Raw genomic sequence first — 121,896 nt, 5'->3', positions numbered from 1 at the left:
TATGCCTGTAATGACAAAAATAACAGAGGTTTTAAAATTTTTAAGTTGTTAGATCTTATCAATTTTGTCAAGGTTTACATGACACAGGCTAAGGATTTTATTTTTTAATCTAATGCTTAATTTCTTGATTTTATAGCAGGAAAAAAGTAATGTCTCATGAATTTTTTTTATAGCACAGCGCAAAATTTATACCAAATATTTTTATTTTCAAATGTGACTTTAAAATCTTGTAGAAGTCTATCTTTCTCTTCCAGAGAGTGGTACATTTTAAAACCTTTTTAAAGACTTTATTCTTATGGAGCAGTTTTAGATTTATAGCGAGAGTGAGCAGAAGGTATAGATATTTTCCATATACCCTCTGCCTCTCCGAATACATGGCTTTCCCCATTATCAACATCCCTCATCAGAGTGTTAGATTTACTACAACTGATGAATTGACATTGACACATGGTTGTCACCCAAAGTCTGTAGTTTAATGTTCACACTTTGCATCGTACCTGCTATGAGTTTGGACAAATTTATAATGATGCATATGTGAAGGAAAATTTTGCAAGACATAGAATTCTTGGTTGGTGGTTTTTTCTCTACCACCTTAACTATTTCACTCCACTCTCTTCTTGCTGCGTGGTTTCTGAGGAGAAGTCAAATGTAATTTTTATCTCTACTGCTCTATATGTAACATATTTTCTCCCCCTCCCCCCACCGGCTTCTTTCAGTAATTTTTTCTTTATCTTTGACTTTCTGTAATTTGAAAATGATATGTGTATGTGTAGATATTCTAGCATTTATCCTGCTTGATGTTCTCTGAGCTTTCTGGATCTGAACTTTGGTGTCTGGCATTCATTTTGAGACATTTTCGGTCATTACCATTTTGAATATTTGTTCTGTCTGAGTTTTAGTCCATTCAAGCTGGTCTAACAGAACACCATAGACTAGTTGGCCTATATATAAAACAAACATTTTTCTCCCGTAGTTCTGATGGCTGGGAAGCCTAAGATCAAGAAGTTAGCAGATTTGGAGTCTGGTGAGGGCTTGCTTCTTGGTTCGTATTTGGCTGTCTCTTGACTGTGCTCTCACATGGCAAAAGGAGTGAGGGAGTTCTCTGGGGTCTTTTTCATAAAGGACTAATCTGATTCATGAGGGCTCCACCCTCATGATGTAATTACCTCCCCAAACCTCCAACTCCAAATACCACCACACTAGGGATTCAGTTTCAACATAAAAATTTTGGGGGGACACAAACATGCAATTTATAGCATTCTATCCCTGGTCCCTTAAAGTTTACGTTTTTCTCATATGCAAAATGTCCCCATTCCATCCCAATAGCCCTAAAGTTTTAACTCATTCCAGCATTAACTTTAAGTCAATGCTGGAATTTAAGTCATTTAAATAGGTCAAGTATTGGTGACACTTGAGGTATAATTTATCTTGAGGTAAATTGCTCTCCAGCTATGAAGAACCTGTGAAATCAAACATGTCCTGTGCATTATATACAATGTTGAGACAGGCATAGGATGGACATTGTCATTCTAAAAGGGACAAATAGAAAAGAAAAAAGAAGTGACAGGTCTAAGGTAAATGTAAAACCTAATGGGGCAGGCAACATGAAACATTAAAGCTTGAGAATAATCCTTTATGGCTCAATGCTTTGCCTTCCAGACCTACTATTTTTGTGGTCCCAAATCCACATCTCTCATGGGTGAGAGTTGTATGTTTGTGACTCTTGTAGGCAGCAATTCTGGCTCACTGGGGTTCCAGGCTTGCACCTTCCCCAGGCTGGAATCATACACTGGTGGCTCTGCTGGTCTGATGTCATGGAGGCAGCCTCACCCCCTTGTCTCCACTGGGCATTGCCCTAGTGGGAACCTTTTGCCATGGCCCTACCCATGCTGCTGCTCTCTTCCTGGGCCTCTTGGCTGTCCTGGTTGGAGTCCTGTGCCCATGGCTCTGCTGAGAAGTCCTGCCTTTGAAATATAGGTGGAGGTAGCAAGGCCCCCCTGGCTTTGCTGGGTGCACCCCATTTCACAGGTCTCTGTGTGGGCCCCACCCCTGAGCCACTGGACAGGGGTATCCTGGCCCATCTGGACTGGAAACGTGGCCCTGCCCTTTTGAAACTATTCTGACCTAGACCCTTGCACTCTGGGTCTGTGATGGGAGGTAAAGTCCTGATAACATCTGAACTGTTATTATTCCATCATCTTAGGGAATAGCTTCTGGCTTCTATTGAGATGGCTAATCAATACTAACATCCTTTTCAAATAGTTGCCTGGCTACACCCTTAGTGTTTTCTTCTGACCATGATTTCTCTGTTTTTAGGGTAGGGATATGCTGAGAATTTTCCAAATCTTTGAGTTCTGCTTCCTTTTCACTTAATAATTCTGTCTTTAAGTCAGTCATTTCTTTATTTCTTAAATTTTACTAAGAGCACTAAAGAGAAGCCAAGCCGCACCTTTAAGACTTTGCTTAGAAATTTTCTGAGCTGAATATATCCAATTTTATTGGTCACAAGTTCTACCTTCCACAAAACACTAGAACACAAACACAATTCAGCTAACTTTTTTTTTAACCACTTTCTAACAAGGATAGTCTTTCCTCCAGTTTCCAAAAGCATCTTCCTCATTTCCTTCTGACACCTCATCAGAATGACCTTCACAGTCTGTATTCCTACCAATATTCTGTTCAGAATTTCTTAGGCATGCTCTAAGAAGATTGAGACTTTCTCTACCGCTCTCTCTTTTTTTTTTTTTTTTCCAGGACCTTACCAGAATCACCTTTAAAGTTCTGTTCTCAGTAATGTAGGCTTTTTCTAGCATGCATTCCAAGCTTTTCCAGCCTCAACCCATTCCCCAGTTCAAAAGTTGCTTCCATGTTTTTAGGTATTAATTACAGCAGCACCCCACTTCCAGGTACCAATTTATGTCTTAGTTCATTCAGGTTGCTAGAAAAGAGTTCCACAGCCTGGGCGGCTTTTAAATGACATTTGTTTCTCACAGTTCTGGAGTCTAAAAGATCCATAATGAAGGCATGGGTAGATCTGGTATCTAAGGAGGGACCACTTCCTGGTTCATTAACAACCTTCTGTTTGCTGCGTCCTCACATGAAGGAAGGGGCAAGAGAGCCACCTGGGGTCTCCTTTGTAAGGACACTAATACCATTAATGAGGGCTTTATCCTTATGACCTAAACACCTCCCCAAAGCTCCACCTCCATATACCATCACAATGGCAATTAACTTTCAACATATGAATTTGGGGGAGATATAAACATTCAGTATATAGTAGTTTTGTCTCTTCTTTCTTCTTCTTCTTGTATTTTTTATTATACATATCTTCTATCTTTGTAATTGTTCCACAGCTCTTAGATATTTTGTTCTGCTTTAATTTTTTTCAGTCTGTTTTCTTCTCTTCCCAGTTTTGGAAGTTTCTCTTGATATATATCCTCAAGTCCAGAGATTCTTGCCTCAGCCTTGTCCAATCTACTAATAAACTTATCAAAGGTATTCTTAATTTCTCTTAAAGCATTTTTTATCTATAGCATTTCTTTTTGGCTATTTCTTTGAATTTCCATCTCTCTGTTTACATTGCCCATCTGCTCTTGCATGTGTCATTTATCCCTTAGAGCCCTTAGCATCTTAATCACAGTTTTTTTTTTCTTCTTTTCTTTATACTTTAAGTTCTGGGATACATGTGCAGAACGTGCAGGTTTGTTACATAGGTATACACGTGCCATGGTGGTTTGCTGCACCCATCAACCCGTCATCTACGTTACGTATTTCTCCTAATGCTATCCTTCCCCTAGCCCCCAACTCCCCAAACAGGCCTCGGTGTGAATCACAGTTGTTTTAAATTATTTGTCTGATAATTCTAACATCCCTGCCATGTCTGGCTCTTTACTTGTTAGAACAGAGTGGCAGCATCCAAGCTCTGATGCTTGCTTTCTCTTCAAACTTTGCTTTTGCCTTTTAGTATATGCTATGGTTTGAATATGTTTCCCAAGGTTCATGTGTTGGAAACTTAATCATTGCTGTGACTTAGATATGGTTTGTTTGTCCCCACCAAAACTTATGTTGAAATTTGACCCCGAGTGTGATAATACTGGGAAGTAGGGCTTAGCGGGAGGTAGTTGGGTTATGGAGATGGATTCCTCACAAACGATATGGTGCTGTTCTCATGGGAATGGATTTAGTTCCTGAGAGAGTGGGTTGTTATAAAGCCAGGACGCCCCTCAGGTTTCCTTCTTTTTGTACACGTTCATTTCCCCTTTGACCTTCTCTGCCATGTTGTGATACAGCATGAAAGTCCTCACCAGAGTCAGGGCCAAGCCCTTAAACTTCTCAGCCTACAGAACCATGAGCTAAATCAACGTCTTTTCCTTTTAAAGCACCCAGTCTCAGGTATTCCTTCATGGCAACACAAAACAAAGGCAATCCCCACTGCAACAGTGTTGAGATTTCGGATTTTTAAGAAGTGATTAGTTCATGAGGGCTCTCCCCTCATGAATGACTTAATGCTGTTATCGCAGGAGTGGGTTTCTGATAAAAGGATCAGGTTGGCCTCCTTCCCACTCCTGCATGCTTTTTTGCATTTCTGCCATTCTTCCATGGGCTGACACAGCAAGAAGTCCTTTGTTAGATTTGCCCATCAACCTTGGACTGCCCAGCCCCTAAAACCACAAGCTGAATAAATACCTATTCATTGTAAATTACCTAGTCTCAGGTATTCTGTTATAGCAATACAAAATGGGCTGAAACAGTATGCCTTGTAATTTTTTCTTGATAGCTGAACATGGTGTACTGGGTAAAAGGAAGTGCTGTAAATAGGCCTTTACTAATATGGTGATAAGGTGTTGGAAGAGGGGAAACTTTCTATAGTCCTATGATTAGGTCTCCATCTTTTAGCAAGCCTATTCCTCTGGACTCTGAACATCACAATTGTTTCTTAGGCCTTCCCTTTCTAAGTGGAATAGGACAGCTAGAATAGGCTGGGGTTGTTTATTTCAATTCCCTTAGGTGAGTTAGGCTCTGATAAAACCCCAGCAGGTTAGGCTTTGGTTAAACAGTTTCTCCTAAGAGCAGACCTTGTTAAGAACAGAGCACTCTGGCATATATCAAAATGATTTTTCTTTCCTTCCTACTGCCAGAAGCACAATGTAGTTTTCTTCAATAGTTAGTCTGATAATCTGGTCATGCTGCTGATGGTAAAACTTACAAAAGCATGGTGGCCCCCTTGTGACTAGGTCTTCCAGAGTTTTTATCTCTCAGACTTGTGTACACATAGCCTCCAGCAATTCACCAATTACAGTTTAGGTTTTCCTACCCCAGCAGTGGCTCCCATGGAGGTTTCTGCTCCAGTATATTGTGATTCTCTATATCTGCCTGTCCATCTTGCTAATTTTGGGGGCAACGGTTTGCCGTGTGACCTCACTTCTCTTATGGACTCAAGAAGAGTTGTTGATTTCTCAGTTAGCTCAGCTTTTACTTGTTAGAACAGAGTGGCAAATTCCCAGCTCCTTACATGTGAAATTGGAAACTGGAAGTCTTGGAGCTTACTTTTTCAAAATTAAAAACACAGTGATAAACAGTCACAAAGCAGCTTTATTTAGCTTTTCCAAAATATTTCTCAGGCCATTCTCTTTCAGACATTCAAAAAGAAAAAGTTTCTAACTTTAAAATAATTAAATGACAAATGGTAAAACCTGCTAGTTATCTCCCAGTGGCTGTTCCCATGGTGGTAGGGCCTCAGATGTGTGGCCATTTGCAACGGACACGGCATTTCTAGCTTGCAGCCAGGCACAGAAAATAGCAGGAGAGAGCGAGGTGTGTTCCTCTCCTCTCTTGTCTTCTGACGCTTTCCCTGTTCTGCTCCTCTGGAATGTGATGCTGCCATGTTGAGACTGTGAGGTTGAAGCCTTCAGGAAAGAATACCAAGATGAATGGAGTCTGAGTTCCTGACAACATGGAGCATCATGCCAGCCATGAACCACTTCCGAGACATCCCTATGAGAAAAAATACACTTCCATGTTCTTTAATTTATCATTTTGGAGGGTTTTCTGTTATTTGCTGCAAAACCTAATCTTAACTAATACAGACATTGAATCTGAAATTCCCAGGAAAATCCCTGTAAACCTGTTGCTTGCCACAAATAACTGGCCTCTACCAGTAGCATTCTACTAAAAAAAAACCATATGTGGCATTATCCCTTATTTATAGATAAAGAAAATAAGGGCCAGAGAAGTTTCCATTCAGATTCTGAATCTAATGCTCTTCATAAGAAACTGTTTTGCATGCTAACTAATGAATAATAAATTAGAATACAGAGTCAATGTCAGCCTTTTGTATACAGTTCTGTATTTGTTTCAAGATATTAACCTCATCTAGTTACTCACAACCACCCTTAAAGCAGGTTCTTAAATGACAAAACTGAGGCCCAGAAAGTGTCATCTGTACCAGGTAACACAACCGGACAGTGAACTAGTTTCCTGGTTTCCAGTTTTTTTATGATTTGTGTCATATTCTTCACCAATCTTTTAAAGCCTCATCTGTCATAAAGTATATTATTTAACATTTTATTCACCAAGTTTGATCAATAATATTTTCCACCCCCATTGTAGACTACAGGCTGTCCTTTTCACACTTAAATCTGTAAAACTGAGAGAAGAGCATGAGAATCAAGAAGATGTTATTGTTTATTCAATAAGGTAATGTTTACTTCCACATCTGGGAGGGAGGAGATTTTGAAAGGAAGAATAGACAAGGAATATATATGACTTAAAACACTCTCTGAGTTCAAGGAAACAATTCTTTTAATTGTTACTGATACTGTTGGACATAGATAAATAATATATCATTTCGATCCTGTAAAAAATCAAGCAGTCTATTCATTGACTAAAATAATAAAGCCTGACTGAAAAATCCACACGCAAAAAATCCCAATGGCTGCTTTGCATGCTCTAGTTAGTTCAAGCTGAAATTTTTAATATGTGGTTTGCATTTGCTTTCATGCACCAGTGCACTCAAATTTCAGTATTATTCAGTTTCTTGAGGATCCCAAATATGAACAACCTTAATAAACAATATTTTCCTCCACTTCCTATATGAGCGTTTAAGGTTATTGTTCTATATTGCTTTTGCTGTAGCCTGAGACCATCAAAAGGATAATCGGTATATGTAATGAGCTGACCTTGACATCTTCTTCAACCAACTTTAAAAATAAACAATTTTTGGTGGGTCTCTGATGGATTCTCTTTTTAATTTGTCTGCTTTTCTTGTGTATTTTATTCCTTTTTGCTTGTGTGGCAAAGGGACTGAATGTTGATGACCGGAAGTTTGGATCTTTTCCAGGCATTTATTTTGGGACAAGTTCTCAGTCTCTTGGCACAAATACCTACCTGCCACCCCCGTCCTGCCCTCTCCTCCCCACAGTATGACTGACATACATCTACCCTTCTCCCTTATGTACTGGGAAAAGTGGGAGTTCTTTTGATAATCTCTATAAACTTAAGTATTTATAGAAAATTTCTGGGTAGACATAGATAAGGCCTAGGGAGTTGATTAAGGATAATAAAATTAGTTGCTTTACTTTTTTTTAATAAAATATTCTTAAACCACTTCTGAGCCATTCTATCATTAAATTTGCTTCTATCTTGAAACTTTCCTTAATAGTCAATTCTTATGCAACTTCCTTTTTCCCTTTGACAGCATGAAGCATTTTATTCACATGAGTTTTCCTGGTATAAACATTTGTATTTTAAGGAGTTGGAAGATGCAGCTCACGGTAGACTCTTCTCTCTTTTCTACATCCCACTATTCATTTAAGGATCCTAATTCTTAGAGTTTGCACTTTCATATTCTCATGCCATAATATTCTGAGTATGGTGAAGCTTTGAAATGCAAGTTAGAAGTTCTGAATGTTACTAGATTGACTTTTATTAGTCAATAACCTCTTTACTTCTTATTGGTGAAACACATGTATAATAACTAGAAATCAACTGATCTATACATTTGCTTTGATAAATAAGTGTGAGTAAAGTTAGAGAAACAGTGCTGGGTAAATAGCGCATAAAAGAATTGCAAAGAAAGGGATTCTTGCTATTTAATTGGCTTGAATTAAAGAAAAAACAATTTTTTCAAACATTATAACATGATTAGCTTAAAAAGACCTTCCTGCTGAATAGTGTAAGATATTTTTTCAAAATATACCTCAATAATAATAGTAATTTTTCAGCAGTCCTGAGTGTAAGTAAAATAATATTATATGTTTTGTTTTTTTTAAAAAGTAAAGTACTCTCTTTTATGACTCCTCAATTCATTCCTTCTCTTGTTCCAAGTTCCATATTAGGCATAAAAATTCCTGTAATTATTTCATATCCCAACAGTTTCTACCTCTGAACTGTTCTTTATATATTTCATATAACTTATTACATTTATTCTAATACTTTCTTTTACACAATGTTATTGTTATTCTCTAGAATTTTAAGAAATGTCCTCCATCTTCTAAACTGAATTTTAATTTACTCGAAAAAAATGATTGCATAGTCTCATTTACTCTCAAAGTTTTATCTACTAATGCAGAATAAGTCTTAAGAGATTATTCAAGATTTAGCTTTGTCTGCAGTTCTTTTGCATTGGAATGTATAAACATTACTGTAGGCTCAATTCATATTAGTCTACTTAAGTAAACAAGAAACAGTTAATTATGATCAATTTCTCAAACTTATATACTATTTCCTTCAAGAAAAGAACTTTGTTTTGACATGTGTAACATTCACTGTAATCCACTGTAGTATCAAAACAAAAATCTTTGTGTTATGGAAAGGGAAGCAATAACTAAAGTTTTGCAATAAGCATATTTTACATTTTACTGTGTTCTATGTTTTACAAAAATGTTTTTATGTGCCTTTTGAAGGTAAAAACAAAACACATTTTAATGTTATAACATCGTTTAATAACGAATATTAGGTTTTACTTGGAGTTATTTGAGAAACAATAAGGCATGGTGGAAATATTAGAATCAGAATGCCTAAGTTTGAATCTTGACCCCATCACTTGCAAGCTGTGTGAACTTTGTCAAGTTACTTAACCTCTTTGTGTCTCATTTTCTTCATCTGTAAAACAGGAATGATTACAATAATTGCTTGTAATATATTAATACATATCATGCATTTAAAATCAGGCCTGGAACTTAATTAGCACTGGGTAAGTTTCTGCTTATATTATTATTTGGGGAAAATTTTCAATGTATCATGATTTTTTGTTGTATTCAGATTTATTATCTAAAATATAATATAAAAATGGATCTACTGGAGTTGATAAAATAGTTTTATTTCTCTAATTGTGATGCAAGAAACATAGGTATAACCAGAGTGTGTTAAACTTTCCTGTAAGCTATGCTCCACCAAGTACATCAGACAATTCATTATTATGTGCTCAATAAATACCTGCTTGTTGTCAATTAACTGCATAGCTGACTTTCTATTGCTGGATAAGTGTTAAAATTTAGTCTCTTTAAATTTATTTTGCTTGCTTAAGTGGCAGGCTTTTTTGGATAATTGAAATATACACACAGAAGTTATATATATATATATAATACACACACATATATATATCTTCTTTAGTCTTCTATATATGACAAAAAACATATTTTATAAAGACTATAAATCTCTCCAATGCTACTCTATTCCTCTGATAAGTATCCTTATAATCCCATTTTCCAGAGGTTTGCTTCATATTCCCCCTAGTTTTTTATATGCCATGTAAGCATAGCTATGTGTTTATATATAAGCATACACAGGATGCTTTTTCTCATAAAATTGGGATTTGCCATGCATAATGATCTTCTACTGTGTTTTTTCATATCACGTACTTCTTACTTGATTAATACATATAGACATCACCTTATTCTTTTCTAATTTCTTTTAAAAATTCAGAAGCATGTAAAAACATATGTACAATGTTATATGTAGCTATATAGTGAACATCCATACATCCATTACTCAGGTTAAGAAGAACATTGCCAGTATATCAGAAACTCTATCTAATAGCTACAATAGTGTTCCAGTTTATGTCTATATCTTAATTCATTTCACATTCACTTATCAATAGATATTTAAGTTGCCCCTAATATTTTGCAGTTACTAATAATGCTGTAATGAACATCCTCTATTTTACTTTTACATTCTCATGTAGCTGTGCCTACATGATGAATTCTTAGAAGGGAGATTCGTAGGTAATAGGATGTATACTTTTCATATTTGAACAGAAAAAACTAAATTATCCTCCAAAAGTTTGTGTAAATTTGTACTTCTACCAACAGTATAATAGAGTTCATTTCCCCAGACCCAGCACATATCCAACAGTTGTTGTTTTCAATATTTTTAATTTTTCTAATCTGATTAGAAAAAATTTATATTTATTTTAATTTCTATTTCTTAGCTGGTGAAGTTTAGCAGAATTTTTTATATTTATTATGTACTTGTATTTCTTTGGAGAATTGCCCTTTCATGTACGAAACCCATTGATACTATTGGATTTGTTTATGCTTCCTTACTAATTTGTAGTAATTCTTTATAAAACAGATATATAAGTCCTTTGTTATATGTCACATGGATTTTCTTCCGGGTATTATTTTAAAGTTTTTTATGTATCACTGAATGCATGAAGGTACAGATACTGTAAGGTTCAAGAATTAATATTTAATAAGCTATTTTTTTCACACATATTTCCTCACAGTATTTTAACCTCTTACAGAAAGGTTATTTAAAGCGGTTGGATTACTGAATGTAAAATTGCATTTGCCATTTTGGTTTCCATTCGTGGATATGCACCTACAAATCAACTAATTTGTGCTTAATTTTTTTCATTCTCATGGACAGAGGGTGTTAAATTGCTAAGAACCCTGTAGTCTTAGAGGACCATTTTAGAGGTGTGTATCTAGTTTTCCAAAGAGGCAATTTATTTCTATATCAAATGAATCGTTATATAAAAGCTATCTATTCTTCAGTAAAAGTGCAATTACACTAGTTTAGAGTTAAATTAATTCTCAAGACTTCAAATCACCTTTCTTAACACACTTTTTTTTTCGTTTGTTTGTTTTTGAGACAGTGTCTCACTCTATCGCCCAGGCGGGAGTGCAGTGGCGCGATCTTGGTTCGCTGCAACCTCCACCTTCTGGGTTCAAGCGATTCTTGTGCCTCAGCCTCCTGAGTAGGTAGGATTACAGGAGAGTGCCACCACACCTGGCTAATTTTTTTTTTTTTTTTTTTTTTTTGTATTTTTAGTAGAGATGGGGTTTCACCATGTTGGCCAGGCTGGTCTTAACTCCCGACCTCAGGTGACCTGCCTGCCTTGGCCTCCCAAAGTGCTGGGGTTACAGGCGTGAGCCACCATGCCCGGCATTAACAAAGAATCTTATATGTACCTCTAGTGTGTCTCTTGGCATATTTCTAGAAGTTTTTTGTTTCTAGTATTTGTTTTATTTCTAGAATTTGTTATGAAAGAAACTTTGAATGTGATTGATAGAAAGGTGAGAAAATCCTAGAAAAACTGATAATCTATTAAATAATAGCTTGGATACTTTATATATTGCTAATATAAAAGAATAATTGCTCTCTATATAGAGAAAACTATGCTTAACATTATTTGTACAAGAAAAAGAACACACTTTTTCAAAAGTTATTAAATTAAAAATCATAGCCAATTTTTAATGGGTTATATACCTCTGAGAAGTAAGGAATGTGTCTTATTGACAGCCTGTAAATAGCATAGATATTCTGTCACTTGAATTTTTAAAATTTGCTGTTTTCTAATTTGATTTAAAATTTTTGGGTTTAGTATCTATAGAAAAAAATGAAAGAATAACCTATTTTGAGAAACAGGAACATCTGATCTATACTTTCTAAAGACTGTAACAATCTTCATGACATAATTTCTCTCTAAATATGTTTAGTACATTTAATGTGTTTTTAGTATGTTAGCAAATAAATATATTCTCTCTATTTTTTCATTCTCTGCTAATTGTACCCCGCTTGTTTAGTTCATATGCATGAAGTAACTGAATGCTGGCAAGAGCTTTTAGCTGGGCTCAGCTTTTAGTAAGCCAAAAAATTTTGAAAGAAGACGGGCATTCTTTAGCTTTCAAAATGTTGACTCTGGGTTTAGCAGCCACTAAGTAATAATAGACTACCCACTGCCTCAAAGGTCAGAACCACAGACTGATTAGGACATCATGATTATGTGAAGAAAGAAACATTGGGTTATCTAGTGCCAAGTTTGAATGGGATTGTGTTCTGTGACCTACTTTCCTTAGATCAGTTTGCTCTCTATGGATAGAACATGCAGCAGTATTCTCTGGAGACTATTAACAGTTATTATTCAAAATTTAAAGGTTTTAAAGAAGTCATATTAATTATTCTAGCCTATGCAGCAATATTATCGATGTGGTTAATTTGTTTGAACTATATGATGTAAAGAACATTATAATGTACAAAAATAAAGACGAGCAATGTTACTGGAAGACTTGATGTAATCAAGTATTATAAACTTCACTGCTACCTATGTAGGTTACACAGATCGCGTTACATTGTTGATAGATACATATTTAAATAACAGTTTTAGTCACATACATAAAATTCATCCTTTTAACATGTACAATTCAGTGGTTTTTAGTATATTTACAGAGTTACACAACCATCATCACTATTTAATTTCGGAATATTTTTATCAATCCAAAAACAAGCCCTATGCCATTAGCAGTTACTCCCCAAAGGTGGTTCTTTGGAATAATTGGCAAAATTGATAAGCCACTGACTAGACTGACCAAGAAAATAAGAGAAAAAACACAAATAACAAATGCAGACTTGAAAGAGATAATAAGAGAATATTTTTATTGTATTATCATAAACAACTTTGTCAATAAATTTGAAAATTTAGATGAAAATTTCAAATGGACAAGTTCCTAGGAAAACATACTATACTAAAGGCAAAGAAAAAAGACAAAAAACTGAATAGTAACCATTCTAATAACTGTTACAGAAAATGAATTCATGTTCAAAATCCTTTCCACAAAGAAAAGTCCGGGTCCAGATAACTTTGTGAATTGCATCAAAAATTTAAGGAAAAGATGAATCTCTTCTGTTAGAATCTATTCTGATAGATTAGGATCTGTTCTAACACAAACTCTTCCATAAAATAGAAAGTAAGCAACTTTCTTTCTGTTTCAGAAGACGAGCATAACCTTGTCACCCAAATTCAAGGACATTATGAGAAGAGAAAATTATGAGGGAAACATTTTATTATCTCAGTGATGCAGAAAAAGCATTTGATAAAATATAACATCCTTTTTTGATAAACCAAAAAATTGTAACTAGGAATATAAAGGAACTTCATTAATCTGATAAGGGTCTCTACAAAGAAACAATTAGCAAATATAATACCTACTGGAGATATGCCAAAAGCTTTATCTTTAATATCTGGAGGAAGGCAAGGATAATCACTATCACCACTTATATTCAGCCTTGTTCTAGAGGCCTGAGCAAGTGCAGTAGGGTGAAAAAAACATACAGTAAAAGAATTTTTTTTATTATACTGTAAGTTTTAAGGTACATGTGCACAACGTGCAGGTTTGTTACATATGTGACATGTTGGTGTGCTGCACCCATTAACTCGTCACTTAACATTAGGTATATTTCCTAATGCTATCCCTCCCCACTCCCCCCACCCCACAACCGGCCCTGGTATGTGATGTTCCCCTTCCTGTGTCCGTGTGTTCTCATTGCTCAGTTCCCACCTATGAGTGAGAACATGCTGTTCTCACTCATAGGTCGCATGTTCTAACACACACTAAATTTATAAGAGTGATATCCCTTTCCTATTCAGATATTGACCTGCAGAAAAATAAATCTTTTATAACTTAAAACAAAATAAAAAATGCTATTGAAATTACTCCTCAATCAGCTTAACAGGTTTTACTAGAAACATCCTACCTATGCTTGACTCACTGTAGAGAGTATAAACCAGACAGGAAGCAATGTGTCTTGCAGTGAATTAAAGATAAGCGAATAAAATTATCTTTTAAAAAGAACTAACTCACTGTTAAGGTCTTTTCTGATTATGGGCTATGTTCCATGGGTTTAGTAGTAATCATTACTTTATTTCAATTGTAGATTTACTTAGGAAATAAATAGTATTTTCTTATTGATTGAATGACTTAATTTATTCTGATGTTCAGCCAGGTTTCTTATCAAAAGTGGCAGAAACTAATGACTAACTGAAGTGAAGGGAATTTCTAGAGAAGGCTTCAGGGTCACAGAACTTAGAGGAGACTGGGGCATGGGAGGCTTGGAAATAGGCAGGAACCAAAAGGTCACCAGAGCCAAAAAGCATGAAGCAACCAGGAGTTATTGCATCCTCGCTGGATGGTCTGATCAGGGTGCCACCACCACTGCTGCCACCGTCCTCCAGTCCTGGCATCACTCATACCTACGAAGTGCCATGAGCAACCATCTGACTCACCTCACTCATGTGCTGGGCTGCCCAAGTCTTAGTTCTCACTTTAAGACTACACAGTTAATTCCCCAAGAAGAAACTGGCTAAGTGTCTTTTACACAGTGAAAAGCAGAAACATAGGTTTTCATCTTTTAAAAATAATTTTGAATTTTGTTAATGGCATAGATTTTACCCAAGCATACAGATCACAACATTAGAAGGGACTTTACTCTTCCTTTAGCCAAAACTCTTATGTTGAATTAGGCATTAAACAAGAAATAAAAGTGAGTATTGGCATTGAAGAGTGAAATATTAATATATGATGAACCTTTGTGAATAAGTCATGTGTGAAACAGCCTTGTCGGAATCAAAAGGTAAGAGTGCATTCCACATTCTTTGCAGAACTAGAGAAGAGTGTTGCATTCAGGTCATGACCCCGCCGTATTTTCAATAACCTAACTAGCCTCTTCACATGGTTTCCCACATCAATGCATTCAGTTTGGGGTGTTCTGAGTTTGAGCTCAAGCTCAATATGTATAAAACTGAACTCATCTCTTCCACACCTGCTACTTCTCCTGTTTTCCCAATATTGATAAATGCACCACTATCCAATCTAGTCACATAATCCAGAAACTCAGGATTCATAGATGATCATTCCATATCTCACCCTACACATGCTGTCATACCACTACATTCTGTCAATTCTTCCTCCATCTTGCTTTTTGAATGTGTGCCTTCCTACCTTCCCTTTTGCTAGTATCTTGGTTCAAATTCATGGTATCTGTATTTCTCACCACCCAACTTATCTTGCAGTTTAGCTTAATTTTAGTAGGTCCCATTGTTGCCAGTAAGCTGGTTCAGGTTCTTGTTTTTGCTTCACAAAATAATTTGAGAATGAGTCCAAAGTAAGAGTAAGCAAAGAAGTTTATTGCAAAGCAAAAGTGCACTTTGAGAGGCAGAATGGGTTACTCCGAGGGAGAGACAGCAGTTAGTGCCTTAGGAGGAATTTCTTTTATGGGAGTGGTACATACATATTCATAAAATACTGGTGAGGTCAAGTATGTAAAGGTAGACCTGCAGCTGGCACATGTACTCAGTATCTTCATGCTTTAACAGGTATCACATGTAACATTAGCAAATAAAATCTCCACCTAGGGCTGTCTTTTTTACTATTAAAATGAGGAAAATGTTACTATTAATATAAGCTAAAACTTGACACTTGCTGCATATGTGGGATCCTGGAGAAGTCCCTGCCCCCCCAGCCTCCAGGCAGGAATTTGTAGCTAATAGCTTCTTGGGCTTTTGGTGCTGATTGGCTGGAGATGGGGGAAGCTACATCAGGAATATGGGGCTTCTGTTCTCTTTCCCAGGCCATCCTGGGTATCAGAAACTTGTAACCATCTGGTGGTCTGCTCATATAATGTAGGATCACCTATCTTGCAAAAGAGTTAGGTTCTGATGCACAAAGGTGCAGGTGAAAAGGACCCACTGGCGAAAGGTGCCTGCTAGGCTTCACAAAAGGGGACAAATCTGTATGGCCTTCTACCCTCACCCTGCCTCACCATAGGATATCAAGTGTAGGCCATTAATTACAGTGTCAGCCATATATCTCATGACTTATTCCCATTTTACCTGGGCTACCTAAATTCTGAATATATCCTCCATTTTCATGTAACTTAGATTTTAATATGCTGTTGTTTAGTTAATCTTTCTACCTGCTTCAATTACTCCTGTCCTTGTTTGCTTGGTAAACTTCTACTCCAAACTTCCAGTTTCAGTTTTACTGAATTTTCCCTGAAGACCGTCCTATATCAACCACCACCTTCCCAAGTACACTCAGGCAAAAGTTTCCTCTGAGCTCCCATAGCACCTGTACATACTTCCCTAGATCGCTTCCATACTCATTATTTGTTTATATGTCTGTTTTTCCTTTTGGACTGGAAGCTTCTTGAGTGCTGGGACTGTTGCTCGTTTACAGTTGTGTTTTCTCCCCTTAACACATGCATTTAGTGCCTGGTTCACCATAGGCAATGAAACATGATTGTTTAATAAATGAATGAAGCATGCATCATTGAATAGAGCATGTAGACAAAGATGAGACTGTAGAAAACTCCAGAAGTCAAGCTGAGGGAGTGCCTTTGTACCCTGACTGTGTCCTGCCTTTTACCCAAGCTGCAATCAAAATGGAGGAACTTCAGGAAAGCAGCCCTTATCAATCCCAGATTCTAAAACCTCTTCTCCCTTGTTTTCCCCAATTATTATTTCCTCATTACATACCTAGACTACAAACTCTGCCTTCTGCTCCCATTTCTAGCCTAGAACTTGCCTCAGAAACACCTTACCGTGGATTTGGTCCATTCACCTGTGAGCCTCAGTGTTCCTCCTTACACACAGTTTATTCCGTCTTCTTCTTGCCATTTTATCTCAAGTGACTACATTCTGAGCGAGCCTTTGACCCCCCAGACTATGCTTCAGTGTTGGTTCTTATGTCCCACACTGCTTTGAGGGGTCAAGCCTAAAGGTAGGGAGAGATGTATAAGGCAGTGCCATGATAAATATCAGCCTAATTTCACGAGAGAAATAAAAGAGTCACGGGAGAGAGCCCAGAGTACCACCCTGACAATTTTATCTGAAAACATCTCTTTGTTTTAATGCCGCTTTTCATAGCCTAGTATACACATACCACATGAGTCCACACATGCATGCCTTCTTCCTTTCATTTATTTCTTTTGGCCTTTATTGAGCTCTTTCTGATCACCAATCACTATGCTAGCCTCTAGAATAAAATATTTCAGAATAAAGAAGTTTCCCCTGCTCTTCCGATTGCTTATAATCTGGGAAGGAGAGATAGTTCCATGAGTGATAATTACAGGATAATAAAATAAATATGTCAGTTGAACACAGGCCCAATAGTAACAAAGCAAAGGGAAATGCAGTCATAAAGGTAACACCGAGTGCCTGACAAACCAAGAATATTAAATACTTCATCCGAGGCTCTCCGTAACCTGCCCTATCCTATCTTTTCCAACCTTATTTCTTTATACTGTTACATACTCTAAACTCCAACCAAATGTAAGACTACCATAGAAGATGCCCATTATGAAATTTAGACAGTTTATTTTGGGGATACATTTTCTTATAGTTCCATGAATACCAAAAGGGCTATGGCAACAGCTTGTAATTTCTATAGTCTTGTAATTCAACATGGCAAAGTAAGGTTGATCTATTTTGGGAAGGTATTTTGATAGGGTAACTTTGTGCTAAATATAGTCAACCTTCTGCTAGCATTATGTATAATGACAAATAATCTAAATGTAGTTTCACAGATAATCTAAAGTCACGTGCAGATTTACAATGTATTTTCTGCCTTCCTGCTCTGCCATCTCTCCTAGGAAGGATATCCCATAGTTTTGCCCTTTTTAGGCTAATGTCAACAATTACAATTTAATGTTAACAAACATTTTCTAACCACATGCCACTGTTGATATGTTTCTGATGGATAATGAGGAAGGAAACTGTTTAACGACTAAACATTGTCTTGCATTATCCCTAAATGCATAATCAGATATATGTTAAAATGACACATTTTTCTCTTGTGTGTGTGTGTGCAAACAACTTGCATAAAAATAGTCTAACTTCTGTACCGAAGAGGTGTACAATACATGTAACTATAGTGTTCACTTGTAGTATGTCAGAACCCACCTTTGGGTGGAGTTACACTACTGCCAACGGATTTAGTTGTTGTGGTTTATTCTAACACTTTCGGTCACTTTGAACAATCAAGGGTGTTTGATCCAACGTTAGAAGACTGCATTTCATGAGAACCAAGACAACATCTACTACAGCTGTCTGGGCCAGCAGCGTGCGTCACACCACAGACAGCCTGCCCAGCCACTTCTTTCCGGTTCCTGTTTTTGTCTGAAAATGGCAAAGTTGGGAATTAAAAATTAGTTGTAAGAGCCCCCAAATGTAATTCTTTGTAATCAAATGTAATTGTTGGCAAAAGCACATTTGTTTTTGAAATCAAATATAAATGTGCATACAGTATTGATTCCTTTTTAAAATAAATTTAAATATATCTGATGAAGCAGCACAGTTACACCCTTTTCCTTCTGCATTTTTAATCTTTATCAGAACACTAGCTCTCCAGACTTAGATTACAAGTGTGCTCTGTTTCCCTTTGCCTCAAACTCTTTCCTTGGTAACTAACTGCACTGCTGCTTCTGTGGCCTCATTTTGATTTCATGCTTCAGCAAATGCAATCTGGCCCTGCTCTCAACAAACTGCTTAATCAAAGCTTGCCCATCTCCCAACCTCATTGGCCACTTTCAGGTAATCATTTTATCAGTCTTTTTTAAAGTCTTGAACACCAACTCTCTATGCACTCTTCTCTTTACTCTTGTTAACTCGCAAATATCTTTCAGTCCTCTTTTCCACTCTAACTCTTAGATTTGTGCTGAATGTCTTTGGCCCTTTTCTTTCCTCTCTCACTTATTTTCTTCCACAGCTTTTTTTTTTAAATGCTAAAATGAACTTAAAAACACAAAAGTAATGAATGTCTGTTGTAACAATACAAAGAGTACAGTGAACTATCCAGTAACAAATTAGCTGTCTTTCCTTCTTCCCATATGTATACACACATACATTTATATATTTGTATTTACATATCTGTATATCATATATTCATACATATATGTATTTACCAATGACTTTCTTCACAGAATTGGAAAAAAACTACTTTAAAGTTCATATGGAACCAAAAAAGAGCTCACATTGCCAAGACAATCCTAAGTAAAAAGAACAAAGCTGGAGGCATCATGCTACCTGACTTCAAACTATACTACAAGGCTACAGTAACCAAAACAGCATGGTACTGGTACCAAAACAGAGATACAGACCAATGGAACAGAGCGGAGGCCTCAGAAATAACACCACACATCTACAACTATCTGATCTTTGACAAACCTGACAAAAACAAGAAATGGGGAAAGGATTCCCTATTTAATAAATGGTGCTGGGAAAACTGGCTAGCCATGTGTAGAAAGCTGAAATTGCATCCCTTCCTTACACCTTATACAAAAATTAATTCAAGATGCATTAAAGACTTCAATGTCAGACCTAAAACCATAAAAACCCTAGAAGAAAACCTTGGCAATACCATTCAGGACATAGGCATGGGCAAGGACTTCATGACTAAAACACCAAAAGCAGTGGCAACAAAAGCCAAAATAGACAAATGGGATCTAATTAAACTAAAGACCTTCTGCACAGCAAAAGAAATTACCATCAGAGTGAACAGGCAACCTACAGAATGGGAGAAAGTTTTTGCAATCTACCCATCTGACAAAGGGCTAATATCCAGAATCTACAAAGAACTTAAACAAATTTACAAGAAAAAATCAAACAACCCCATCAAAAAGTGGGCGAAGGATATGAACAGACACTTCTCAAAAGAAGACATTTATGCAGCCACCAGACACATGAACAAATGCTCATCATCACTGGTCATCAGAGAAATGCAAATCACAACCACAATGAGATATTATCTCACACAAGTTAGAATGGCGATCATTAAAAAGTCAGGAAACAACAGGTGCTGGAGAGGATGTGGAGAAATAGGAACACTTTTGCACTGTTGGTGGGAGTGTAAACTAGTTCAACCATTGTGGAAGACAGTGTAGCGATTCCTCAAGGATCTAGAACTAGAAATACCATTTGACCTAGGGAATACCATTACTGGGTCTATACCCAAAGAATTATAAATCATGCTACTATAAAGACACATGCACATGTATGTTTATTGCGGCACTATTCACAATAGCAAAGACTTGGAACCAACCCAAATGTCCATCAATGATAGACTGGATTAAGAAAATATGGCACATATACACCATGGAATTTTATGCAGCCCTAAAAAGGATGAGTTAATGTCCTTTGTAGGGACATGGATGAAGCTGCAAACCATCATTCTGAGCAAACTATCACAAGAACAGAGAACCAAACACCGTATGTTCTCACTCATAGGTGGGAATTGAACAATGAGAACACCTGGACACAGGGCAGGGAACATCACACACCGGGGCCTGTTGTGGGGTGGGGGGAGGGAGGAGGGAGGAGGGATAGCATTAAGAGAAATACCTAATGTAAATGACAAGTTAATGGGTGTAGCACACCAACATGGCACATGTATACATATGTAACCAACCAGCACATTGTGCACATGTGCCCTGGGACTTAAAGTATAATTAAAAATAATAAAATAAATAAAAATAAAAATAAATACCATTGTTATTAAGAAAAAAAAAACACACAAAAGTAATGAATGTCTGTTGTAACAATATAAAGAGTACAGTGAACTATCCAGTACAAAATTAGCTATCTTTCCTTCTTCCTATATGTATACACACACACATTTGTATATTTGTATTTACATATATGTATATACATGTATATTTTGTTACAAAAGTTGGGTCATACTAAACACTGTTTTACAACTTATTTTTTCCTTTAGAGAAAATCATGAATATCTTTCCTAATCAATGCATATGAAGACACCTAATTCTTTAAAAGGCTGCATAGTACTATACTTCTAAATTCTTTATGCACATCTCTGCATGGTTATTCCACTAGCTAATCAAACTCAACAAACAAAACCCCAAGTTATAGTTTTCATTCTGAACTGTTGCATATCTCTAAACTGTGTTACATATTTAGTTAATAGTATCACTATCCTTTGATGTATGTAACTTGAAAATGAGCACTAAAATTTTCCCTAAGTCATGAGCATGAATTTCTCTATTAGAAATATTCCCTTGGGTGTGCCACAGACGCTTCAGGCTCTGCATTTCCCAAATTGGGCCTTCATTTGGTGGCACCACTCTCAGCCTAGTAGTTCAAGCCAAAAATCTGGAAATCAGCTGTTTCACATTCCATGTCCCTGAGTGTATCCAATTTTGCCACCTATCTCTTGATTTTGTTCTATCCACTCTGTTATTACTGTCTTAAATAGGGATTTCATTATTATTCATCTGACCTGTTGCAGCAGTCTTTTTACCGTTCTCCTCTCAATCCCACCCCCCATCCATTCACCAAGCTTTCATCAATGAGTTTCTCATCTGCCCTAAAGGGCAAATTTGCCAACTGCCAGGCAGTTTAAAAACCTTCACTGACTCCCATTCACCCACAGAATAAAATTCATGCTCTTTAGCTTGCAACACAAGGACTTTTTATCCCCTACTCAGCTCTCCAATTTCATTTCCCATTAGTTTCCAGTTCCCTTTTGCATTTTATGTTTTTGCAATATCAAAATGCCTACACATACACACATGAACATACACACACACACGAACAACTTTTGGGGGAATCTCTACATACTTACAAATATTAATTTCTCTGTGTGAGACGGCCACCTGTACCTCCTTATCTGGAAAATTCTTATTTATTTTTCAAAGTCCTATAGAACCATCCCTTCTTCAATGAAGTCTTCCCTCACTCTTCCCAGACAAAATACATTACTTATTTCTTTACTTTTTGTGAACATTGTATGCACATTATTGCCTATGCATGCCGTATTATTGCGTATTTTATATATATATATATATGTTATTACATATCTTTACTTAAGTGTCACCCCTAGCTGTTTGATAGGGTCAGATATTAATTCATCTTTTGATATTTAGCACCTACCAAACTTCTGGCACAAAGTAAGTGCTCCATAAATTTTTATTGTGATAAATTGCATAGCATTTTTATTCCTTTGTCTTCCTCAGCAGCTATATCCAACCAGCTAACATCTCTTTACAATGCTACCTCCTCAATAGTAGTATTTCTCTTTTATTTCTTTTCATCTCCACCACTGTTAGCATAATACAAGAGCTTATTCTCTTTTATTCATGCATCCAGTGGTATTTGTCAAATATGTGTGATTTGGGGGGTATAAAGTTGTGGGAAACATGTCACCTGGCCTGGAGAAGCCCATGATGATTCACTGAGGGGACAGATAGATAAACAATCATTCAAGTAACTTCACTGATTTTCCATCCCATGGTTTTCCCCTAATCTTAGGTCTCCTTCACAGCACGCTTAGACAAGGGTCTTAGGATGTTGCCCAAGCTGGTCTTAAACTCCTGGGCTTGCATGATCCTCCCGCCTCAGCCTTTTGAATAGCTGGGATTACAGGCATGTGCCTCTATGCCTAGCTTCCCTCAGAGAGTAATCTTCATGTGATCAGATTTTTTTTTTTTTTTGCCCAAAATCCTATAACTTCCTATTTATTGCAGGAAAAAACTCACCATTTAGACTGGCAGTCAGGACTCTATGCCTTTTATACCCTATTTCTCCGCTTTCCCTTCCTCCTCTACTCCCTGATTTCTTGCCCATTTGTCAAAGATTAATTAAGATATCTTTTTCATGAAGTCTTCCAGGATTCTTCTAGGAATAATAAGCATGTCACTCCTTTTGTTACAACATTAATGTGCAACCTGCTTTTGTTATAATTATTTATGTATGTATCTATCTTCATTATAAATTGGGACAAGAAAAGGATTTGAGAGGGTTTTTTTTTGACATCACAAAATGAGTACTAACAGAAATATAGGGGGCTTTGAATTTGAAGCTTATGTGTTATTCCATGTAAAGGTTATTCTATTTTTATATTATATAGTTCTCAATGACATTTCTATCTATGAGCTTCATACAATCAAACACCATGATGGTAAAATTTATTTTATTTATAAAGAATATGATTATTTTATGAAATAACTTCACACCAAATATAACTTAATTCTTTAGAAAGGATTTTATTGCCTAGAGCCACAGTGGAATTACATAGCAACGAGCCTTCATTAATGAAGAGTAATTATTTTACTGTGGTAATCTCAAATGCAAAGTAGTGTTACAATTGGTATATATATTATACTCGCCAAATGAATTAATACTGCTTACCCTTTTGATTAAAAGATCAAAGACTTTTTAATCAGGTCTTTGCACATTTTGCATATAATCTGCTGAATCCAGTAATAAGTGATAACAAACCTATCATTTATGTCAATGTTCAGAAGCTTGACAATAAAGTAAGGAAACTTGAATTTGCTCTTACGGAAGAATGAGGAGTCCAAATATGTAATCTTTGCATACGCATGCAAGGTAGGATAATTTTTTTTCTCCCCAGTTGAGAGCCCTTTACTGATGCAAAAGTGATTTTATGTTGCTTTTAGATCTTTATTTGATACATTGGGCTGGAGGGCAGATTACTGGAAAGAGCTGTGGTGAAATGCAAGCAGAAACATGGGCAGCCACGGAAGAACTGCATAATAGAGATTAGTTTTCCATGTATATTACAGTTAAAATTAAATCGTATTTATCTGAATACACTATATTTCTTAGTGTTAGAATTAACTTTTCTTATAAGATACATATTTTATTAAAATATTTTATTTCTCCATTTTATTGAGACGCAATTTGGCTGTTGTAGGAAAAGGAGCATGGATTTTAGAGTCAGATAATCAAATGTGGCTTTGGGCAAGGTACTTATATTCACTTTACTTCAGCTTCTTCATTTATAAATCTTTAAAGGATTGTCGTGAGGATTAAATCAGATAAAATATGTAAAGCACCTAGCACAACTCTTGGCAGCATTTCTTTTCTCTTTCTATATGTTATATACATATAAATTTTATTTGAGGGTAAGTTGCCTCTAGCCCTTATATTCTTGAATGCATATATTCTTAGAAATTGGGATGTTCTCTTACACGAACAAGGCAGTTATATGCTTTGGTAAATTTGATCTTCATGTAATACTTTACCATTTGTATTCCAATTTTTTTATTTTGTAAAGACTAGGTCTCACTACGTTGCCTAGTTAGTCTTGAACTCCTGGACTCAAGAGATCCTCCTGCCTTGGCCTCTCAAAGGGCTGGGATTACAGGCATGAGCCACTGCACCCGGTCTGTATTCCAGTTTTGTCAATTGATCCAATAATGTTCTTTATAGCACTTTTTCCTCTCCAGCACAGATTCTAGCCTAAGGTCATAAAATTGTATTTAATTGTCATGTTTCTTTAGTCTCTTGTAATCTAGAGCTTTTCTACCATTTTGTCTTTCAAAACATTAATATTTTTGAAGAATATAACTTCCCTCCACCCTTTCATAGAATGTGCCTCATTTACATGTTTTATTTCACAGATGTAAATTTCATGCCTCAAAGATCTTATCTACTCCTAGATTATAAAAATATTCAAATTTTTTTCTAGTTCTTGTAATAGTGCATTTTGAAAGATCTTTGATTCATTAACTGATGATCAATAAACAAAATGTGGTATCTTTGTATAAAAGAATATTATTCAGCCACAAAAAGGAATGAGGTACTGATACGTACTGTAACATGGGTGAACACTGAAAACGTTATGCTAAGTGAAAAAAGGCAAACAAAACACACAAGTAATGAGTCTCTGTTATAACAATACAAAGAAGACAGTGACTATTCCGTAAAACATTAGCTAGCTTTCCCTCTTCCCACATGTATACACACATGTTTATACATTTGTATAATATGTATACAAAAATATATAGGGCACATATTATGTGATTCCATTTATATGACATATACAGAGTAGGTAAATCCATACAGACACAAAGCAGATAAGTCATTGCCAGGGGCTGTTGGGAGGGGAGTGACTGCTTATTCGGTATGGAGTTTCTCTTTGGGATGATGAAAAGTTTCTGGTTGTGATGATTATACAACACAGTAAACTGTATACCTTAAAATGCTAAGTATTATGTTATGTCTATTTAATCACACTGTATAAAGAATCCTTGGTCCATTTACAATTAGTTGAAGAAATCAGGTAGGAATGAGCTTTCAGTTGTTTTTTTTTACCAGCTGACTATTCTATCACCCCACTGTCTAAATGATTAACCTGTTTTGACCTACTTATTTGAAATGTCTCTTTTAATAATATTATATGTTCTTATATACACTTAAATCTTTCTCTAGACATTCTTTTCTAGCCCAGAGTTCCATCTGCCTCTCCCTATTCCAACACCATATTCCAACACCATACCATTTTATGCAAGGTAGGTTTATATCATACTTTGACATTTTGTAGGGCCAGTTTCCATGATCAATTCTTTACTCCCAGAACTCTTCCTCTTCAGAATTTTCCTGGAAATTCTTCTATGTTTATTATACAAGATAAATATTATAATCTCTTATTCAAGTTCCTTGTTAAGGCTTTTTATTTTTTTTACACAGACTTTATTTTTTAGAGTAGTTTTAGGTTCATAGCAAAACTGAGCAGAAGGTACAGAGATTTCCCGTATATCCCCTGCCCTGCACATGTACAGTTTCCTCCATTATCAACAGCCAGCACCACAGTGACACATTTCTTACAATCAATGAACCTACATTGACACATCATTATCACCAGGTATTTATTGTTTATGTTATGTTAGGGCTCACTTTTGGTGCTATACATTCTGTGGATTTGGACAAATGTAAAATGACATGTATCCAGCATTGTCTTATCACATGAAACAGTTTAACAGCCCTAAAAATTATCTGTGCTCTGCCTATTCATTTCTCCCTGACCTCTAATCTCTGGCAGCTACTGATCTTTTTACTGCCTCCACAGTTTTGCCTTTTCTAGAATATCACATCGTTGGAATCAGACACTGAGGAATCTTTTCAGACTGACTTCTTTCACTTGGTAATACGCATTTAAGTCTCCTCCATTTCTTTTCCTTGATCACTCATTTCTTTTTAATACTGAAATATTCCATGGTCTGGATGTACCACAATTTATTTATCTATTAACCTAATGAGGGACATCTCGGTTGCTTGCAAGCCTTGGCAATTATTAATAAAGCTGTTGTAAATATCTGTGTGTGGGTTTTTGTGTGGACATAAGTTTTCAATTCATTCATTTGAGGACCACGATTGCTGGATTGTATGGTTAAGAGTATGTTTAATTTTGTAAGAAACTGCCAAACTGTCTTCCAAAGTGGCTGTGCCATTTTGTATGAATGAGAGTTCCTGTTACTCCACATTCTTGCCAGCATTGGTGGTGTCAGTGTTTTGGGTTCTGGCTATTCTAATAAGATGTGTAATGGGCCATTGAAATCTTGATTTCAAAATTTATCATCTAATTTGAGGTTAGCTCTCCATTATCCAAATCTTCTTTTATGTCTTTTAGTGGAGATTTGTAGTTTTTTCCAGTAAGTCCTGAATATTTTTCTGAAATTTTTTATATATGTATGCTATTATCAATGACATATTTTATTTCACATTTTCAAACTAATTTTGTGTCTGAGAATCATTGATTTTTATATATTTCTTTTGTACTAATTGCCTTATTGAACTCTACTTACAGATGACATGACATATCCTCCTTCCAAGTTCGTATTTCTTATCTATATGCATTCTTGAGTACTTCTCATTCTACACACTCTTCTTCCATTTGTCATGAATCCTTCTTTTTAGCTGTGATCCTCAAACCTATTTTGCATTCCAGACTTCTCTCCAGAACTTGAGACTCATGTATTCTTTTATTATTCCTCCAGCAAATATTTGCTGGGCCCTGGCTGTGTACTAGACCCTGTTCTAGATATATCTCTTGGGAGAGAAAAACAACTAACTCCTAACAAATAAAGTTCTACTTAGAATAGCACTGCTCCTTTGTTATTATGATGGTAAGTTTTGAAAGATAAAACATTAGATAACAGAGAACTTACAGTTTTTCAAATAGTTTGTATTTATAAAAATATGCCAAAATGACATTGAACCATTATCTTGCAATGTGTTTTGATGTCCCTATCACTCTTTTGATCTTAGAAACCTATTTTTACATGTTTCAATTTTACATCGCGGTAAGGAACTTCAAAATGTAAGGTTGTCTTACCAAAAGAATATATGGTGTTAACTGTCATGAAGATTTAACCCAGTGATCCCAAATAAATGTGTTAAATCCTTTACTTGCATGGTTAACCAAGCAGATTTGAAGTTGAAGATTAAAATTTATTTTTTATATTTTTACATTGGCTTGCTTTGATGAGTCATCTAAAGTCAGATTAGCTCATCTTCATACCTCTGTCAGAATATTATAGAACTAGTAAAATTACTGAGAAAAAAAAGTGTGCAGGAAGCTGATTATAAGCTACTATGGTTATTCTGTAAGAAAAGAAAGTCAGAAAACTAAGATTTAGGATCCAGATCTATAGGGAATAGTTAGGTGATTTGGAAGAAGTTATAGCTCTTTTCTTTAGCTATAAGATGAGATTAAGTGAATAGTAAGTACTTGCTCCTCTACTGCTGAGGAAGGTTAAAAGAATAAATAAAATAATACATGAAGACTTTATGATCTCCTTGTTATTGATGAATCCTAGGAAAGGTCACCTAGTTAAGCCTTCTTTTCAGTGCAAAGAATCCCATCTGTTGTCTCCCTAACAAGTAGATAGATAGCAGGGCTCTCCTTGTGTATTACAGAAATCAAAGGTTATAAAGTCTTCTATCTAAAAAAAGGATGGTTATTAATATAAATCACTTTAACATATCCTCTAGAGGCAAGGGCTAAAATGAGGAAAATCATCTTGAGTATCAGTATTTCTTTATAAAAAATATTCTAAGGGCGCATGGAATTATCTCATGTAAGACTGTCTGGAGACAATGCCAAGTGATATGGAAAATATAAGTAACATAATAGATGTAAACCTGGTTCTATCCACTGTACACTTAGAAGGCTTTCATTTCCAAAAAAAGAAAGAGCTTTGATGTATTAATATTTAAAATTTGGGATAATTATGGGTTAGGTTTAACAAATGTAACATTTTCTACTCCAGTGTAACTCAGTAAATATAAAATGTAGTAAGATTCTGAAAGCAAAATATTTGCTATCAGTGTAAGTAAAATGTGCTGAAGTTTTTGCTTTGTATTCCCAAAGTGAAAAAACAAAACAAAGCCACATTTAAAGTAATCACAAAAAAAGTGCTTAAAGTAACAGAAACATTAATAATGGCCCAGCTAATCTATTATCTATCAACCACTTCTATCAGTTAAATGAGAGCACGGAACATATACTATTTTCATTATAAAAACAATTGAATAAAAACTGGAAAGCATGACATACATAGGTAAAGCTGTAGAAAAACTTCCTTTTTCTGTTTTCAACATCACTATCATCATTCCTCCTACGATAAATAAGCAGCATATTTAACTGCAATGAATTTTCATTGTCTGTCTCCCACAACTAAATTGGCAAACAAAAGACTCACATACAATTCTCTTATTTTCCTTCCTCTACAAAAAATTTCAAATACAATCAGTTATTACCAAATACATCCTAAAATACTGTTTTCTTAAAATTATGCACATTTTCTTTATAGTATTTACTAAAAACAATTCTGTGTTTTTAGGAAAAAAGTAATGAAGCTTTATTGCTTCTTAAAATGGTTTCAGAGAAACTCTTGAAAGTTCCTTTACTATCTTTTTCTTTTCAAATGAAGTACATCCTGTCTGAAGCAGAATTACTAACACACTAAAAGCAAGCACTTCAGGGTAACTGGATTAAAAAATATATTACATTTTAAAAGGTAGCTCTGAACATACCAGAGGAAAGTCTTTGGTGTAATAATAGAAAAAAACCCTTTGAGGGCTGTGGTAAGCCACAGTCGTTTTTAAATACCTGTTAAACAGAACGAGTGGCTCATACTAGTGGTCAGTGTGTGAGAAATTCAAAATGCTTAGGGTTTCAAGAATCAAATCTCAGAACTGGCGATCACAGGTATTTTTCTGTACATGTTAACTCAATTTATAGAATATTACAGTTTGTGTTAAAAGGAGTGTACTTTCTGATAACTTTAACAAAATTATGAATCTATGCTTTATACTTTGGCAGAAGCAATAGGGAACTTACATTGAACAAGGTTTGCGTCTCTTGGTGTTATTTCCCTAAAAGTAAGACGACACAGGGACCATTATTATCAAGGAGGCGACAGAGTAGAACCCTGACACCATATGTCGCCCACACCCGAAAACATGGATAACAGTAATTCTTTACCTTTCTCTTCTCCTTCACTCCCCACATCCAGATATTCACCGCTCTGCAAATGATGCCTATTCAGTATCTCTTGAGTGTATCCACTTTTCTTTCTCCCTGCCTCTGTAACATAAATTAGGCCACCATTGCATCTCACCTGAAATTTTGTAATAGCCTCCTGACCGCAGCCACTCTGGCCTCATCCGGTTCATTCTCCTTGTGGCAAAGTGATTTTTCTAAACTGCAAATCTCCCTCATGTAAAACTCTTCAATAATTTGCAGCTGCTGTCATGAAGTCCATTCTTCCTTATGTGGCTTATAAGGCCCTCCAAGATCTCAACCTCCCTCAACAAATACCACACCAGACTCACTCGTTTACCCTCTTATTTACTGAAACTTCAATTCCTTGAATAAGTGATGTTCTTACCTCTGAGTTTTTGCACATTTCCCTCTTGCCTCCCCAGCGTCATCTCAGCATCTCCTCACTGGAGCATCACTCCACATAGGTCCTGAATGCATTAGATGTGTTCTGTCTTGGGGCTAATTGTATCTTCTCTGACTCAAATGCCCCACCCCCCAACCCCAGTTATGGAGTATAGCTATACTTCATATAGTATAACATGTTGTATAACATATAGTATAACATATAACATGTTGACTCCAACATGTTACTCTCAACAGCTGTATGGAAAAACCTAAATGAGGAAGAACATACACTTTAATCCTATCCTGAAAACAGATTAAAATTTTTGAACTTTTTTTTATTATACTTTAAGTTTAAGGGTACATGTGCACAACGTGCAGGTTTGTTACATATGTATACATGGGCCATGTTGGTGTGCTGCACCCATTAACTCGTCATTTACATTAAGAATATCTCCTATCCCTCCCCCCTCCCCCCACCCCACAACAGGCCCCGGTGTGTGATGTTCCCCTTCTAGTGTCCATGTGTTCTCTTTGTTCAATTCCCACCTATGAGTGAGAACATGCGGTGTTTGGTATTTGGTTTTTTGTCCTTGCAATAGTTTGCTGAGAATGATGGTTTCCAGCTTCATCCATGTCCCTACAAAGGACATGAACTCATCCTTTTTTATGGCTGCATGGTATTCCATGGTGTATATGTGCCACATTTTCTTAATCCAGTCTATCATTGATGGACATTTGGGTTGGTTCCAAGTCTTTGCTATTGTGAATAGTGCCACAATAAACATACATGTGCATGTGTCTTTATAGTAGCATGTTTTATAATCCTTTGGATATATACCCAGTAATGGGATTGCTGGGTCAAATGGTACTTCTAGTTCTAGATCCCTGAGGAATCGCCACACCGACTTCCACAATGGTTGAACTAGTTTACAGTCCCACCAACAGTGTAAAAGTGTTCCTATTTCTCCACATCCTCTCCAGCACTTGTTGTTTCCTGACTTTTTAATGATCGCCATTCTAACTGGTGTGAGATGGTATCTCATTGTGGTTTTGATTTGCAAAAAATTTGAACTTCTAAGAAACTGTAGTGGAGAACTAATAAACAGACTACTAGAAACGAGACAATAGAGAGACTCTTTTTTCGGTAGCATTGAGAAAACTAAGGGGCTGAGCCAGAACGTAGACAGGTTTTTCAGGTAGTGCTAATAGTTGCAAAACAATTCCAAATAATGAATTGCTTATACTACACCATAATAACTTGCTCATGTTCACTGAGCTGGGGATGTTCCCAGACCAGTGGAAGGAGCAGAGGTATTCTTAACCAACTAGGAAGTCTGCACAGTAATAGCCCCCAATGCTTAGCTTCTACTCTGTCATGTTCCCCTGCGTTATCTCCAGACCTGTATTTCTAGTCATGGGTTGCATGTTGCATAGTACTTCTTGGGTGGGGGGGGGGGTCCCACAAGCACCTCAAAAACAACCTGTGTAGAACAGAATTTGTCATCTTTGCCACAAGACCTTTTCCTATTTTCCCTCTCCTAGTTATGGCACCACCATCCACAAACAACCAAGCAAGAAACCGAGATATTCATTATACCTTCCATCTTACCATCTGCATCCAACATTTTACCCTCTCCTCTTGACGTGACTTTTAAAATTTCTCAAATCCATTTACTTCTCTTCATCCTCACTGCCTCTACTTTTACGTGAAAGCTACACTTGTCTCTGAGCAATAACAGGTCCTAACTGTAACAGGTCCTAACAATAACAGGTCCTAACTGGTTTCCCTTCAATCTTACCTCACCCTCATTCATTCGCCATACTGCAGCCAGGGTGATATTTCCAAAGTTCAATTACGTTACTACTCCTGTGTAAGACCTACAGTGATGGCCTATTACCCTCAGGATAAAGCAGTTGGCGAATATTTGCAGAGTGAATGATCAACATTTATCTTTTCAAATCATCAGAATAACTTTAAGGTTGGACATTATTCCATTTTTCAGGTAAGGGCACTAAGGCTAAAAGAGCTTTAAGAATTTACCCCACAGTCAAATGACCAGGTTTGTCTGACTTCTGAAGCTGTACCCTTTCTATGTCACACTGCCTGTCTTTTCTATTCAAAGATGGCCTTTTCATGCAGACGGTGAAGAAAGACTGCTGATTGCATAGTGGATTTCTGTCAGTCATGCAGAAGTAAATAATCTCTGATTCCAATAATGTTGTAGCGATTGCTTTACAAAATTATCTTGCACTGCAGCAAAACTGTAATTAACCAGAATCTTCAATTAAGCAGAGTTTGTTTTAAGAGCATTCGGAGGAAAGACATTGCAAAGTTTAAGGCAAAATAGCCATATTACCACCAAACACAAGCTGATGGGATTTTTTTTTTTTTTTGAGACAAGGTCTCGCTCTGTTGCCCAGGCTGGAGCACAATGGTACAAACACAGCTCACTGCAGCCTTGACTTCCCAGGCTCAAGCAAACCTCCTGTCTCAGTCTCCTGAGTAGCTGGAACTACAGGCATGTACCACCACACCTGGCTAATTTTTAAATTTTTTGTAGAGATGGGGTCTCACCATGTTGCCCAGGCTGGTCTCAAACTCCTAGCCTCAAGCCATCTTCCTGACTCAGCCTCGCAAAAATGCTGGGATTACAGGCATGACCCACCATACCCAGCCCACAAAGGATTTTTAAGAGATGTTTCCAAGGTATAACTTTGAATTTTTACACATTGAGCTCCATGGTTTATATTGTCTTCTATGGCATGTATAATAATATTAAATAGAGCTTGTATCAGAATAGTGCCTGGCACATAGTAGATGCTCAGTAAATATGTGAATAAATGAATAAATTAAGGAATGAGAAAAGCAAAAGCCTCAGCAATTTAAGATCCAGGATGATTTTCTTATTTATGGTTGTCATATTCTTCCTATGAAGGGAAGATAGTAAATGAATATATTTTAGCTAGGTTTTTCACTATGTAGGTCAAAACAACAAAAGAAGAGTGTTCTTATCCTTGCTAAACTAGAAAATTCATTCAATCAAAACAACTTATTTCCCAAATATACTGGTAAAATGTGCATATTAGCCTAGTTTTTAAAGTTTCTATTGAAGTTTAACATATACTTGTATTTATATTTAACTATAGATTTGGCCACATTGAGAAAGAAGATCGACAAAGTTGGTTGAAATGGAAGTTTTGAGCTTATTTGTAAATTATAAATATTAGAATTATCCCAGTCTACATTAAGATTTCAGATTCCCGGCCCAGCGCGGTGGCTCACATCTGTAATCCCAGCACTTTGGGAGGCCGAGGCAGGCGGATCACGAGGTCAGGAGATCGAGACCATCCTGGCCAACCAACGTGGTGAAACCCCGTCTCTACTAAAAATACAAAAATTTAGCTGGGTGTAGTGGCACACACCTGTAGTCCCAGCTACTCAGGAGGCTGAGGCAAGAGAATCGCTTGAACCCAGGAGGCAGAGGTTGCAGTGAGCTGAGATTGTACCACTGCACTCCAGCCCAGGTAACAGAGCGAGACTCTGTCTTAACAACAATAACAAAAAGATTTCAGATTCCCTCTGGGTCATCTTTTTCTTAACCCTCTTCACAGTAATATACTGTGGAGTTACCTAACATATCATAATTTTAATCAAGTTTAATTTATTATCATATTTGTTATATCAAAACAAAAGTAGAATACTCATTTTTGGAGTGAAATGTACATTTTTACTCAGGGAAAAGGTACCACTGGAATTGTATAGATCGCATCCTATACTTCTAGGTCTTTATTTTCATAATAAAAATTACATTTCTAATATTGTTTTCAATATTTTAATAAATAAAGCTCTAATATGAAGAATTTAAAGATGCACAACTGAAGGAAATTAAATCTTACCTCTCCTTCAAAAAAATCAAATCATTATTTGTATTACTGGTTATAATGTCTGATCTGCTTTTGGGCCATGCTGTAAACAGGGCCAGAAAATGTTGGGGGGGGGGGGGCTGGAAATCAGGCTTGAGTTTCCATTGCAATGAAATTATGATTTGGTTATGATACACTGACAATTTGTGTCATCTGTTTTTTTTTTTCCTCTTTCACCCAGGCTGGAGTGCAATGGCATGGTCTTAGCTCACTGCAACCACCGCCTCCCAGGTTCAAGCGATTCTCCTGCCTCAGCCTCCAGAGTAGCTGGGACTACAGGTGCGTGCCACCACACCTGGCTAATTTTTGTATTTTTAGTAGAGATGGGGTTTCACTATGCTGGCCAGGCTTGTCTCGAACTCCTGACCTCGTGATCCGCATGCCTCAGCCTCACAAAGTGCTGGGATTACAGGTGTGAGCCACTGTGCCCAGTCCAGTTTGTATCATGTTTAGTTACATCCTCACTGTTTATGAATGTAGGTCTAATATCCCACTGCTTCTAAAGGAATCCGTATGGGAAATTTATATTTATTAGCAATCTCAAGGGTTTCTGATGGAAATGAATCGCATCCTGAGACATGGATGAGATTATTTTAGTACTAGAAGTTTTGATACATTTAATACAAAGTTGTTTTCAACCATGGCATAATACTGAAAAATTTGAAAAATCCTGGGGTGGGTTAACAATTAGGTTAATATTAAAGATTATAGATTTTTCAGAACCCCTTTTTGACAAGACTTGGGCTTCTGGAGACTGCGATTACAACTGTTTGCATATCTATCTGGCTGGGGAAGCACAAAGTCACACTATTTTTTGTTTGGGGAACCTTCTCTGATTCTTGAATCACATAAAGAATAGCCACAGTAAGCCTGGTGTAGAAACACATCTTCACAACAGGTTTCAGAAGAGGAGGAAGTGCTGCATGCATTGTGCATCTATGCAAATTCACATGACTCTGTGTGGGGGCACTTTATGCAGGAGAATCCATCTAGCGTTGCTTTCCTCCCTGAGTCTCTGAGGGTTGGGCTTCCTTCCTGCTGTAAAGTGGGGTGGGAATCTCTCTGAAACCACTCTATTTCCCTGCCTTGTTTTTTACCTCCCTGTGAGCTATGCACTAGATCAAGCTCATTCTCTTTGTTGACATGCTCAGCTTTGCCTTCTCATGCATCTGACTTCAATGTTTTTCATAGTCTTCAAATGAACTTTGTATGAAACAGAGCAGCTGTCTTTAACAGATAACAGCAAAGCACCCAGGTCATAGACCAGTGTGGTCAGCCACCCCTTCCTAAGCTGCAGTCTGCTTCTTTGAGGATTGCCTGAATTCTCAACTGCCAGAGTTCAAGAAAATCTGATCATGGTTTGATTCCAGGAGAGAGAGAAAAAAATCAGTTTAAAATTCAGAGTATTAATGTAATCATTTATGAAAAAAAGAAACCTTTAAAAGTCTGTTTCAGAGAGTTTAAAGAGGGAAAGAAGCAGGAAGGAAATCCCCTCAACAGTTTTATTTAGAAAAAATAAAATTATGTCTATGCCACCTCCATGCTGACAAAAATAATGCAGAAGAAGGACTTGGTGAACACATTTTTAATTAGATCACTGATGTTCACAGGATCAGGTACAAGAGAATTGGACATAGTCTACTTGATTTATACTCATTACTGCATACTTAAAAGAATTTCACACACTGTGCTGCTCCTTCTCAGGCAGCTTAGTGGTTATTGTGGATCATGAACCACACCTTTTTCATCAGATAAAACTAAAATGTGATGATGAGGGGAGAAAAAGCCCTATGTTCATTAGCCAGTGCTTATAAAAATACACAAGACATCAGATATCTGAGATGAAAATCTATTTGTTAGACTTTTCATTAAGTTTGTGGCAACACTTTAAACAATAATATTGCTTATCAAGTCACCTTTTATTGGGCTAAAACCTCCTGCAGCATCTAAGCTGAAAGAAGTCTTCACTGATTCATGCTTACATTTGAGTTTTTAAAACACCACCTCTTCAGGTAAATTACTTTGACAGTTATTTTGCATACACCAGTAAAACTTCACTTGTGCAGTGAACAATCTACATTAACATATTTGATGGTCCTCCAAATTCCCAAAGTCCTTTTTCTTTTCTTTAAAAAAACTTTTTTTATTTCCATAGTTTTTTGGGAACCGGTGGTGTTTGGTTGCATGGAAAAGTTCTTTAGTGGTGATTTCTGAGATTTTAGTACACCTATCACTTGAGCAGTGTACACTGTACCCAATGTGTATTCTTTTATCCCTCATCCCCTCCCACCCTTCCGCCTCAGTCCCCAAAGTCCATTATATCATTCTTACGTCTTTGTATCCTCATAGCTTAGCTCCCACTTATAATTGAGAACATATGATGTTTGGTGTTTGGTTTTCCAATCCTGAGTTACTTCACTTAGAATGATGATCTCCAATTCCATCCAGATTGCTGCAAATGCCATTATTTCATTCCTTTTTATGGCTGAGTAGCATTCCATGGTGTGTGTGTGTGTGTGTGTGTGTTTGTGTGTGTGTGTCACATTTTCTTTATCCACTCATTTGATGGGCTTTTAGACTGATTTCATGTATTTGCAATTGTGAATTTTGCTGCTATAAACCAAAGTCCTTTTTCTAACCCAACTGAAGCCCTTAAACTCCTAGTATATAGAAATTTGGAAGCTACCACTGTCATCAGATCTTTTGATTCTAGCCTTAAAAAGCTCTAGAATACCCTCTTTTTTATCCTCACCACTAATGACATATGACAAGCCTTTGAAGTCACTTCTAGGAAAGCTTCTAACTGATCTGATTGCCTCCTGTCTACTCTTTACATTGATGATGGAATCGTCCTTTTAAAAGTGGCACTGATAGTTTCACTCTTCTTCTTAAGAATCTTCAGAAGAGTGAAAACAAAATAGGTTACAAGAGTGACATGATATTTAATCACTTTAGCCTCTGAGGCACCTGGGTGACAGAAAGCAGCTAGAACCCCAGTTAATTGCCTCCGACCTGAAGCAGCTTCTGTCGGTAACCCAGCATATTATCCAAATATTACTATTTTTATTTAGGTCACTACATAAAAGCTCCAAAAGCACTGCTGTAAAGCAACAGCTCTTAACTGAGACCTGAGAACCCTCAGGAGAGCAATGTATGGGCGTTAAGATATTTGAGATACTCCATAGGTTTCTGGGGAGTGGATCCATAGAAATTATCTATTCTTGAGGGGACTATACCTGTTAAAAAGTTAAAAACAGATCCACAGTACACGTTGGTTTTAAGCGGTTCTATACTATCTGCACAACCTCAGCAATAACCATTTTTTTCCCCATGCATCTTACATTCCAGTCACTGCAGACTACTTGGCATTCTTTTCAACTTACAGAGGTTCTTCAGCCCTTATCCTTCTGCAGCGTTATCTCCATAGCGTCCTATTTCTTACCTCAAGCTTCAGCAGTGATGAATCGTTGCCAGTTCTCTGAAATCATTTTCAAGGGTCAATGCCCTGTCATATGCTATCATCAGCTTGGAATGCTCTTACAATCTGCCTGGTGAACTCCTCCATATCGGTCAGCACCCACCTTAAACTCCGCTTCTCTATAAAACCTCCTCTTACTCCTCCCAGAAGAATTCATTGCTCTAGTTTTCATGTTGCCACTTCATTCAACATTAATTTCACTAATTTCTACTCATTCTAATGAACTTAATATCTTTCTCCCCACTAGACTTTATGCTGCTTGAAAGTAAGATCTCTAATTTATTCATCTTTATATGCCTAGCATATTGTTTTTAGTTGACACTTAATATACATTTGTTAGATGGTTGTTCGTCTATCTCCACTTCCATATGTGAAACTTGGACTTTCTTTGAAGATCTGGGTAAAATGCCACTTCTGAAAAATCTCTTGACTCCCCCAGGTCAGGGGCTACTCTCTCCTCTATAACACAGTAGTTCACACACAAGTCTACTGCATCAGTTATACCCAGTTTCTTACCTTGCTCAGGCGTAGAACTGAGGGACTTCAGTTTGCAGGCTCAGCCCTGCTCAGTGCCTTGGCTTAATCCTGACAAAGGAAGCAATTGCAGCAGTGATTTCAGACCCACCAGTGAGTGTCTTACCATACCCCCCTCAACACCACCACCACCACCAATAACAACTCCTTCATTTTTTTAGAGCTCTCGTATCTTTACCTGCCAGCCTTCTCTCTCTAGAAACTGAAACTGTATAGCCCTTATCTGGGAGGCCTATTCCATATGAGAGGATTTTGCAGGAATCATTACATTCTATCTTTCTGCTCTTAGTATTTCTACCCCACCTTAGAAATCAGTGCTTAACCAGATATTGCCTAATATTGCAGACTGAACTGCTTATCACTATGTTAAGGAAGAATGACCTTACAGCCAGGGTAGTTTTTCTGACCAAGGTCAGCTATGTCTGTTTTCTGCTTTGTTCCCCCCCCAAAGTGCCTGGAGCTAATTGTACAGTCACAGTGTTTAACAATCCATAATGCTTAACACAATGATTTATCATAGTAGATACTTAACATGAGTGAATGGACAAATGAACATCCAGTTGTGTATATATAGAACTGGATGTTTAAAAATATATATTCATATATATACACATATGTGTATATATATATGAAGTATATATGTATTTTTATATAAGCATACATATGTATTTATATATATAAGCATATATATGAACTATATATATGAAATATACACACACACACACACACACACACATATATATATATATATATATATATGAAGTAATGAGAACTGTGGTGAAAACCTTGTTTATAGGAGACAGCTATTTCTTGGCCCTAGTCATTTCTCGACACATGAGAACATGGGCCAAGGAATACCAGATTTTCTACCTTTTCAAGAAAAACTGAACACTCAGATTTTTCTGTGAATTTTTTGATATTTTGGCTGGAAGAAGCATGGTTCACGTCCAGTGCACCTGTACAGGATAAAGCAGATTAACATGTGGTTAAGTCAGATATTAACAAGGGTATAACATATAGGCCAGTTGTCTCTCTGTGATTTTTAGTGCTAGCTGAGTGTCAGTATTTCTGGAAAGAAGGGACAACAGCAAAAATTCCATGCACAGGAGTTATCATGATAGAAACCAGCTTGATTCTTTTGATACTCTGCCACTGTTCTCTTCAGCCGATGATATGCCAATGTAAGAAGATCCAGGAAGTGAGCCACTGGTGGCATTAGTAATCTGAGACAGATAATTTGAGTTATGTTGATTGAAGAATAACTGTGATCTAGTAAGGAGATTAGTATGATTCCTTTATTATCTCCTGCCAATGGCTTATTAGAAGAAGAGCCTGGCACAATATGGGCTCAATAAATACTTGTTGAATGCATGAATGAATGAATGAACAAATATATTGTTCTATATTTATGGAAATTTTTGGAAAAGAGTTCAGTCTTTTTTTCTGTGAAAATTTTCCCTAATCAAAAGGGCCTTACCAGGTATAGTGAAGACATTATGCTAAGTGAAATAAATCAAACACAGAAGGACAAATATTGTATGATATCACTTACATAAAGTACCTAGAATAACCACATTTATAGAAACAAAAAATAGAATGGCAATTACCAGGGGGTGGGAGTGTCGGTAACGGGGAGTTGTTTAATGGGTAGAGTTTCAGTTTGGGAAGATGAGAACTGTCTAGTGATGGATAGTGGTGATGCATGAACACAAATGTGAATATACTTAATCCTACTGAATTTTACACTTAAAAGTGGTGAAAATGATGGTCTTGGGAAAGGCTCCTGTGTTGTTGAACCTGCTCAGTTGTGGGTGCAGCCTTGTACCAGGCAGCCCAACCCTGACCTAAAGTAAATTCCCAGGAAAAGTCTTTCCTAGGTTGTGAATTTGCAGTAATAGGTGTGCGCATCCTAGCAGCAGTTTGATGATCATGTATGAAACTGCAAACAGGACAAAAATAAACAAACAAACAAACAATAAATAAAATGGTTAAAATGGTAAATTGTATGTAATGTATATTTTGCCATAATAAAGAAGTGAATTATTCATAATTGTGATCTGCATTTCTGGTTTATATGGGGTTTTTGGTCAGGCTCCTTTTGCCTTTACCCTACTTCCACCCAAATTAATTTGTATATCCCCTGTATATTTGTACACACATAAAAATGGTGTGTGTGTGTGTGTGTGTGTGTGTAGGCACTTAGATAATCCAGAGACTGAAATAGGTAGGAAAAGTATACATTAATCTCTTTGCAATTTCACAACTTGGTCTTTAGAGAGTCTTATTTCTCCAAATATGCTTCGTTCTAGTTCATTATTTTTTTTTATTTATTTTTTGCTTTTTTTTGTTTGTTTTTTGAGACAGAGTCTTGTTCTGTTGCCCAGGCTGGAGTGCAGTGGCTCTATCTCTGCTCACTGCAGCCTCTGCCTACTGGGTTCAAGCGATTCTCATGCTTCAGCCTCCCGAATAGCTGCGATTACAGGCATGTACCACCACATCTGGCTACTTTTTGTGTTTTTAGTAGAGACAGGGTTTCACCATGTTGCCCAGGCTGGTCTCGAACTCCTGGCCTCAGGTGATTTGCCTGTTTGGGCCTCCCTAAGTGCTGGGATTACAGGCGTGAGCCACTGCAGCTGGCCTAGTTTTAGACAGCTTTAAATACTGATGTCATGTGGCAATTCCCATTGCATGGATATTGTCTATTGGGATTTGTTTATCGGAAGTACTGCTTCTGACTTTCAGAAGAATATGAGAAAAAAGCATGATGTCCACCTCTCTTTCTCCAACCTCATTTCTAATCACTCCACTTAAGTCTCATATAACTTCATGCCTGGACAATTATATTAGTGTTCTACTTTTAACACTTAGCTCATTCAATGTATACTGCACTATTCAACCATATTGATTTTCTGAAACATAACCTTTTCCTAATAGATGACTTTATTTCCGATTTCACAAAGGTTATATCAAGCATGGGTGCTCTTAACTTCCTGCCCTTCCCCTACTTCTAGATACTTCTATAAACATCTCTGCATGCTGTGACCTTGCCTGCTTTCCCTGTTCCAGAAGGAGAGTTTCACACTCCTACTTCCTAGCTAAGGCTAATCCAGCCACCTGTGCTCCAGCTTTCATTCCCTCCCACCTTCTCCAAGACCTACAGCTATCAGCTGTCTCTTTTCTTTCCTGTGTCTTTAGCTTCTTCCTCTCTTTCAGCTCCTTCCCTCTAGCCTATAAACAAGCTCCAGTCTTTTGCAGTTTGCAAAACAAACAGTGCTTTTCTCACCATCCTGAATTTCTCCTTCTACTCATTCTTAAACCTCTTGAAAGATTGAGGTCTGTTCACTTTCTCCACTTTCTTCCCACTCCTACAGGCTCCTGCCACCCCTCAACTGAAAGTGCTCTATGAATGTTACCCATGGCTGCTTAGGTGCCACATCCAGTAGGCAGTTTTCATTATTTATTTATCCAATCTGTCTGCAGTTTTGACAAGTTGGTTTTTAAAATCTTTCTTTCCCTGGATTCCAAGGAACCACTTCTCTTAATTCTATAATTGTTCCTTCTCCCTTTTCCTCTGTCTACCCTCAACTATTGTGCATCCTATTTTGCCCCTTGGAGTCCCTTCTCAGCCTGCACAGAGGGACAATTCCAGGCCAATGGCATCACCATAGGCTAATAACTCCAAAATGTCTCCCTCAGCCTCAGCATTCTCCCATTTTCTAAACTCAGTTGCAAACTGAACATGGCCACCTGGATGTGCAGTATAATTCCCTTTCCCCTGAGCTACCCCCCAACCCGTGCTTTCCATAGCTTGGTACTTGGCTATCAAGTGCCCATGTAGAAACATGGAAAAGATTCTATTGTCTTCCTTTTCTAAATACCTAATCCAATTAGGATTGTGTGTTGCGTGCATTTCAATAAAGTATGTCTTTAAGACTATTTCCCTTATTTGTGTATCCTGCATGGCTCTTTAGCTATTTAGCTAATAGTTCTTTAACTATTCACTTCCTCAAATAAGATGGCACCACGTTAAGAATCTTATAAAATATTCTTTATTTACTATAAAACTGTCTGTAGTAACTTCCAAATCTTTTTTAAGAACATCTGGAAATTTAGGCCAGAAATTTGATTTATTAATAATTAAAATATAGCAATGAAATAGCATTTCACATCTATTAGGAAGGCTACTAAAAAACAAAGAAAATAACAAGTGTTGACAAGGATGTGGAGACATAGGAACTCTTGTGCACTGCCATTGGAAATGTAAAATGGTGCCGCCATTGTGGAATGCAAAATGGCGATTCCTCAAAAAATTTAACATGGAATTCTCATACGATTCAGCGATTCCACTTGTATGTCTATACACAAAAAAATTAAAAGTAAAGACTGAACAGATATTTGTACACCAATGTTTATAAGAGTATCATTCATAATAGCCAAAAATGGAAATGACCCAAAGAACAATCAATGGATAAATGAATCAGCAAAATGTCATATATACATACATACAATGCAATATTTTTGGCTTTCAAAAAATTAAAATTCTGATACCTACTACAACATGGATGAACCTTGAGGACATTATGCTAAGTGAAATAAGCCAGACACAAAGGACAAATGTGATTCCACTTATCTGAGGTACCTGGGATAGTCAAATTCACAGAAACAGAAAGTAGAATAGTGGCTTCCGGGAGGTGTGGGGAAGGGATAACAAGGAGTTATTTTTTACTGAATACAAAGTTTCTATTTGGGATGATAACAAATGTCTTGGAGATGAATACTGGTGATATTTGCACAACAACATGAATGTATGTAACGCTGTTGAATTGTACACATAAAAATGGTTAACATGGTAAATTTTATGTTATGTACCTTTTCCTACAATTAAAAACATTAAAAAAATATATATCGAATTTTTCAAAACTTTCATTTCTTTAGCGTTCTGGAAGAATTTACTGTGTCCTAAATGATACAAGGGAATGGGAACTAACTGAAGCACGTGATCTCTTGGCAAAATCAGAGATGTCAATGCGCAATTTGAAACCTCTGGGTGAAAAGAAATAGAGAGCATCTGTAGATGTGAGGGTGATCTGCTGCAAAACCTGTCCCTCTAGTGATTGCAGAAATTCCTTCCTTCCTTTTCTGTTTGCATCTCCCCAGATGTATGGCAGTGGAGTGTGAGTTTCTCAGCTTGAACTGGACTCTTCGTACTTCTGTTAAAGGAAACATGAATATAGTGCACCCAATAACAAAATAGAACTATCCCTAGCAAAAAAATATATTTAAAATACATACATTTGTAGAGTAATTATAAAGCAATCCAAACGCTGAATAACAGACAAAAGCAACTCAAGATCAGAACAAAGCTTTTGGGAGCTCTAACAGGGAAATATGTGTATGATTGTTAAGCTCCAAAGTAAATAAAGCATGAAAACCCAAAACTGCTTATCTGTGTGGTTTTCATAGTGTCAATATATATGCAGAGTTGGTCTGACTGCACTGAAAGCCATTAAAGGTCATGGAAGTAAAAACAAAAGTCAGACTCTCTGTGTGAAACTTTGGCAAGCAAATGCCAACTTTCTTCAACATTTTCTCAGTTCTGAAGAAGTGAGCGAGAGGTGGCAGTAATGGTCTTTCTCTCTCTCTCTTTGTCTCCCCCTCCCTCCCTCTCTCTCTCAATTGTAAATTAAACCATTATTTTCTTTGTGCCCCCACAAATAGAATTCAATATTACAGTGAAATTTGCCAATGAAAGAGATGACCTGTTCCTTTTAATATCTGTTTATTTTCATGCATATTGCACCATAGTTAAAATGAGAACTTTGTCCTTTTAAATTGACCTGCTTTGGGGAAAAATAGGCACTCCCTTAGAAATGGCCTCCTCCTGGTCAAATTAAAATTGCTTCAGATCAGTGAAGACCACAAGAATACTCACTGTAGCCACATAGAATCAGGATGCCAGAAATAGCAAATCATACATTTTTCTTTAGTTGTGCAACACAGCTTTTTAGTACAGATCAGGAAGCTGCTGAAATGTTAGGTAGATATGGGTGACAAATTATATTGGTTGAAAAAGTAGCTACACTCAGTGGGATGAATTTGCCTAGGTATTTACATTTACTCAGCAACTGGGTACTGAGGATAGTGTTTTGTTTTGTTTTGCAGAGGGGTGGAAAAGTATGGAAATGAAGCAGTATGTCAATTCTACAAGCATTTAAGGAATGATTACTGTATGTGGGACACTATGCTAGGTACAGTTGTTAGTTACTTAAAGCTCACAAGTGTTGAGTAATTTCCCCCAAGGTCTCATTGCTAATAAATAACAGAACATAGGCCTTTGTAATTCTAAAGTCCATGTTTTTAACCTCTATTCTATGTTAGCGCTCAATTACATTTGTTAAAAGGGCAAGGTTCTGCATTATATGTTCCTCTATCTGGACTCCCCCCATAACACCTGGATCAGTCTTCCCCTATACAGTTTCCCTTTCCTCAGTCCTCTTCTATGAACCAAGACATTCAACAGGTCTTACTCATTGACCCTAAGTTCCATATACCTGTGTTGCTGCTACTACAACTACTATTGCTACAGTTAATAGCACTAGTTCTATTATAATGTTACTGTTACTAACAATGAGAATTGATAAAATTCATTGAGTACTTACTGTATGGATGGAATTCTGAAAAGAATTTTGCACTTGATCTTAGCCAAAAGCCCAAGAAGTGATTGCTAAGGATTTTGTAAGCCTTATTTCATGTAACACTTTCAGTAGTAGTTGGAGATGCATGCGCTGGAAATAGACTTTTCTGGGGTTAGGTGCTAGCCTCTTTATTCGTTAGCCGTGTGGCCATGGGCAAGTTGTTTAACTTTCTGGACTTTTGATTTCCTCACTTGTAAAAATGAAAATAATAAAAATATCTAAGAGAAATTTGGAGAAAAATACATAATGTAATTTAAAGAAATGGCTAGCATACCTGATAAATATTAGCTATAAGTTGTCATCACTATTAATAAAAATACTATTAATAGTTTCATCCATTGGTAAAATCCCTGCCGTGTTCATACTGTCCAGCTATGAAGAATTTTACCTTGGCTTATTTTTTATAACTATTTTTTTAAAATTTCAGTTCCCTGTCTGAAACCCTATTTTGATCCCCAGTCCAATTGTCTGGATTGTTAGCCCTCTGTTTTATTCCAGGGGACTGGATCTTGTCCCTAACTGCTGCTCAGCCTCTGGCTGGGTTGCTGCACATCACCCACCTCTGCCTAACATCTCACCTAAGGTAGGGCATGCATCATTATAGCTACAGAGGATTCAAAGGTGAAAAGAAATAGTCCTGTCCTAAAACAACTTATAATCTTTAAAAAATAGAAAATATCATATCAGACATAACTTATACATCTCCTTGGATCCCAGTGGCCTTGCCTGGCCTGCCTCTCAGGCCGTTAGCTTTTCCTTGGAAGCCTCTGCGGTACACTTACTCTATTACTCATGTAGTTCTGCTGAATGGAGCCAACTAATTACTTCTCCAAGAATATCAGCCCTCCGCGGTGGTTGCCACTGTGCAACCAGGTAGCCAGCCATATGCTCAGAGTCTCTGGCTGCTTCCGCCATTTATGGGTTCAGATGAAACATTTCACCACAGGGCATGGTTTTTGGCTTCCTGATCAGCCAGATATTACATCTGGAAGTACAGGAAAATTAACTCCCTGTGGGATCAATTTGAGCCAAAGAAGGGAAGCAAATAATAATTCTCTCTCCTCTCTTCCTTCCAACCACAGTTTTCCAGAGTGGCTGAGCAATATGCATAGCAAGCGATTCAGTCTCTCTATGGCTTATTTTGAAGCAGTGGCTAGCATGATAACCTTCTATTCCTTCTCATCCTTCCCAAACTCACTTCCTTTTCCCTCACTCTCACTGCCCAGGAATTGCACCTTCCATACAAAGTTTAATCATTTAATCCATGCCTCAGGGTCTGTTTCCTAGGGAACTCAGGCTAAGAAAAACAAGAGTAGAACTATTAGGCACATTCTGATAACCTCCCTAATAGGGTTTCTAGAAGCACTTTGGGAACCTGGAGGAGGAAGAGAAGATTAATTTAGCTGGATTTTAATACGAAGAATGGTTAATATTTACCACTTGCTAAATGCCAGTCGCTATCTAATGAGCTTCGCATGTATTATGATTTTCCTCATTTTACATATGAGTAAACCAAAGCATAGCAAAGTTAAATAACTTACTCCAAGTCATACAGCCTACTAGTAGAAGTTAGGATTCAAATTTTACCATAAAGCCAATGCTCTTAATTGCTAATCTTTGAAAATGTTATGCAAAATGCAGTGAGGGGCCGGGCTTGGTGGCTCACGCCTATAATCCCAGCACTTCAGGAGGCTGAAGTGGACCGATCCCTTGGGTCTAGGAGTTTAAGACCAGCCTAGGAAACATGGTGAAACCCAGTCTCTATTTAAAAAGTTAAAAAAAAAAAATGCAGTGAGGGAAGAGGATCAAGTCAAATGGACTCTGGAGCTCCAAAAGTTGAGACTGTTGAGCCAAAGAATGATAGGAGAGACATTAGGCTTAAGATAAGAGAAGATATGGAATAAGAAGAGATCCTTATGTAGCCTGGTGTTCTTTATGATCATTCCTCTTCACACAGACATCTCTCACCACAACTTTCCCCTTCTCCAACACGCAGCACACTAATATAACTGAACAGTTTTGTCTTCAGGGTTAGCATGTAACCCCACATTTCCCTCCCACTAACTCTGTTTGCCTAAAAGGAAAAAAACCTTACACTTTGTAGATAAATCCTCTCATTACACAATTAGAGATAAGGACCTTCTGAAAGCAAATATCAGACTTCGTTTTAGCTAAAAATGATGTTATCAAACTCTTTCCTGTTTTGATGGAGGAGGACAGTTAGAAGGCAAGAAAGCCCTGGGTCCCTGGAAGGGGACAGAGCAATCTGGAGGCAGGAAAGATGGCCTTACTAATTATACAATTTATTCATGGTTCTTCATGTTTCATCTTCATCTGAGAACAAGCAAGAAAGAGCTAGGCATAGCTGTCTTGTGGGGCCGTGCTTTGACAAATCATCATGGAAACAATGATCAGATAATAAACATAAGCAGAGATCTAATCCATGGTAGGATATTTATAAAAAATGGACAGAATTCTCTTTGGAATGTCAACTGTTTTAAACATGGGAATTGTAATCAGATGCTGGGTATTATGAAACTTAAGGACTGTTATAGTTCAAATTTAGTTTCAACAAATGTTATTACAAGAAACTCCTCTATAGAAAGACATCATTTCTAAGCTTAATCTCGGAATGATAGTCAATTTTTAAAAAATCATATTTGTTATATTTTATCAGTCAATAATGGAAATGATTATAGAGTTCATTTTATAAGGCATACCCCATATGTGTGTGAGATGCTAGTGAGGAAGATAATAGGAAATGGCAATATTTGAAGTAAAAAATTACAGTCCTTTGAAATGCCCAAGCATAGCTTTTAAAATAACATTTCCCATGTGTCTTAGTCTATTTAGACTACTATAACAAAATGCCTTAAACAGGGTAATTTATAAACAAAAGAAATTTATTGCTCATGGTTCTGAAAACTGTGAAGTTCAAAATCAAGGCACCAGCAGATTCAGTGTCTGGTGAGGGCTTTACGGATGACACCTTGTTGTGTCCTCACGTGGCAGAGGAGACAGAGGGAGTAAACAGGCTGCCTCAAGCCCTTTATAGGGGTACTAATCCCATTCACAAGGGTGGGTCTCCTCTAAGGCCCCGCCTCTTAATACCATCCCCTAGATGGTTAGGTTTCAACATATGAATTTTGAAGGGATACAGACATTCAGACCATAGCATCATATATATTATTTTTTTTTAAATTTTCCTCAACTTTGCTTCGTGTCCCTGTGTGTTTGATGTTCCTAGTCATATCACCATTTTGAACAAGAACAGCAACTTATTAGTGTTGTTACCTAAGCTTGTGCATTTTGTAGTTGTTCAATACCGTAAGGATCCCCATGCTAATGAATCCTTTTAATTACATCCTATTTTGCAAACATTTGGATATTTGTTTGGCTAAATTTAGTTAACTTTAGTTAACCAAACAGTCTGGGGAAGAGCACACGCCTGCACTGTATGACTATCTTTCATGAGACAAGAGAAATCTATTTCATGATGGTTAAAAGCTCCCCATGGTCCCACAAGCTAATTAAAGTAAATTAGAGTCGTGCTTAATAGCAACAGAAAATTAATATTTAATTTAAAATAACTAGTTTTAAATTACATTTTTGTGTGTTTTCCACAGTTCATTAGAATCATTTTTTATATCAAATTTGAGTAACATAAAATGTTAGCTTTTCTATTTCTGCTGTAAAATAATTATCATGAACTGGGTCAGGTGCAGGGTCTCATGCCTGTAATCCCAGCACTTTGGGAGGCTGAGGTGGGTCAATCACTTGAGATCAGGAGTTCACAACATGGCAAAACCCTTTCTCTACTAAAAGTACAAAAATTAGCCGGGCATGGTGGTGCACACCTGTAATCCCAGCTACTCGGGAGGCTGAGGCTTGAGAATTGCTTGAACCTGGGAAGTAGAGGTTGCAGTGAGCCAAGATTGCACCACTGCACTCCATCCTGGGTGATGGAGTGAGCCTCTATCTCAAAAGGAAAAAAAAAAAAATTCACAGGCCGGATTCAGTGGCTCACACCTGTAATCTAGGATCACTTGAGGCCAGGAATTCGAGTTGCAGCCTGAGTAACAATAGCAAGACCCTGTTTCTACAAAAAAATTAAAAAATTAACCAGATGTGGAGGTGTACATCTGTAGTCCTAGCTTCTCAGGAGGCTGAGGCAGAAACTTCACTTGAGCCCAGGAGTTTGAAGCTGCAGTAAGCTATCATTGTGCTACTGCACTCCAGCCTGGGTGACACAGCCAGACCCTGTCTCTAAAATAAATAAATAAATAAAAATTATCACAAATTTAGTGGCTTAAAATAATGCGACTGTCTTATCTCACAGTTCTACAGGCCAGAAGTCCAGTATGGGTTCCTTCCTGTTGGCTCTAGAAGAAAATCACTTCCTTGCTCATTCAGTTGTTAACAGAATCCAGTTCCATGTGGCTGAAGGACTGAGGTCCTCATTTTCCTTCTGATAGTGAACTGAGGGCCATTACAGTGGCCATTTAGAGGCCACTGTAGTCCCTGGTTCATGGCCCCCTTCCTCTGTCTTAAAAGCCAGCCATGTTGGGTTGAGTCTTTATTGCATCTCTTTCTGACCACAGCAAGAAAAAGTTCTCTGCTTTTAAAAATGCATGTAGTTTGATTGGACTCACCTGGGTTGTCCAGGATATTCAGGACAGATAACCTGAAGGTCCATAACCTTAATTGCATCTGTAAATTCCCTTTTGCCATGTAAGATGACATATTCACAAGTTCCAGAGATTTGGACATGGACATCTTTGGGGGCCATTATTCTATCTACCACACATGAAGAAGCACATGGGTGGTGGAGGGAAGAAAAATTATCTAAGAAAGAACTATGTTTTACCATTTTTTTTTCTGCAACGTGTCTCCCAAACATTGTCCCTGTAAGTGGTTTCTAACTCTTGAAATGACATGCTTACTGGTTTACAGTGCATAACTTAATGGTTTACAGTGCAGTTGAAGAAGACATCCATTATGAAGCATGACACACTGGCATTGTTTTCTTTTGTTAGAAGGTCTGTTGGCCTCTCCTATTTAGGGTATTATGCCAATGAGCATCAAGAGTCTCCTGCTTTCTGACCTCATGGTCTGATATCTGGATCTTACAAACTGCTCTAAATGTTCAAGGTGAACTATGGCAGTTCTCCAGAAGTATATAGCTTTTCAGGAGACTCTACTCCAAACAATAGGACATGCTAATTGTGGGTCTCCCTAGGGGATCAAAGTTACTTTTAGATGGACTCCAATGAGGGTCAGATTTAATCCAGTTATTTCTAATAGTCTGACCAGCAGACTTTTCTGGTGGTCATTTTTTTATGTGGGTCTGGACCATCGATTTAAGTTACTAGACTATTGCAGTAGCCTTCTAATTCATCTCCCTGCTTCCAGTCTCTCTCCACGATATCTTATCCTTTATGTTATCAGAACAATGGGAATTCTCAACTTTTTAGTGTTTAACATCCCTGAGGAATCCACTATACTTCCATTAGTAACAGTGCTTCATAATGGTGGTACTTCTCAACGCAAAGTCTGTTAGGTTTACAAAAGAATCCTAGATGATTCTGAGCCCCCATTACTCATCCCCAAATAGTTCTGCAAGCTCCTTTTTATATACTTTAAAGGTGCATGGGATCATCATCATAATAAAACTTTTTGCCTGTAATCCCAGTGACTTGGGAGGCACAGGTGGGAGGATCACTTGAGCCCAGGAGTCTGAGGCTGCAGTGAGTCATAATCATGCAACAGAGTAAGACCCTGTCTCTTAAAAAGTAACAAAAATAACCTTTTTATTGTCATTACAATAACACTTACGTGCTTCTTACCATGTGCCAGATATTGTTCTAGGTGCTTTATATATGTTAATTACTTTAATCTGTGTAAGTGCTCTTATTAAACCAATGTTACAGATGAGGGAAATGAAGTTAAGTGACTTGCCCACAGTCATATAATTAAATTAGTAAGTGAGTGACCTGTGATATAAACTCAGATTCTATACTCTCAACCACTAAGCCAAACTGTAACCCGGCACCTTCTGTTAAGAATCTAGGATTATTTATTTGCTAAAACATAAATATTATCATACCCCTACTTTTCCAAACTTTCTGTTAAAGATTTTATTTACTTATTTTTATCTTATTTTATTTATTTTGAGACTTAGTCTCACTCTGTCGCCCAGGCTGGAGTGCATTGGTGCAATCTTGACTCACTGCAACCTCCGCCTTCAGGGTTCAAGTGATTCTCTTGACTCAGCCTCCCGAGTAGCTGGGATTACAGGCACGCACCACCACGCCTGGCTAATTTTTGTATTTTTAGTAGAGATGGGGTTTCACCATGTTGGTCAAGCTGACCACAGGTGATCTGCCTGCCTCGGCCTCCCAGAGTGCTGGGATTACAGGCATGAGCCACCGTGCCTGGCCTAAAGATTTTAGCATAGCATTCAAGACTCTTTATTATCCATATCTAACCTCAAAACTGACCTTAATGATTTCATTCTAGTATCCCATCACATTTGCTTCCATTTAGTAAACATGGATGGGGTATTTTGATCTAGGTAGAAAGGGTATAAAGACCCTACAAAGTACAGCAGAGAAACAAAGAAATAATGATCATAAACAGAGAAGGGGATTCATTTATTGAGGCTTTATGTGTCAGGCACTGTGCTGTTGCATGTATTTACCCCTTACAGCTGGGATGGCCGTGGTACAACTGGGATTCAGACTCTGGCCTGTCTCCAAAGCTCATGGTTTTTCCATAACACCAGAGGTTTTTAAAATTTTTCTTTCCTGTCAAGAAACTTATTATTGAAGTGGAAATAAGCCGAATAGATAACAGCAGAACTCTGATTAATCAGATGTGAAACCCAGCCCAGAACCCCTACCTACCTCCATCCCCAGGTCTCTGACAGGACACCACAGAGCTCAATTTGGAAACCACGCACTTCACAATGCTGCTTTTCTTTGGTTTGGCCTTTTAATAACGTACAAAGTGCAATAGTGTAAATAGTGTAGCGTGTGCAATGCATTTTGGGAACTAAAAAAAAAGGAGGAACCAGAACTAAATTTTATAAAAGAAAAGTAATTTCCACAGAGAAGGTTACATTTGACCTGCGTCTTAAGAACGGGTAGGGGTTTTCCAACAGGAGAATGAAGTATGAACTCTTAAGGCAGCCACAGCAACATAAATACCCTGACCACATTTGGCATTCTCATATTTCATTGCCTTTAAAAACAAAAATGGAAACTTGGTGCCTGGACAGTGTAGTGTGGTGATAAGAGACTAAGCTGGAAGACAGGGGACTGGAACTAGACATACTGGATTAGCTACTTCAGTGCCTTGTTCTTCTTTCATGTATGAATTCTGAGGATTTCACTAGGGACCAATAAAAGCTCCTTCAAGCCATAGAAACATCATTTTGTAGATCATGTGCAATTTCTTTTCTGCTATCTTATCTGCAAAGGTAGAAGAAAAACGATTACAAGTGTCATGAGTAAGAGCTTGGGTTCTGCTACTCCCTTGCTTTATGATTCAGAGCAAGGTTCTTAACTACACTATGCTTGAATTACCCTAGTTGACTATATAAGGTTTTTGGGAAAAGTATGTTAATGCACGTAAAGTACATTGCCTGGTATATACCAAGGGCTTAATAAGTGTTAACTATAATTATGTGTGTGTGCACATAATACATATGTACATCTACATGGGTAGAAATTTTAAAAGATTCACAGGGTATACAGAATATGTAGACTTCGAAAATGCAATAAAACAAGAAAAGTATCTTTGTAATCTTAACTAGAAGGAATTGCTTCCAACATGAAAAGCTGGACTTTTCTTTTTTAAAAAATGTTTAATTTATTTTTTTAATGGACAAATAATGATTGTACGTATTCAGAGAATACATAGCAATGTTTGGATCCATATAATGTATAGTGATCAGATGAGGGTAATTAGCACATCCATCACCTCAAACATTTATCATTTCTTTGTGTTGGGAACATTCAATATCCTCCTTCTAGCTATTCGAAACTACATTTTTGTTAATTATAGTCATCCCACAGTGATATAGAACACTAAGACTTATTCCTCCTATCTAGCTGTAATTTTGTATCCTTTAACTAATCTCTCCCTGTTCTTCCCTTTCTCCTACCTTCCCAGACTCTAGTATCCCCTGCTCTACTATTTACTCAAAAAAGTGGACTTTTACTTATTGCTTTAGCCTTAGGTCAAAAAAGTGAAGGAATTGCATCTTCTTATCTGTCCTTTTGGTCTCTTATAACTTAGAAAGACTTATTTTCTTTATTATAGTTTATTTTCTAGATAGAAATAATCTATCCAGCTTCTAAAACTCCATATTTAAATGTCTGTTTTGGTTTAATTCAACAAGAAAAATAAGGATAATAGCTCTCATGTTTACAATACATGTGTGTCAGGCAATTTTAGACACTTTACTCAGATAATCTCATGTATCTTCACAAGAATTTTATGAAATAAAGATTCGTATTCCCATTTTACAAATGAGCAAATAGAGGCGAAGAGGATTAAAGATTCTGCCCAGGTCATGTGACTAAGAATTGCACAGCCAGAATTCTGTCCCAAGTCCCGCCTTGCCAGTCACGTTTGGCTTTCCCACCTGCAGTGCGGGACCCAAGGTGCTTTCTGAGGAGAGCCGGGAGCCGCCCTGAGACCAACACTTGGTCCTGTTCTATCAGTAGTTACCAAAAATGGCTAATGATCTAAATTCTCTGGGTGCCCAAATGTCCTTCAACAGATGAAAGAATAAACAGAATGTAGCATATCCACACAATGGGATATTTTTTGGCCATAAAAAGGAATAAAGTACTACGCTAATACATGCTACAGCTTGAATGGACCTTGAAAACATTACGCCAAGTGAAAGAAGCCAATCAAAAAATACCATGTAATGTATGGTTCCATTCATATAGAGGTCCAGAACAGGGAAATCTATAGAGACTAAGATGGTTGTTTAGAGATGGAGGTGGTGGGGGTGGGGCGGGGGACAATGCATTAATAGCTAAAGAGGATGGGATTTCTTTCTGAGGTGATAAAAATATTCTAAAATTAACAGTGCTGATGGTGACACATATCTGGGAATATACTAAACACCATTGAATGGTATGCTTTAAATGGATGAGTTACATGGGATATGAATTATATCTCAACACAATTGTTTTTAAGAAATTATCTGGAGATTTTTAAAAAATGCTGATTCCTGACTTTGCCTCACCCCACCCACACCTCCATCTCAACTCCTACCTCTGAGTTTCCAATTCAATAAATCTGGCTGATTCTCTGGAAATTTGTATTTTATCAAAGGTGCCCCCAGTCATTCTTGTGATAATGCATGTTTGGCTGTTACTGCTCCAGAAATGGGTTGGGCTGGCCAAGAACTAACCCAGAACTAGGTCAAACATGTTGAAATCCAGAATTCCTGGGTGGACATGGCTCTTTATAACTGGCAGGATTTTCAGGGTGGCTGGTGGAATACCAAAGTCACTGAATACCAAACATCACAAAGTTGGCTTGGGCACTTTTTTTCCCCAGGAGTAAAGCAGTGTCCAATAAAATCTGGAAGAATATTGTTTTACCGGAACATCTTGAGATTCCTGTTGAGCGAGCTTTTTCCTTTTTGCATAATTTTGGTGATCCTTTTTGCTCCATTGTAAATGAGTTCCCGAAGTTCTTCTTCAGTTAATTTTTTATATGGCAAGTTAATAGAGTATCTTATTTCTGAGATGTGGAGATAAGGAGTCAAAAAAGTAACTTAATAGAGAGAAAGCATATCAACTCCAGGAGAAGGAATTATACTGAGAAAGAAGTAATGGCAAAAGTTTAGTGTCTGAAATTTTATATCTTAATGACAGATTGGCTAAATGATCAGAAAATAGATTTAAGGAAATGACACTAAATTGGAAGGAGATGAAATAAATGAGCTTCTAACTAACTTTTAACCATATTTCATGATTATAAATATTAAGCCAGGTGCATTTCTGGGGTTTTTACTATTCAAATATAAACAGTTGGGCCTCTGAAGAGAACAACACTACATTTTATTGTTCTAAAATTACAAATACTTTTGATTTCTAGAATGTGATATACTTTTTCTGACTAAACAGCATTACCTCTTAGTTAAGATCCAATGCTACAATTTGACCCCTTCTGGCAAATTAAATATAATTATGCAAACTACTAGGATTTGGGCCTAATCTAATTAATACGGTACATATAAAGCAGATAATAATTTCCCTGGTGGAAAACTAGATTGTCTAATTTCATGTTTGAAATGTGGTTTAGAAAAACATTGTATTATGTAAGAAAGATTTCATTATCTTATATATTCTGTTTACTCAGCCCCATAATGGACATGTTTAGAAAAATAAAGCCCAAACTGGAATCTTCAAATGATGACATCTTGTTTCGGAAATTTAAAATTAAAAAATAAGATATTCCATGAAACTAGAAAAAGAATAATTTCATTTAGAGATGATTGCTTTTTCTCTAATAAAGTACAAACATAGCACTACTATAATTTTTCTCTTTATATAGCCACAAGCAGTACCGAATATGATTTAATGGAGATAATTCTGTTCATTTAAACATAAAAGTTTAAGGGCTTAAAATTGATCTAGATTAAATGCATGCCAATAAATTCCAATCACAAACTTTCTGGATGATATTTATAATCCTGAGATTGAGTGCACGCTTTTTAAAATGTCTGAATCCCATTAGCATTAATCAGTGCTGTATGTGTGCACTGAACAGAAATCGAGAAAGAATTTTGTTTAGTGCCCCTTACCAAGAAAACAAAAGAAACTATCTGTTTCATATGGAAAAAAAACAGGTCTTTTTTTGTTGCTTTTCTCATACAAAAGTGAATTCTATATGTAACTGAAGTCCTGGTTTAATAACACTGAATATTCGTTTTTCATCTAAAGGAAGTGCACATGGTGTAGTGAGACAAGGAGCTTTCTCAGGCCTGTGTCATTTCCAAGTGTGTGAACACAGTCTTTGCTCATTTGTTCCTTAGCTCCTCGGGGAGACTGCCAACAAGCAGGCCAGCTCTCAAGCTGTATTGTGCAAAGATTTCTAGCTCACAGGAGTTGGATTTTTTTTCCACAGGTAAAAATGTCAACGTCATAAAGCTGTCTAAACACATGTTGGAGAGCAACAACGTTTAGAAAGTAGTAGCCTGTGTTACTTATTTTTAGCAGAGAAACATCAGTCTGGTGGATAAAGAGAAAAAGTTCTGTTGAGAATTCTAATGCTATATTTTCTACTCTGCTTGTAAACCTGTAATGACAAATATATTCCTGAGAAATAAAGCAGTAGAAGCAGTGTTTGTGTTGTGAGTTTATGTTTATGTGCTATTAAACAAGCACAAATGTGAGTGATGCTAGCAGCTACTTTCATTGTGCCAGGGATTCCCCACTCATGGGCTACATACCTTTGAGATGGGGAAGGCGGCACAGAGTCGTAGTAAAGAAGGGAGGAGGGGGCAATAATCCTCATGTTCATGTGGAGTTTTAACTGAGTGTTATTAAAAATGCAACCACCGTAATGTGATATGGAAGGGCCCTCAAATATTTTCTATTAAGAACAAAAATAAATCATCTCATATCTTAGATTTGCTTCAGAATAATCTGAAGTGGGATGAGTAAGTAAAGCACAGATAAAATAAGGTGGGTCATGAGATGATAATTGTTAAAGCTGGGTGATGGTTACATGGAGGTTTGTTAAACAGTCTCTAACTTAGGATTTTTTTTTAATTTTCCAAAATAATAAGCTTAAAAATATTGTGCTTAGAAAGGTTGGAGACCACTGCTTTTATACTAAACTATCAAGTAATTTTGCTTAAAAATTCTTGCACTGGGTACCCAATTGATGACAAATATGAGAGTAGTCGAGTTGTTAAAGCAAAGATTAAAGTGAGTTACTGAATGCTACATAAGAGATACAATTCAATATTCTTACTATAGGGTTGCCCAGATCTAGTTTTTACACTTAATCTAATTTTTATCTCACATCAAATATTGGAAAGAAAAAACATAGCATTTGTGTACCCACAATGGATTATAAGATATATTGACTGAGAAAAGCCTAAAAATTAATATGCATTTATCACAATTACCTGTTATGCCCTTTTTCCTTTTTCCCTCTCTTCCCCCGTCTCTATTTTTCTCTAATCCAGTGCTATTTACCTTAAGTTAGAAGATAATGACCTATTTCATAATTTAAGTGGCAAACACAAATTAGAATACATCCTTTTGGGCTATTACTCACAACCACTTCGTCTGCGACAACTGTTCTACTTTTCTTTAGCCTTGGCAAGCTATTCAGAACAACATTTCCTTCTTTTCATTCTTATGCAGGGTGATTGTTTGGTGCTGATACAACATTGACTTTTCCCATAATTTAGCTTAGAGTGTTTTACACTGGGGAGTTCCAATGTGTTTAAATTGTAAAACTTTTTCCGAGCATTTTTGTAGCAGAACTCCATGTTCTAATAGCCCCAGCAAAGTTGTTTTTAATACTTTTTCTCTACGAATTTTCATTAAAATTTAATTCCATTTTAACTTTGTCAATTTTCCCCAAAGATAAATTAAGACACACAGAGAGATTGTCATTTCCTGTTTGAAGTCTCATTCCTGTGTACAATGGCAGTCTTTTTTATTTAGGCCTATGCCATTCCATCAGGGTAAATAACTTTCTAACTAGTCATTAAGAGCAACTCCTGGGAAACTGTGATGCAATCCCACATATCAGCCAGGTGAGTTACATTGGGATCAAAGATTATGTGATCGTATGTATGTGTGTTTCTTTGTCATATAAGTTATACTCTGGCTTATCACTGCGTGATAACTTTACATCAACTTCCCACATTCTTATCTTTTGAGTGATATGTATGGTGAGCTGACCAGTGGGTTTTAAGATGTAGTAGCAGAAGAATCCAACAGAAAACTGTGGAGATTTTAGCTGAGATAGGAATTTTTAGGTTGGTCATATTCGCTTTGGGGATGAATTGCCTTGATTTTGTGCTCTCAAGGTATTGTCTTCTGCTTTCTTCAGTAGGTTTTGGAGATACTTTCAGAAATGTCTGCATTTCTTGTGAAAATACTAGAGATAGTGATGTGTTCCTGTAGCATAGTGGGCTTTAACTTTTGCTGCTCACATACAGCCTAATAGAATTTTGAAAAATATGGTATGTCCCCCTTGCACATTGTTAACAGCTGAAAACTTTTCTTATACGTTCAAATAGTCACAGAGGATGTGATTTCCCTGGTGTTGTAAATATTCTCCTTAAAAATATAACTGTTGCATCACTTTTTAAGTAATAACTAATGTAATCTAAATGTTATGGCAATTCAATACCCCTACTATCCATTTAAAAACACATTATACATATTATTAAGCTTTCTTTAATAGATATTTACATCATTTTTTTCCTTAAACTCATGTTTCCATTCCACTTTGCCAAGGAATTTTGTTCCAATATATGTTTATGCTTGAACAAATTGATGACCCTATGTTTCACTTCAACAAAAATATTTATATAAATAAAAATTTGTGTAAATTTACTTCCCTGTAATCATAACACCCAAACTTCTAGAGGGCTTACATTACAATTATTAGCAGTATATAATTGATCCAAATGATTTTAAACATTGACAAAAAGAGTTAATGTAAGTAAATGTTTACTAAGAAGTAAATGTAATTTTACTAGAAATACATCTGTTAATGAGATAAATGTGCAGGGAATTGGGCTTTTTAATTTTTTAAAATTCTGCTTCTTTTATTTTCTGTTGTTTTAGGGCTTGTTTTGCCTGACAATCGGTTTGTGTGTATTTATTGCTGAATAGTTATTGCTTATTGCTGGAATGAGATAATTTCAGCATTGATACAGTCCGTATTTTTTATTGTTATACATGCATGTCCTGAGAAGTCTTACCATAAACATAAGTAGATGGCACTGAAGAAAGGCTTTTTTTGTGTGTTTATTTTGGAGATGAAATTTTACTTAAACTCTTTGAATTGCTTCTGAGCTATATATCCAAAGTCACTCAGCAATCTTTTATTAAAAAATAATCTGGAGGCCAGGCGTGGTGGCTCACGCCTGTAATCCCGGCACTTTGGGAGGCCGAGGCGGGTGGATCACAAGGTCAGGAGATCAAGACCATCCTGGCTAACAGGATGAAACCCCGACTGTACTAAAAATACAAAAAATTAGCTGAGTGTGGTGGCGGGCGCCTGTAGTCCCAGCTACTTGGGAGGCTGAGGCAGGAGAATCTCTTGAACCTGGGAGGCAGAGGTTGCAGTGAGCCGAGATCGTGCCACTGCACTCCAGCCTGGATGACAGAGTGAGACTCTGTCTTAAAATAATAACAATTTGGAGATCTATCAGTGCACAACTTCATGAAGTCTCACACTTGGCTACTACTTCCTACTGCCTTTCTTCTAGAACCTCTTAAGTGAGAAACAGATCTTAAAAGTTTCACCAAGACTTCCCAGGCCCCATGCTCCTCTCAGCCTGAATGCAGTGCGTTTCACTGCTTCTTCTCTGAGTAGCGCCAGTCGGCAGGTGGTCAGCAAGCAACACATTCACAGACTGGCTCCTCTAACTGGAGAGGGGATCCTGCCCTGAGACAGAGCCATGGGTGCTTCTCAGTAACTAGATGAGTGGAAGCCAAGCCCCAGATGCTGTCCTACAATGGCATCACATTCCTCTGCCCTATCCTCATCTGTTAAATATGGATTACTATTAATAGCAACCTCTTAGGGTTAACTCAATGTTCCATTGAGATGCTATAAGTAAAACTTTAAAATGTTACACAAACGTTAGTAGCCCCATGTTGAGGATGTTCGAACATGATCTGTCCCAATCTTGTTGATCTCCTCATTATATAAACCGGGTCTGCTCATAGAACATGATGCTAACACACATGCAAAAATGTGGCCCAGCCATTTGGACCTGCATTTTATTCTCTAGCCACTTGGTTTCCCAGTTAATGAGCAAGGATCTCATTAACCACCTAGGTCCGCCTTGTTTAGATGACTTTTGGACCCTGAGATGTTCTTACCTCATCAGTGTTTTCTTCAGGTAACCTTTGATGCTTTCCCTCTTGTTCCACACATCATATAGTATGGGGCAAGAGACACTTCTGTCTTCTTTCTTGGCCTCTTTCAGGCTGAACTAAACCCAGACAAGCCTTCACTGGAGATGGGGAATTGGATAAATATGGACACAACTGGAGATACAATGAAGAAGAAAATTCAAATAACTCAGCCTGTTCACTAAATAAATCTAGATAAAAATAAATACTTACAATGAGAAAGCTTAAGGGAAAGTGACAAAACAGATTTTAACAAGGTATGCAGCTTTCTTTGGGGTATTAATGGTTTATTTTTATTTTTATAAAAATATCTATTAGCAGTATTTATATAGTGAAAAATTAGACAAAGAGCAAAATATTTAACAAAAGCTTTATTGTATTTTTTCTATTTTTCTTTCTTAAGATTTCATTTTGAAAGGTTTCAATTTATTAATCAGAAGTTTGCCTCAAATCAATGCTACACAGCAACTGCTGAAGTAATTTTAGTTACGTGTTAAGTTAAAAATTCCCCTCTAAACTGCATGTTCAATCAACTTTCACTGTGAAATAGGATTTGATGACATTTAATACTGACTCTCTTGATACAAAGGGTTGGGAAAAGGTCATTGAGTCAGTTGACATTTGCTGTGTGCCCACTGAGAGTGTGACTCTGTAGTAAGTATTATTATGCAGTAAGTATTAAGTATGAGGCACTTCATGGATCTGAAGGACTCCTCGAAAGTGAGACTTATTCAATGAAAAGGAAACTTTTATATGCTTACTACTCAAACTCTGGTGAATTTTTTCACCTTTATTTGTACTTGGATCAGAGGGAGCTGTGACATCAAGGCAGTGATAAAGAAATAAGCGAGGGACATAAGGAATGGTATGGTAGGAGAACAGATGTAATTAAATATAGGTAGCTCCAAATTAACTAGTACAGTGCTAAGACTCTTCTGAATGCTCAGTTAATATTTACTGATGAGGCCATTCATACACATGCATCCTTTCTTTCCCCAAATCCCTTTGCAGGCAGCACATTGGAGGTTGTCTGGGCTCTGAAGTTCATCTTATAATATTCTCTGCATAAAATGAAATACATTCGGAGGTCTGAGACTGTTCGAGAACTTTCAAATTCTTTTTTCACTTTTATAGTCCCCATATAATTTAACTTTTCTAAAAGTTTATAGACATGTTCATTTGGTTTAAAATTTTTTTATTTCTTTCTTTATGGCGGTAAATATACATCATATAAAATTTACCATTTTAACCATTTTTAAGTATATAATTCAGTGGGATTAAGCACATTCACAATATTGCATTGCTTTTTGTCTAGCTGAATGGGATTCTTAATGTGCCTGTGACAGAGATGAATGAAGTATTAGCTAAGAAACAACTGTAGTCAGCTTAAAGGACATTCCATAATCACAGAATACTCAGTAGGGGACACAAATACACATCACATAGGAATTGAGTAGATCCCAAATACCATCCAAAGAGGCAGGAAAGCCCCATAACTGCTGTGTCATGTGCAGCATCAGATCTTTGTTGGAACAGATTGTCTTATAGCAGGCCAATACGAATTTGGCATTGATGCATAATTAATGAACTGAAAAATGGATGAATGAGATTTCTCTCTAATTAATGTGTCCCTAATATCTGGCATGAAAGCAAGCTGTATTAATTAGTAGAGTGGTTGTTGTGTGTATGTGATTGTGTGTGGATGTGGCGTGTCTGTCTATAGGCATAGTTTGACATGTTTTATTTGCAGCCTGTTTCTTTCTCTGCTCTTATCCTTCTTCCTCATTCCCACCCTCCCATCACTCCTTTTGTTCTTCTCAGAATTGCATTTTGTTTTTATATGTGGATGAGGGAGAAGGATGACAGATTGAATGATTCGATTTTTAGATGGATGTCTGAGCATACATGAATTAATCAATATTTCATAAATTAGGTGATGAAAGCCCCTCCTTTTTTAAAGCATGAGGACATTATGCTTGGTGTGTGCAGCTTAACTACTATTAAGGTTAATGGAAATCAGGCGACAAAGCCCCTTTTTGAGTTGATAACATGCACTAGTGTGCATCATTGTCAATTATACATACACTCTTAATCACTTTGGGAGGGAGGAGAGGTAAATCCCGCTGCTGAGCCAAAGCACCTCATGTAAGGATTATTGGCCAGCATTAGGATCTGAACTTAAAATCTTAATTCTTTATTTTCTTTCTAACTTATTCTTCTATTGTTAATTAAGTCAAATATTCCCCTAGGAAATGAGTGAATGTGTGGGTTCTTGTACATGGGGTGGGAAGGGGGTGAAAATAAAGAAACACTGAAGGCAAAGAGGAAGAATATTTTTGCATTCGTATTTTAGGACTACTAAAATGTGTAGCTCGTTTTTATAAAATCTTGAATCTGAATACTTGTCTGCAGATATAATATCTTCCATTAGGTGTATAGTTCTGGTATTTTTAGTTCCAGGCATGAAATAACCTCTATTGAAAGATTTACTCCTCATTTGGCTAGACATTTCTTCATTCAACAGATATTTATGAAGTCTATTCTATGCCAGGTAGTAAGTGCTGTGAAGATAATTAAGCTTTTACCATCAAGGAGCTCCTTGACTAATGCGAAAAACTGACATATAAACAGGCATTTAAAAATGTATGAGCATTCAGTTTGCTAGAGTTTAAATTCAAGCTCAAGACTGATGAAAGGAGAGGCTGGAGATGTAGGGAGAGGCCACACTGTGGAAAATCAGTCCAGCAAAGATGCTGTAATGAACAATGGTTTGAAATAACAGAAATGGAGTTCATACTCCCTGACAGTTTAGCACAAGCCTTCCAGAATGTGGCTCTACCTAGAGTATTGAGTCTTCTGCTAGACCTCCTGCATCTGCCTACATCCTGGAGAAGAGAGGGAGGAGTTAGGCCTGAGTCCACCCTGGAGTGGCACACATCAATTCTTCCCATGGTGATCATATGACCCAGTTTATGCCTGAATTCTCAGCACAACGATTAATAGTGCCCTCTTTCACTCTTAACAGTGTCTCGGTTTGGACAATAAATTACATGATCACATTAATTTCTCCCATATTCTATGGGTGAGAGTTCAATCACATGGTCACACCTAACTTCAAGGGATGCTGGAAATCCTATGTGATCAAGAGGGAAGGCAATGGATATTGTCGAATGCAAGGCACTTTCTGTTGCACATGTCAAGAGGTTTAAAACTTTATTCTCCATATCCATTGCCTTTTGAACATGCTCACCTAAATACGAATATTTCTTTGAAGTCTTCCAGTATATTTTGCAAATTCATAGGGATCATGCATCCTGCTCCATATATGTATGTTTTTCTTAAAATAAAATAATGTACTTTCTTTCTTCAAAAATCTATACAAATAAGTAATGCTCCAGGAATATTTTCCATTCTTTGTGGGAGAAATTCTTTGCAGGTGTGTGCAAATCAGGTATCTGCATATATAGAGATATCCAGCAGACTTTCAATAAAATATTAAAATATGTTTATTTCTGATGGTAGAGTTGGAGATGACGTTTCCTTTTTCTTTGCATTTTTCCACATCATTTTGGAATTTAAAAATAGTTTTTATTAGTTTTATTAGTGAAATTAGTTTTTATTTTAGTTTTATTTCATTTTTATGAAGAGCCACCTCATATAGCATTGGCTGTATGAATATCCAACTTGGAACACACAGCACTGAGCAAACAGTCAGGTAGAAGAATGACCTGGCCAGATTTTCATTTTAAATAGGACATTCTGACAGCTGCATGGAGTGCAGATTCCAAAAGACAGAGACTGGGAGCAGGGAGACCAATCCAGACTGTTATAGGTATCTGGATAAAAGACGATAGAGGATCTGATCTAGGTTGGTGATAGTAGGAATGTTTGGAGATTAAATCAGTAGAGCTAAACCAAAAAAGAACTATTGATAAATTTGACTGTGTAAACACTAAAGGTTTTGCTTCTTCAAAACATCATAAAATTAAGTTTAAAAAGTAAGGGACAAACTGTAAAAAACACTTGTGAGATATGAATGATAAGAAAGATGGGAAAGGTTGGCATCCTGGATATATTAAGAGCTCTTAACAATAAGAGAAAAGCATTCTAATATAAAAATGAACTCAGCAATTTATCAAAGAATAAACATGACCTCCAAAATGTTAAAACCTGACCAAAGATAAAACAATACTGGAAATAAAAATACAATCTTCATTATCATATTAGTGAAGATAGTCACAGAATACAGCACAGATATATGTACAAAGTATTCATCTTGGAACTGTTAATAACAATGAAAATTGAGAAAATAATTCTTTCAACGAAAGGTTTGTTAATAAATTATTATAGATCCCCCTATTTGAATATTAGGTAATAATTAAAAATTATTGCATAGATCTATAATATTGAAATAGAAAGTTGTTTGTGCATCACAGTGCCTGTGACCTATTATTAAGTAAAAACTGGTTATCAAACTTCAAGTATAACATGCCAACTTTATGTAAAATTCTTTGTGTGTGTGTGTGTGTGTGCAAAACATATATCTGCATATGTAGGGATACCTAGAAGACTTTCAATAAAATATTAAAACACGCTTATTTCTGGATGGTAGAATTGCAGATAGCTTTTCCTTTTTCTCTGTATTTTTCCACATCATTTTGGAATTTTAAAATAGACACCATGCACTATTTATATAATTTTTAAGTAAACAAAGCCTTATTATTCGGGGGAAAAACAAAACCTAGTAGGTATTTTTTACTCCAAGGGTGTAAAAAATAACAAGGACTTGGTGATTGATTGATTATAGAGAGCAAATGAGAAGGACTGGGCAAGGATGACTTTCAATTCTCTCATTCCTTGTAATAATTCACTGGCACTGAATGAAAGACAGTTATCCTCTCTCCTATCCCTTTACCCTGTTGTCATTCTTTTTGCTTTGCAACTTCTCATCCAGATTCGTCTCCTCCTAAGACTGTCCCTAGACTCTCTGAAATGCTTGTTCCAATGCTAACAGCCCCTCTGCATCCGTTACCTTATTTCAGAATGCTTTCTCCATATGTTTTCCCTAACTGAATGGCAGAGGATTAGAGATGAGACATGGTGCTGGAAATGACTGACACAATATTCTTATACCAGTACAGGTTGTTTCGATGGCAGCATCCTATAATGAGGCTTCCAACCTAGCATCAGAGAAGATGGGAGATGAACAAATTTATGAGGGACACAGTACCAAGTGGACCTGTCTCAGGGTGTTCAAAGTAGCTGGGAGGTCCAGGGATGGGGTAAAGATTGCCAACAGATTGCAAAGTCTGGTAAGGAGCAAGGCAGCCCTCATACTTGTCTGAACTGATTGTTCAGGGCAGGAGAGGAGGCACGATAGTGAAAGTAATGGCCAATCCTAGTTAACAATCTAAGAGGAACTGCCAACTCGTTATTTTTCTTTATCACAGTTTGCTTTGCAAACCAACAAGCAAAAATCCAACCTATTCGTATACAAGCATAAATGCCATCTGTGTAAGTGTAAATACTAAACACAAGAGCTTTTCAATGATCAAGAGACATTAAAGATTGATGTCAGAGATATGTCCACTTCTTGAATCTTACTTTTTAGGGCCACCAGTCCCCAGACACTATCTTTGTATTTTTGTCATCATTGAGATCTTTGCCATTCGAGGCTAACTCATCCCAGTGATCAAGAGCCATGCATTTCTTCTTCTTCTCCTTCTTCTTCTTCTTCCTCTTCCTCTTCTTCTTCTTACCATACTTTAAGTTCTGGGATACATGTACAGAATGTGCAGGTTTGTTACATAGATATACACGTGCCATGGTGGTTTGCTGCACCCATCAACCTGTCATCTACATTAGGTATTTCTCCTAATGCTATCCCTCCCCTATCCCCCAACCCCCAACAGACCCTGGTGTGTGATGTTCCCCTCCCTGTGTCCATGTATTCTCATTGTTCAACTCCCACTTATGAGTGAGACTATGCGGTGTTTGGTTTTCTGTTCTTGTGTTAGTTAGCTGAGAATGATGGCTTCCAGCTTCATCCATGTCCCTGCAAAGGACATGAACTCATGTCTTTACGACTGCATAGTATTAGATGGTGTATATGTGCCACATTTTCTTTATCCAGTCTATCATTGATGGGCATTTGGGTTGGTTCCAAGTCTTTGCTATGTGTGCATAGTGGTGCAATAAACATACGTGTGCATGTGTCTTTATAGTAGAATGGTTTATAATCCTTTCGGTACAGACCAAGTAATGGAATTGCTGGGCCAAATGGTGTTTCTGGTTCTAGGTCCTTGAGGAATTGCCACACTGTCTTTCACAATAGTTTAACTAATTTACACTCCCACTAGCAGTGTAAAAGCATCCCTATTTCTCCACATACTTTCCTGACTTTGTAATGATCGCCATTCTCACTGGCATGAGATCGTATTTCACTGTGGTTTTGATTTGTATTTCTCTAATGACCAGTGATAATGAGCTTTTTTTCTTATGTTTGCTAACATAAATGTCTGCTTTTGAGAAATGTCTGTTCGTATCCTTTGCCCACTTTTTGATAGGGTTGTTTGGTTTTTTTCTCGTAAATGTGTTTAAGTTCCTTGTAGATTCTGGATAATAGCGATTGTCAGATAGATAGATTGCCAAAATTTTCTCCCATTCTATAGGTTGCTTGTTCACTCTGATGATAGTTTCTTTTGCTACGCAGAAGCTCTTTAGTTTAATTAGATCCCATTTGTCAATTTTGGCTTTTGTTGCCACTGCTTTTGGTGTTTTAGTCATGAAGCCTTTGCCCATGCCTTTGTCCTGAATGGTATTGCCTAGGTTTCCTTCAAGGGTTTTTTATGATTTTAGGTCTTACACTTAAGTCTTTAATCCATCTTGAGTTAATTTTTGTATAAGTTGTAAGGAAGGGGTCCAGTTTCCAATAAGAAGTCAAATCCCTGAATAGACCAATAACAAGTTCTGAAATTGAGGCAGTAATTAATAGCCTACCAACCAGAAAAAAAGTCCAGGACCAGAAGGATTCACGGCCAAATTCTACCAGAGGTACAAAGAGGAGCTGGTACAATTTCTTATGAAATTATTCCAAACAATAGAGAAAGAGGGACTCCTCCCTAACTCGTTTAATGAGGCCAACATGATCCTTATACCAAAACCTGCCAGCGACACAACAACAACAAAAAAGAAAACTTCAAGCCAATATCCCTGATGAACATCTATGTGAAAATCCTCAATAAAATACTGGCAAACCGAATCCAGCAGCACATCCAAAAGCTTATCCACCATAATTAACTTGGCTTCATCTCTGGGATGCAAGGCTGGTTCAACATGTGCAAATCAATAAACATAACCCATTACATAAACAGAATGAATGAAAAAAAGACACATGATTATCTCAATACATGCAGAAAAGGCCTTCAACAAAATTCAACACCACTTCATGCTGAAAACTCTCAATAAACTAGGTTTTGATGGAATGTATCTCAAACTAATAAGAGCTATTTATGACAAACCCACAGCTAATATCATACTAAATGGGCAAAAGCTGGAAGCATTCCCTTTGAAAACTGGCACAAGACAAGGATGCCATCTCTCACCACTCCTATTCAACATAGTATTGGAAGTTCTGGCCAGGGCAATCAGACAAGAGAAAGAAATAAATGGTATTCAAATAGGAAGAGAGGAATTTAAATTGTCTCTGTTTGCAGATGACATGTATATATAGAAAACCCCATCGTCTCAGCCCAAAATCTCCTTAAGCTGATAAGCAACTTCAGCAAAGTCTCAGGATACAAAATCAACATGCAAACATCACAAACATTCCTATACACCAATAACAGACAAACAGAGAGACAAGTCATGAATGAACTCCCATTCACAATTGCTACAAAGAGAATAAAATATCTAGGAATACAACTTACAAGGGATGTGAAGAACCTCTTTAAGGAGAACTGCAAACCACTGCTCAAAGAAATAAGAAAGGACACAAATAAATGGAAAAACATTCCATGCTCATGGATAGGAAGAATCAATATAGTGAAAATGGCCAGAGTGCCCAAAGTAATTTATAGATCAATGCTATCCTCAACAAGCTACCATTGACTTTCTTCACAGAATTAGAAAAAACTACTTTAAATTTCATATGGGACCAGACCAAAAAAGAGCCTATATAGCCAAGACAATCCTAAGCAAAAAGACCAAATCTGGAGGCATCACACTACCTGACTTCAAACTATACTACAAGTCTACAGTAATCAAAACAGCATGGTACTGGTACCAAAACAGAGAGACAGACCAATGGAACAGAACAGAGGCCTCAGAAATAACGCCACATGTCTACAACCATCTGATCTTTGACTAATCTGACAAAAACAAGCAATGGGGAAAGGATTCCCTATTTAATACATGGTGTTGGGAAAACTGGCTAGCCATATGCAGAGCCAGGCATTTCTTAGTATGCATTGAACTCATGCCAAACTATTGTTTCTCACTATTATTGTCTAAAAGACAACGTGTACTACAAATGTGAGACAGGAAATGTCCATCTGACCTTATTACGGTAGAAGAAATTTTCCAGAGTTCATATGCTGATGTAATTATTTTAAGAATTATTTTTATTTTTTAAAGTGGTAGATCCTTAGAACAATTGTCTTTGCTGTCACAGGCATAGCATATGGCTTATCATCTCCCGTTTAGAGGAATAGAGCACTGTAATTGCTGCAATCAGGTTTTATATTATTTTCTAATTAGGTTTTAGGAGTTCTTTTTATTTGCTTGGTTTATTTGTGTGTGTGAAATGTAACATATATATTTCTATGTCTTAACCTTTACTTCTTTTGGAAGGTCCTTATTTATTTTACATAGAAAAATTTTCCTTTTTCCACAAAGCTATGACCACATAACTTACTTCCTTCTGTTCCAGTATTGTGTTTTATGTAATTTCCTATAAACAGCAGCAAACAACTTCAGTATACACTGGCTGTTTGTTCAGTGTTCTTGCAGTACTTACAATGGACATTTCTCAGCATAATTAATCTCTTTTTAAAATTTGGCCCTATTCTTATCAGCACCAATATTATACTTTGAAATGAATGGAAATGCTGTACTCATTGAAGGGATAAGGATTAAATCTTAAACGGGGTCTAGGGATGAAGTGAGGAGGGAAAAAACCCTTACAAACCTGGTGCTTTTTTTCTCCTTTGGAAGTGAAAAGCAACAGGCTATACTCTGTGAAAGAAAGGAAATGGTGCTGACGAGCTTTTCCCCAACCACTGTACACCTCTGGTTCAGAACTAGCAGAAGCCAATTAGTTATTTAGTTCACTCGCACATTTAAGTGTGATATTTGATTTATATGAGCATCAGGAACTAGATATTCAGGCATAATTCAGGTCCTTTTTCTCTTTCATTATAATGAGTAACTTTAATTCTTGTTTTATATTTGTTTGAATCCATGATCTGTTTTTAATCCTATATCTTCTGTATCTGACAGACTCCATTTCATCCATTTTTTTAGTTGTCCTTTTTTACTATATAGTTTTACAGAATCCCGGAAATCCTTTTCTTCTGTTAAAATGCTATCACTAGTAGTAATATTTCTAATGCCAATTTAAACCTTTTTATTCTAGCATACTTTGTGCAGAATGAATTGTTAAGTGCATCTATAAAAAATGAATGATTGGTATTCAGCCAAGCTTTGCCTATGTCTTTCCATGACCAAAAACAAGTCAGGTGAGAAGGAAAAAAAAATTAATTAGTCTGTTGTTTATCTTTGTGGCTTTGAACAACCTATTTCTATATTTTGGGAAAATTTTTTCTCATTGAATTATCGGGTATATTTATCATGTACATTAATAGTTGAATTTTCATTATATAGCTCTATGGTGAAAAGTTTTGAATGAGAAACTATTTTTAATAGCCATTTCAGAAACAAGTGAGGTCAGTGAGCATCTTGTTTTAGGAAGAGGGGGATGGTGTGGACATTGGAGTGAAAGGAAGTCCTATGTCAGAGGGCTCTGTGCACATTTTCCTGAAGTACCTCAGCTATGCTTAAATGTAATCTGTTATTTTAACCAATCATAATGGTTGCATTTTGCCTTTTCTCATATTAAATTATAAAATTGATAACTTATAAATAGGGCAAAAGTTTATTTTTCAGGATGCCTCTCCCTTCTGTAACACTAACAGATTGAATTTTGTTTCCAAAGACTTCAAAAGCTACCAGATTATTGTGAAAGGAGAAACACTGTTTTTGAAGGCTGCTGATAATGCCTATTAGCCAGAAGAAAGAGCCTGAATCATTCAAAGGTTTTCCATCTAGTAAAGAAGTGTGGTAAAAATCTTGCCCAGATCTGCATGTGCTAAGCATCTACGTAAGTTGGAGCATCATATTAATGACACCCAGTGAAGAAACGAAAGGTAAAACTATAATGCAATGTATTTCTGTGCCTCATGTTGAAACTTCATATTCAAAGGCTAAAGGGACTTCATTTTTCTTCTTCTTCCCCAGTTGTGTATTTCAGTTTTGTACTGAAATGTTCTCTGGATTCATAAAATACTTAGGGACTACATAAAGAAGAAAGACTTTGGAATAGAAGGCAAGATTCACCCAACACAACTTCTGTTAGATGAAACTAGGAAATCAGGATCTATCAAAGGCCCAGTGTTAATCGGTATCAGTTTCTCACCATGTTTTGATTAGAAGAACATTGAACACCAAACATTTAAGGATTTGTCTGACTGAATACCGACTTAAAGTTCTGATCTCTAGTAATGTCAGATGTATTGCCTTGGTAGATTGTACAGGTCAATTGTTAAAGATGAAAACATAACTTACTTCTACATTTATTGTTTGAATAACTTTAGAGAAAAAAATTAATGTTATTTATTTTTCAGAATGAAGTGTAATTACTATATCAAAAATCCACAGAATGTGAAAGTATAAAGGAAAACTCTCAGGTGAGACTCGCTTATTTTTATTTCAAAGATCTAGGTAAAAATGTGAACAGATTGGGAGGCTGAGGCAGGAGAATCACTTGAACCCAGGAGGCAGAAGTTGCAGTGAGCCAAGATTGCACCATTGGACTCCAGCCTGGGCAACAGACAAGACTCTATCTCAAAAAAAAAATGTGAACAGATATATTGACATAAAATTCATAAAACATATGGATATACTAAAAACTAGGAAGCCTGGTTGCCTCTGAGGATAAGAGTTGAGGACCTGTTTCAAGAATACTTTGCACAGCTTGTACTATTGCAGTATTTGAATTTTTTCTTGTACATGTATAACTTTTTTAAAAAGAATGAGAAATGCTGTAAAAGTGCAACTATTTTTACTGTAAGTTTTTATTTCCATAAAACTATAATTAAGTGTGTGGTCAATAGATCCTGTTATATAGCTATGATATCCCTTGAATTTGTTTACCTGGTAACACTAGCTCATGTTTGTAAATCCTTTGGAACTCCCAAAACGATTTTACATACATTACCTAATTTGTAAGATTACAAAACTATTACATTAGCTTTTCTGGTTTTCTTGTCTTAATACGTGATTATCATATTAAACTGCAGTGTTTTTTTTTTCCATCAAGTCACACACACAAAACAGGAAACCAGCAGTTGTAATTTTCTTCAGCAATTCTTAATGTAAGTTTTTAATAGTTTAGTACTTTTCTTTCATAAGTATTGGACCAAGCTGTAATGGAATTATACGACTCATGCTTTCAGAACAGAGCCTTCTGTTACTCGTGTTTTTATCCTGATGGCCATATGACCATGTGAAGTTCCATCATGATTCTGTTGGATGTTACCTTTGTCTTATCCACTGAACTCAAGCCAGGGTGTTGGAGAATTCAATAGCTGAGTCTGAGGGTAAATTAAAATACCAGTCAAAATTAAATGGACTGTGTGAAACAGGAGTGAGCCTACAGGTTATTATGAGATTTGTCCTGCCCAGTTTAATACAACCCCTTCTCTGCTGAAGGGTAAGTAGGATGGCTTTTCATGCAAATAGAAGACCAGGTCAGAAAAAAATCCACTCCTTTTCCTTCTGCTTGGCTTACTGGACTTGTAGGCAGACCTAGTTTTCCTATTGTATTGATGGCTATGGAGCTGAATTTCTTTGCAATAGAAGTTGTTATCTGAGTTTAGCAACATTGATAAAATTGGCTCATCAAACCGTTTTATATTGAAAAGGGCTTCATGGACAGTGACCTGCTGTGAGTTGGCTGACAGCTGAAATGATGAACAATACTGTTTAGTTCTGCCCATCATGCCTGCCAGAGACTAAGAATAACTTGACCAATAAGGAGGGTGGATCTTTGTTAGCCATTCTGCATTATTTCTTCCAATTTAGTATTTAACCCCAAGAAAGAATCAATCGCATGTGGGTGGCTATTCATTGTAATATTTAAAGGTAAAGTAGCACAGTGGTCAAGGGTGAAGGCTAGGAGTCAAACAGACTTGAATTCAAATTCCAGCTCCACCCTTTACCACACATGGGAACATGGGCAAGTTACTTCACTTCTTTAACCATCAGTTTCCTCATTTCTAAGATAAATCTTGTTGGAATGATTTTTTTTCAAAATGAATTAAGTGTATAGTAGAGGGCCTATAGTTTTATATGGTTTATATAATTACTAAAACTTTTTGTATATGATTATAATAACTACATACAAAATGTCATGGCAAATGCATAAAAACTGACTATTGACTATGCTATCCCCCACTCCACTCCCCACCATTCATTCCTAAGCCCACTCCAGTCAGGCAATCTGCCATTCCACTGATACTACACTTGACAAGGTCACCAATGACATTTACACTGCTAAATGCAGTGGCCAGTTCTCAGTCTTCATGAGAGTTGAGCACTCAGCAGCCTTTGGAAAAGTTAATCTTGCATTCCACTGCCTGCCCTTTTTTGTTTTCCTAACCTCTAAACATTGGAGGGCTCCAGGGCTCCATCCTCTGGCCTCTTCTCTATCCATAACCCCTCCCCTGGTGACCTAATCTAATCTTGGAGATTTACTATCATGTAGATGCTACTGACTTCTCAAATATATATTTCCAGTTCACATCTCTCCTGTGAGTTCCAGACTTGTTTATCCAGATGCCTGTTCAATTTCTACTTGAATGTCTTAGGTAGTTTCTCAAACTTGGCATGTGAAAAACTGAACACCTTGATTTTCCTAAAAATCTGTTTCTCTATCATTTAGCTGCTCAGCTAAAAACTTTGGAGTTAGACATATGGACAGCCCACCCCAAGGGAAGAATCAGAGGAGAAGGGACACAAGACCCCAGAAACACACAAAGCACCTTAATATGCATGCTGCATCTCTCTAAAATTGTGGAACCTGTTTACCTGCTCTGGAGAATGGCTGCCTGTGGCAGACGTAGGAGTTGTCCTCATGCTGTGCTTCCTATCTTCCACAGTAATTGACTTGTAGCTGCAATGCAGTTACCAACCAGGAATACAATTTCTCAGCCCCATGTCTTGCACCTACAGCTAAGTGTGGCCATGTGACCAGTTTTCACCAATTAAGTGTAAATAGCAACAAAGTGCACCACCTTCAATTGGAGGCTTTGAAGAAGCAGGGCAGCCTTCCCTTGCTCTCTTTCCCCTTGTTCTGGTGGGATACAGATGAAAATAAGGCCCTGGGTTTTGAGGTAGCCACAAGATGCAAAATACCTCAGACCTGAGTCACCACAAGGAAGAGAGAAGCCCACTGACATGGAATACCCAGCCTAGTCTACAGATGAATAAGAAATAAACTTCTATTATGTTCGAACATTACAGATTTTGTTCTGTTATAGCAGTTTATCTCACCCTGACTAAACTGTTGCCTATCTTCCAAGATAGGCCCTCCTTCCCTGAAAGTGACTTTTTCATACATGTAATCTGTATTTTAATTCATATTCTCCAAAGCATATCCACATCTATTCAACTATTTTCATGTCTTCCATGAACAAAAACCTCATATAAATAAATATATATGAAGTTTTTTTTTTTTAAAGACACTTTGGAGTTATCCTTGACCCTGTCCTCTTTTCTCACACCCATATACAAACCATTAAGAAATCTTGTTGCCTCAACCTTCAAAATCTATCCAGGATTTAACCACTAATCAACCCCTTCTCCTCTGTCAGTCTGTCCTCCTAGATTTCATCTTGACCATCCTTAGAAACTCCTAACCAGTCTTATTGCTTTCGCCATTGTACATCCAGACTATTCTCAAATGGCAACCAATGAGATCGTGCTGCACTTCTGCTCAAAACCTGCAAATGGCTTCCTACCTCACTTAGGGTAAAACCAAATGGGCCCTGCACAATCTGGCTTCACCTCCTAGTGCTTTCCTCCTTGCTCATTCAGCCCAGCCACACTGCTCTTCTTGCTTTTCCATGAACATGCTAGACACACTCTCACGTTTGGGCTTTTGCACTTGTTTCCCTTCCCAGAATGCTCTCCTCGTGGATACGCACATATCCAGCCCCTTATCTCCTTCAAATTTTAGTTCAAATGCCACTTTCTCAATGAGGGTTTTCTAACCAGCCTATTTAAACTTACAGTCTCCCCTTGTCTAAAGCCTTGTCTTCCTTCCTGCTTTACTTTTCTTCATAGTAATTACCACCATCTGACTTATATTTGCTTGCCTTTCTTGTTGATTTTCTGTTTTACCCCCTCAAATGTAGTCCATAAGGGAAGGGATTGTTGTTTCATTTGTTCACTTCTCTATCCCCTGGGCCTGAGCCTGGCTTTGGGTAGACACTCAGTTAATGTTTGTGTAAATTAATAAATGAATGAACGACATTTACTACCTTATATGGTACTATAATATAAAAGCATATGATGCAGAGAATTAGGAATCTAGAAACTAGTTTTGACTCAGCATCCTATGTACAAGGTTATGTAGACAAGTCATTTCACCTCTCTGAGCCTCATTTTTCTAATATTTAAAATCTACCCTCCAGAGCTGTAAAGTGTTCAAATATAGATTATCTTATGGAGTGCAGTCTCATGCTTGCACAATGAAAGAAGTTAATTTCTACATACCTTCCATGTACCCACAATCAATGGTTTATGTAAACCTCGCCTCAGGAAAATTAAGTTCTGTATGAGCAGATTTTTTTTAAATTGCCACTGAAATAAATACCAAATTAAACCAAATAAATACCAAAACAGACTTTGCATTTTTCATCTTTAGCCAAGCTCCTCTGGTTTGCATAGTCATAATATAATTCAAATGACCATTTTTGGAGTTTTGATTTTTAGTGCTCTTTTTCTCTGCTAGGAGAAATGAATATCTGATGCTTTGTTTTTCCAAATTGTCGTATGAAAACTGAGTAATGCTATAAAGCTTTTTAAATATTTTAGAGGTATAGCAAGTGAACTCTTTTATAAGTTTCTGGGATTTTTGAAAATATTTTTTATTTTTATTTTTTATTGAGACAGGGTCTTGCTCTGTTGCCCAGGCTAGAGTGCAGTGGTGTGATCTCAGCTCACTGCAACCTCTGCTGCCCAGGTTCAAGCGATTCTCATGCCTCAGCCTCCCAAGTAGCTGGGACTACAGTCCTGTGCCACCATGCCTGACTAATTTTTTTTTGTATTTTTAGTAGAGATACGGTTTCTCTATGTTGGCCAGTCTGGTCTCGAACTCCTGACCTCAAGTGACCCGTCCACCTCAGCCTCCCAAAGGGCTGGGATTGCAGGCATGAGCCACTGCGCCCAGCCTGAACATATTTTTTATGTTCAATATAATGATGACTACCTACTAAAGTCATATTTGTTCAAATTCCCCTGATTTATTTTCTGATGAATACCTCAATATTTCTCTTATATGCTGGTCACTTATCAAATGATTCCCAGTGAACACTTTTGATTGATTAATGTATAACTTGATCAGGTACTGAATTTGCATTTGCTTAGTAAGGCCCACCTTGAAAAATAGTGCAAATAATTTATTCAGGTCAGATAGGGAGAAAGAAATCATAAAAATACTAAACAAAACAAACTTTAGAAGTGGCTGTTAATATATAAGATTTTCAAGGCCCATGATAAAGGGATTCTAGTTCTAGATCTGCTTTCCATATTCTTCAATTCCAAGGGACATCTTCAGCATAGCTCCTGACGGGCCTGGCTAACGCTTCGTGCATCCTTTCTTGAGCTTTGGAGTTTGTCCTGTTTGCCCCTCAATCCTCATAAGGTCTCCTTGTGCATGTGCCCCTTCCTGAGTTTGTGTGTGAGTTGCTGTCTCATTCCTGGTCTATGTTCCCTATGTTTTTATTTCCTATCTTTTAGTATGTAAGTAGGTAGATAGACAGATTGACTGATGATTGATTGATAGAAATAGATATATAATTTATTTTCCCATGGGTAGATCTTTAAGGTTTTCAGGCATGGGAGTAAGATAACCACCCTATCCCTCTGTGTGGCGGAATAGGGTAGAGTATGGCTGTGGCCAGAGAGACAACAGAACAGTGTAAGAAAGTGTAAAAGTCTTGAACTATAGCATAGATACGCAAGAAATAAATGAAAATGCTGCTGTTTAATGTGCTGTTTGCAATTTTTAAAAGTCTATCAGTGGGAGAATTGAATAGGTAAATAAAGTTTTCATTGTTAACTTTGTAACAATAAGTTTCTGATAAACTGTAACACAACAATAAAGTAAGAAAGCTCAAAAGTATTCTCAAATTTCCCCATCAGGGAATAATTTCTTCCTGAATATCACTCACAGCTCCCTGGAATAATAATACAGTATAACCTTTTTATTCAATTGACACCTATGAGCCAATTTCTATCGTTTCTCAACCAACCCTCCTACTCTTCACCAGTCTGTGTTGGGGCCATATCTATGTATTCACATACATAGTATTCTTTTCTTACATCTATCCTAGAATATGTATGTATAACACCATAATACAAGTCAACTGTCTCTTATCTGCAACCACAAATCCATAAAGCTCTGAAAACCAGAAGTTTGTTTTATGATTGGTACCAAAATTTATTTTGCGCAAAACCTGGCTTGAACAGACATGAGGCTTGCTAGCTGATATGCCCCACTAGATGGTAAGCTTTATGGAGGCAGTCTTGATTCCTCCTGTCTGCCTGGTATCTAGTGAATCTCAACAAATATCAAATATTTGGAATAAGCAAATGAATATTTTCTATCAATTTAATATATTTGAATTTATTAGTCTTCCTCTGTTGTTCTTATTTGTTTTTTGAGACAGAATCTCACTCTGTCACCCAGGTTGAAGTGCAATGGCATGACCATAGCTCACCGCAGCCTCAGACTCCCAGGCTCCAACAATCTCCTGCCTCAGCCTCTTGAGTAGCTGAGACTACAGGCACATACCACCACACTCAGCTAATTTTTGTGTTTTTTTGTAGAGATGGGGTTTCGCCATGTTGGCCAGGCTGGTCTTGAACTTGGCTCAAGGGAACCACCCACCTCAGCCTCCCTAAGTGTTGGGATTACAGACATGAGCCACTGCGCCTGGCCTCTGTTCTTATTTTTTAAATGTTAAAACTTTGAGAAAACAGGAGTTAGGGCTAATAAGTGCTTTTCAACAATTTATTTTTAAACTGAAAATATAAACATTTGGTCAGATTGAAAAATCAATGATGGAACCAAGAATAATATAGTGTTTCCTGGGTTTTAGATTAGTATTTTCTTACCTAGATAAGACTAGTATTATGAATGCCAGATAATTCCAAGGCCAAGAAAAACAACTTTCTTTAAAATCTATTAAAATGTTATGAGTGAAAATGATGAAAATAATGTTATTTTACTCCTGTGCCTGAAAACATTTAAGGGGTCCCCATTGGGGAAAAATATGAATCAATATCTACATATGTATATATTTACTTATACATATATTATACCACTAAAAAATCAGAAATAAGAAGGTAGGGCAGATAGATCAAGAATGACATAGCAACTTACATACGAACTTAGGTAGGAGAACTTGTAAATGTATTTTGAATATTTGATGCTTCTCCAGATTCTTTCACCTTTTCTTTATACATGCTTTTATGTGGGTTCACATATATAAAAATTATGTATATTGTATACAAGTTTGTATTTTTTTCTACATTTTGAGGAAATTTTGAGGAAGCAAACTTCTGCTTTATGAAACATCCACTCATGACATCAATAATTGCCAAGTAGAATCTTTTTCATAAAACACTCATGACCTAAATTGAAAAACATAAAAGTTTTATTGAAGTTACAAATGTCAGGACACAAGTACTGTTATCAAATATTAGAATTATGATATACCATAACATCTATTATTCTGCCTTGCATTATCATTCTAAATTTTGTAAATATTTGTTGGGTCATAAAGGAATAAATTTCTCTTTGAGCCATCTAACTTACTTCCTTCTAATATCCAATTTATTGAATAGGATGCCATTCTATTTCCTCCGATGAATTTTCATCTGATGTCCATTTACAGTTCACCCTTAAACAACATGGATTTGAACCGCATGGGTCTATTTATACGTGAAGTTTTTTTTAGTAAATATATTGAAAAATTTTTTGGAGATTTGCAACAACTTGAAAAAACTTGCAGACAAACTGCATAGCATAGAAATACTTTCGAAAATTTTTTTTTGGCCGAGCGCGGTGGCTCAGGCCTGTAATCCCAGCACTTTGGGAGGTCGAGGCGGGCAGATCACCTGAGCTCGGGAGTTTGAGACAAGCCTGGCCAACATGGTGAAACCCCGTCTCTACTAAAAATACAAAAATTTACCGGGCATGGTGGTGGGCGCCTGTAGTTCCACCTACTCGGGAGGCTGAGGCACGAGAATCACTTGAACCCAGGAGGCGGAGGTTGCAGTGAGCCGAGATAGCACCACTGCACTCCAGCCTGGGTGACACAGCCAGATTCCGTCTCAAAAAATAAATAAATAAATAAATAAATATTAAAGTTAGGGCCAGGCACGGTGCTTCACACTTACAATCCCAGCACTTTGGGAGGCTGAAGCGGAAGGATCATTTGAGCCCAGGAGTTTGAGCCCAGGAGTTTGAGACCAGGAGTTTGAGACCAACCTGAGCAACATAGTGGTACCCCATTGCTACAAAAAAAAAAAAAAAAAGTAAAAAGTTAGCAAGCTGTGGTGGCACTCCTGAAGTCCCAGCTCCTCAGGAGTGGGAGGATCACTTGAGCCTGGAAGGTTGAGGCTGCAGTGATCCTTGATCGCAAACACTGTACTCTAGCCTGGGTGACAGAATGAGACCCTGTCTCAAAAAAAAAAAAAAAAAAAAAAAAAAAGAAAAGAAAAGAAAAGAAGAAAATAGGAATAGAAAAAGTTGGGTATGTCATGAGTGCATAAATACATAAATATGTGTAGCCACTAGTCTATTTTATCATTTACTGCCATGAAATACTTGAGTCGGCAAAACCAACCCCTTCTCTTCCTCTTCCTCTTCAGCCTACTCAACATGAAGACAATGAGAATTAAGACTTTATTATTATCCACTTCCACTTAATGAATAGTAAATATATTTTTTCTTATGATTTTCATAATATTTTACTTTCTCTAGCTTACTTTATTGTAAGAATACAGTATATAATACATGCAATATATAAAATATGTGTTAATTAACTGTTTATGTCATTGGTAAGGCTTCTGGTCAACAGTAGGCTACTAGTAGTTAATTTTGGGGGGATCTAAAAGTTATACATGGGTAATTGACCATGTAGAAGTCGGCACACCTAACACCCATGTTATTCAAAGGATTCATGGGTCAACTGTATTTCACTATTTTTATCTATTTGTAAATTATTAATAATTGCTTTATGTATAAAAACAACAGCTGTCTCATCATCATTATAATGTCAATTGTTCCATCCTTATACTATTAATATGATAAATATACATTTATACTTCAAATGACAGAAAAGTAGGCATTAATCAGCAAAGCAGTTCAGGAAAATTAATCTGGCAGGACTGAATAAAATGGACTTGAAGAAAGTAGGCTTAAAGCAGAAATATATTGGCTAGGACTCCATTGCCATTATGTAAACAAGAATTAATGAGTTTCCTAACTGGGAATGAAATAGAAGAAATGGAAAGAAGGGACAGTTTTAAAATGTAATGAAGGGAGAATTGACGCATTTGGATAACTGGTTGAATATAAGAAGCAAGACAGACTATCATAATTGTTAGATATTTCAGATAGAGGATAATGTGGGCATGAGAGAAAGAGATGCCAAGATGGTAGTAGGTAGTAGAGAGAAGGCCAAGGAAATACTTGTATTTCCTGAAGTTGGGAAATACTTATACTTGAAGAGTGTAGAAAGGAAGGAATCAGCAGAGAGAGCTAAGGAGAAGCAAAAGAACAATTTCACAAAAACATGGATTTAAAGAAGTAGTGGGCAGCAATATTCAGTGCTGCACAAAAGGCTCTAGATTTTATGAGTAGGAAGTCTCGTGACCTTTAAGAGCACAGGGTTCCATAGAAGGGTGAGGACAGAAACGAAATTTGAAAGGATTAAGGAATGAGTGAAGTATAAGAAAATGTGACAGTATTTTTTTCAAAATGAATAATCAAGCAATGAAACATGGAGGAACCTCAAATGCATGCCACTAAGTAAAAGAAGCCAGTTTGAAAAGGCTGCATGACTGTATGATTCGAGCTACATGGCATTCTGGAAAGGGCAAGCCATGGAGACAATGAAAAGATCAACGGCTGCCAGGGATTGCAGGGAGGAAAGGATAAACAGGCAGAGCACATCAAACTTTTAGGGCAGGGAAACTAGTCTGTATTATACCATAATGGTGGGTACATGTCATCATGCATTTGTCAAAACCTGTAAAATGTACACCAAAAGTCAACTCTAATGTACATTATGGACTGAGTGATTATGATGTGTCAGTGTAGTTCATTGGTTGGAACAAATGTACTCTGGTGGGAGACGTTAATAGTAGATGTTGGCCGGGCATGGTGGCTCACGCCTGTAATCCCAGAATTTTGGGAGGCCGAGGAGGGTGGATCACGAGGTCAGGAGTTCAAGAGCAGCCTGGCCAAGATGGTGAAACCCTGTCTCTACTAAAAATACAAAAATTAGCCCAGCATGGTGGCAGGCGCCTGTAATCCCAGCTACTTGGGAGGCTGAGGCAGAGAATCACTTGAACCCGGGAAGCAGAGGTTGAGTGAGCCGAGATCACGCCATTGCACTCCAGCCTGGCAATAGAGTGAGACTTCATCTCTAAATAAATAAATAAATAAAATGAAGTCAATTTTAAAAGAATGTATAACCATTTTTATTAATATAAACTTCTGTGTTACATACATGTATGTATTGCTTTTATTGTATCATTTTATAGCCCTTAAAAATTTCAACAAAATGTAAAAATGTATTTTTGTGACCAATGAAATAAGTGGAGTAAAGTGATATTGTTCAGCTAAATATATGATAGATATAAGAATTTAGTTACATTTCTGGAATGACAGAGTGGTGATGAATTTTATAGTATTATGATGTAAGTAAGAAATGTTAGGTCTCTCTTCAGATGTCTATTGTATGTTCCAGTTATTTATTGCTGTGTGTAACACACCACACCAAAACTTAGTAGCTTAAAACGTCACTTATTGTTATGTTTCATTTTTCTGGGGGTTGACGAAGCTGAGCATTACTCACCTTTGTGTCCTTCAAATGGTTGCAGAAATATGACAGATGAGGCTGGAATTATCTGAAAGCTTCTTTACTCACATGCCTGGCTCCTAGGCTAGGATAGCTAGAATACCTATGGGCTGGTCAGGGATTTCTCCCTCTTTTGTCTCTCCACATAGCCATAGTGTGGCTTGGGTTTCAAACAGCGTGGCATTTCAAGACAAAGAATTCCAGGAGACCCAGGTAGAAGCTTCAAAGTGTGGGAAGTGTTGGAAGTCATGAAGCGTCACTTCCACTATATTCTGTTCGGCAAATCTGTCACAAATGAGCCCAGATTCAAGGGAGTAGAGCAATAGATAGATACAGGGAGGAGAGAAATTGATAGTAGCCAACCTGAAAACAAGAAACAAGCTACCACAATCTATTTAGGGGATATTTATAAAAACATAGACACAGATGCACAAACAGCACACACGTACACACATACACACACGCAGATAAATACATTTTTATGAAAAAATTAAGAATTATTATGAATGTTCAAGTATACAATAATATGCAAAGGTAAAACCTTAAAAATTAAAGTAGGAAATAAGACTAACTCTGAGAGGAGTAATCAAAGACATTGTATTTTTTTTTCAGTAAGATCAAGTAAGTCATTCCAAACTGTCTGGCGTCCTGTCCCAAAACATCTCTGAACTTCTCAGTTCAAGAAGTAAGTTCCAGAATTTATTTGGCAAAGGTAGCTTATGTTCGCAATACTGTCTCTGGTTTTCCAGTCTGTCTCCTAGTCATAGGCCCCTAAAGTCCACCAGCCCTTACACTTCTGGCTGCATGCTTGCAAAATCTACTATGTAGTTCTGATTTTGTAATTTTCATTTCAACGAGCATGAAAACTTTTAATACTGAACGTCCAGAAAAGATCGTGTTTTCTTTTATTCCCTTTCCTTTAGGTCATTTTCTTGTAGTTTTCTTCTTTCATTCAATTTTGATAAGACTTCTTTCTTTGAAAATGACATCTAAAAATAAGGTTAACACACAAGTTATTACTTTAATAAAGCACATAACGAACGTCTACCTTATAAAATATTTTGAATGCTTTAGAAACTTGTCTTTGCTGCACACAGGCAGAATGGAGTAATATTTTAAGATTTCCTGCAACTAGAAAGGTATGGAAAGTCTTACTGATTTATATTGTGTTCTGACTTCCTGAGGCAGTTTTCCTAATGCTATTCCATTTTAGTCATACCATGAAACAGAGCTTGCTCATTTATTGTGTGTTTTTTTTTTAATCAGAATTCAGTGTAGAACTTTGTATTTCAGTTTTGTTTGTTGTTTCTTTAGCTTAATTTCTATGGAATTTTATAGTAATAGCAGTTTTATTTTATAAAACTTCTCTTGCTGGGAGGATAATTCTGTAAGCATTTGAGAAAAAGAATTCCCAGTTCAATTTTCAAAATTATTTTCAAAAATAAATAACCTGACTATTTAACATATATAGTGTTCCAGACTTGCATTTATTGCCTGTACTATGTAATTAAAGATTTTATTATCTATAGTTACTTGGGAAGACACATCTTTTACATCAGTGTTTGTTTCTCAGGACAGGAAACATTTATTACGGTTCTTTTGTATTCCTAAAGTACCATAGTTCTTTTTTTTTTTTTTTTTTTTTTTTTGGGAGAGAGTCTTGCTCTGTCACCCACGCTGGAGTGCAGTGGCACGTTCTCGGCTTACTGCAGCCTCCACCTCCTGGGTTCAAGTGATTCTCCTGCCTCTGCCTCCTGAGTAGCAGGGACGACAGGCATGTGACACCACACCCGGCTAATTTTTGTATTTTGGTAGAGATGGGTTTTCACCATGTTGGCCAGGCTGGTCCTGAACTCCTGACCTCAGGTGATCTGCCTGCCTTGGCCTCCCAAAGTGCTGGGATTACAGGCGTGAGCCACCACGTCCAGCCTTAAAGCTCGTACCATAGTTCTAGACAAATAATATGTAGATGCTCCCTTGATAAAAGGGTGTTTATGTTGTATTCTTTCCATTTAATTCTTGTAATTTGAGTCTTACTTGCCTTCCTTAACCATACACCATAGAAACATTATAGACTTTCTTTTATTTTTTTTTCCATCAACTTTTATTTTATGTCCCAGGGTACATATGCAGGATATGCAGGTTTGTTACATAGGTAAATGTGTGTCATGTTTGTTGGCTGCACAGATCAACCCATCCCCTAGGTATTAAGTCTGTCACCCATTAGCTATTCTTCCCTGATGCTCTCCCCCAACCTTTACCCCAACACAGGCCCCTGCGTGTGTTGTTCCCCCGCACCATATATCCATGTGTTCCCATCCTTCAGCTCCCACTTATAAGTGAGAACATGCGATGTTTGGTTTTCTGTTCCTGCATTAGTTTGCTGAGAATAACAGCTTCCAGCTCCATCCATGTCCCTGCAAACAACATGATCTTGTTCCTTTTTATGGCTGCATAGTATTATGGACTTTTTAATGATGTAGCTTAGTCTTAATAACATTACTGGTTATTTGTGCATAAGATCTTTCTGATTTAAATCTTTCCCCTAAATATTAAAACAGAAATGGGAAAATTTAATCTTTCTGAAAAGATCTCCTCTTTTTGTCATCTGGTTTTTAATGGCTTTTTATTAATACAGTCTCGAGCAGGGGTCTCCAACCCCCAGGCCACAGATGGGTACCAGTCAGTGCCTGTTAGGAACCGTGCAGCACAGTGGGAGGTGAGTGGTGGGAGAGACAGCATTATTGCCTGAGCTCTGCCTCCTGTCAGATCAGGGGCGACATTAGATTTTCATAGCAGCAGGAACCCTATTGTGAACTGCGCATGCGAGAGATCTAGTCTGTGCACTCCTTATGAGAATCTAATGCCTGATCATCTGAGGTGGAACGGTTTCATCCTGAAACCATTCCCCCAACCCACTCTGTGGAAAAATTGTCTTCTACAAAACCAGTCCCTGGTGCCAAAAAGGTTGGGCATTGCCATTATATATAATAGCTGAAGCGTATATACCAGGACATTTTTTTAAGTTCAAAATATAATTAGAGGCATCTCATTAAGATTTGTTTGTTTGTTTGTGACGGAGGCTCCCTCTGTCCCCAGGCTGGAATGCAGTGGTGCGATCTCAGCTCACTGCAACCTCTGCTTCTCGGGTTCAAGTGATTCTCCTGCTTCAGCCTCCTGAGTGGCTGGGACTACAGGCATGTGCCACCATGCCCAGCTAATTTTTTGTAGTTTTATTACAGATGGGGTTTCACCATGTTGGCCAGGATGGCCTCGATCTCCTGACCTCGTGATCCTCCTGCCTCGGCCTCCCAAAGTGCTGGGATTACAGGCGTGAACCACCACTCCTGGCCTAAGATTTTTTTTTTGGATTTTTTTTTTTTTTTTTAGATGGCCTCACTCTGTTCCCCTAGGCTGGAGTGCCATGGAAAGATCCTAATCTTTTCAAGGCTCACTGCAGCCTTGACCTCTTGGGGTCAAGTGATCCTCCCTGAGTAGCTAGGACCACAGGTGCATCACCTGTCTCAGCCTCCTGAGTAGCTCCTCAGCCTCCTGAGTAGCTAGGACCACAGGTGCATCACCACACCCAGCTAATGTTTTTTATTATTTTGGTACAGACAGGCTCTCCCTATGTTGCCCAGGCCGGCCTCAAACTCCTGGACTCTGGTGATCCTCCTGCCAAGTGCTTTGGGAGCACTTGGCCTCCAAAGTGCTGGTATTATATGTATGAATCACTGTGCCCAGCCCTCATTAAGATTTAAGAGAAGACTTTTACTCCCTGCATGCAATGGCTTATACTCACAAATCTCAGCAAATATCAGTTCTTCAAATGACATGACACTGACAAGAAATGGAAAGAACCGTTAAGAATAATAAAAAAGAGAAAGCTAACTTACAGTGACATAGAAAGAAATGAGACATTTCCAGAGAAGTAGTCAGTTCTTGTGATTATTAATTTTCTTCCTTCTAAACTGACTAATAAATAGCATTTTCAGTTACTTGCACCTTTGAAGCTTTCTGTAGCAGCATTGTTTCCATCACTGTGACATAAGTCTCCTGAGTACAACTCTTAAAATTAACCCTTTTGAGGTTGCCAGTGGTTTCAGTTTCTTTATATTCTTCTGCCTGTCACCCAGAAAAGTAAATCATTTTCTCTAAATTTGTCATCTTTTCTACTCTGTTATAGACCCGTCTTCGTATTTTAATTTCCCTTAACTTTTGCAGTCTGAACAAATGAAGAAATCACATTTGTATCTTATTTTAAGTCCTCATCAAAAATTCAATTCCTTTTGGAGTTTTTCAAAAGCTTTCAATAGTGGAGGAGTTATAAGGAGAAGCGAGGTCAGATGGTTGACAGGAAGTGGGTAAAGTGTTTCATTGAGGAAGAGTGTGGGGTTAAAGAACACACAATAAAAGGAGACAAAGGAAGAAGTAGGGCCCCGTGGAAACAAGAGTCATAAAGACATAGAAGTGGAGTGCCAAATGCCTATATTTCTTCACAAAGATGACAAGATTTGAAAATACACGTCAGTGACAGTGGCTTGCAATCAACTACCACGATAGACCATAATGAAAGCCGGGTGGACAAGTATGAATACTTTGAAATGAATAACTTTGAAAGGCTCAGATAAGGTCTCTGGTGTAAAGGAAAATACCTACAAAAATTGATGCTTAAATGTACATGGGAGGAGCTTCTGACAATGTTCTATTTCTTGACTTTGTTAATGATCAATTATGCATTTTGGGATGATTCATTGAGTAATACACTAATTTGGGGCACTTTTCTGTGTGAGAGTTATATTTCAATTAAAAATGAAAGAGTAGCAAATAATAAATATTTGGCTTCCAACTTATTCAATTTTGTACTGTGTTCTTTGAGACCATTAGATTACCTAAACCAGTCATTATTTGTGTCTTTCTGAAGAGATCTGGTGATTTTCTTCTAATTCAAATCAACTCAACAAACATTTATCGAGTGGCCAAATGTGCAAGATACAAAAGGTGAAAAACTGCTCAAGAAGCTCACAGTCTAATGGGGAAATATAATGCAACGGGGTTAGAACAACAGCCTGGGCATGTAAATGGTGTCATAGTAAAAATGGGAATTCAGGAGTAGCATGGAAGAAGTAAGAGAAGGTTTTGTTCAGGAGGTGACTTTTGAGCCAATTAGCCAGTTCATACTGAAGTAGAAATTTCCTAATGTAGGAAAAGGCATTTCATACATAGGCGAAAGCATCACCCCACTATTTGTAAGTTACACGTAGATCAGTATTGCCAAGTTGTACACTTCTCGGTGGTATGAGTGGAGAGTTCAGAAGCAGACCTTATTTAAAACATTAGAAAGCCAAGTGCAGTGGCTCACACCTGTAATCCCAGCACTTTGGGAGGATCACTTGAGCCCAGGAGTTTGAAACTAGCCTGGGCAACAAAGTGAGACCCTACCTCTACAAAAAAATTAAAAAACTAGCCAGACGTAGTGGTTCACACCTGTTCTCCTGCTACTTGGGAGGCTATGGCAGGAGGACTGCTTGAACCCAGAAGGTCGAGACTGCAGTGAGCCATGATCACACCACTGCCCTCCAGCCTCAGTGACAGAGCGAGACCCTGTCTCAAAAAAATATATAACAAATAAAATAAATAAGTATATAAAGAAATCATTAGAAGATCAGGCTGGGTGCGGTGGCTCACGCCTGTAATCCCAACACTTTGGGAGGCCGAGGTGGGTGAATCTCTTGAGGCAAGGAGTTCGAAACCAGCCTGGCCAATATGGTGAAGCCCTGTCTCTACTAAAACTACAAAAAATTAGCCAGGCCTTGTGGTATGTGCCTGTAATCCCGCCACTCAGGAGACTGAGGTGCAAGAATCACTTAAACCTTGTAGGTGGAGGTTGCAGTGAGCCGAGATCCCACCACTGCTCTCCAGCCTGGGTGACAGGGCATGACTCTGTCTCAAAATAAATAAATAAATACACACATACATACATACATACATATCTACACAAACAAATAAATAAAAAATTTAGAAGATCATAAGTAAAGAGAAGATAACACTGTCCTCCATCTCCCATATATAATGCAAAATAAAAATCAATTCTAAACTGTAAAGTAAGTGTAGGGAAATCCAACAAGTTTCTAATTTTTTCTAAGATTACTATTTTGATGCATTTTTAAGAGCAAATATAAAAAAGTCTTTTTCTAACATTCTTCTCTTTTTAAAGGTATTTTAAGAACTTAAATACCTTAAATTTTAGAACTTAAATTTACCTTAAATTTAAAGAACTTAAATACCAGCAAAAGGTCAAATATTAATAGCATCTATATCTAGTAACTTACTGATGCCTCACTATATTCCAGGCTCTATGATAAATCCTTTATATAGACTATTTCATTGAACCCTCCGGACAGCCTATAGGAAAGATACTCTTACTACTACTAACATTGCCATTGTCATTATTGACTTTAAATATTAGAACTTAGAGAGTTTAATTAATGTATCCATGCTCACACAGCTGAAGTGTGATTGAGCTGGGATTGACTAACTGGGCACTGACTGATGATGGGGCCTGAAGTCCTTTCCTCAACATCATACTGCCACAAAATCTTAGAATATGCCAAATTAGATGTGTTGGGAAGGGTCTTTGCTCTTTGCAGTGCTCCTTAATCCTCAGATTTGTTCATTTATTCAGTTAGTATTAATAGAGTACCTATATCTGTCCGCACTGTGGTAGGCATTGAAGATACAGAGTGAATATTACATAAGTGATCCATACCTCATGGAGTTATTGTTACAAGGAAGTGCCAACGGAGTTTGGGAATTTGGGAAGCCCTCTCTGAAGAAATGAGGATTGTATTGAGATCTGAAGGATGAGTTAAAATGACCTAAGTGAACTGGAGAGTTTCATGCATGGTAAATACCAAGCTGAGGTAATATACAAAGGCCAAGCTCAGATCCCCTTTTAAGGAAGGACTTGATGCCCCTGGAGCTAGCAGTGCCAGCCCTTTCAGGCATTGCCTCAGCTACAGGGAGACACCTCATCCAAGATCACACCCTTCCACCCATTTGTGTGCCACTTCTGATGAGCCACTTCAGTTACAGACCACTGTGTGCTGTTGGCTAAGGCTGTCAGACTTGCGTCTCAGCTTGATTTCTCCCTCTTCCCAATTCTGCTTCCGCCTCCTCCCTTCCCTGGGTGTTGACTCAAGAGCACTCTCTAATAAACATCCTGAACTCTAAACTCTGCCTTAGAGTGTGCTTCCTGGAGAACTCAATGTGCATTACGGCATGAAAAGCCTTGATGAGTAAGATGCTAAGAAGCATTCAGAATGGCTGTAGATTGTGTGGGAAATAGTGAGATGAACCCAGGCCAAAAACGAAGACGTGGGTCAAGTCATGAAGTATCTGGTAAACCATGTTGAGGATTTCCCTAAAAACAGTGGCTAGTAGGAAGCCATTGTTGAATTTTAAGCAGGAATGACATAATCAGATTTGCAGTTTTGAAATATCACTTTGGGGCCAGTGCGGTAGCTCACACATGTAGTCTCAGCAGTTTGGGAGGTTGAGGCAAGCAGATCGCTTAAGCCCAGGAGTTCGAGACCAGCCTGGGCAACATGGCAAAACCCCTCTACAAAAAAATCTAAAAATTAGCTGGGTGGTGGCACATGCCTGTAGTCCCAATTACTTGGGAAGTTGAGGTGGGAGAATCACCTGAACCCTGTCCAAATGAACTGTGCTAAAATAACTACTATATATCACACATATCTGTGAATTAAGGTGAAGAATAAAAATAAGAAAGCAAAACCAGAGATGTATGATTGGCAGGAGGACAGGTCTTTCTTTTGATGTTGTATCTGGAGGTCAACCCTGGAAGGTTGAGGCTGCAGTAAGCCATGTTTGTGCAACTGCACTTTAGCCTGGGCAACAGAGTGTTCCAGAGGTGTCCCCAGCCACATGCAACTGCAAGTCAATTACACCTCTTTTCTTTATAAACTTCTCAGTATCAAGCAGTTCTTTATAGAAATGTGAGAATGAACTAATTCTTTCTTTCTTTCTTTCTTGTGGAAGACCTTGTGAAAGAAAGAAAGAAAGAAAGAAGGGAGGGAGGGAGGGAGAGGGAGGGATGGAAGGAGGGGAGGGAGGGAGAAAGAAAGAGAAAGAAAGGAAGGAAGGAGGGAGGGAGGAAGGGAAAGAGAAAAAGAAAGAAAAAAAGAAAGAAAGAAATGAGGGAGGGAGGGAAAAGAAAAGAAGAGAAAGAAGAAAGAAAGAAAGAGGATGGGAAGGGGAAAGAAGGGAGGGAAGGGAGAGGGAAGGAAAGAAAAGAAGAAAGAAGAAATATCACTTTGGCTGTAGTGATGGGGTTCTTTCAGAAATCATTTTCCTTCTTCTAGATATTAATGGTAAAATAAAAATAACAAACTGTCTTTCCTGTCCATGAATCATTGCTTTTCATTCCCTTTCACTTTATCAGTAAAAGCTACTAAATCTGCTCCATGGTTTATGCAGTACATTCGTGTAGGGTATCATCCAGCATTAGCTTCTTGAGAGACCATAGGAAATAGTGTTACGTGCAGATTTGGCAAGCTATCTCTTCTATGGTGATGAAAGCAGACTGTTCGGTGTTGCTGGAAAAGCTTAAGGTGATAAGTCACTAGAGACATGACCTCCAGATACAACATCAAAAGAAAGACCTGTCCTCCTGCCTCTGGTTTTGCTTTCTTATTTTTATTCTTCACCTTAATTCACAGATATGTGTGATATATAGTAGTTATATTAGCACAGTTCATTTGGACAGGAATAACTTGGCAGTCAAGATTAGATTTTTTTTAAAGCTTTGTTGCAATACAATTGGCATACTATAACTACATATACATAAAGTGTACAATATATAACATACACACACACATTTGTGAACCCATCATTAACAATCAGGATAACAAATATTTCCAGCACCCCAAAAGTTTCATTGTATCTTTTTTTCATCTCTCTCTTTTCTTTTCTCTCTCTCTCTTTCTCTCTTCCTTTCCTTCTCCCCCTGGCAACCGCTGATGTACTTTCTCTCACTATAATTACTTTCATTGTCTTTAATTTTATGTAAGTGTAATCATGCAACATCTATTCTTTTTTGCCTGGCTTCTTCCATTGAGCAAAATTACTCTGAAAATTAGATGTAAAATGTTTAACTAAATTATATTCTATATAAGTCATCAGACTTGTTACACATAAGAAACTTTGGATTTATTTACACAACATTGTACGCATTATACATACCAACAATGGAAGTGATGCTCAACTTTTTAAGTATAATTATTCATTGTGCCTCAGATAGAAAATGTTGATCTAGTAATCAAAGCAATTTTTCTTCGAACTTATAAACCAAAACACGTGATCTGTGATGTTCCCTGAGAAGTCTATATTTGAGGGAACACTAATAAGACATTTGATAAAAGACTCTCCTTTCACAGAAAAATGTGGCCAAATAACCTAGAAAATTGGAAGCTAAAGAGCAGCTGTTATGAGATATGGAAATTAGAGGACACAGGGTGATCTTCTGTATTTCTTTAAGATAGTTAAACTGGAGGCTGCTCCCTCAACACAAATACACATATGCACACACACAAATACTCACACATATGCATATATAAACAATACTACACTTTTTTCTTCCATAAATTGCTTTTAGCTCAGCTTAGTTCAGCAATTGTTTTACATTACCATTTTAATTTTGTTATATCTCTAAAAAGGATAAAAATTAAAGATAGTTTTAAAAGTATCATTATATCCAAACCTTGACACTATTTGATTCTACCTGTAAAATGCAAAACTTAGAATAGGTCATGAAATAACCTCTTTTAACTTTTTAAAAATATTTTTTCAGCCAGGCACAGTGGCTTATGTCTATAATCCCAGCACCTTGGGAGGCCGAGGTGGGCAGATCACAAGGTCAGGAGTTTGAGACCAGCCTGACCAACATGGTGAAACCTCATCTCTACTAAAAATACAAAAATTAGCTGGGCATGGTGGCACGCACCTGTAATCCCAGCTACTCAGGAGGCTGAGGCAGGAGAATCGCTTGAACCTGGGAGGCGGAGGTTGCAGTGAGCCAAGATCACGCCACTGCATTCCAGCCTGGGCAACAGAGCGAGACTCCGTCTCAAATATATGTATATTTGAGATATATACATAAGATATATACAGAAGAGGCACTCAGTGTATATTTGTCAAATGAATGAAACAAAGCTTTCTGCTCTTTGACTGCTTTTTCTCTGATACCATGTCTCCTTACTTTGGTATACCTGAGAAGCCAATGTTAAAACTTCCTTCAAGAGAGCGTGTTCTTTATCTGATTGAAATTTTTGTAAAGTTCATTAATATGTTTTTGTTTTTTAATGTGTGTGCCTTTATATTTTAATCTTTTTATTCTATTTCACGTAGCTTAGGCCTTTTTATACTGTTTTGGAGAAAGCATGGGTGACTATTTTCTATTTCTTAGTTTCTGACTTACTATTTTGCACATCAACTAACACAGCCTAAGAAAGGATGCCTTTTACGGTCCCATAGGGCCAGTACCATATTCTTTGTAAGTTCACAGTGGATTAAACCTGATGTATATTATTTGCCAGTTCGGAATGATATGATCTGTAAATTTTTACATTGCACCTTCACTAACCAGAAACCATTGTTTTCTTTGATATGTATTAACTCCGATACATCACAAGAATGGAATCCTGTTATCTTGTGCTAGCTGGGAATATTATGGCAGCAGGGAGGTTTGTATGGGTTATAGCTCAAGTTTTTTTTTACTTGCCAAATGTTTTGTCTAGTTTTCTTACTTCTGACAGTGTTTTTAGAGATCCTTTTTGTATATTTTAACTTGGATCTGTTAATTTTTCAAAGAATTTTTTAAAAATGTAATTCTTCAGTTCAGTAACCAGACAACCTCATTGATGTTTTACCCCCGAGTGTATGCACCTACCTAAATTTGCATCTATTTGAAAAATATTCTAAGATCCTTTGAAACTCTAGTGTGGAAAATAGTAAAATGAACTTTTGGTTTCTAGATAAATATGTATATCATTTGACTTACCTAAGTAGGATATGACCAGTACTGATTTTCTTCTAGAGGCTTTAACGCTGATTTTATTTGTGAGCAAAGAAATTAAAAGAAAATTGAAAGCTTAATTCTTCCTGGGATTTCCTCGTATGTTTTCCTCATAGTTTGTAGCTAAGAAACAATAGAGCTTAGCTGCAAGAAATAGAAATAGTAATAGCACAGTATAATTTTTAAATGTCAGTTAAACCAAGATAATGACATAGGTCATGTCAGTTTTAAAAAAATATATCTCAGAAAGGAATTCTGTCTGATTCTTTCTTTCTCTCCTTTCTCTCTCTCTTCTTTCTAATATGATTTGGCTTTGTGTCCTCACACAAATCTCATCTTGAATTTTAATCCCCAGGTGTTGAGGGGGAGACGTGGTGGGAAGTGATTGGATTGTGGGGGTAGTTTCTCCCCCATATGGGGTCTGTTCTCATGATAGTGAGTAAATTCTCACAAGATCTGATGGTTTCATATATGGTAGTTTTTCCTGTGCTTACACACCATCTCTCTCACCTGCCACCATGTAAGATGTGCCTGCTTCTCCTTCCTTCATGACTGTAAGTTTCCCGAGGTGTCCCCCAGCCACATGGAACTGCAAGTCAATTACACCTCTTTTCTTAATAAACTTCTCAGTATCAAGCAGTTCTTTACAGCAATGTGAGAATGAACTAATACATTCTTTCTTTCTTTCTTTCTTCTTTTCTTTGATCTTTTCTTTCTTTCTTCTTTCTCTTTCTCCCCATCCCTCCCTCCCTCCTCTTTTTCTCCTTCCTTCCTTCCTTCCTTCCTCCCTTCTTTCCTTCCTTCCTCTCTCTCTCTCTCTTTCTTTTTGGAAAAGGTCTTGCTCTGTACCCAGGCTGGAAGTGCAGTGGTACAATCATAGCTCACTGCAACCTCAAACTCCTGGGCTCAAGAGATCCTCCCATCTCAGCCCCCCGAGTAGCTGGGACTACAGGCACATGCCACTGCATGCAGCATTTTTTTTTTTTTTTTGTAGAGATAGGATCTTACTATATTGCCAAGGCTGATCTCCAACTACTGGCCTCAAGTGATCCTCCTGCCTTGGCCTCACAAAGTGCTGGGATTACATGTATGAGCCACCACACCCAGCTCTATCTGACTCTTTTCTTCATACCACCCCCTGCAAAAGTCCTAAGACAAATTGTTGGCTCTTTTCATTCCACCACACCGTACAGATGGGCTACAGAAGAGCACCAGCACCCTTTCAGGGTTGTCCCTTAAGTCTACATGCCTAGCTCTTTAGTTCTCCCATTGAATTCTTTTTCATTGTATCATATGCCATATTATTAATTTGAATAATAAATTAAATTTTTATATTTCTACTGCTAAGTCAGTACTGTGTATATAAACTGAATTTCCCAGCTTTTCTTGGAACATGGTGCTCACTAGAGGAATGGAAATTCAATTTAAAACAATAAATAGGGAAAGCAGAAAGAGTAAACAAAATGTGGAAGGGTGAGGCTTACTCTGAGGAGTGACTAAGAAGGCAGCTTCCTGTGGGCCCTTTAAAGAATGATTTTTAAAAAAATGTTCTTCCCTATTAGTTCTTAGAAAAGCAGATCAACTTGAAAAGATGCTGGTAGTTAGGTAAAACACAGATATATGGGTTTTTTTTTTTAAAATGCAATAGAGACTATGTTATTCTAATAGTCATAATCTCTAAAATGGTTCATCTATTTTTTTTTTTTTTTGAGATGGAGTCTCACTCTGTCCCCCAGGCTGGAGTGCAGTGGCACAATCTTGGCTCACTGCAACCTCCACCTCCTGGGTTCTAGCAATTCTCTTGTCTCAGCCTCCTGAGTAGCAGGGACTACAGGTGCCCACCACCACTCCTGGCTAATTTTTGTATTTTTATTAGAGATGAGGTTTCACCATATTGGTCAGGCTGGTAAAATGGGTCATCTTCTGCTACGTTTTAATAAGAAACTGATACTCATTCATATTCATATAGATTCCTAATCTAGAAACTCAATCCATAAACTGGATCCTTTATGACTTGCATAAAATATAAATTAATTTCTTTCATTAAGTGTTATGTAAATTTATAATACAACAACACCTGTTACAATTTTTAAATTTCTAATGGGCTTTAAATACTCAGCACCACTGAGAAGCTTGCTATTGCCTTGTGTCTATCAGTGTTTTCGCTCTAAGTTAAATGTACATTCCACAACAACAAACCACGTTTTTTTTTTTTTTGGAGATAGGCTGGAGTTCAGTGACACTGAGCATAGTTCACTGCAGCCTCGACTTCAGGGCTCAAGTGATCCTCCTACCTCAGCCTTCCAAGTAGCTGGGACCACAGGTGTGCACCACCACACCCAGCTAATTTATTTTTATTTTTGCTAGGGATGAGGTCTCACCCTGTTGCCCAGACTGGTCTTGAACTCCTGGCCCCAAGTGATCCTTCTGACTCAGCCTCCAAAATTGCTAGGATTACAGGCATGAGCCACCACAGCCAGCCACAAACCACATTTGTACTCTTCTGTTTTTATTTACATTCCCCAAGTCAGTGCTAAGTACAGAACTGATGCTTAATAAATACTTGATTGATTGAGTTATGTGAATCTGTGAGAAGTCAATAGAAGTAGCCATGAACTGTCAAACCTCAGACTATATGATTAGAAATTCATGCTCAAAGGAAAGAGCGTGAGGAGCTTGAAGTGAATCCTTGCTCGGGAATATACGAGCGATGTGACCATGAGGAAGTTACTTAACTTCCCTGAGCTTCAATCTTCTTAATAAAATGAGATACCATCTCACACCAGTTGGAATGGTGATCATCAAAAAGCCAGGAAACAAGAGATGCTGGAGAGGATGTGGAGAAATAGGAATGCTTTTACACTGTTGGTGGGAGTGTAAATTAGTTCAACCATTGTGGAAGACAGTGTGGTGATTCCTCAAGGATCTAGAATGAGAAATACCATTTGACCCAGCCATCCCATTACTGGGTCCATACCCAAAGGATTATAAATCATTATACTATAAAGACACATGCACATGTATGTTTATTGTAGCACTGTTCACAATAGCAAAGACTTGGAACCAATCCAAATGTCCATCAATGATAGACTGGATAAAGTAAATGTGGCACATATACACCATGGAATACTATGCAGCCATAAAAAAGGATGAGTTCATGTCCTTTGCAGGGACATGGATGAAGCTAGAAATCAACATTCTCAGCAAAGTAACACAGGAACAGAAAACCAAACACTGCATGTTCTCACTCATAAGTGAGAGTTGAACAATGAGAATACATGGACAAAGGGAGGGGAACATCACACACCAGAGCCTGTCAGGGGGTGGGGGCTAGGTGAGGGATAGCATGGGAGAAATACATAATGTAGATGACGGGTTGGTGGGTGCAGCAAACCACCATGGCACGTGTATACCTATGTAACAAACCTGCACTTTCTGCACATGTATCCCAGAATTTAAAGTATAATAAAATATAAAATTTAATTTAAAAATGAGGATAATAATAATTGCCTTAGCATTATTGCAAAGATTAGACATAAATGATTTGAAGTGGCTGGCATGGGGCTGGCTGACAGCCCTGAATTCATGATGCTATTTCCACTTGACAGATGAAGAGAAAGGGATCATTATTGAAGTAATTCGTACCTGATCACACAGCCATTAAATGCCAGAGGCAGGGTTCAATGCCAGCTTTATCAGACTCTGAATCCAGTGTGTAACATTTCCTATATTGCGATCACTTTTTGGAAAGGTCATGTCCAGGGTAGATAATGAATAAGAGGGGCACAAAAAGAAGGCGGGTAACAAATGAGGATAGTGCCTTTCACACTTTTTGATCATGACCCACAACATTACATTGTAAACCCTGAATACATACAACTATACAAAACAGTTGAAGCTTACTGCACATGTTGTAGTCAGGTATCTATTTTCTATTCTATTTCATGTTTTAAAAATTCTGATTATAGCAAGCTGGATGGTGGGGGCCTGGGGAGGTGTTGAGATGCATGGGTCATTTAACAACCTCAGTCACAGGTCACCAGGCAGAGCTCTTTGCTGTCTCTGCAGCCTCGGTCTCCTCATCTGGTAGTGGTCTTTGCCCTGTGAATAAACTGTAAACCCATTTTCAGGGAGCTGAGGACTGGCCCTTGCATGGCCACAGGTATAGGTCAGCCTAGAGCACCAGGATTCACAGGCCAGGTAGGTCAGGAGACAGGAAAACAGGGCCCTGGCTGCCAGGAGTAGGTGCCTTTCATGTCAGTACCTGTTTGCCTGGCCCTTCAAGAAACTGAGAAAAATGGAAGAGCAGAGCCTCCTCAGGCCACAAAGCAGGTAACTCAAGCAAATGGTCAGAATGCAAACAGTACCCAGGAGTGTACAGCAGTGAACAAAACAGTTCCTGCCCTCATGGAGCTAACCTGAAACAACCAAGAAAACAATTAAATAGTATAGTAGAGGCACAAGAGTCATATTAATGGGCCAGACAGATGAGGAAGATGAAGTTTGGCTATCTCTTTTTCCTGCAGCCTACTCTGGTTTTGTCTTAAGCCAAGTTAAGATTTTACAGGCTCCTTCACTAGCGAGTCACGGAAACTGTCATGAGAATGCTGTACACATGGCTGCTCACAAGCCCTAGGAAGATGGAATCTGGGGAGAGCTGCTGGTGGAAAGGCTGGGAACAGCTCCAGTTCAAAATCAGAAGTGGTTTTGGGAAGCTGAAAGATTTGAGGCAGGGAGCAATTACTGGGCTCGTTGGCATTGGGGAAATTTCAACGTCCAGAGAACTTAACCCCTGATAAAATCGTGGAACTGAGGAATAAAACTGTATGACCAACCCTAAACAAGAATACCTTATTGCTATTTGAAATCCAAGGTAGATATATTGCTAGAGCCAATATGTTGAAAAGAAGAAAAAATATAGTCCAAGTAGACATCCCAGGGGAGCTAATCTCTTTAGGGCAGGAGACGTGAGGAGTATGGATGACCTAGAGCGGCATTACAGAGAAACAAACTCTGTAAATGTCTCTCACAATCATGATGTGTGTATAGCAAATAGTACTAAAATTAAATTACCACTGCATTTGATAATGCTATTCACTAAGCGATACTCACATAAAACATTTCTTTGCTTAGGTTAAAAGTGTATGGGGGCAGGGGCAGGCTTTTTAGTTAAATAGATCTTTATATTCATTAGAAGTATCTTGAGGGTTTTGACCTTTACAAAAAAGGGGAAGCTGCCAGTAACTTCTCATTTTGATCCTGCTAATTTCTGGATTATGTATGTAAGTTTAAAAAATTCTTAAAATTTTGTTTTGTGACATCTGTTCAGTGGCAAGAAAGACAAAAACAAAGCTTGTCATGATTTACTAAATTGATTTAATACCGCACTAATGGGTCATAACCCATTTTGAGAAACTCTTAGATTAGGAGATTGCTATAGTAATCCATGTAAAAGATGTTGGTAGCAGAACTAAAGTAGTAGCAGTGGAAATGGGAGAGATAGATGTGATACTTATTTGAGAAGTAGAATCAACATGTCCTTACGATTGTTTGAAGGGAACAGACACAGTGAAAAGGTTTCAAGCTTGGATAACTGGTTACCATTCTTCAGATAGGGAGCACTGGAGGAACAATTTGGATGGAAAATGGACTCTATTTGTGATGCTTAGGGCCATCCAGATGAAGATGTCTAGTAAGCAGTTAAAAGTGTGAGTTGGAGAAAAGGAGAGGCATCTGGGCTGGAGATACAGATTCATCAGTATGCAGATGATGTTTGAAGCCATGGCAATGGATGAGACTCCCTGGGGAATCAGTGGGGAAGGTGAGGCAAAAGTGGCTGAGGATTCACTGCAGGAAAGGCAGAGGGAGAAGAGGAAGAGAGGAGACGGACAGACTCCAGGAAAGTAGAAGGTAGAAGAGAAGAGCCTTTGAAAAATGCTTTTAGTTATGTGTTCTCATGATATCATGCACTGATGATAGCATTGAATCATAGTAGAGTGTGGATGGAAGAAGGTGAGTGGCAATGCAGTGTATCAAAGAGTGCTGGAACTGGAGAAGGAGGTAGTCCCATGCAGTGGCTTTCTTCCCTGCAAGTGGCTTTCACCTCTGCAAGTGGCTTTCTTCCCTGTGGAATGAAAGCTTTGCGTTAAATGATCTCTGCGGTGTTTAATTTGAAGCAGAGGGTGGGTGGGTGGAGAATATGGGAAGATATGAAAATTAACCCATTCACTCATTTATTCAACAAATATTTATGAGTTCCTATGATGTTTAGGTACTGTTTTAGTCATGAGGACATAATGATGAACCAGACAGACCATAAAACCTGGCACTGTAGTGAGGGAAACAGACCATAAACAACTAAACAATTTAAATAGGGTGTATTTTCAGGTACCGATAAGAACTCTGAAGAGGAATAAAGTGGGTAATAGGGTAATCTGGGCAGACTTCTTTCTGTGTCTGTGTGAGGGCCGAATGAAGTAAGGGCGCATTAATACCAGGGGCTTACTGAAGAAACTCCTTGGAGAGGGAGACAAGTGTCAAGGTCTGCAGTAGGAATGACTTGGCATATCCAAGAAACAGTAGGAAGGGCAAAAGTAAAAGCAGGGAAACATGATTGCGATCAACGATTTTAGTATTCCTGGTAAGAGAAAATGAGGGTGGGATTAAAATGGCAGGTTGAGAGCTAGTACCAACTAACCTTAATTGAGCACCTACTATATCCAGGCTTAATTCTAAGTACTTTATATGCGTTAACATTATTTCTACAAACAACCCTATGAAGTAGGTGCTATCGTTATTTCCATTTTACATATGAAGAAAATGAAGCAGAGAGGTGAAGTCACTTGGCCAGGATTACACAGCTAGTAAATTTAGAGCCAGAGTTCAAACCTAGTCAATCTGCCTCCAGAGTTTGCCTACTTAATCTCTCTGCTAGAAAGAAATCAGAAAAGATTTTAGAGATACAGCTGACAGATCTTGATGGATTTAATGTTGAGTATGAAGGAGATGAAAAGAATCAAGGAAGACTCCCAGGACTTTGTCATGAGCAACTGTGTGATATTTATTAAAATGAAGAAGACTAAGCAGGAGAGCAGGAATCAAAAATTCTGCTTTGGCTTGACACAGAGTCTTACAACTGTGATCCCAACACTTTGGGAGGCTGAGGCAGGAGGACTGGTTCAGGAGTTCAAGAACAGCCTGGCTAACATAGTGAGACCTTGTCTGTACTAAAATTTTGAAAAATTATCCATGAGTGGTGGCGCATGCCTGTAGTCTCAGCTACTTGGAAGAATGAAGTGGGAGGATTGTTTGTTCCCAGGAGATGGAGGCTGCAATGGGCTATGATCATGCCACTGCACTTCAGCCTGAGCGATACAGCAAGACCTTGTCTCAAAAAAAGAAAAAAAAATTCTGCTTAGAACATATTAAGTTCAAGATGTCACATTGACATAGATAGCTAGAGACATTTGGTGGGCACTCCAAGCTCTTTCATATTTGACAACAGGCAGCTCTGTTTAAATATAAAGTAGAAACAATATAGCATTATGTTAACAAAATATTCTGATGAAATCAACCTTTATCAGCCTTTCTCCAAATTCTTAGTAAAATGCAGTTCCCATTTGGGGAATTGAGTGGAATAATTTGCTAATATAACTACAGGAAAATAACCAAGCCAGCCAAGATCTCACTTTTATCAGCAGCCAGTCAGTGAGCAAAGGTTTTTAATAAGAAGCTCCCAGAAATCTCATTACCTCAGACCTCAGACAGGAGCACCACATACCTGCAACTCTTAACTTTCATAGACGGCAAGTTCTCCCAGGTAGAGAATGAAAGTTGACATTGATATTGCCACCCTGGTGCCCCTGCCTCCACCGCTGCTTGGACCACTGCTTAGGTCACTGGACCTTGCCTGCATGACACAAAAGATTGCACAATCCCAAACCTGCTCTGACTTACAAAATACTGCCCCCTTGTCCCCACCACCCCCGACTTCAGTATTTGACTTTTTATTTCATCTGACCTCAGGTGATTCAACCCCTTTAGGCAGGCTCAAACTTAAGATTCACTCACCTACTCCTGCCTGACCAAACTTGCCTCCTACTACCCGTGCTGAACCTGACATCTTGGAGCACTTTGTGTGAGACACTGTGCTGGGAATGCTCTCTACATGGACTACATGGTGGTCACACAGGTGTAGACACTTTTAGCACTCATCAAACTAGATATGTAGATAGCTCAATTAAAAAATACCTCAGTTTTTTAAAAATGATGTTATTCTAGGTACTTTTCAAGTTTTCTCCCCTCCTCCAGAAGCTTACAATCTGAAGAAGGCATGATATGGAACAATAGCAGGCAATATCTAAGTGCCAAGAAAATAACCCCAAAACAAAGGCTATGGTAATTGGATTGTAAAGGAAAACCTCACAGAGAACATGGTACTGATTTAAACATTAGAATTTAGTGGACTGAAGAAGCAAAAAGAGACAGAAGCAATTATTTTGCTACATTAAATATGGTTGTGCTCTCCTTTATTGCAATATTTTTTTCCTTGGATCCATACATGACATGACCCTTGTTATCCTCTTGCTTCTGTAGGTGATCTCTCTCACTAGGCAAGGGAAATGGTATGAGGCAAAGTGTAAGTATGGGAATTAAAAGAAATTGTAGGTGACAGTGAGTAGACCAGCCTGGATTTGTTTTCAGAAACTGGAAATTAAAATTGGGAGACACCCAGCTTATTCAGGATCTTCACTGCCAGGATAAGAAGTTTAGAAACTATTGTTTGGGTAATACAATATTGTAAGGAGGTATCAAAGTGGTTGAGCAGGAGAATGTTCTCTGCATTTTAAAGGAAATTGATCCCCTCCTATATTCCACTGAAGAATCACTGCCTTATGCGACTCAGCTGGAGACAGGCCTTCTGCATATACTCTAACAAAGCCTTTAAGGAGAGGAGCCAAAGAAAAATGTTCCATCTCTGGATATTCAGCTTTTCATGCAGACTTGGCCTTGTTTTCATTTCACTCCAGATCCTTTTTTGTCTTTACTCTGAGCTCTATTTCAGCTGTATTTTTACATTTTCTTTTCTTTTTTCTTTTTCTTTCTTTCTTATTTTATTTTATTTTATTTTATTTTTGACAGAGTTTTGCTCTGTCACCCAGGCTGGAGTGCAGTGGTGCAATCATGGCTCACGGCAGTCTTGACATACGAGGCTCAAGTGATCCTCTCACCTCAGCCTCCCGAGGAGCTGGGACTACAGACTTGCACCACCACGCCTGGCTAGGTTTTTGTATTTTTTGTAGAGATGAGGTTTCACTATGCTTCCTAGGCTAGTCTCGAACTCCTGAACTCAAGGCATCCACCCACCTCAGCGTCCTAGAGTGCTGAAACTACCTTCTTCCTCTTCTTCTTCTTCCTCTTCTTTTGAGATGGAGTCTCCCTCTGTCACCCAGGCTGGAGTGCAATGGCGTGATCTCGGCTCACTGCAACTTCTGCCTCCCTGGTTCAAGGGATTCTCCTGTCTCAGCCTCCCGAGTAGCTGGGATTACAGGTGCCTGCCACCATGCTGGGCTAATTTTTGTATTTTTAGGAGAGACTGGGTTTCACCATATTGGCCCGGGCTGGTCTCAAACTCCTGACCTCGTGATCCTTCCTGCCTTGACCTCCCAAGGTGCTGGGATTACAGGCATGAGCCACTGCACCTGACCCTACATTTTCTTCTTGACTTGACTTTACCATCAATCTTTAAAATGTGTGGAGACCTGTGTTAAGTGCCCTCAGGGGCACTTAATAGTAGGCTCACCTACTATTCTAACAGCTTTTTCTAAAGAATTCTGGTGACAGAGAAGGAATCAACCCCTTTAGTCCTTATTTTCTTTAATTATTTTGCTACATTAAATATTGTTGAGCTTTCATTTTTTGCAATATTCTTTGCCTTGGATCCATCCATGATGTGACTCTCATTATCCTATTTCTTCTCTGGGTGATCTCTGTTTCTTACTAGTTTTTCCAATCTTCCAGCATCCTCAAAGTAAAGAATTCCTCAAGACTCTGTCATCACCCTTCTCTTCTACATTTTCTACCAGGCAATCTTATCCACAACTACATTTTCAACTATCTTCTCCGTGCAGATGATTCTAAAGATGGATCATCAAATGACTGGTATTTGTTTTTGCCAAGATGCCTGTGCAGCAACTTAATCTCAACATGTCCTAAAAGAAGCCATTTTCTTTTCTAAGGTAGCCCTTCCTGGTGGTTTCTCTGTTTGCAGAAGACGACATCATTACAGTCTAAAAATTTACTCCTGAAAACCTTAACATACATAGACTAAATCCTTTTTCTCTTCATTTCTTTTCAACCTTTTGACTTTTTTTAGCCAATTAACATTTTATCCTATTTCTTACATGCTAATTCTCATCTATACTTTTTTTTTTTCCATTTTCCTTACTACCTATTAGGTCAAGCCTTCATCCCCTCTTACACTGACCATTTAAAATTCTCTAAGGAAGTTCACTTGAATCTGTCCTATATACTGCTGGCAAAATGTTCTCCTTAAGACACTGTGGCTGGGCACGGTGGCTCACGCCTAATAATATCAGCACTTTGGGAGGCCGAGGCTGGCGGATCACCTGAGATTAGGAGTTCCAGACCAGCCTGGCCAACATGGTGAAACCCCGTCTCTACTAAAAATACCAAAAAATTGGCCAAATATGGTGGCGTGTGCCTGTAGTCCCAACTACTCAGGAGGTTGAGGCAGGAGAATAACTTGAACCCAAGAAGAGGAGGTTGCAGTAAGCCAAGATGGCACCACTGCACTCTAGCGTGGGCAACAGAGAGAGACTCCGTCTAAAAAAAAAAAAAAGAAAGAAAAAAAAAGAAAAAAAATACACTGTGTCACTCATCTACTCAGAATCCTTCAGTGACTCCCATTCTCTTAAAGTGATAAAGACAAACAACTACCCCAGCATCCAAAGTTCTTGGTACACTAAATCCAATCTACCTTTCTGAATTTATATGGTACCATTCTCTTCAGCATCATGTGATCCACACAAACAACTACTCACTGTTTCCTGAACATTTCCCACACTCTGTTACCCCCACATTTCTGCTTACACTGTCTGTCATGATTAGCCACTCCAATAGAAACCCCGCCATCCTCCAAGGTCCAGCTCAAATTCAAATTGTATCAGTCAGGAATGAGGGAAAAAGGCCTTTGCAAGAGATTGGGTAACTCTACACGTACTTTTCATACTCTGTAATATCTAGTGCAGTGACCAATGCAAACTAGGTTTTCAATCAGTGAATGTGGAAATGTTATCTGAATGTAAAGATACCCTCCTTAAAGTATCCAATGCAGTGCTAACATTTCTTTTTATATAATTTTTTCACCTTTTAAAAATTATGTTTTGGCCAGGCGTGGTGACTCATGCCTGTAATCCCAGCACTTTTGGAGGGAGGTTGAGGTGGGAGGATCCCTTGAGGCCAGGAGTTCAAGATCAGCCTGGCCAACATAGTGAGACCTTGTCTTAAATAATTTTTTTCTAACTAAAAAAAAAGAATTACGTGTAATTCACTAACACATTTTCATCATGAAAAAGAAATCAAATATTTAATGAAAAGCTGAAGGCTGTTAACCATCTCCAATCTAGTTCTCCACAAAGAGGGTCACAGTCAGTTGTGCCATGTATGTCTTTCCAGATCCATCCCTGTGCTTTTGCATATCTATACAAATAAGTAGTTGCATTCATGAAGGATAAATCAAAACATATTTAGTTGTAAGAATGCTGAATTCTAAGTTTAAAATCAATGTACACATGGATATGAAATATTCATAAGCAGTATCATTATAATAATCATTTTGAGTATGTAGATATTCTTAATAATAATGTTGTATTTTTTGAGCATTTATTCTACCAGGCACTCTTCTAAGTGCTTCAGGTAAGTTATTTAATTCTTACAACTCTGAAGTAACTGCTATTATTATCCTCTTCATAGAGGTGAGGAACTGTACCCCTATCAAAGTTTGGTAATATACCTAGGGTCACACTTCCAGCTAATAAGTAGAAGAGCTGGGATGCTGACCCAGGGAATTTGGCTCTGGAGCTTGTATCATTCATGCTTCATGTTGCTGTTCACTGAGACGGGATACCATTGACTGTGACTTTTTCTTTCTCTTTTTCTTTTTCCTTTTTTTTTTTTGAGACGGTGTCTTGTTCTGTCACCAGGCTGGAGTGCAGTGGCAATCTTGGCTCACTGCCACCTCCGACTCCCAGGTTCAAGCGATTCTCCTGCCTCAGCCTCCCAGGTAGCTGGGATTTACGGGCACATGATACCACACCTGGCTAATTTTTGTATTTTTAGTAGAGATGGGGTTTCACCGTGTTGGCCAGGATTGTCTTGATCTCCTGACCTCGTGATCTGCCCGCATCAGCCTCCCAAAGTGCTGGGATTACAGGCGTGAGCCACCACCCCAAGCAGACTGTGACTTTTTCTGCTATGTCCTCACAGTTGCTCCTCCATCATGGTGGTAGGTGCTCCATCCCTGGGCTCATTCCTCCCCATGTGTTCACACATTTCTGATGACTGCCTGGTAGTAGCTCTGATCTGACTATTCAGCTAAGTTGAGAGGGAGAGGAGACTTAAATTAAACAGCTAGTTGATTATATTCATTCTTCCCAGTAGTATAAGCTCTGAATAGCCTTTAAAAAGTAATAGTAATGTAAGCTCCATAGTGCCAAAAACCATATTCCTCATGCCTGGCACATAGTAAGCAGGCAGCAAATATGTGTTGAAATGAACTGAATTGCAAACAATTGACCAGGGAACTCCTAAGTCGGTCTGTTCCCTCTTCCAACAACTGAGGGATAGTTGTGGAAGCCATGAGGGGAAGAAAGGAATGAAGAGAAACAGCTACACGGGCTTTTTATTTTGCTTATTGTACCAAATGCATGTATATGGTAGAAAGATGAAATAGAAGAGTTTATAGTGAAAAGCAGCAATTCCCTGTCCCTCCTCTCCCGATTGCCAGTTCCTAACCCAGGGACTGGGGCTATCACTTGAAAGGTTTTCTGTTTTTAGTACTTCTTGTGGTTAGTGTCATACCTTTAAATAGCATGTCTATATCATTGCTTCTTTAATCAACTTTAGAAATAACATTGTAATTCTACTAAGAAATGTGAGGATTTATAAGCCTGTTCTTTAAAATATGGATCTGTGGTAGGCCTGGGGTGACAAGAGGTAACCCTGTTTCTTCTCTAAGGATTGCCAGAGCTCCCCGTGCATAGTTCCATTAAGGCAATCAACAGGTTTCCTCATGCAGGCTGAGCAACTTGAGGACATTAGTCATCTCCTTAAATTTGTGTTTCCAAGACTTATTGGTGACTTCCAGGTAGCAGGCAGGCTCATTTACATCTATTTCTTAACAGGATCAATGAATGACTTCTGTTGATAAAGGTACTGAAAAGCTGATGAATCATGAAAAAGGGAAGTTCTTGATAACTGATCATCCAAGAAGCAAGTAAACAACTGGTTACACTATTCACTGACCAAATCTTCCGGCCACCCCAAACAGTCAAAACTTGACATTACCAAATCTTTTCTGTACTGAGCATGGGTGGCGTGCATCCCCAGCAAGGGGAAATGTTCTCAGTTTCTAAATTAGTAATAATATAAGCTATTTAAATGTAAGAATTGTCATTAATATCTAGAAGAATTTTGAGAAATATAAAATTATGGTTGATGCATTATTTTACTATTTAAATTAAGTAATCTTTTCAAACAGGAGTTGGAAATGTATTCAACTTTTTTTCTTATTTCTTTTTTTAACCCAAATCAAAAATGGTCTATATATTCCACTTGTAACAAATATTTATTTTTAAATACTAATTTTAATCAAATTTAACTTTATTATATTCTAGTCTAGAATCGGAACCTAAGCATTAAATATCCAGGGCCACCATTAGCTATTTTAAAAAATAAATGTAAGTTCCTCCCCAAATCTAATTTTTCTCCTGATTTCTCATTTCAGTAAATGACATCACCATAGACTAAGTAATCCAAGGCAAAACTTGTTTTCTTGGCTTGTCTTTTGCCTCCTACATATGGTCTGTGATCAAGTCCTGGTAGTTCTATTTTCCTAATATCCCTCGCATCTGTCTTCTCCACCACTCCCATTGCATCTCCCTTCATTCGGGAAGGCTTTCATTAGTTTTTTCCAAAGTCTTTTCAAGAGACCTTCAGTCTTCAATCTTCGTCCCCCTACTCAGCCATCCCTCTGCCGTGTACCACCAGAGTGGTCTTTTGAAAACACAAATCTTGTATTTGTTCAATGTACCCAAGTTGCACAATAAATTGTGTAAAGTTATCCTACTTAAAAAAGGTTTTCTTCATTGGTCTCCATACTTGCCAGTGAAAAACTTCATAATTAAAATTTTAAAAGAGGCGTTCTTCAGACCTCTGTCAAAGCATTTGTAGCTAGATAGGGAATAAGAAGGAAGATGGTTTCTAAAAGTAAGGAAAAGCGGTAGTATCACATCTCTCTGTCAATTTTGAATGCAGCCCATAGTCAAGGAATATAGAGAACAGGAGTAAAGGAGAAGATTGATAAGACATAGGCAACTGTAAAGTTCATGTTCAGGATCAAGCTCCACCTCAGTGATGAATGGAGAGTTGGGCAAGGGACGGAAAGTGAGGCATAACTGCAGGAATGCAGGGAATGCAGAAATCCAGAGGCTCCTCAGCACCCAGGCCTAGGCCTGACCACACAGATTCTCAGGCTGCTCTCAGCAAGACTCAGTTCTAGGCCTCACCCCCACATTGAGCTTAGTGCTCCTAATATACTGCCTGCCCCCTGGCAATGGAGTCTGGAAGAGGAGTGAGCCTTAACTCTGGGGAGCAAGAAACAGCATACCCAGGGGTTGCCCCCAATTCCAGGAAATTCAGGTCTGTAGAATCACATGGAAATATAAACTGTTAACTTCACTATCATTGAATGGAATAATTTACATTGCATTAACATATACCAATGTATAGTAATTCCATGAAAGTTAAACCACTGCTTCCAAGATTCACTAAAAGCCAAAATGCTATTTGAGTGAAGTCTTGCTCAGAGAAATGAGCATAATGGTTTTATTCTTGTAGACTATGATTTTTATCAATGACGTGATTAGGCATTTTTTTTAAATGTTGCAATTTGGAGAGAAAAACAAACCCTAGACTTTGACTCTCAAAAGCTGCCGTGTAACTCTGAATTTTATGTAATTTTAGTCAATCAAATGTAACTTTTTTTTTTTGCTTTGAATTAGGTATTCATTTTTTTCTGAAAAAAGAGGATAAGAAATTGTTAAACTCAATGAACTGCAACGAAAAGTTGATCTATCTTCCCTAGCCATTATAAGAAAGATAGCACAAAACTGAGATTGGTATTTACACAAAAAAAGATTCACTATCGTAAAATAAAGAGCATTTCTAATCAATTTGTTCTCTTTCTTTTAAAAATGATAAACATTATTTTCATGTTATATATACATTTCTATCACTGATTTCCCTTTTTGCCTTTATCTCTATCTAACAGAATGTTGCATCTGATATTTAGTTTTCAAATTACTTTTAAACAACTGAACCCTCTATTGTCACTCAACTGCAATAAGAGGATTATTTTAAGTATTAAAGTGTTTAGTCTTAACTCAGCTACCATAGGAGGAAAAGACTACTGCATTTGGAAGTCCTTACACATAACCATAGCACATAGACAAATGAGAGGAAAGGACAGGCATGCAGAGATATGTTTTACCTTCACTGACTTCATTGATTTTGATACAATGCTTCCACATAACAATGGATTTTAAAAATCAGTATCACATGTTCTCTTAGAGAAAGGATCTGGATAGGAGTAGAGAGGCCAGATCTCTTAAAATGACTAGGAATGACAATTGACCCTTGAACAACACAGGTTTGAACTGTACTGCTCGACTTAAACTCTGATTTTTTTTTCAATAAGTGCAGCTGGACCTCTATATGCAGGTTCCATCTTCACGACCAAAGGTGAGTGGAAAATACGGTATTCGGGGGATGCAAAACCCATGTATACAGAGGGTGGACTAGTGGACTAGGGGACTAGTAAGTGTGGAATTGAGTATAGGGGAAGGCAGGCCCAGGAACCAATCCTTTTTGGATACAAAAGGACAGCTGCATTCTAGATAGAAATGGTTTTTAACAGTTGCCAAGGAGGACAAAAAGAAAGACATTTTATTATAAAATGAGAAGACTTCCTTTTAAATAGCTTATTAAATAGAACTTTAAAAAAAATTCTGTGCAAATATTGAGAAACATACTTTAAAAAATAAGGTTGCATCTCTTTAAATGATCAGTTTCAATGTTAACTTCTCTGGCTTATTGAATTATTTAAAAATGGGTAAGGTTTAAGTATTTGTCCTTACTTTGTTTCTCCTACATACTTGAGCCAGTACATTGTCAAGTCTCAATCACTGTAAAAGAGGTTTATGATATTAGAAGAATCACCAAAGCCAGGTTAAAAATTAAGCATAATAGATAGTATTTTGTTCTAATAATTGCCTTCACATTATATTTGATAATAGATATACCGTCTTATATGTTTGGCAGTCATTCTGCTAGGTTATGGGAACATATGGGCTTATGAAGTTGTATCCAAAATACCACCATGCTGATCCCATAATCAAAGAATTTGGCTTATAAAGGGCCTTGTGATTACATTGGGCCCACCCAGATAATCCAGGTTAATCTCCCTATTTTAAGATCCTTAACTTAACCACATGGGCAACGTCCCTTTGCCATGAAAGCATTATATTGAGAGGTTTTGAGGATTTTTGAATGTAGACATCTTTAGGGGAGGGAGACAGTATTCAACCTATCATGGCCTTGTTACCTGTCTACTTTTATTCTACTGTATTATATTTTTACATATTTATTTTTTGCCATTAGGTGTTATAACAAACAATATATTTGACTTGTTTTAAAATTATTCACTCTATGTAATGGACATTGCGTATTTTTGACTCCGCAGTGGATAAGGCATATGGAAGGTGGGCCCAAATTCTTGCTACAGTAGTTAAGGGGCCAAATCCTCTCTTTCCTCATGTCTGGCACTTAGGCTGTGATCCTATGGCTGTGGCTTAGCCCATGTGGGCTCCAACTCCATGTCATAGAGACTGTTAGGCATTGCTCACAGGAGGGTAGTGGCAAGGAGGGTCCAATGGCAGGATATCCATCCAGCTCCTTGGCTGTGTTTCCTGCAGCCTAACCTCCCTTGGTTCCTGCCATTTATTTCTGAATCTGGGCTTCCAGCCTTCCCTTCTGAGAGCTACCTGTTATCTTTCAAATGAATTTCTTTTATGCTTGAGTTAATTAGAGTTCGTTTCTGTTGCTTTTACAAAAAATCTCTTCATTGATATCAGGTTCTTCTTGTTATTATTATTAGTTTAAATGATTGACTGTAGCCTAGGGGTCTCATCATAATTATGTATCACTAATTGGGTATAAAAAATAAATTGCAGTGAGAGGGAAAGCATTTATTAATCCAGACTCTTAACCCCATTATAGCTAGAGCCTATACAACAAGCAATGGCTCCTTGAAGACGACCTTGAGACACATATTACCTTTTGATCATCAAGGAATGATTTATGTTTTGTTTGGGTGTTGAGGTTTTTTTTATGAATTGACAGTGCCAAATATGAACTTCACTCTCAACCATAATATTTGATCGACTAGAATTCTCTAAGCCTTTAACCACGAGATAAATAGAAATGTGTTTAATAGTTCTGTCATATTTGCCAGAACTTGATTTTTTGTAATTTAAAAATTTGGGTATTATAGCAAATTTTGAGAAAACAACACATTAAAATATGCTCATTGTTCAAATGAACATAATGTTTGTGTTTAGATTCCTTGGTGGGTAATATTTTGTCCATAACGTTTACTGAATGCATGCCATGTGCTAGCCTCTGTGTGAGATGCTGGATACAAAGATGAATAAGACTACTGGCTCCTTGTACAATGCCTGGCAGTGGCAAGAGGCACTCAGTGAATGCTTTCTGAATTAATGACATAATCCCTGCCTCTAAGGAGCTCTATCCTGTGGGAAAGAAAGACACCTAATTGGGGCATACCATGTGCCCAAAATAGTGAATTTGAGTGAGAGTGAGTGTGGAGAGGAACTGTCGGCATGTTTCAGATGCTTTCATGAGTCCTTAACATGGTGTCGAGGTCACACTGTCCTGTCCAGTGACACCTCCTGGCTCTGTCAGAATTGTTATTCAGGCCTCTCTTTCCAGGCCCTCATAGTTAAGCCTGTGACACTGTGTTTGAACTTCTATTAATAGGCCTAGTCAGCATCTCAGCAGATTGCATCTTAACATCAAACAGCCAGAATCCCCAACAATGACTTCTTGGCACAAAGCCAATCCTCAAGCATCAAAGCCATATTCCTTGCAAATCAGCTCCACGTGATGATAAATAACGGCATCAGGATTCCAAACCAATTATCTCATAGGGAAAGGCATATTCTTCAAGGGCGCACTGGACCTTATTTAAAAAAAAAAAAAACAGTAACATTGCTGATGCTAGCCCTGAAATGTCAACAATGAACACAGCCAGCTAATGAGAGGAATAACCAGAAAAAGGTGTATAATTCATGTCCCCCACATTACACTAACATGGAAAAGTTCAAGAAAATATGTGTTTAGGCACAATTTTAAAGTGCCTGACCTGAGCCCCCACTGGCAAAATTACTGGAACCCCATCTTCGTCTGGAACAGTGCAGGGGAGTAGAAGCATGTGCTTTTCAATTCAGATCTCAACACTTGTATTAGCCATGTGATTTTACACAAATCATTTTCTAAGTCCCAATCTCTGCACCTGTAAAATGAGAGATATCAAGCTCTACCTCATGTATGTTTTATGGATAGCAATAGCATGTCAACACTCCAATAAATAGGAGCTTTATGGTTAATTAGAATTAGTATGCCAAACACTATACTAAGCTCTTTATAAACATTATTTTAGTTCTCATGCCAACCCTGTGAGGTAGGTATTTTACCCCCAATAATAGATGCATAAAGTGAAACTCGAATTAATTACCCAATACCCTGGGTAGTGAGAGAGAGTGAATTCAAACTCAGGCTGCTGACTTCTGTGACCAGACTCTTAGCCACATTCCGATGTTTCTCTCTGACAGCATCGGGGCCTCCTCTTTGCTGGCTTGTTCCTCTCTATTGCTCCCATGATTTCTGCTGTCTCCTTGTTGATCTCACCAGGACAAGACAGTCATCATCACTGTGTTCACCTGGTTCACTGGACAATCTGTCTGTTGGGTCAAACTCCCATGGCAGATATGCAAGAAAGAACCTCTGTAGGAACCCTCATTTAGTTGATTCAGTTTAAAATGAAATATTACATTCGACTCAGCAACACAATACCCCTCAATCATCTGTAACTAAGCCATTAACTAAAGCATATTGGGAAAAACACTGGCTTTGTGGGGTCTGGCAACTTGTATTTAAGTCCCAGATCGGGGATCATGAGCTGTGTAGATTTAATCAGGCGTTTAATCTCTCTGAGCCTGTTGTATTCTGAGTTAATGTATGTGTCTGGTTATTCTATGGTTTTCTCCCAGATTCATTCTCTCTCCCCCCAACCCCCAGTTCTCTACTCATTTCTATACTCTAAGGATTTGCTGCCTCCTACTAACCACATTGCCAGGACTCCCTTGCCATCTGGCTTCTAGTTGATTTTAGCAGCAGATCAGAAGGTGGGAAGAGAGAGGGAACAAAATGATTCTGCCCTTGCTCACTGCTTCTGTACCATGTATTGGGAAGCAAACTGGGAGGCCCAACTTCCTTGGCTTCAGCTTTTCATAGAGCTCTGGGTAATACCGTTTTCACTCCATATCCCTTAGGTTCTAGGGCAAGTAATGGCTTTTTACTCTTGCTACTCTCTGGGTGCCTCAACATCCATTGTTTGCTCTTTAACCTCACAACTTCTGTAAGTAGCTCCTTCATTAAAGTCTCCTCATTGCACCCTCTGCATAAATTCTATTTTTTGCTTGGAACCTGACTGGTATAGTCTGTGAAAGGGTTTCAAAACTATAGAGCACTATTGATAAAAATACAGGTCATTGGCCAGGCACAGTGACTCACAACTGTAATCCTAGCACTTTGGGAGGCCAAGGCCAGAGGATCACTTGAGGTCAGGAGTTCAAGACCAGCCTGTCAACATAGTGAAACCTTGTGTCTACTAAAAATACAAAAATTAGCCAGCGTGGTGGTATGTGCCTACAGTCCTAGCTACTTGAAAGACTGAGGTGAGAAGATCACTTCAGTCTGGGAGGAAGAGGTTGCAATGAGCCAAGATTGCATCACTGCACTCCAGCCTGGGTGACAGAGAGAGACTCCATCTCAAAAAACGAAAAAGAAAAAGGTAGGGGGGAAACCCAGGTCATCAAGTTATTATTTATTATTATTATGCCATATTTTCACTATCAATACTATATTCTGAAGTTTGCAAAACTTTTCTGGTTGTATCTAAATATTGTACCAGCCCATAAATTTTTTAAAAAGTCAGAAACTGGTGATCAAGTTTACGTAGAATAAAGGGCATTTGAGTCTAATGTGCTTCCTCTTTATAAATTAAGAAATGGTCAGAAAGTTGAACAGTTATCAGAATGGAAAAATTTCCTATCTGATAATGAAACTCTCTATCTTCAAGAAACAGGTGCCTACATGTGGAATAAGTAGATATTGTTTTTGTACAAATCTAAATAGGACTGTATCTGTGTTTGTGTGTATCTATATACACATATACACATACGGTATTTTTTTAGCAAAAAGACTGTGGCAATTACTGCCACACACAGCCATTGTAGTGACTCATTTTATTTCTGGTATAAATATCTCATTTCGGAGGTAAGAATTTATATTCATTGTAATTTTTATTTTTATTTATTTATTTATTTTTATTTTTTTGAGACGGAGTCTCGTTCTGTCGCCCATGCTGGGGTGCAGTGGTGCAATCTCCACTCACTGCAACTTCCACCTCCCAGGTTCAAGTGATTCTCCTGTCTCAGCTTCCTGAGTAACTGGGATTACAGGCACACGCCACCATGCCTGGCTAATTTTTGTTTTTTTAGTAAAGGCGGGGTTTCACCATTTTGGCCAGGCTGGTCTCAAACTCCTGACCTCAAGGAATCTGCCTGCCTGGGCCTCCCCAAATGCTGGGATTACAGGCCTGCACCATCATGCCTAGCCTATTCATTGTAAAGTGTATTTGAACGTTAGCAGTTTTTCATGAAAAGATCTCATGCTACTTACAATTACTTTTTAAAAATAATGGTTTTTAAAATAAGAATAACCTTTTTCTCAATACATTCAGAAAAACCATGGTTATTACATGCACGTTAAAACTACTTTTGTGTCTGAGGAGTGAACTTCTGGATGACTCCTAAGGAAAAATGAATTCTCATTTTTGCTGTTTCAGCATATATACTGTAATTTTTTTTTCTTTTTTTTTTTTAGATGGAGTTTCGCTCTTGTTGCCCAGGCTGGAGTGCAATGGCGCAATCTCGGCTCACTGCAAACTCTGCCTCCCGGGTTCAAGCGATTCTCCTGCCTCAGCTTCCTGAGTAGCTGGGATTACAGGCACGTGCTGCCAAGCCTGGCTAATTTTTTGTATTTTCAGTGTAGACGAGGTTTCACCATGTTGGCCAGGCTGGTCTCAAACTCCTGACTTCATGATCTACCCGCCTGGGCCTCCCCCAAATGCTGGGATTACAGGTGGGAGCCACTGCACCCGAACTATATACTGTATTTTTAAAAGTATAGTAATTATTTTAATGACATACTTCAATCTACTTATATGGGAAGATATATTAGGATTCCTTGATTGTAAGCAACAGAAACAATGCAAGGCAATTTTACAGGAAGGATATATGAGGTAGCTCAGTTAAGTTTGGGGATCTAGATGGCAAGAACCAATGGATGATTTCTTCAGGGTTCTGCCATCAGAAAGTCTTGGCTGCAAATGTTTTCTGACCCTGAGTCACCCTGCTCAAGATTCAAATCCTAGGAAAATCAGTCTGGACTGGCTCAGGTCCCAGGCACACAGGTTGGCCAAGGGAGTTGGGTCGCTTGATTGGCAGTCCTGGCATGTCATGGAGAAGGATGCTTTGCCAAAAAAAAGTAGGGTGCTAGGACCAGGAAAAGCGGGAAGAGATTCTAGGCTGGTAAAAAGAACAGATTCTCCCACAAATGTCTTTGGAGCATTTTATGACATATTAAGATATTGGATATGTTTTAAAGGTATTTTCATCTTTAAAACAATTTCCACAATTTGAACATTGGGACACTAAGCATATTTCATGAACCTAGGATTGAAAGGTGGCCCCAGATTTGGTTCTGAAAAATTCTTGTAGAAACTGAAGTTTCTTCACCTGGACTGCCCTGGGGGGTCGGCAGTCAGGAAACATTTTCCCTGATGCCATCCTTCATGGCTCAGTTGACATGCCTTGAATAAGGAGAAGTAAGAGGTGCACAGCTAATGGCAAGTTTTCCTTGTCACAACAAAAATATAATATTATAGTACCGGCAGCAACAAAGACTTATCCTATCTCCACCCCTCCAGTTAAAAACAGTGGTTTGGATTTCAGGAGCTTCTCAGTTGACAAAACAAACATGAAGAGCCTTTGAAAAGTAGCTATTAACTTTAGGGTAAATGTGCTATGCAGATGATGCATGCTTTTTCAGATCTGCTTCTCCACAATGAAATTCTTGGATTAATATAAAATATTTACTCATGAGGGCAGAAATTGTGTTAATATTGCTTGCTGCCATATCTTCTGCACATAGTAGGCACTTAATACATATTTTAGAGTAAATGGATCAACAACTTATGAATACACCTACTATTTAAAAAGAGCCTGGATTCAGTGGCTCACGCCTGTATTCCCAACACTTTAGGAGACTGAGGTGAGAGCATCCCTTGAGGCCAGGAATTCAAAGACAGCCTGGGCAACACAGCAAGACCGTGTCTTTACAAAAAGGAGAACAGAAAAATTAGCTGGGCATGGTGTGCACACTTGTATTCCCAACTACTTGGGAGGCTAAGGCAGGTGGATTGCTTGAGCCCGGGGGTTTCAGGTTCCAGTGAGCTATTATCGCACCACCGCACTCCAGCCTGGGCAAGAGAGCAAGACCCTGTTTCTAAAAATAAATAAATACATAAGAAACTTTATATGAATAGAACTTTCTTCCAGAAAATTTTATTAAAAAGTGAGCAGTTTTTGCTTTTAGAGTGTATAGAATCTTTGAAACTTTTAGAAAGAAAATACATTTCAACAATTTCATCCTGTTTTGGATTTAGGGTTATTTGTTTCAACTATTTTTAACATACTGTATAATTTACTTGCTTATAATGTTCATTGTCTATTTCTACCTGCTAGAAAGTGTTTTTCTTTTTTACTGCTCAAGTTGTAGCATAATATTTCCCTATTAAAGATAGCTCTTAAAAAGAATATATACGATAGGACCATATTCTTAGTTATTTGCAGAGTTCCCAGAAGGTTTGAGCCCCAGTGAAATCTATTCCACTCAAAGAATAATTTCAGAGTGGGTTCTGGCTGAGCCTCTATCTTCTTGAATTCATGGTTCAAGAAGTTATTTATAGTATTTAATAAAACATTAAAGGTTTTCTTTTCTTTTCTTTTCTTTTGAGACAGAAGCTCACTTTGTCACCCAGGCTGGAGTGCAGTGGTGCCATCTCGACTCACTGCAACTCTGCCTCCCAGGTTCAAGCAATTCTCCTGCCTCAGTATCCCAAGTAGCTGGGATTATAGGAGTGCACAAGCACGCCTGGCTAACTTTTGTATTTTTAGTAGAGACAGGTTTCGCTATGTTGGCCAGGCTGGTTTTGAACTTCTGGCCTCAAGTAATCCACCCACCTCAGCCTCCCAAAGTGCTGGGATTACAGACGTGAACCATGGTGCCTGGCCTAAAGGTTTTCTTTAAAACTACATTTTTGTATAATACCTACTTAAGTTTAATCCTTATTAAAAATGAACCAGTAGTGCTCATGTTCCAAAAATCAGTTAGCTTGATGAAGATTATCTACAGAAAATACAAAATATATTAAAGTGTAAAGTAGAACTGAGCAAAGAAAATCATTCTCCACAGTTAGTTTCCTTTTCTGCTTTCATAGGTAAAAAATAGCACCTATGTAGCAGCTGGAGTCCTGCTTCTTATATAATTAATAAAGGCATGGGTTCTTCACGAATTTTTTTCCAGGGACCCTACAAGTTTTAGTAATAGCATTATAACTGGGTATAATTTTCTTCTCTGCAGAATACCATTTTCAGAGAAAAGTAAAGGGACATTATCTGTCTTGTTGTAACAGCTGTAGTTATTTTACAAGCAAAAAAAAAAAAAAAAAAAAGAGTAAAATGTCTATGTTACCTAATTACTAGTCAAATATAATGACTCTTTATGCATGAATTCTGTTCTTGTGAATTTATTCTAGTATTGAAAAGACTGCCAGTAGTAATTTTGGAACATACTTATATTATTCAAATGTATATGTGATTGTAACTATGGACCTTATAGGCTTCAATCACTTGTTCCTTCAACTAGTACTTATTGATGCCATGTCATGTGCCAGGCATTGTGCTAAGGAGACCACAGTGATCAGGAAGACAATGTCCCTGGCCTCACATAGCTTGTAATCTAGTAGGGATACCCATTTGCAAAATAACTACACAAATAAACTAAGTGTGAGTTAGTATGTGCTACAAAAGAGAATAGAGAAGAAATGTAGCATGCGACATTGGACTTGACATGCTTACGAGAATCAGGGACAACTTCCCTGACCAGTGATGTTTAAGGTAACACCCAAAGGATAAAAAAGGAATTGGCCTAGTATGGGGAGACTGCTGGGCCGGGAGAGAGGGCTGGTAAGAATATTCTTGCAACAAGACAAGGTACATGAGAGCGTGCATATTTAGAAAAGAAAAGAAGTCTGCTATGACTGGGGAATGAAAAATGAGGAGGTAGGAAGAGCAAGAGACAGAAGTAGAAATGTTGGCAGAGGGTCTTAGAGGCCTTGTTAAATGTTTTGGACTTTTAAAAATTTTATTTTTATTTATTTTGAGACAGGATCTCAGCTTTGTTGCCCAGGCTGGAGTGCAGTGGTACGATCTCAGCTCACTGCAACCTCTGCCTCCCCGGATCAAGCCATCCTCTCATCTCAGCTTCCCAATGGGACTACAGGTGTGTGCCACCATGCCCAGGTAATTTTTGTGTATATATATATTTGAGTGAGGACGGCAGGTAAAGACAGGGTTTCGCCATGTTGCCCAGGCTGGTCTCAAACTCCTGGGCTCAAGCAATCCACCCACCTTGGCCTCCCAAAATGCTAGGATTACAGGCATGAGCCACCACACCCAGCCCAATATTTTGGACTTTATACTAAAGATGAGAAGCAGGCTGTAAAGGATTCATGGTTTTTTTCTTCTTCTCAGAAAGGAACATTTAATAGGGATCTACAGACAGAAGTCATGATGTCTGGGTGGCCACAAAATGAGATGGCAGATCCCCACACCATTACCCATCCCACCTCCCCCAGACAGAGCGCTTATATACCATAGGAGAAGAATATGTAGCACAACTGAAGTACACTCTTTAGGGAAAGGCAAGAATGTTATGTGAATCTGCCTAAGGGGAGGATTTACAGTAAGTACATGCTCTTACACAAGGAACAGTAGATAAAATAGAAATCTCAGAGGCCTTCCCAGAACAGGGGTTAATATGGAAGATCAGCATCTACGATCGAGTTGCTTTAGCCTCCACGCTCCATCCCACTAATGCAGCTCTTAGTTTCACATGCCCTTGTCTTCCGCAATGGCCGCTGAGCCGTTAGAGAGGGTGCTTGATATTGTATAGTTTTAGCAGCAGTGCATTGGCAGTGGAAAACAGATCTGGCCCAGTGGGATTTCAAATGAGGGAGATTCACAGGTTTGATTGAATCATCTCTAGTCTTTGAAACTTTGGTTTTGTTGGAAGTAAAACAATGAAAGACACACAGCATTAATAATTTGATATAATACACACAAAGATTATAATCAAAAAAGAATTTGTATGCAAGAACAACAACAAAAAAACCCCTTTTCCATTAGAAAGCCAACTAAAAGCATTGTTAAATGAAAACCAAAAATTAAAACCTGGTTCTTCTTAATTCAGGAAATAATTCAGGATTTAGCCCAAAGTATAGTCAAAAATAAAAACTGAAAAACAATGGTCAGGGCTAGAATCTAAATTTTTCTCTTTCCAGTTTCTCCATTTATACCAAGGATAAATCATATAAGGACCAATTTATTTGCAAAATAAATTTTAGTCTATTGTACTTGGCCTGATTATTTGTATAAAATATAGCAAGAGTAGTTATAGGTCATATAGACTTTTGAGTTGGCTTTGCTGGAACTTTTATAAACAATTTTAAATTCAACTTTTTAAAAGCCCCAAGGCTAGAAGCCAAACCAAGAATTCACCATCAGACTGTGCTTATAATACCTGTATGAATTCCTGTCTTCTTGTGGTCCCAAAATATCTTGAGCTTCCTGGGCTGGAAAGTGACATTCTTGGCTTATCACAGGTCAGGAACTTTGTAAGGGAACTATTTAGACAAGGTACCAGGCCAGTCTTTCTATGGGGATTCTTATTGACTCTTTGAAGACAATTGGAGCTTCTGGATAGATGAATACACGGAGGTTCCTGGAGGGTGGCATACCCAAGGAGGGAATGGAAGCTCCACATTCCTTCCCCCATACCTTGCCCTGCACGTCTCTTCATCTGTATCCTTTGCAATATCCTTTATTATAAGCCAGTAAACGTAAATGAGGTGTGTATAACTGTTTTAAGTTAAGAAACTTGTCCAAAGCCCTACAGCTACTAAGCAGCTGGGCTGGAACTCAGGATTAACTCTGCCTGACTCCAAAGCCCATGCACCTCCATAGACCACACTACTCATGCAGCTTCCCAAGGCTTTCAAAGTTCTGGAGTATGACACTTCTGCAATTGAAGCAGGATTCCTTTGAGATTCTCATCCATCAGAGACGGGTTCTTGCTATGTTGCCCTGATTGGTCTTGAACTCTTGAGTTCAAGTGATCCTCCCACCTTGACCTCTCAAAGGGAAGGTGACTCTTTTTCAAATGCCTAAATCTCAGAAAGAAACACAAGGCATGCAATGAATCAGGGAGCTAAAGCCCAAATGAAGGAATAAAATAAGTCACTGGAAATGAATTATAAATGTATCAAGTTAATCTCAGTTCCTCAAAGCAGTCTGATCATATATGAAAATATGCCATTCTAGTCAAAGCCTTAGGAATAATCAGTGTTTCCAATTGTGTCAAACAAAAGCCATTATGGTCCATGAGAGGAGATGGCAGATCCCACCAAATTTTGCTTTTATTTTATTTTTTAAAAATATTAATTTTGAGATGGAGTCTCACTCTGTCGCCCAGGCTAGAGTGCAGTGGCACCATCTTGGCTTACTGCAATCTCCACCTCCTGGGTTCAAGTGATTCTTGTGCCTCTGCCTCCTGAGTAGCTGGGATTACAGGCACACACCACCACACCTGGCTAATTTTTATATTTTTAGTAGAGATGAGGTTTCACCATGTTGGGCAGGCTGGTCTCGATCTCCTGACCTCAAGTGATCTGCCTGCCTTGGCCTCCCAAAGTGCTGGGATTACAGGTGTGCGCCACTACAACCAGCCCAAATTTTTCTTTTAAAAGTTCCTTCTGTTAGAGGATTGACACTACCAAACTTCAAGACTTACTATAAAGTAACAGTAATTGGGATAGTAATATTGGTGAAAGAATAGAAAAATAAATCAATGGAACTGGACAGAGAGCCCAGAAATAGACCCACATAAACATAGTCAACTGATCTTTGACAAAGGAGCAAAGGAAATACAATGGAGTAAAGATATTCCTTTCACCAAATGGTGCTGTAACATCTGCACATCCACATGCAAAAGTATGAATCTAGACACAAAACTTATATCATTCAGAAAAGTTAATTCAAAGTGAATTATAGGCTGAAATATAAAACATAGAACTCTAAAATTCGTAGAAGATAACAGAGGACAAAATCTAGGTGACCTTGGTTATGACAATGACTTTTCAGATGCAACATCAAAGGTACAATTTATGAAAGAAATACTTGATAAACTGGACTTTTAAAAATTAAAAGCCTCTACTATGGAAAAGACAATGTCAATAGAATGAGAAGACAGGACATAGACTGGGAGAAAGTATTTTTGGAAGACACGTCTGATAAAGAACTGTTATCTGAAATACACATAGACCTCCTAAAACTCAACATTAAGAAAACAAACAAGGTAATTTTAAAATGGGTTAAAAGAGCTTCACAGACGCCTCACCAAAGCAGATATACAGAATGCAAGTGAGCATATGGAAAGGTATCCAACATCATCTGTCATTAGAAAATTGTAAATTAAAACAACAATGAAATACCACTCCACACCTATTAAAACGGCCAAAATCCAGAACACTCACAATGTCAAATGTTGGCAAAGATATGAAGCAACAGGGACCCTCATTCATTGCTGGTGGGGATGCAAAATGATACAGCTACTTTGGAGGATAATTTGGCAGTTTCTTACAAAACTAAATACACTCTTATCATGTAATCCAGCAATCACGCTGTTTGGTATTTACCCAAATGAACTGAAAACTTACATCCATACAAAAACCAGTACGTGGATATTGATAGCAGCTTTATTTGTAATTGCCAAAGCTTGGAAGCAACCAAGATGTCCTTCAGTGGGCGAATGAATAAATAAACTGTGGGATCTCCAGACAATGGAATATTATTCAACGATAAAAAGAAAAGAACTATCAGGCCATGAAAAGACATAGAGGAACCTTAAATGCATGTTACCAAGTGAAAGAAGCCAATCTGAAAAGTTAACATACTGTCTGATTCCTACTATATGACATTCTGGCAAAAGCAAAATTATGGAGATAGTAAAAAGACAAGTGGTTGAAAGGGGCTAGAGGACAGAGAGGGATGAATAGGCAGAGCATAGAGGATTTTTAAGGCAGTGAAACTATTCTGTACAAAAGTAATTTTTTTTTTTTTTTTTTGAGACGGAGTTTTGCTCTGTCGCCCAGGCTGGAGTGCAGTGGCATGATCTTGGCTCACTGCAAGCTCCGCCTCCTGGGTTCAAGCCATTCTCTTGCCTCAGCCTCCCGAGTAGCTGGGACCACAGGCGCCCGTCACCACAACCAGCTAATTTTTTGTATTTTTAGTAGAGACGCGGTTTCACCGTGTTAGCCAGGATGGTCTTGATCTCCTGACCTCGTGATCCGCCTGCCTCGGCCTCCCAAAGTA

The 121,896-nt window shown here is 37.8% G+C and overlaps 3 long non-coding RNA genes and 1 other non-coding gene across 4 annotated transcripts; 2 read left to right on the top strand and 2 right to left on the bottom strand.

Annotated features, from left to right (window-relative positions):
- Positions 1 to 5,574: 5,574 nt before the first annotated feature.
- LOC104001720 (uncharacterized) lies at positions 5,575 to 51,555 on the bottom strand. The gene is made up of 4 exons (XR_673653.5): positions 51,470 to 51,555; positions 38,740 to 38,825; positions 37,852 to 37,920; positions 5,575 to 5,994 (listed from the first exon to the last, which is right to left on the bottom strand). It is a non-coding gene; the product is annotated as an uncharacterized LOC104001720 (long non-coding RNA).
- On the top strand, positions 39,634 to 39,820 carry LOC112207353 (small Cajal body-specific RNA 16). Its single transcript, XR_002941785.1, has one exon. It is a non-coding gene; the product is annotated as a small Cajal body-specific RNA 16 (non-coding RNA).
- A 5,534-nt stretch (positions 51,556 to 57,089) lies between the features above and the next one.
- On the top strand, positions 57,090 to 73,722 carry LOC104001721 (uncharacterized). The gene is made up of 4 exons (XR_673654.4): positions 57,090 to 57,369; positions 69,924 to 70,134; positions 70,612 to 70,674; positions 72,930 to 73,722. It is a non-coding gene; the product is annotated as an uncharacterized LOC104001721 (long non-coding RNA).
- A 7,460-nt stretch (positions 73,723 to 81,182) lies between these two features.
- On the bottom strand, positions 81,183 to 100,336 carry LOC107973977 (uncharacterized). Its single transcript, XR_001716526.2, has 3 exons — positions 100,242 to 100,336; positions 92,447 to 92,605; positions 81,183 to 82,355 (listed from the first exon to the last, which is right to left on the bottom strand). It is a non-coding gene; the product is annotated as an uncharacterized LOC107973977 (long non-coding RNA).
- Positions 100,337 to 121,896: the final 21,560 nt, after the last annotated feature.

The sequence above is a fragment of the Pan troglodytes genome, chromosome 1 (genome assembly GCF_028858775.2).
Source record: "Pan troglodytes isolate AG18354 chromosome 1, NHGRI_mPanTro3-v2.0_pri, whole genome shotgun sequence".
Taxonomy (NCBI): Eukaryota; Metazoa; Chordata; class Mammalia; order Primates; family Hominidae; genus Pan; species Pan troglodytes.
This window is presented reverse-complemented; position numbering and strand designations above follow the sequence as displayed.